The 132,636-nt window shown below is 43.4% G+C and overlaps 19 protein-coding genes, 2 long non-coding RNA genes and 1 pseudogene across 34 annotated transcripts; 11 read left to right on the top strand and 11 right to left on the bottom strand.

The window, feature by feature from the left end:
- Nucleotides 1–22,581: 22,581 nt before the first annotated feature.
- LOC9652220 (AP-1 complex subunit gamma-2) lies at nt 22,582–27,358 on the bottom strand. Of its 4 annotated transcripts, none has more exons than XM_024671312.1 (21): nt 27,026–27,356; nt 26,918–26,970; nt 26,738–26,857; nt 26,339–26,679; nt 25,969–26,271; nt 25,769–25,910; nt 25,537–25,710; nt 25,308–25,484; nt 25,105–25,259; nt 24,944–25,034; nt 24,732–24,895; nt 24,624–24,678; nt 24,449–24,571; nt 24,299–24,394; nt 24,120–24,247; nt 23,968–24,072; nt 23,630–23,907; nt 23,385–23,576; nt 23,156–23,322; nt 22,996–23,094; nt 22,582–22,944 (listed from the first exon to the last, which is right to left on the bottom strand). In XM_024671312.1, the coding sequence occupies exons 4-21, from the start codon at nt 26,353–26,355 to the stop codon at nt 22,849–22,851; spliced, it is 2,562 nt and encodes an 853-aa protein (XP_024527080.1). In that variant the 5' UTR covers nt 26,356–26,679; nt 26,738–26,857; nt 26,918–26,970; nt 27,026–27,356; the 3' UTR covers nt 22,582–22,848. The 4 variants fall into 4 exon arrangements, with proteins under 4 accessions (XP_024527080.1, XP_024527079.1, XP_024527081.1 ...); XM_024671311.1 differs by having other exon boundaries at nt 26,339–26,857; nt 27,026–27,118; nt 27,183–27,356; XM_024671313.1 differs by having other exon boundaries at nt 23,388–23,576; nt 26,339–26,857; nt 27,026–27,358.
- A 13,758-nt stretch (nt 27,359–41,116) lies between these two features.
- Nucleotides 41,117–43,495, top strand: LOC9652219 (probable cytosolic oligopeptidase A). Its single transcript, XM_024671180.1, has 10 exons — nt 41,117–41,188; nt 41,233–41,376; nt 41,432–41,662; nt 41,718–41,808; nt 41,875–41,990; nt 42,039–42,152; nt 42,213–42,464; nt 42,894–43,056; nt 43,142–43,161; nt 43,352–43,495. The coding sequence occupies exons 1-10, from the start codon at nt 41,117–41,119 to the stop codon at nt 43,493–43,495; spliced, it is 1,347 nt and encodes a 448-aa protein (XP_024526948.1).
- Nucleotides 43,442–45,302, bottom strand: LOC9652697 (probable protein phosphatase 2C 57). The gene is made up of 4 exons (XM_002966080.2): nt 44,960–45,302; nt 44,493–44,669; nt 44,210–44,421; nt 43,442–44,089 (listed from the first exon to the last, which is right to left on the bottom strand). The coding sequence occupies exons 1-4, from the start codon at nt 45,134–45,136 to the stop codon at nt 43,516–43,518; spliced, it is 1,140 nt and encodes a 379-aa protein (XP_002966126.2). The 5' UTR covers nt 45,137–45,302; the 3' UTR covers nt 43,442–43,515.
- Nucleotides 45,303–45,734: 432 nt separating this feature from the next.
- On the top strand, nt 45,735–49,905 carry LOC9652696 (respiratory burst oxidase homolog protein F). Of its 2 annotated transcripts, XM_024671093.1 has the most exons (13): nt 45,736–46,400; nt 46,857–47,016; nt 47,069–47,117; nt 47,258–47,371; nt 47,454–47,876; nt 47,933–48,319; nt 48,373–48,468; nt 48,536–48,651; nt 48,728–48,904; nt 48,972–49,293; nt 49,351–49,479; nt 49,555–49,633; nt 49,680–49,905. In XM_024671093.1, exons 1-13 carry the CDS (start codon nt 45,920–45,922, stop codon nt 49,787–49,789), a joined length of 2,643 nt encoding a protein of 880 aa, XP_024526861.1. In that variant the 5' UTR covers nt 45,736–45,919; the 3' UTR covers nt 49,790–49,905. The 2 variants fall into 2 exon arrangements, with proteins under 2 accessions (XP_024526860.1, XP_024526861.1); XM_024671092.1 differs by having other exon boundaries at nt 45,735–46,400; nt 48,972–49,479.
- Nucleotides 49,906–50,297: 392 nt separating this feature from the next.
- LOC9652218 (WAT1-related protein At3g18200) lies at nt 50,298–57,278 on the top strand. Its single transcript, XM_024671178.1, has 2 exons — nt 50,298–51,512; nt 57,057–57,278. The coding sequence occupies exons 1-2, from the start codon at nt 50,298–50,300 to the stop codon at nt 57,276–57,278; spliced, it is 1,437 nt and encodes a 478-aa protein (XP_024526946.1).
- Nucleotides 57,279–58,739: 1,461 nt separating this feature from the next.
- LOC9652695 (1,2-dihydroxy-3-keto-5-methylthiopentene dioxygenase 3) lies at nt 58,740–60,542 on the bottom strand. The gene is made up of 7 exons (XM_002966079.2): nt 60,491–60,542; nt 59,621–60,425; nt 59,463–59,557; nt 59,267–59,381; nt 59,050–59,174; nt 58,926–58,996; nt 58,740–58,873 (listed from the first exon to the last, which is right to left on the bottom strand). The coding sequence occupies exons 2-7, from the start codon at nt 59,712–59,714 to the stop codon at nt 58,840–58,842; spliced, it is 534 nt and encodes a 177-aa protein (XP_002966125.1). The 5' UTR covers nt 59,715–60,425; nt 60,491–60,542; the 3' UTR covers nt 58,740–58,839.
- Nucleotides 60,543–60,591: 49 nt separating this feature from the next.
- LOC112345151 lies at nt 60,592–61,832 on the bottom strand. The gene is made up of 6 exons (XM_024671334.1): nt 61,657–61,832; nt 61,532–61,599; nt 61,333–61,474; nt 61,166–61,279; nt 60,890–61,114; nt 60,592–60,832 (listed from the first exon to the last, which is right to left on the bottom strand). Exons 1-6 carry the CDS (start codon nt 61,807–61,809, stop codon nt 60,659–60,661), a joined length of 876 nt encoding a protein of 291 aa, XP_024527102.1. The 5' UTR covers nt 61,810–61,832; the 3' UTR covers nt 60,592–60,658.
- Nucleotides 61,833–65,814: 3,982 nt separating this feature from the next.
- LOC9652694 lies at nt 65,815–66,870 on the bottom strand (annotated as a pseudogene).
- A 6,822-nt stretch (nt 66,871–73,692) lies between these two features.
- On the top strand, nt 73,693–78,009 carry LOC112345107. The gene is made up of 9 exons (XM_024671177.1): nt 73,693–74,233; nt 74,304–74,711; nt 74,767–74,941; nt 75,004–75,245; nt 75,293–76,251; nt 76,317–76,651; nt 76,712–76,966; nt 77,018–77,223; nt 77,287–78,009. Exons 1-9 carry the CDS (start codon nt 73,991–73,993, stop codon nt 78,007–78,009), a joined length of 3,546 nt encoding a protein of 1,181 aa, XP_024526945.1. The 5' UTR covers nt 73,693–73,990.
- Nucleotides 78,010–79,275: 1,266 nt separating this feature from the next.
- On the bottom strand, nt 79,276–82,075 carry LOC112345131. The gene is made up of 9 exons (XR_002991956.1): nt 81,848–82,075; nt 81,729–81,788; nt 81,268–81,363; nt 81,054–81,113; nt 80,882–80,999; nt 80,181–80,721; nt 80,063–80,119; nt 79,779–79,880; nt 79,276–79,716 (listed from the first exon to the last, which is right to left on the bottom strand). It is a non-coding gene; the product is annotated as an uncharacterized LOC112345131 (long non-coding RNA).
- A 25-nt stretch (nt 82,076–82,100) lies between these two features.
- Nucleotides 82,101–88,217, top strand: LOC9652693 (endoribonuclease Dicer homolog 2). 3 transcript variants are annotated; one of them, XM_024671244.1, is made up of 26 exons: nt 82,101–82,241; nt 82,293–82,470; nt 82,527–82,634; nt 82,687–82,821; nt 82,884–82,956; nt 82,999–83,069; nt 83,123–83,245; nt 83,298–83,405; nt 83,450–83,555; nt 83,600–83,672; nt 83,728–83,911; nt 83,973–84,133; nt 84,183–84,386; nt 84,437–84,681; nt 84,736–85,001; nt 85,056–85,417; nt 85,470–85,755; nt 85,814–86,023; nt 86,071–86,454; nt 86,502–86,756; nt 86,819–87,130; nt 87,182–87,554; nt 87,608–87,734; nt 87,800–87,968; nt 88,034–88,078; nt 88,130–88,217. In XM_024671244.1, the coding sequence occupies exons 1-24, from the start codon at nt 82,192–82,194 to the stop codon at nt 87,936–87,938; spliced, it is 4,533 nt and encodes a 1,510-aa protein (XP_024527012.1). In that variant the 5' UTR covers nt 82,101–82,191; the 3' UTR covers nt 87,939–87,968; nt 88,034–88,078; nt 88,130–88,217. The 3 variants fall into 3 exon arrangements, with proteins under 3 accessions (XP_024527012.1, XP_002966459.2, XP_024527013.1); XM_002966413.2 differs by having other exon boundaries at nt 87,605–87,734; XM_024671245.1 differs by lacking the exons at nt 82,101–82,241; nt 82,293–82,470; nt 82,527–82,634; nt 82,687–82,821 and having other exon boundaries at nt 82,937–82,956; nt 83,004–83,069; nt 87,605–87,734.
- Nucleotides 88,218–88,219: 2 nt separating this feature from the next.
- Nucleotides 88,220–93,223, top strand: LOC112345129 (endoribonuclease Dicer homolog 4-like). Of its 4 annotated transcripts, none has more exons than XM_024671248.1 (16): nt 88,220–88,295; nt 88,342–88,453; nt 88,517–88,596; nt 88,681–88,842; nt 88,899–89,040; nt 89,149–89,326; nt 89,376–89,944; nt 90,012–90,125; nt 90,174–90,445; nt 90,502–90,863; nt 90,916–91,201; nt 91,267–91,476; nt 91,524–91,907; nt 91,955–92,209; nt 92,271–92,555; nt 92,607–93,223. In XM_024671248.1, exons 8-16 carry the CDS (start codon nt 90,116–90,118, stop codon nt 92,793–92,795), a joined length of 2,253 nt encoding a protein of 750 aa, XP_024527016.1. In that variant the 5' UTR covers nt 88,220–88,295; nt 88,342–88,453; nt 88,517–88,596; nt 88,681–88,842; nt 88,899–89,040; nt 89,149–89,326; nt 89,376–89,944; nt 90,012–90,115; the 3' UTR covers nt 92,796–93,223. The 4 variants fall into 4 exon arrangements, with proteins under 4 accessions (XP_024527016.1, XP_024527015.1, XP_024527017.1 ...); XM_024671247.1 differs by having other exon boundaries at nt 88,651–88,842; nt 88,977–89,040; XM_024671249.1 differs by having other exon boundaries at nt 88,651–88,842; nt 89,155–89,326.
- A 667-nt stretch (nt 93,224–93,890) lies between these two features.
- On the top strand, nt 93,891–95,857 carry LOC9652692 (ribosomal RNA small subunit methyltransferase B). 2 transcript variants are annotated; one of them, XM_024671252.1, is made up of 10 exons: nt 93,891–94,120; nt 94,167–94,311; nt 94,394–94,484; nt 94,542–94,763; nt 94,820–95,043; nt 95,105–95,236; nt 95,291–95,358; nt 95,412–95,473; nt 95,533–95,718; nt 95,775–95,857. In XM_024671252.1, the coding sequence occupies exons 1-9, from the start codon at nt 93,939–93,941 to the stop codon at nt 95,676–95,678; spliced, it is 1,272 nt and encodes a 423-aa protein (XP_024527020.1). In that variant the 5' UTR covers nt 93,891–93,938; the 3' UTR covers nt 95,679–95,718; nt 95,775–95,857. The 2 variants fall into 2 exon arrangements, with proteins under 2 accessions (XP_024527020.1, XP_002966458.1); XM_002966412.2 differs by having other exon boundaries at nt 95,533–95,857.
- LOC112345130 lies at nt 95,789–97,436 on the bottom strand. Of its 2 annotated transcripts, none has more exons than XM_024671254.1 (6): nt 97,163–97,436; nt 96,919–97,093; nt 96,709–96,852; nt 96,166–96,661; nt 96,027–96,106; nt 95,789–95,969 (listed from the first exon to the last, which is right to left on the bottom strand). In XM_024671254.1, exons 1-6 carry the CDS (start codon nt 97,334–97,336, stop codon nt 95,890–95,892), a joined length of 1,149 nt encoding a protein of 382 aa, XP_024527022.1. In that variant the 5' UTR covers nt 97,337–97,436; the 3' UTR covers nt 95,789–95,889. The 2 variants fall into 2 exon arrangements, with proteins under 2 accessions (XP_024527022.1, XP_024527023.1); XM_024671255.1 differs by having other exon boundaries at nt 96,027–96,103.
- Nucleotides 97,437–97,534: 98 nt separating this feature from the next.
- On the top strand, nt 97,535–98,279 carry LOC9652691 (nucleolin). Its single transcript, XM_002966411.2, has 5 exons — nt 97,535–97,682; nt 97,741–97,780; nt 97,847–97,940; nt 98,005–98,222; nt 98,261–98,279. Exons 1-4 carry the CDS (start codon nt 97,565–97,567, stop codon nt 98,197–98,199), a joined length of 447 nt encoding a protein of 148 aa, XP_002966457.2. The 5' UTR covers nt 97,535–97,564; the 3' UTR covers nt 98,200–98,222; nt 98,261–98,279.
- On the top strand, nt 98,269–99,614 carry LOC9652216 (ribosomal RNA small subunit methyltransferase NEP1). The gene is made up of 6 exons (XM_002966410.2): nt 98,269–98,410; nt 98,481–98,573; nt 98,632–98,776; nt 98,838–98,948; nt 99,003–99,143; nt 99,200–99,614. Exons 1-6 carry the CDS (start codon nt 98,291–98,293, stop codon nt 99,277–99,279), a joined length of 690 nt encoding a protein of 229 aa, XP_002966456.1. The 5' UTR covers nt 98,269–98,290; the 3' UTR covers nt 99,280–99,614.
- Nucleotides 99,144–100,522, bottom strand: LOC9652690 (probable ubiquitin-conjugating enzyme E2 33). 2 transcript variants are annotated; one of them, XM_024671256.1, is made up of 10 exons: nt 100,453–100,522; nt 100,337–100,391; nt 100,215–100,253; nt 100,080–100,143; nt 99,964–100,025; nt 99,875–99,914; nt 99,791–99,818; nt 99,647–99,738; nt 99,289–99,580; nt 99,144–99,227 (listed from the first exon to the last, which is right to left on the bottom strand). In XM_024671256.1, exons 1-9 carry the CDS (start codon nt 100,507–100,509, stop codon nt 99,328–99,330), a joined length of 690 nt encoding a protein of 229 aa, XP_024527024.1. In that variant the 5' UTR covers nt 100,510–100,522; the 3' UTR covers nt 99,144–99,227; nt 99,289–99,327. The 2 variants fall into 2 exon arrangements, with proteins under 2 accessions (XP_024527024.1, XP_002966123.2); XM_002966077.2 differs by having other exon boundaries at nt 99,145–99,580.
- A 111-nt stretch (nt 100,523–100,633) lies between these two features.
- Nucleotides 100,634–101,561, top strand: LOC9652689 (H/ACA ribonucleoprotein complex subunit 1). Its single transcript, XM_002966409.2, has 5 exons — nt 100,634–100,773; nt 100,827–100,978; nt 101,045–101,151; nt 101,260–101,318; nt 101,374–101,561. The coding sequence occupies exons 1-5, from the start codon at nt 100,638–100,640 to the stop codon at nt 101,493–101,495; spliced, it is 576 nt and encodes a 191-aa protein (XP_002966455.1). The 5' UTR covers nt 100,634–100,637; the 3' UTR covers nt 101,496–101,561.
- Nucleotides 101,562–101,617: 56 nt separating this feature from the next.
- LOC9652215 (lanC-like protein GCR2) lies at nt 101,618–103,842 on the top strand. The gene is made up of 6 exons (XM_024671250.1): nt 101,618–102,375; nt 102,453–102,634; nt 102,694–102,805; nt 102,868–103,017; nt 103,072–103,386; nt 103,431–103,842. The coding sequence occupies exons 1-6, from the start codon at nt 102,064–102,066 to the stop codon at nt 103,767–103,769; spliced, it is 1,410 nt and encodes a 469-aa protein (XP_024527018.1). The 5' UTR covers nt 101,618–102,063; the 3' UTR covers nt 103,770–103,842.
- LOC9652214 (putative leucine-rich repeat receptor-like serine/threonine-protein kinase At2g24130) lies at nt 103,786–105,993 on the bottom strand. Its single transcript, XM_024671253.1, has one exon. The coding sequence runs from the start codon at nt 105,115–105,117 to the stop codon at nt 103,858–103,860; it is 1,260 nt and encodes a 419-aa protein (XP_024527021.1). The 5' UTR covers nt 105,118–105,993; the 3' UTR covers nt 103,786–103,857.
- Nucleotides 105,994–110,148: 4,155 nt separating this feature from the next.
- Nucleotides 110,149–112,118, bottom strand: LOC9652687. Its single transcript, XM_024671426.1, has 12 exons — nt 111,908–112,118; nt 111,791–111,853; nt 111,638–111,724; nt 111,493–111,576; nt 111,319–111,434; nt 111,169–111,270; nt 110,980–111,093; nt 110,834–110,893; nt 110,642–110,762; nt 110,503–110,577; nt 110,385–110,420; nt 110,149–110,324 (listed from the first exon to the last, which is right to left on the bottom strand). The coding sequence occupies exons 1-12, from the start codon at nt 112,004–112,006 to the stop codon at nt 110,226–110,228; spliced, it is 1,056 nt and encodes a 351-aa protein (XP_024527194.1). The 5' UTR covers nt 112,007–112,118; the 3' UTR covers nt 110,149–110,225.
- A 14,573-nt stretch (nt 112,119–126,691) lies between these two features.
- Nucleotides 126,692–127,140, bottom strand: LOC9652212. 2 transcript variants are annotated; one of them, XR_002991977.1, is made up of 3 exons: nt 127,107–127,140; nt 126,889–127,038; nt 126,692–126,828 (listed from the first exon to the last, which is right to left on the bottom strand). It is a non-coding gene; the product is annotated as an uncharacterized LOC9652212 (long non-coding RNA). The 2 variants fall into 2 exon arrangements; XR_002991976.1 differs by having other exon boundaries at nt 126,692–127,038.
- Between the last annotated feature and the right edge of the window lie 5,496 nt (nt 127,141–132,636).

Genomic DNA, 132,636 nt, shown 5'->3' with positions numbered 1-132,636 from the left:
TGTGGAAGTCATGGGCTCTTGCATGGTATAACCTGTCTCTTTTTTTTACAAATATAAGACTATTGTGCATTTTTTGTTTGTTTAAGCAAACTTATAAAGAGGTAGTGGATATATTTAGAATATGCTTGAATATCTAGGATATGCTACCAACTAATGGTTGTTATTCATTTAGATTAAGTTTTTATTTATAATTTATAAACATGTTTATAATTTATAAAATTTCTTAAACACTTCCTAGGATATTCTTGTTTATTTTACCATTTAATGGTTGATATGAAATAAAATTAATCTTGATTTATACATGTTTATAATTATCGATCAATTTGATTATTCAATAATCCAACAGCAAATGTAAAATAAATCTTTTGGACATTAAAATAATAGCCAAACCCGCACATAGATTTTCTAGAAATTATGTTGTAATGACGTTTTAATTCTAATATTCTCTAGAGAAATATGCTAAACAGTTAACACCAAATTGGCATATTTCCACCATTTGTTCATAAGTGGCTCTTATTCCATATACTTCATCAATATTTAAGGTCATAATCAATTCAATCATGTAGCCTTGTGTATCCCGCAGATACCTAGAGCACTGAAAAGATAAATAAAAAGCGTTTGTGTCCAAATGTGAGTTCTTGCAAGTCGTCACAGCTATGCTTGGTAGGGAGGAGGCAAGAAGAAGTAGGTGATAATAGTAAGAAGTAGGACATATCAAAAGCTCTACTTTACAAGCGCTTGCAAGCACTTGCCCATGCATGCTTGTTGTAGCACTTGTGTTTCAGCTTCCGTGCAGCTTCAGCTAGCCCAAGCTCCCAATCAATCCCTCACACACCCTAGAACTTGATTGGTTGGAAGAACCTTCTTATGTGCCTTGGCACTCAATCGATGGTTTGCTCTTGCCCTCAATTTAGCATGGTCTCGACCCTCACTCAATTGTGCTCACATTGGCTCAATCACTAGCAATTGATCGCCCTAGCTTACTCGCTCACAGCCTCATACTCCACACAAAACCCTGCAGCACAATGCATTTACTTGTGTGCACACAATCATAAAATCAACACATCCCTCTGACTTTGAATAAAAAAAAAAAAAAACATGTAATGATTTTGCCATATACTTGCCATATGGATAATTCATCACCATCAGTGCCCATAATTAAATCTTTATGTACAATATTTAATAAGTTACTGCACTGGCATGCAGCAAGGCTCCATTTGCTTAATAGTAGTGTTATTCTTATTTATTGATTCAATTGATCAAATGAAATTTTATATTATAAACATGCTAATAATTTATAAACACAAGAATAATATTTCTAAATATCAACCATTAGATGGTAGAATAAACTAGAATATACTAGGAAGTGTTTAGGCACTGCAATTATAGAAAGCTGGACTAGAGCCAACATGAATTTGTATGCACCAAAGTTCCAATAGAAATCTTATGTAAATAATATTTAATTTTAAATTAGACTCAAGATTGTAATATGTATATTTCAACTCTTATAAGTGGATCTGAAGGCCCTATAACAACATTATGTAGTAATCAAATATGTTATAGTAGTCAATATGTTTCAACTATGTAATGTGATTGTAATCTTATTGTATATTTTACTACAACTTTTATGTATTGTATTATGAAGCTTAGTATTATAAAAAAATGGAGTTATTATCATTATAGACTTTTAAAGATGAACACTATTATAATACACACACACACACACACACACATAGATATATATAAACTCAATTAATGTTGAGATTGAGTAAAGCTTTTTTTGCAAATACTCCCGTTCTTGCCCCTACCTGCAAAATAGTGATAAAAAAATAGAGACAAAAACATAAAAAAGAAAAGAAAAATAAAAAAAGAATAGAAGAGAACTCAACCTCAAACCCCAAAAGCATGAGTAAGGATAGATATATATCACTCTCAACTCTATTTTGCACAAACAGTCATAAGTGGGAGAAAAAATGGCTAATTTAATGCAAATGTATACAATAATGAGTGGGGGTTGTTTTTCAACACATGTAAGTGTTATTTATATACTATATGATTTTATAATCATTCTTAACAATTTCAGGTTTATTTATGACAAGTATTTCTTAAGTCGAGTCTTTTATTCTAAGTTTAAGCATAACTTCATTTTGCCTAAACTGCTCTACTTGGGAAATATATAAGATAAAACATTTACTTTTTCATCACTCCCACATGACAAAGCTATTGCTTGTCTTTATGCAATCAGATTCTTTAAATCCTGCTTCAATTTGTTGAGCTTGGTTTTCATAGTGACAAGCTCAACACTTTGGTGTAGATTATCAAGTTCTTAACGTATGTTCTGATTCTTTTGATCATGTATAGTGATGTGTTGGTCTTGACAGCTAATGTGCTCTATATTGGTGGATATAGAAGTTGGGATTGCGCTCTTGAGCTCTTCAATTATGTGGTGCTAATGATTCTACTCACCTATGACTCCATCCACTTTCTTGGTGATTGTCTTTAGGTAGCTCAAGACTTGCATGTGATACTTCGTAGTTTCCTTATCTTTTATTGGTTGTATCAACTCGTCAACTAATTGATTGCCTCCTTCGATATGTTGAGTGAGCTCCTTTATAAAACTTTTGAATTTTCGACTTGTGAGTCTTATTCGAGTCTCATAGGCTTTTGCAATATGCATAGGAAACTTAAACTCGGGACAAATCTACTTTTAAACCGTATTTGAGTAGTTGTCCAAGCTAAAGGACTTTGGATTAAAGCCTTGAGATAATACAATGTTCTAATTATGATTTTGCCTTTGTCAAATCCTCATAAGATTTAGGTGAATAATTCCCTAATTTGTTCTTTACTAAAGTTGGTTTTAACTCTCTTTAAATTAGAGTCAAAGACAAGAGTTACAAGTGCCCAATTTTTCTACTTGTGTATGCCTAAAAAAATTGTGACACACTACTAAAAAATGTGTCTTCTAAAAGCCCAAATGAGAACTTGCTCAAAAGGAAAAAATTCTTAAATAGTTGATGGTGTTTTCCACATCAAACAAACTCCATTCATTCTTTTTTTGGATTTTTCTCAAGAAATTGCTAGCAAAACAATTTAAACTTGAGTTTCTTGACAATATATGCCGTACTTCAATCTCAAACTTATCCCATGCTCTGTGGCTTTAGTGACGGTTGAGAACTATCTTTCTTGCATTGTTTGGGCATTAAGCCACTACAATCACAAAAAGAGCTCTTTCATTTAATGTTGTTTAGGGTCAGGGCCTTTGGAATCACTAAGGACATCTACTTGTGATTCTTAGTGTTGGGCATATTTGGAATTCACAAGTGATTTTCTCCCAGTTGTTTTTCAAGCCAAAAAGTGACAACTTATCCCACCGTGGTTATAAAAAATGAGTAAGGTTTCATTTGCTTATACTTGCATTTTTGCCCCTGCTGTAAGAGATTAAAATTTTTATTCTACTTTAGTCATTTAACCACACATCCAACCACTTAGAGGAGTCTTACTCAGAACCTCCATAAATCTTATTTCAGTGTTAGCCTCGAGAATGGCATTCATGCCACTCAACCTTTGCACTTGGTCTAAGTGCTCCACATGTCCGATCCCATGACCGACACCCAAATGTACTACCAACATATCAATTTATTATGCTAAGGCCATGCCCATTCACCTTTGTTATACCGGTGATTCAACACCACTTACATCACAATCCCATCTCTCAAAGACTTAGCTATCTATCCATGAGTGATCATTCTAGATCCATTCCTTAGCATCCTTAAAATGCCCATAAACATAGGGAATAGTCTTCCCCAATATCCCTTTTTTGGTCCCCACCAAGTCCCTTTTTGTCCATAGCTATGTTTGCCAACACTATTACTGGGTCAAGGCCCCCAAGCCTAACCATTAAGTCCCACTGTCCTTTGGAACTTCTTCACCATATGACCATATTTTTAATCACTACACTAAAGAATTATTCTTTTTCTTTTTCACAATTTAGGATTTTAGGATAACATTTTAGAACACCATAGCCCTACTCAAGCTTCATGAATAATCTTCCCACCTTTTGCTTTTGGGTGCCCTAGCCATGGGGCTAGAGCAAGGTTCCGTTAAGCCACACTAAGTATCCAAGTAAGTAGTACCACCCACACTTGGATTGAGAGCATTGATCATTCGATCTCTTGGGGGAGCTAGAGTTAACTCTTGAACACTTCATTAAACTACCCCTCAATGGTTATATCATCACCTAACAAATAAGTATAGTTTTCCTTAGTCACACTGGCCTTTCCTAGCCAAACTGGTACTATTGGAGTCTTCCCCCTATTATACTTTTAGAGCTCCCAAAGCCCCTAGGGTTTGGGAGTTGATTGCTTTGGGCTTTCACCCTCGGACTTGGACTTGGTCTTAGTCTCAGACTCGGTCTCGGTCTTACACTTGGTCTCGGTCTCGGACTTGGTCTCGGTCTCGGTCTCAATCTCGATCTCGGTCTCTATCTCAACTCGACCTTGGACTCCATCTTGAGCTCCATCTGACACAAACTATAGGAATATTCTGAGAATATTCTATAGCCTTTGGGATTTAAGGCCGTAACGCCTTAAGGGTTGGGAGGTTGGCCTACATTGGTATCGGAGCAGCACGTTCTTTTGGGGATGGCAAGTGAGCAAGATATTGAACCTGATGAGGAGTATGGCGTTAGTGATGATGGCCATGATGATGAAGACAAAACTCTTGATGATGTCGTTGTGCGGCAAAGATGCTAGATTTCTGAGGTTCAGAGCGACATAAAGGAAGTTAAGGATTCTGTTAATCTCATTAAAGATTTCTTGCTTCACATGGACCCTCAAAGGTTAAATCGATCTCATGTCCATGATTACCATTGGTACATTAAGGATTATGACATTATGGAATGGAAATCATCACCAGATGTTTGTGATAGTCAAAAGGTTGATTCTTAGTTGAAATTATGGGAAAGTTGTTAGTCTCACAATCCTTGTGAAGATAAGGTGAAGATAGATTTCTTTGTGATGAAGCTTATGGGCCATGCTTCTTCGTGGTGGAAGAACTACATTAAAGCTAATCCAAAGCCAACTTCTTGGACTAATTTGACGAAAGTTTTCCACACTTCATTTGTCAAGAATTTTGAAGAGGTTGATCTCGTGAACCAGTTGTTAGAGATCTGGTAGGGGACTTTGTCTTTGGATGCATATGCCCGCAAGTTTCGTGATCTTTGCCTTAATCTCATGAGTACCTATAATGAACTGCTAAAGGTGTAATGTTTCATCAAAGGCTTGAGCTCAGTGGATGTGCAACAGAAGGTCAAGAAAGATTTTCCAGCAACATTGACTAATGCTATCACTAAAGCTCAAATCTTTTCGCCCGAACCACTAGTCAACTTAGTCAACTCTAGTCAACGAGATAGTCTACGGAGTAGTCAACATGATGACCAGCTTGTTGATTCTTCATATTCGGGGAAGAAACAGCCGTTATTCCATTGTGGCTCAAAGCATGAAGATGGGAGTGAGGCTAAAAAACTTCGTTTGGACCAGCGAAAGAAAGACAAAGCAGAGAGCAATTGTTTTCGTTGCCATAGAGCTAGACATCAGAGCAAGGATTGTTCTGAAGGGGTCAATGAATGATAAAGTGAATATGGTGGAAATTATAGGCAATGATGTGAGTGATAGTGCTTTTGGGGCCGTATTGCTTCAAATTAGGCATTCTCTTGCATTCATGAGCCACAAGTTTGATTCCACGTAGCGGAATTGACCTACTCGAGAATGGCAATATTATCTATATGGATCGGACTTCCATGTGGATTCAGGCCATTAGTCTCTCCAATATTTTAGTCGACAAAAGAATCTTTGAGGCTGCCTTGCTCGTTGGCAAGAGTTCCTGTAGGAAATGTCTATTAAGATTTGATACAAGCATGGAGGTAACAATAAAGTGGTTGATGCTATCCAAGATGGTAAATTTTATCTCGTTCGTGAAGCTATCCAGTGATCTCTTGGATGAGCTTAAGGAGTTTGCTGACTTCAACTCCTTTATCACTGATATTCGTGTGAAGGTTTTGTTGAGGGACGCCTCTACGGATTTGAAGGGTGACAAGTTTGCGTCATTTGAAATACGAGATGGAATCCTGGTAAAGAAGGGACGTTTAGTGGTTCCTCATGTTGACAAACTCATCAAACGGATTTTGGTTGAGTGTCATGATATGCCAAATGCTGGGCATCCAAGGGTATTGAGAACATATATGTTGATGAAGAGGCATTTCTTTTGGCCTGGGATGAAGTTAGATGTTGAGAAGTACGCACGTGGTTGTTTGACCTGCTAGGCGGTCAAAGTTGATCATTAGAAGCTTGCTGGTCTATATCATCCTTTACATGTACCCAAGAATAAGTGGGATAGCATCTCGATAAACTTTATCACTGGTTTGCCCAAAACTTTTCGAGGAAATGATGCCATTTGGGTTGTTGTGGATCGTTTGACGAAGATGGCTCACTTCTTCCTTGTGAAGACAACAATAAAAGCTTCTGAACTTGCTTAGTTGTTTGTAGATCGGTTATTCAATCTCTATGGTTTGCCGAGTGACATTGTGAGTGATCAGGATCCCAAGTTCACATCCAAGTTTTGGCAAACGGTCTTTGAGAAGCTAGAGACTAAGCTGAGCATGAGTAATGGTGAGCATCCACAATCTGATGGGCAGACAGAGTGCATGAATCAGCTATTAGAAGATATGCTAAGGTCTTTTGTGGGAAATTTGACTCAACAGGGAGTATGGGAGAAGTATTTGCCTTGCTTCAATTTGCTCACAATAGCACTCATCAATCGGCTATTGGCATGTCTCCTTTTATGGCAATGTATGGCTATGAGCCTAGATCTCTTGTGAGTTTGAATTTGGCTTTTGTTCGGGTTCCTCATGCTTATGATTTCCTAGAGGATATGCAAGACAAGCTTGAGTTGGCAAAATTGAACATGAGGCAAGCTCAAGAGCGAGACAAAAAATTGGCTGATGAGCATCATCGTCACCAAGAGTACAAAGTTGGTGACAAGGTTTTCCTTAAGCTATCGGATGCACAACGGTCTCTAAAAGGAGGTGGCAGTGTTAAGTTGTCTCCACGGTATTGTGGGCCTTGGACAATTTTACAGCGTGTGGGGGATCTTGCATACACTTTGGACTTGCTAGTTAGTTCGAAGATTCATCCAACGTTCCATGTAAGTAAGCTTAAAGCGTGTTTGCACTCTAGTGATATCGTGGATCAGTCCATCATCTAGGTTCCAAAGATTGATGCAGAGAAGGCTGGTCTGGCCAATATTCTTGCTTAAAGATTGGTGAAAACACGCTGGAAAACAACTAAGGAGTTGTTAGTTCAGTGGAATGGTTATTCCATGGACTAAGCTACATGGGAAACTGAAGATAACGTGAAGATTTCCGAGTTTTGGTTATGACTTGGATGACATTCTTAAGGAAGGGGAGAATTGAGTTCTATAGCCGTATTGCTATATGATTTGAGCCATTTGTTCTATTCTCATTCTCTTGTTTTCCATGACTGTATTGTCATATGAGAAAGCCATATTACTTTCTTTCTTTCGTGACCATTTGTCACGATGTTGGTGTTGCCGTTTGCACATCTTTTCTCCATGGCCGTATTACCTTGGACTCCCTTCATGTGAGGCTCGTTTAGCTTCTCGAGGCTGCCATATATGGCTGGGTCATGAGCGAGGCACGAACTATAGGAATATTCCAAGAATATTCTATGGCCTGTGGGATTTAAGGTCATAACGCATTAAGGGTTGAGGGTTCACTCTCTTGTTCGTTTCACCATCTCAAGTCCATCTCAAACTCCATCTCGAACTCCATCTCGGGTCCATCTCGGACTCCATCTTGGGTCCATCTTGGACTTGACCTCGGACTCTATCTCAGACTCGACTTCACACTCTATCTCGGACCCACCTCGGACTCCATCTTGGACTCCATCTCGGGTCCATCTCGGGTCCATCTTGGGTCTATATCAGGCTCTATTTTAGACTTCATGTTGAACTCCTTTTCGAACTCCATTTTGGACTCTTTTTTGAACTCGTTCCTAACACTTCTATATGTCATAACATTTGCCATATGTCAGTCTTTCTTGTGTCCTTTTTTAAAGACTCATTCACCGATTGCTTCGTGCTCATCTCTTGAACACTTCATTTAGAGTTCCACTCCTACTTTTGATTCGATGCCGCTGTGTAACAATCTCTCCTGGAACACCATTGCCACAGCATATGCCTTGGTGGCATAGCTTAGCGACTCTTTGACACCATGCCAGGGAATAACACCATCTTGTGGAACTCATGCACTGGTTTAGTCACACCTTATTCTCTAAAAAGCATCTACATTTTTTGTTGTGTCTTACACCTACCTATAAAACAATAATAAAAAAATAGAGACAAGAACATAGAAGGAGAGAAAAAGAAGAGAATAAGAAGAGTAGAATAAAAAGAGAATAAAAGATAACTTAGTTTCAAATCCCAAAGGTGTCAGTAAGGATAAACATATGTCATTCTCTCAACTCTATTTAGCACAAACATATATAGGCAAGAAAAAAAAATGTTAATTCAACATAAATGCATACAATAATGAGTGGGGCTTGTTTTTCAATATATCTAAGTGCTACTTATATATTACATAATTTTATAACTGTTTTTAATTGTTTTATACTTGTCCATAATGAGTGTTGCTTATGTTGAATCTTTCTTTTTTGGATGCCTAAGATTAGGCATAACTCAATTTTGCTTAAGCTTCTTTCTTTTACTCTACTTAAGAAGATATACAAGATAAAATATTTACTTCTTCATTAGGGATGCACACTTCTTCTATGAGTCTTGAATAATGAACTTTCTCAACCTATTTAAGTAAAGCATGAGAGATCAATTAGAAAATTATAAAAATCTTACTTGTATTTTCCAAATTTATGAAGCTTCTTTATTGCAAATTGAAGTCCAAAGTTATGTTTGAGAGATTCCTCCCAAATGTTTTAGAGCCATATGTCTCTTTGATAGTGTAAAGTTACAAAGAAAAAAACTCTTTCTCATCTACCTCAGCTATAGGAGGTTGATAGGACTTCTTTAGCATTAGGTTATTCCTTTCAAATGTTCCTAGTTTCAAAACATTAAACGTGTCTACACATCAAAACAATCTAGTGTGGCATCTTAAAATCAACAGGCTACTATTGCAGATAAAAGTTAAATTGCAACACATGTCTTGCTCAATATTTAGGTGCACTTTATTTGTCTTTCTTAGGTGGTGGCAATGCAGTGAAGACACAGCAAACAATGGGCTTCTTCCAGCCCACTTCTAATTACTAATTAAGCAAGTGTTTAAAATCTAATTAATAAAATTATTCACATGAATATTTAAATATGTTTGAGACACTCAAGTTAGAATTGTTTTAATATGTGTGTGGAAACTTTTGTTTGTGGGCATCTACTTTTGCATGCAATTATAATTATAATCATGCTAGGTAGAATTGTTTTTTATATATATCCTACTCATATATATACATATGACTATGTCCAATCATACTTTTGATAGCTCTGGTAAAAAGTAAATGCTAAAATATAAATATTTTAAGTACTAGATCCTAGTTAAAACATAGTCAGATTTTTCCTAACTAGTAAATAGTGATTGCATTTCAACCCTCCCACACTTAGCTAGAACAACTAGGCAGTGCAAAAAGAAAGCATTGGGGTCAACATAAATAAATACTAAATTCTAATTGTGAGTTTGTAAAGCTCTTTCCCAAGATATAGGAATAGGCATATTAATTGGGGTTTAGACTTCTACAAGAATGAATGGACCAGATTTAATCCTAAATGAATGGTTCATATGCTATAGTATTATAATTAAGGGTAATACATAGATATACATATATATATTTATAAACCTTACACTATCCTCCCCTCCAAAAGATAAAAAAGTTGATGGCAATAAGTCAGGTGGAACATCTGGAGCTTCTATTGGACAATTATAAATTATCACAAGAATCTAAAACTCCCATAAAACCACCAATAAAATTGCTAACAACCATGATTGAAACAAAACCCAAAGCTAAGGTATAAGTATTAGTCATTTATAAAATCCTAATGAACCAATTATACTTTTGTGTATAAATGCCAAATGCTTAAACTAATCTTAAACCATAACTTTGAACCAAAGCAAAGAACTTCAAGAACCATTGTAATCCATGAAATTCCATTGCAATAAATAATATATCCCATATTTAAGTTTACTCGTTGATAATTCTTTGAGACTGTTGTTAACTCAAACTTACAACTACATGTAGAACTTGTCTCTTCATCTTTGTTTAGCATTGCATATGAAAAATTGAACTCACTCCATTTATCCTTCATATCCTCCTTATCCCTTCAAAGGAAAAAACATTTGGAAGCACCAACTTTATTTAGACTTGTTATACTTCTACTCACTCTACCATCTATATTTGGCCTCACTCCATTATTGCATTTGTTGGGTTTCACATTAGGCTAGATATTTTGTTCAAACTCACTATGCTCATCCTCACTCTACAATCCATATCATTTGTCCTCGCTTCAATATTGTATTCATTTATCCTCACTCTATTATCAGGGCTGAACTCCCATCCATCCCCTCTACCCCCTGTAAGCCACAAATTTTTCCTTTCCAATTTGCCAGTTTACCTCGTCTATCCGTCCAACACTGCCTTGGCTTTTGCTAAGTTCCCTCGCCAAGGTTCTCGCCTATGGTACCAGCTCCTACTTGGTTTCAGCTACTCACTGCACGAGCAACGGAGTGTTAGCCATCCTTCCACGGATTCCCAAATCACTCTCAATCCCCCTCCCCGGGTTAGACTGGACTTAAGGTTCGGCTACACTCCCCGCAAGCACAAGCAGTCAAGCACACCAAGCTTCCAGGTTCCTAACATCTCTTGGTACCACAAGACTTGATCATGGGACCCTCTAAATCCCAAGTCTTGAGTGCAACACTTGCTTCGGGACGCCAGGGCGAAACACCGTGGCCTAACGGCCCGGTATGGGTACCTCTCGCCCCCCACTTCCATCCCGAAGGAAGGCCCAAGCCCCTAGGCAAGGCGAGGACCAATGAGCCGCATGGTACTCAAGTGGGGCACCACTCCACATGAGCCGGGAGCACCGCAATCGGTTTCCCTTTCGGGAGTGGGAGTTGCTCTTGAGCACTTCCTTGGATGGCCCCTCCGGCACCAGCCAAGTCCATGCTCACTCCCACCCAAGGCCCCTTAGTCCTAGTCCCAACCTCAAGTCGGTTTGGAAGCCCAACTGAAGAGTCCCTTCAAAACTGGTTCCTGGACCTCACTATCCCTACTATACTTTTGGAACCCCCTGCAGTCCCCCCCCCCCTGGGGGACGCACGCTTTGGGCTTTCACCCCTTGACCCGTATTAGTATTTGGACTTAGTCTCTGGCTCGATCTCGGATCCGATTTCGGATCCGACTTCAGATTCGGTCTCGGACTCGATCGCGGACTCGATCTCGGACCCGATTTCGAGCCCGACCTCGGACTCGACTTCGGACTCGGTCTCGGACCCGATTTCGGATCTCGGACTCCGTCTCGAACTCGGTCTCGAACTCGGACTCGAACTCGGTCCCCGAGTCGGTCTTGGACTCGATTCCGGACTCTATCTCGAACTCGGTCCTAGAGTCGGTCTTGGACTCGATCTTTGACTTGGTCCCATCCGATGAACTCTTTGTCATTTTGGTCATGCTTTCGGGGTTCCCTTAGCCTACGACACCTCGGCGAGTTGGTTCCTTACAACTCAACCACCCATAGAAGAAGTTCGATGCCCACATCGAACGTCTCTTTTTTTTTTATCCTACGACTTGTTGACCATGTCTCCGGGGGCATCCCCCCACTTAGCGGTGTGCCTAAGTTAGCCTCCCCGGCCAAGAGCTCATGACAACGGAATATAGGCGTCCCTATACTCCTCCCCTCACCACGCCCTAGTATGGGGTCGGGACTTGAACCCAGCCTTGCTTTACGGAGGTTGGGACTTGAACCCAACCTCCATAGAATACGTCTACGGTTTCGACATCCCCGCAGGGAGTCGGGCGTAGCTCCTTACGCCTGGTCGACCTAGCTAACCCATGCTAATTAGCTTACCTTCGGCGCGCCTTCGGGTCCCAACATATGCCATTGCTCAACTTCTCAAATTGATACTTTTAATTGAACTTTGCATAAGTACATAGAGTTCTGCCATGCAGAAATTCCTCCACTAGATCTCGCACGTTCGCTAGGTTCTCCTCCGGTTCCCATGTTGCTTCGCAGTGTGGAAATCCTTTCCACTTCACATGGAACTCTCTCACCTCGCGTCCTTGTCGCTTGCTCTTGCGCGCATTGAGGATGGCCTCGACTTCGTATTCCTCCTCCCTTTGGATAACCTCAGGTAAAGGTCTTACTTGGTCCTTGCGAAGCGGATCCTCAAAATACGGCTTGAGTAAGTTCACGTGGAACACGGGATGCATCTTCCCCATCTCTCGAGGAAGTCGGAGACGGTAAGCCACTTTACCGATTCGAGCCTCAATCTCGTAAGGCCCCGCGAACCTGCTTAAGGAACTCAAGATCAATTCATTTACAGGAATACATGCATTTTTACCTTTGGGTCAACTTCCGGCTGATCCCACTTGGTAGCCTGAGGTTCTTGGTGTTCAGCCACACCTTCTCCCCAGCTTGGAACTCCACATTTCGACGCTTTTGGTTCGCGTACTTAGTTTGCCTTTGTTGAGCCCGTTCCAAGGAATCCCTCACTAGATTCCAAATGTTGAGTCTTTCCGCCGTGAATGCCTCCACTGCGGGTAACTCTCCATGATACTCGGCCACGCCGAGTTCCACAGGACCTTCAATAGCTCGCCCATTGATGACTTCCCATGGACTCACCCCGATGCTCGAATGTGGTGAGTTGTTATAACACATTTCCGCAAGTCCCAAATGACTTACCCAGTCGGTCTGGTCTCCCGAGACATAGCATCGCAAATAATCCTCCAGCTGCCTATTCACCCTTTCCGTTTGTCCGTCTGTCAAGAAGTGTTAGTGCCATCAATCTTGACTCAATATCCATTACCTGTCTGTGGGTGATAGGCCGTGCTGAATTTCAACTTGGTGCGATACTGTTCTAGGAGTGTCCTCCAGAACCTACTGGTGAAGATCTTATCTCGATCTGAGATAATCTCTTCCGGCCTTCCCCGCACTCGAACCACTTGTTCGAAGAACAGCTTCGCCACACCTTCCGCATCCACATCCGTTGTGGTGGGTATGAAATGTGCCATCTTTGAAAATCGGTCCACCACCACGAATATCGCATCGAACCCCTCGCTTGGGGGTAGTCCCGTGATGAAGTCCATCGTGAGACATTTCCACGGACGATCTGGAATGGGGATGCTTTGCAACAAGCCCCCACTAGCCTTCGTCACGGCTTTCACCTGCTGACATGTTGGACATGTCTTTACATAGTCTTGGACGTCCTTAGCCATATCTGGCCAGTGATACTTCCTTTTGAGTAAGCCCATCGTCTTGGGCACTCCGCCGTGTCCCGCGAGAGGTCCGTCATGACACTCTTCCAAGGCTACCTTCCTTAGTTCCCCTTCTGGAACATACACCCTCGTTTGCTTGTAATATATGAGTCCGTTGCGTTCCGCATAGCCCGTTTTCTCTTCCGTTGGCAGCTCACCTCTCTGGTGAGCTTCCCGCGCCTCCAGATTCCTCAGCAACACTTCTTGTGCTAGACCATCACTCTCGTATGCGGTCCGCACATCGTCCCAAAAGGTTGCTGTCGCGCTAGATATCGCCAATTTCAAGCTCGCTTTTCGACTTAGCGCATCTGCCACGATGTTGCTCTTCCCAGGCTTGTACAGGATCTCGCAATCAAACTCGGCCAAAGCATTGGCCCACCGACCTTGTTTTCCCCTTAGGTCGGGCTGTGACAAGAAGTGTTTCGTTGCCACATTGTCCGTGTAAACCTTGAAGTGTCTCCCAAGGTAGTGTCGCCACTCCTTGAGCGCCTTGACCACCGCAAACAATTCCTTCTCGTGGGCAGGCCACTTCCGTTGAGCCTTGTCCAGCTTCTTCAAGAAGAACGCTACTGGATGGTTGTCTTGCTTCAAAACTGCGCCCAACGCAAAGTCCGAAGCATCCGTGTCTACCTCAAAGTCCTTACCAAAGTCTGGTAATGCCAACACCGGAGCCTTCCTCAACTTCCCTTTGAGGTGGACGAATGCCGCCTCGCATTCCGCTGTCCATACCATCTTCCCTTTTCTTGTTTGGTCCGTTAAGGGCAGGGCTACTCTCGAATAGTGTCTGATAAACTTTCGATAGTAGTTGCATAGCCCCAGGAACGCCCTCAACTCATGTACATTCGATGGTCGTTCCCATTCCTGGATCGCTTGGACCTTCTCCGGGTCCACCTTGAGCCCGTCCTGGCCCACCACATGCCCGAGAAACTTTACCTCTTGTTGAGCAAAGTCACATTTGCTCTCTTTAGCATACAGTTTGTGTTCCCTTAGTTTCTCAAACACCTTCGCCAAGTGTTCGGCATGCTCCTCTAGCGTCTCGCTATAGATCAGGATGTCGTCAATATAGACGACCACGAAGCGATCCAGATAGGGTACAAAGATGTGGTTCATCAACGCCGAAAACGTTGCCGGCGCATTGCACAGCCCAAAGGGCATCACCAAAAACTCAAAGCTCCCATACCTCGTTCGACAGGTTGTCTTCTCGACATCTTCCTCAGCTACCCTGATCTGGTAGTATCCTGACCTTAGGTCAATCCTCGAGAAGTATTTTGCCTTTCCCAACCTATCGAACAGGTCCTCAATCCTTGGCAAAGGGTACTTGTTCTTCTTGGTATACTTGTTGAGCAACCGGTAGTCTATGCACATGCGCATAGATCCATCTTTCTTTTTCACAAATAGCACCGGCGCCCCATACGGCGACTTGCTCAACCTAACATACCCTTTGTCCACCAACTCCTCTAGTTGGCTCTTGAGCTCCTTGAGTGCTTTTTCGTTCAATCGATAGGGTGGACGAACCACCGCCTCAGCACCCTCGACCAGCTCAATCTTATGTTCTATCAGTCGTGCGGGGGGCAACCCTGCCGGTAGCTCCTCTGGCATGGTATCCTGGAATTGGTCCAGCACCTGCTGGATCACTAAAGGTACTTCTTCCGTTCTTGTCTTTTTGTCACTCTTCACCGAGAGTAAGCACAAAAAGGCTGCCTTAGTTCCTTTAGTGAGTTGTCCTCTCGTGGACACCAGGTTTAAGCATGACTCTTTGGCCTTGCTTTGCCCTACCTTTAGATCCTGGGCCTCCACCCTAGATCTTCTTCCTTGGGCATTCGCCAATACCACAAGATTCCTACCTTGTCCATGCAGGGCTACCACGAACCGATTAAACCAATCCATTCCGAAGATCACGTCAAATCCCGCCATGTCCAAGACGGTGAAATCCATGTCCACTTTCCATGTCCCCACTTCGACTCTCGCTTGTCGAAGTATCTCATCGGTGCTTTGGCTACCCTGAACAAACTCTATAGTCCTTGGTTCGCCTAGCCGCTGCACCGTTAGTCCGGCTTGCCGGACTATGTCTGCAGCCACAAAATTATCCGAAGCACCCGTGTCAATAAGGATCTTAACAAAGCTACCTCCGAGCTTCCCTCGGAGGGCTAGTAGATGTCGCGAACGACTCTCTACCAAAGTTGCTCGTGTAATGAGTAACTTTGAGTTAGGGACTGGATCACATACCTCAGTTTGGACTTCACCCGACTTGATGGCCATATTGGCTCTGGCCTTCTTCGGGTAGGGACATTCCCTCGAGAAGTGTCCCGCTTCGCCGCAGTTGTAGCATACGTTGTTGCCCACGCTGCTATACGACTTGACCTTCTTATCCATGGGTTTGTCTTTTTTCGCTTGACTCCCCCACGTACTCGCTCGCTGGCCACCGGCTTTGCCTTTCCGGAACCCCGAGGACTCATTCTTAGAGAAACTCTTCTTGAATTTCCCCTTGCTATATGTTCCCCTCGGTTTGGCCCCTTTGTGAAACGTGGATCCCGACCCCGTCGTGTTCCCCTTTCGCAGGTTATCGTTGAAATGCACCTTGATGGCCGCATCCAACGCTTCCTTGTAGTTGGTCGGGTTCCAGCGCATCACCTCACCGCGAGCCCAGGTTTGCAAACCTGATATAAAGGCATGGAACGCATCCATATCCCCCATGTCCGTGACAAGTATCCTCTTTGCCATGAACCCATTCACATATTCCTGGATGGTTCCAGTTTGCTTCAGCCTACTCAACTCATCTCTCAGATGCAGAGTGGCATTTGGAGGAACGTATGTCGCGCGGATCCTCGCCTTCATCATGTCCCAGGTGGCCACCGGTCCTTCGTTGGCCTCCGTTGTTCTCCACCAAGACTTGGCATTATCTGCCAAGTATGGTTTTGCACATGGGACCTTCTCCGAGCTCGGTAACCGCAACGCTCGGAAGTAGTCCTCCATATCGTAAAACCAATCCTCCACAACCTTATAGTCGTTCACTCCCTTGAACACCGGTGGGGGCTTTGGTTTGTACTTGGGAACTGCCTGAGGGACTGATTCCACTTCGGTCTGTTCGACCTTGTCTGGTTTTGCCTCAGTCCCTGCCGAAGGGTCCGCACCTTCTGCGCTACCAGCATCCGCAGTCTTTCGCTTTTTCTTCCGCTTCTCGTCACGCTTTAACTTGCGTACGAGAGTCTCCAGCAGGGCATTGGTCTGTGCCAACTGTCCTTCTAGCACGTCCAATCGAGCCTTGGACGACCGAACCTCGCCACCGGACTCCTGCTTGGAAGTTTCCTCACTGGAGTCCTCCTCCTGCAGGGATTCCTCATCCATAGCCTCTTGTTCAACCGGAGGCTCCAGCTCCGGCGGAGGTTCCGTCTCCACCTGGGTTCGCTTACGCCCTGCCCTTGCCATCTCCCAGCAATCCGCCTCTATCCTTCGCTAGAACTGAGATAAAGGCTCCGATACCAAATTGTAAGCCACAAATTTTTCCTTTCCAATTTGCCAGCTTACCTCGTCTATCCGTCCAACACTGCCTTGGCTTTTGCTAAGTTCCCTTGCCAAGGTTCTCGCCTATGGTACCAGCTCCTACTTGGTTTCAGCTACTCACTGCACGAGCAATGGAGTGTTAGCCATCCTTCCACGGATTCCCAAATCACTCTCAATCCCCCTCCCCGGGTTAGACTGGACTTAAGGTTCGGCTACACTCCCCGCAAGCACAAGCAGCCAAGCACACCAAGCTTCCAGGTTCCTAACATCCCTTGGTACCACAAGACTTGATCATGGGACCCTCTAAATCCCAAGTCTTGAGTGCAACACTTGCTTCGGGACGCCGGGGCGAAACACCGTGGCCTAACGGCCCGGTATGGGTACCTCTCGCCCCCCACTTCCATCCCGAAGGAAGGCCCAAGCCCCTAGGCAGGGCGAGGACCAATGAGCCGCATGGTACTCAAGTGGGGCACCACTCCACATGAGCCGGGAGCACCGCAATCGGTTTCCCTTTCGGGAGTGGGAGCTGCTCTTGAGCACTTCCTTGGATGGCCCCTCCGGCACCAGCCAAGTCCATGCTCACTCCCACCCAAGGCCCCTTAGTCCCAGTCCCAACCTCAAGTTGGTTTGGAAGCCCAACTGGAGAGTCCCTTCAAAACTGGTTCCTGGACCTCACTATCCCTACTATACTTTTGGAACCCCCTGCAGCCCCCCCCCCCCTGGGGGACGCACGCTTTGGGCTTTCACCCCTTGACCCGTATTAGTATTTGGACTTAGTCTCTGGCTCGATCTCGGATCCGATTTCGGATCCGATTTCGGATTCGGTCTCGGACTCGATCGCGGACTCGATCTCGGACCCGATCTCGGGCCCGACCTCGGACTCGACTTCGGACTCGGTCTCGGACCCGATTTCGGATCTCGGACTCCGTCTCGAACTCGGTCTCGAACTCGGACTCGAACTCGGTTCCCGAGTCGGTCTTGGACTCGATTCCGGACTCTATCTCGAACTCGGTCCTAGAGTCGGTCTTGGACTCGATCTTTGACTTGGTCCCATCCGATGAACTCTTTGTCATTTTGGTCATGCTTTCGGGGTTCCCTTAGCCTACGACACCTCGGCGAGTTGGTTCCTTACACCCCCTCCTTCAAAGAAAAAAAAGGTTGAAATGTCGAAGCAAAAAGGAGAAAATGAAAAAAATTGAGGAAAAAAATTGTGAAAGAAATAAAAGTGGATAAAGAAATATCAGAAGAGGAATTTGCAATAGCTGACAATGCAGAAATGGGAAAATCAAAAGAAGGATATGTGCTCAAAACTTGGAAAATAAAAGACTTTCTATTATAAAATACTTCGGCCACCATAATATAAATAAAAGATTCACACTGCTCAACTTCCTCAACACACAATTCAACACTTAAGATGGGAAAATCATAATAACATCCACACTCAAGAGAAATATAAATTCCTTGGCAACAATGATAAAACAAAGGCTTTCAGTGGCATTCATAAGTAGAGATATGCACTCAACTTGAAATTATAGCTAAAGTGACTGAACCCTTGGAATAAAGGAATACTCAACACTAAAACTAATCAAAGACTTTACTAACGAAAAAAAAATAAAATTCTTAACTTTATGCATATACTCAACATCTAGATTAGTATTAGAATGATATAAAAACACTTAACTCAACATTGGATTGAAAATGAGAATCATAAGAGTCAGAAATGATTAATGTGTCAGGAGAATGAAATATTACAAACAAAGAAGGAACACTAAGAACATAAGAAAGTGGTTTAGACTGAGAAATAAGAAAAGGTTGGGAAAGAGTAAAAAATAAAGAAAAAAGAACAAATAGTAAATTGAAGGATTTACATCTACCCTGTAAAATCTCCATTTGATCTTTAAGTTATCTCCATAATAATCAAGTTCATTATCACACTTTGAAATCCACTCAAGCTCATACACATTATCTTCCCATAAACTTGATCTTGAATATTCTTTAAGAATCAGACTGCATTATCCATACCTTGCTAATCGATGTCACAATCATGCTCCATATCAATGAAAGATGGTAAAACATTGAGAATAAAATAAGTTGTATAATCAAGTCCTATGAAAGTTGAAAACAGTAACACACCAAAGATAGGTGTAACACTAATATCATCACACCCCACAGCACCAAAAGTTTGATCTAATAGAATAGTATTAACAACCTTAAGTAACATACTCCTTGATCAATGACAACATGACATAGTAGAAGAATGCAAATGCAATGAATATCAAAAGAAGAGTAAATCTAAGTATAACAATAACTAGAATTCTAGATTTTGCAAAAAGATAATACAAATCTAGATTTAAAAGAAAATGAAGAAATATGAATAAAAAACACAATCTTAAACACTAAAGCAAAGCATTACCTCTTCAGGGACAAATTGCAATGCCCCTTATCCCCACCAATATAAGTGCTTGAGAAATAAGTATACTAATTGGGGCTTAGAATTTTTCTTATATACAAGGATGGATGGACTAGATTCAATCTCAAATGGACTATCCATATACTATAATATTATAATTAATGTATTATCGAGCAATACATATATATACATATATATATTTACAAACATTACACTAGAATATTTAAGCAGGCATCCAAGAAATTATTCTTTATGCTCTTTTGTGAGACAGAGCATCTATGACAATAAAAAAAGCTGTCACTATGTGGTTGATAGGACCAAATGTAAACAAATTACAAATTGTTTTTGACAATCTATTGATGCAAAAAATGCAACAAATTAAAGACACTAGAGTGATCTTTCCCTGTGTGTTATTTCTTTTGAAGAGTTTTTTGACCAAATTTGGCAACACTGCATAATCGAATCTCATTCATCTCAAGAGCAACCTTATCGTGTTGTTTCTGTGTGAAAGTACTTACATGAACATGCTAGCTTCCAGGTACACTGGGAAGCTTGGAGCTACTTTGCTCGTTCAAGATGGTTCCCAGGCGTATCCTACATACATACCATTCACAATATGTAAGAAGCTGTTGAGATATTGTTCTCCAGGCATACACTGTGGAACCTGAGTTTTCTGTGAAAATTCATTATACACTTCACGTATACTTCTTGTCAAGTTATTACGCTCAAAGTTGGAGTGGAGCTCTAGATCCACTGCTGCTAGTAAAACCTGATACAACTCAACAGAAATATCAGAAAAAGAAAAAAATATAAAGCAAGCATACTTGGTTTAACATGTCTATAGCTCTCAGTGTTCTAGATGATTTGATATTTTGAAATAGCGATTCAAGAAGTAGCTCGCCTGTTTTGTAATGCTTGGCAAAGCTTGACAGTGTGTCCCTGCAATGGAAATTTATTATATAACCCTTCTAAATTAGCACCAGTTCTCCATGAATTGCGAGGGGAGATCTACCGCATCTTGTTCTACATTTTGCATACCTGAAACGAATATCACGTCTTGCGTCGTGAGCATGTGTTGCAAAGCGTGGCCAAACTCGTGAAACAGTGTTTTCATCTATACAACCATGAAATCAAATCAATGGCTATAAAATGACTATAAAATGTAATATATACCTCGTCAAATGTCATCAAGCTTGGGTTGTCTCCGAGAGGCGGCGTCTGATTGCAAACGATGATACAAGCATGGAGTCGGATGTCACAACCCTCTGGTCCAAGAGCTCGACTTCTCTTTGGCACACACCACCTCTTTTCTCCAGCGGCCTTGAGTATGGATCTATGTAAAAGTAGACAAGCGTTTCTTTGGTATCCATATCTTTCACTCTGAAAAACCTCACGTCGCCGTGCCAAATCTACGGAGAAGACACCTCTTGAAGTGCACGACAGTTAAAACACTTACGTGCCACGAGGTTGTCTGCCGCATCAATCTCTATTGAAAAGAGTCTTTTTGCAAGCAAGAACAATGCAAAGAATGGCCTGAACTCTTCCTGCAAATAATTCATGAATTCGTGGACAGTTAATTGTAAACGCTCATGTCAAGCCTGGCTTCTCGTAGCCTTTCCATCCAGTATGGAAGTTCCCAAGGCATGAGATCATAATTCTCACCATTGGACGCTGAGAGAGCCTTCAAGCCTCCAGTTCTGGAACATTCATGGAGTAAAGTTTCATATCATCCCAAAAAAGCTAAACTTTTCTTGCAAAGCGTGATCCCATGTACCACTTCGAAGGTTTTCTAGCATTTTCAAAAGCATACTAACCTGGAAGAGAATCATAAGACCAAAAGAAGAACAAGGAAAGCTTGAATCACCTCGGCATAGTTCTTGTAACCAAGAAGTTTGGCTTTCAAATTTCGGAGTTCTAAGATCCGTGTCAAGACAGGAGTGTTGTTGAACTCCCCGGAAGAAGCTTTGTTTCTGTAAGCCATATACAACTCCTCTCGGGCTTTCCTGTTTTTCAGATGCTTCATCACTCAGAAATAACTAGATTTATCGATCTTGAACAGCCAAGGCCCAAGCTCTGGAGTTGCAGCTTCATAGCCCTGAGAAACAAAAAAATATGTGAGCTTTTATATTGGGTTTAGAAGTAACCACCTCTGAAGCTGCTGCTTTTGCTGCAAGTGCCGGAGATGTTGCTGGCAATCCCTCAACTTCTTCCACACTAGTAACTAGTTTGCCATATTTTCTAATGGAATCGAGGATATTGCCACTGAATTTTCTAGTCAGCTCCATTAGTTCCTGGATGTAGTATTATAGAAAAAAACATGATCAATACAAAGAATACCTTTTCATACTGGTTGAAGAGCTTCTTTTGTCCATCTTCCAAATGAACCCCTCTTACAATTTCCTTCTTAACGTAGCTTTCCACAGTTCTTTTCTGTGCGTCATTGAAATCCTGGAAGCTTGGGCCTTCTTGAGGTGCCTTGAAGCTCTGAAAGAGAGGCTTGCTTTTGACAAGTTTAAGATCAAAATCTTTCCATTGTGCCTAGAAGAAACAGATTTTGGTGTCTCTCGCACAAAAATTACAATCTCTAGAGATACCTCGATTTCCTACAAAAGAACCTTAGTTACTCAAGTAAAAATCAGTAACATTTTATTGACATTTCAAACACTAATCCAGAGTAAATTACAAAAAAATGTGATAATATACAAAGCTAAAAGCTAATGAGTTAGTGTTTTCATCATATAGAAAGATAATTCTAAAAAGTAAAAGTAGCCAATGTAAAATAAAAAAGAAATCAAATGTCACCTACTGCAACCCAAAGCTCCTTTGAGTCTTTCAAGTGCTGAAGATGGTTGACAACGCTGCAGCTGACAGTCAGTGTGTCCATGATCCGCTCCAAAGGAATAGCGAGAGAGTCCCATGAATGCTCATTGCATGCTTCTAGAGCTACCAGCTCTAAGTAAGAAAAGGAAATACCAGTTGCTGGAATAGCTGTGGAAACGCAGGAAGTATACGCGCAAGCTCTAGTGGCAGCTTGGATCCAGGAACGCGTACAAACTCCCATCTTTCCTCGTCCAAAATAAAAGCGCCGTGACAAATATGGCTAGCAAGGAGCCTCTTTATGCCATCTCGAGAGAATGCGGGAGATTGAGCAAAATGACCAAACCATAGAGCGCTTGGTGATGAAGGCTTGGCTTGCAATCGCTCATCTTCTCAATTTCACAAATTCGTTTGTAACATGGCTAATACGTGGGAGTCGTCGTCCTCGAGTGAAAACTTCTCAATGGTGAGCTTTCGAGTTTTCCTTGTTTCAAGGACGAGTCCACCATCTCAGAAACCATCAAATAAAAGAAACAATACTTTATTGACGAACCAAAATTGTTTTCTCCATACCTATCACAAACCAGCAGGGAAGTTGTGCACTTGGCCCTGCTCCAGGACGTCCTGGCCATCCACTTTGTAGCTAATTCGTATTCTCATGGCCAAAGGTTTCTGTCACAGCCAAATTCGTCACAAATCTCTACAGAAGATTACGAAGCAAACCTGTCCAAGCATGCTGTTCTCGACTCTTATTGTTTGAGTGATTCTCTCCTTCGGTTCAAGCTCGCTGTTGCTTGCAGGCTCCAGCCGGAGATGCAGGTACTAACAAACGCAAAAAGGAAAGATTGTTATCAGGCTTGTCACAATCCGAATTCCTGCTCACCTTTGGAACCGCTGCCTGGAAAACAAAGTCCGTGTATGACTTTCCAGAAGCATTCGCGTAAGATGCCAAAATCAGGGTCAACTGGGGGTTCTCAGGGACCTTTTTGAACTCGAAAGTTACGCTTAAGGCCTCACTTTGATAAGCAAGGATGGTCGGATACATAGGAGCTGCAAACACACACAAACTTGGTGTTAATACATACATAATCAAACAGCAATTGATTAGTTACCACCATTACTGTCTCCAAGGTCCCCAAGAAGGTCCATATCCATACCAGTGGGTTTCCTTGCTTCGACAAACGACTGCTTAATCGGTTGAGAGAGCGAATCCAGGCCACTGCTTGAGATCACAGGTTGTCGTGAAGAAGAGCCGACGGACAAAAGATCCATCAGCACATCCGAGCCACCTCCTGAAGTTTGTTCTGCGTTTTCAAAATTGTCAGATGCTACTAACACATTATGTAGTAAGTCTGACCTTGAGATGCAGAGGGTGCGCTTGGATTAGCTCCCAATAAATCCAAGAGTACATCACCAGCTGATTTCCGCTGAACTGGAGGAGCTGGAGTGTCGTCCACGTTGAGGTCTAACAGATCTGTCAGGATTGGTTGTGAGCCTGGTCCATTAGATGTGGACACTGGACCAGTTTCGTGTATTGATGCTCTTCCATTTGCAAGCGATACTCCGGCTGCATCGGCTCGCTTGGTACTGTAGGCGGTTGCATCTAATGCTGGCATTTTCTCGAGTAACGCCCCTCTGCAAATCGGTAGAAACCACCCGTAAGTCTACCAAACGCATGGCTGCTGTTACACTCACTTTATGTTTTGATGCTTGCTGAGGATGGACGTGAATTCAATGGCTCGCTGTTGGAGCTCAAGTATTAAGTTTCCTTTATATTGCATCATCACCTCCTTGATCCGGCTGCAAAGAAATAATTGAGCTTACAAACTGAAATCAAAGGTGCTTACTCTGCACATGAGGGAAAACGAGAAGAAAGTTTTAGCATTGCTGTAAGTGCGAAGGCCCGCGTACTGGAGCTCACTCGGAAATCTTTCAAAACATTTTCCAGCACGTCCACAGCATCCGACTCCGTAACCTGAGAGTCACAGTGTCTTCACTTTATGTCACATCCAGTAATCCAGCTTACCGTGATTGGTTCTTCTCCCTCCAGCTCATTCGCATTGTTGACGAGCATTTCACCATACTCTCCAATACACCAAAGAACAACTTGAGCAAAGCTTTCCTGACCACCATATAGTCAGAGGCTTAATGACATAATCTCAAAACCACAGAATACCTGACCGTCCCAATGAGCAAATGCCCGGTACAACGCACGAACAGTATAACCGTGCAGATCAGGAGCATTGCTCACGACTAATAGAAGTGCTCGAATAACTTCGTCTTTCACAAATTTTCCCGCCTGACAAAAAAGAACAATAACTTCAAAATTTAGACAAAATAACGTATTTTACCTCCACCATGACGTTGATCATCTGGTCAATGTACCACACTTTGCTCGGAGAGAACCTGTAACAGTGGGAAATCAGCAGGCGACAAAAGAGATTTTCGGTGCAGTGTACTTTTGAACTAGAGAGCAAATTTTCCCAGTAAGATCGGCTTTGAATTCTGGATCGCTAACTTTTAGATATTCCAGCAGTTCCTTCGTCAGCGTCTTGACGTTGGTTTCGTTGACCAGCGCGTACACCAGATCAAGAGCCCGCCTTCTGATTGAAACGTCTGAGTCCTATACACGATTGCTCGTTTTAGTATATCCAAAATAGACAGCATTTACCTTCACACACTCTACTATGGTTGTACGATGTCTCTGCACAGCCTGCGTATCCACCGAGACTACCTTCACCAACGTATTAAGTGCAACATATCTGCACGCAAAACAAGAGATCTGGAGGTCCAGTATAAAGAGAAATCAACCTGGCGCACAAGATAACGTACCTAATATTGTTGTCACGGTTCGCGAGAAATCTTCCAAGAATGTTGATAGCAAGAACACGGAGACCGCCAATAGCCTCTATACCCATAATCGTCTGCACACATTCGTACAAGATTGCGTTCCCAGCATTCTTGTTGGACTCTGTATTAGTTGCCACCTGCCAGCCAAAAATGAGACTCTACTCGGGACTGGTATGAGAAGATACCTGAGCAAGAATATCGCTCATAACGTCGCTGGACTCGGAATCCCCATTCCCAAGGAGTCGAAGTAAACGCAAAACTCGTATTTGCAAAAAGGGATCTGTGATGCCTCCAACATCGTATTCCGGAGCGTAGCCACTCACAACCAGGTTTTTCAAGACGCGTACTAGTGTCATGGTATGCTGCAAGGGCGGGACTTTCAAAACTTCCGGATGAGAAAAACCAAAACGTTACCTTTCTGAAATGTTCCAAAGCTTCCACACTCCCCTCGCACAATTCGGTACAAAGCTTTACAGCACCGAGAAGGACACCGTGATGCTTGTCATTCAGCAAGCTCGTACAAGGATTGAGAAAATTCTCAATAAGATCTGGGACCTTACGCACGATCCGGACTGAACACAGAGCTGCCTGCATTGCTTAAGAATCAAAAGCCTGCCTTTCGATTTCATAAACTTCTTTCTCTTACCTTTTTGCGTATGTAGGAGTTGCTGTTCTGAAGTAGCTTCTCCACCTCGGGTGCCAGATCCCGAGCCATCTCCGCTGTGCAGACGTTCCCCAGCGCACAAAGTGCCAATCCAGAAATAAACTGGTTGGAATGATTCAAGTCACTGCCGACGAAAGGAAAGAAGCCAAAGTCAGCATCTGGGAATGGATCCACAAGCTTACTTCTTGAGCGAGTTCGTCACCAGCATCAAAACCTCTTGCTTCTCATCCAGAAGAAGCATCAAGCCGAGGTAGCCGATGCGCTTCTCTGGAAATCCAGGAGAGGCAATGAGCTTCAAGCACTCCATCTGGCCAAAGTGCGTGGGATAGCCGAGCATATGGATAAACATAAGCTTGGCCACATTGCGATGTCTGTAGTCATGATCGTCCTCCTTAAATGCAGTGCGCAAATTCGCGCATTCTCTGGCAATCACGGCGCGCTCCTCGGCGGCGGTCTTACAAGCACGGACTGCCCGAATCATGTCCCTGGCGATAGAAAACGAGCACGAGTGAGGACGATTACCCTAAGCTCGAGACAACGAATCGAACAAACCGGAGCCTAGATCCCATCCTGGAGGCCGCAGTGTGGATCTCAGCTAGTCGGCGCCTTGCTCCGCTTGGCCGCGGCGATCGACGAGGAGGGAGATCACGAGCGCCCTACGTCCCTGTCCATGACGCTTGAAGAACAGAGAATTAGGGCTCAACAGAGAAAAGAGAAATATATTTCGCTTAAAGAGAGAGAAAATGCGCGAGAACGCAAGCAATGGAGCTGGATCACGAGCGAATCCATGGCCACAGTCGCTAGAACTGTGTAAGAATGGTGAGATTTCTTCCCCTTGTCATGGTAGAAAGGGGTGATTGGCTCTTGCGGCCTCGCATTCTCTCAGGTATTTCCTGACAACTCCATAGATTTTAGCTACAAAAGGAAAGAGAGATTCTGATTTGCAAAGACCTGGACGCCACGAATGCTCCATACGAGACAGTGCCAATCACCATGGTCATGTATGGAAGCCCTCGCAAAATTCTTTGCTTCCGGCTCATGATCGTGGCTCTGGTGGCGTGCGCGGATCTCCTGCCGCGGGAAATCGATGAGAAAAAGTTCGAATTGATGAGAAGAGAAGAGATTGATTACCCGGCGCTGCTGCCTGTGCCATTGACGAGAAGAAATCTATACGCTTCAGTCACCTAGGTGAAAATCGAGTGAAATTTGGGGGATTTCCTTCGATCAATCAGACCCTACCGATTTGAACTGAGCTTCCGCGGCCGATTTCCGCGACGCATCGACGCGATCGGGGTGGAATTCCATGGCCTTGCTCCGGTAAGCGGCTTTGACCTGGTAGAGAAGAAATTCTAGCGAGCAAGGGAAGGAATTTCTTGGTAGAGTATGAGAGTGAGACCTCGGCGGCGGTAGCATCGCCATCGCCCAGGCCCAGGAGCTGGCGAGCCGCGCTGAAATTCATGGAGCTCCCCTGTTCCAGGGCAAACAAGCCCTAGGTAGCAAACGTCCCTAATTGTCTTCTGCGTTGCGAGAGGGATTTTGCCACCAGCTGAAACTTTCACGCAAATCGGGGAATCCTCTCCTCTACTACCACCCGTGTTCGATCCATGAAAAAGGTTGTAACATTTACTTGTTATAACTTATGCACTCTGGGATGGAAAAGGTGTGTAATTAAGGCATTAATATTTATACTAGTGGAATTGACATTCTTATGTCAATTGACCAAAAAAATTCTTTAGAGCTTGATTTTTTTTTCTTGTTAGTATTTTAATTTCATATTGGATCTTGAAAATAATTAAAAAATAGTGTTAGGGATATGTTGTTAAATGCTTATATATTCTATTGAGATCTATGCAAAGTTCTAAATATGATAAAGTTCATTAAGTTTTGAGGATTTAACTTAAAATCATTCTTTCTATTGGATATAGAATTTACCACAAATTTTATTAGGATTTTCCAATGACTAATCTATTATGCCCTGAAAACCATTCTATTCTTATAAAATAGTTTGAGTTTGAAGGGTTAAATTGACTTTAGTTATTTTGAATCCATTGAGATCCTTCAAATATTCCCTCTATGAGAATATTTCTTGAGCATGAGAGGATATTCTATACAAAGGTATATATTTGTTTTTTCTGACTTTGGAGTGCATTTCAGAGCAAAAGATGCACCATGGGATGGGTTCTCAAACAATCTATCCTATTTCCATTCATTTTGTTTTTTGTTTTTGAAAGTTATGAAGAATTTGAGTATAATTCTTGTTCTCTCTATGTTTAAGAGCATTTTGGCAGTTAGATGGATTCTTTTGAATACAGGATTCACTACTATTTTCACAAATTCCTTAACTTCTCTTAGTTTTTTTTTTGGGTTTTAGGATTCATGGCTAAAAAATCTTTTTTTTTTTGTGCTCTAGTTTCTTTTTTTTTGGCAAATTGATTAAATAGACTTGTAGCTCTTATCTTTCTCTATCCTTTAGCATCATAAATTTGTAGATTTGACACAAGAATTATGACATGCAAGGAGGTTTGAAACACACAATAATAGAACCATGTTTGGTAGTAGTTTACATAATTTACAAAACTCCATTTTCTTGGATAGTTATGGTGTTTTATATATCTACTTCTAAGATTTCCAACAAACTCTTTCTTGCTTGATTTGGTTTATTTTATTGCAAGATCTTCTCGTTTTTCAATTGTAAGTAATTCTTTTTCTTTGTCCTGTAATTTTCCTTTTTCTTCATTTTTAAAAAGAATTTGAAGGAAACTTCTTTTTAATCCTATCTTTTGCATTGTGCCACTTTAAGTAGAAATATTTCCCTAATCGCCCACAAGAACCACAAAAAGGGTGTCTATGGCACTCAAGAAATCTCATATTATTTCTTTTTTTGTGCTATCTACAAAGAGTTTGAAGCTTTCTTGCTTCTTTTCCACTTTTGTTTTTTTGAAATTTATTTTCCCAAGAGTTAGAGTAGGTTAATTGTTTTCCAAAGAGTCATGTTTCATGAATTTTAGTGCTATGTGTTCAGAAATTTAATATTATTTCTCTTTTTTCACTTTAGAGCTTTCTTAATTTTTTTTTGTTTTGGAGTAAAGGTTTAAAATTGTGTGTGATATTGTGTAACTTTTAAAGGAACACTACCACCTTTTTGTCTTTGGAGTCATTCAAGTGCACTCATGCCATCTTGTGGGAAGTGAAATTGTTAATCATTATATATGAATGCTAAACACTAATATATGCATGTGTCACTATTTCCACCTTCACTGGTAAAGCCATTTCTCCCAAGGGAGGGGACAAGGCATTCCTCAATTACAGCATACAATTAGTGGCCACTTGCTTGATATACAATAAGGATCTTCTTATGCTTCTGTTCAAGGGGCTAGTATAATTCAATGCTAATTTTTTTTCTTAGTGTTCACTTTATGAGAGTATCAGTCATAGAATGCTTAATGCCTTGCAACCATGTCTTAAAGGCCCTTTCCATCCATGACTTTGGAATATAGGTTTTATTCTCTAGCAAGAGATTATTGAGATTCATTTTAAAAATATTTTGTATATAAGATAATATATAAAATTAGCTCAATTTTACTACCTAGTGATTAATAGTTTGTGCAACCAAGTTGGTGTTGACTATCAAGGTTGATTAAGTCAGAACATGGCATATATTACAAGCTTGTCATTGTCTGGATATGCTAGCAAATGCAATTTGATGTTTTGAGAACTAAATCCATTGCTAAATGCTTGATGAAAAGGTAAATATTTTATCTTGTGTATTTTCCCAGACAGAGCAAAAGAAGAAAACTTAGGTGAAATAGAGTTACACTTAAGCTTAAGCATCCAAAAAACAAAGATTCAACCTAGGCAACGCTAGTCATAGATAAATGTGAAGTAGTTAGGAATAATTATAAAATCACATAATATATAAATAAACATGCTAGAAAACAACCCCCACTCACTATTGTATGCATTTGCATTTTAAATTAATCATCTTTTCACCCGCTTATGATTGTTTGTGCAAAATAGAGTTAAAAGAGTCATATATATTTATCTTTATTCATGCCTTTGAAGTTTGAGGCTAAATCCTCTTCTATTCTCTTTACATTCATTTTCTCTCCTTTTCCCTACGTTCTTGTTTTTGTTTATTTATCACTATTTTGTAGGTAGAGGCAAGAATGTGAGTATAGATAGAAAAAGCTTTACTCATTTTTTACGACCATTGTGGGATAAGTCGTCACTCTTTAGCTTGAAAAATAGCTAGGAGAAAATCATTTATAAATTTCAAACATGCTTAACACTAGGAATCACATGTAAATCTTTTCAATGATTATAAAAGCTTTAAGCCCAAACAACATTGAACGAAAGAACTTTTTTTGTGATTATAGTGGCTTAATGCCTAGACAACATAAAAAGGATAGTTCTTCAATCGTCATATAAACTATAGAGTATATAACAAGTTTGAAATTAGAGTTTGGCATATATTGCCAAGAAACTCAAATTGTTTCATCAACAATTTCTTGAGAAAAATCCAAGGGTTTTTAGAGAATATATTTTTCAATAATGTATTACAATTTTCCTAGGTATCCACAAATAAGAAAATTAGGCACCTATAACTCTTATTTTTTACTCTAGCTTAAAACAAGTTATAGCTGGCTTTAGTGAGAAATAAATTAATAAATTATTCACTTAAATCTTACGAGCCTTTAATAGAGGCAAAATCACAACTACAATATTGTATTGTCTCAAAGCTTTAATCTAAGGTCTTTTAATTTGGATAACTACTCAGACATAGTTTAAAAGTAGACTTGTCCCGAGTTTAAATGTTTTACACATATTGTAAAAGCCTATGAGACTTGAACAAGATTCATAAGTCAAAAATTCAAAAACAATTATCACAAACCACTTTAACTATTTAAACTACTTTACGTTACATCTAGGCGAATTAATCAAAGCTCATTTATTATACATAGAGAGCTTATAAACACTGCTCAGTGTGAAAAGTGTTACTTTCCTATAAATTTTAAGAATACTTATATCTAACCCCATAGAGAAGAATCAAGGGCAATCACATGAAATGCACTCCATATCTTTTAAAGTGATGTATAAATAAAGAGCAAATATACAAGTGAATAGGTGTGAAAATCCATCCTTTAGACCAATTGAGTAACACTCAATTGTTAAGGGAAATACTCATTACTCTATGTGTGAAACACCCTTTATAAAGAATGAACTACTTTTTGTGAAATGTGATCCATAAGTGTATATACCTCACATGAGAGAGTTTCTATTTAGTAAATATTTTTCATATAAGCAAAACTATATAATTATTTCAATAAAAGTTATAGCTCAATTTTTGACTACGTTTAGAATGCACAGATCATCCCATATGTTAATTAAGATTTTGCTAGACAAAGTAGTTAAGAGGTTTCATGCTATAAATGCGGAATAGAGAGCATAGAGCTTGCTGCTAGGCATAAGCATCAATCTTGGAAACACTGCTATTGTCACTTTAATATCTAAAGAACTAAAACAAGCTTAAAGATATTAAAAAAGGTTTTTGTTTAAAAAGGTGAAACAACTTAAAACACTCCCAAAATTTTTGAAATACATTACAAAGCTTAAGAATTTGTTATATAAGCATGATCAAATATCTGTATTGACCACTACCGCTTGCTAGCAAAGAGGCTAGAAAGAAATTTGTCTTGAAAAGTAATTTTTATTTAAATCTGAAGCAAAGTCTCCCATAAATTAGCTATCACATGTTTGAAAAACTACTTAGCATCATTCCATAAGTAAAATTGATCTAGAATAAGTTATCATGTGCTAAACAATTTAACTTTTGTGTTAATTCTATAGGGCAATTTCAAAGAATAGTTTCCATGCCCTATTCAAATTAATCCCTAAAATTGATCCATTTAAAAAAAGTTTATTTAAAATTTGCCAAGAGCAATAAGCCACCTTTTTAATTCCACAGTTGTAAGGGTAATGTTGACTATTAGGCATATAAGATAGTTTAATTTTTTCTTTATTATACTTTTGCTTAGCCACATAGAGTGGGGATCAATAAACTTCTATTTGGGTCTATAAAAAATATATATTTTCTGATAATAGGCCTAAATTTAATAAAATTGTTTAAATAGCTCCAACAAATTACTGAGTGAAATACTTGACAATATTTTGTTTAAGGTATACAGAAATCTAACTCCTGATGTTTTTAATATTATCAAAGGTGTAATAATACACCTAAATTACTTTGTAGATACATAGTATAAGTTGTGAAGTTACCTATACAAAAAGAAAAAATAATGCTAAAATTTTTCTAATTTACTTATTCGAGCTAGACCCAAATCTTAAGTATTATAACCTACCAAAGATTTATAAAATTTTACCTATTAAATAATTATTAAAATTTTATGCAATCTTAGGTAAGAAAGCTATTGTAGGAACTTTAACATTTCACAATAAAACTTGGATACTTATAGGTAAAAATACACTTATTGATAATTGAATTAATAAATGTTGGATATTTCCCAAATCTAGATTGATATGCAACAAAATTTTGTGGAGTAAAAATCTTTTAAAATAGACCACATATAAGTAAAATAGAAATGTTGTAAAAAATAACATTTTTTACTCAAGAAATTTCTGAGACTTTCATATAAAAAATGTCCTAAATATTTAGCCTCTAAAAGAAAACCATTCCCATTTCAAAATTGATTAGGAAAGTAAATATTTGCTCCTAAGAGTGATTGATAGGCCAATTTACAAAAGGAATATGTTGTATACCAAAACTTTATACCACTCATTATACAAATGAGGCATAATAACTACACTTACCATAATAATAATGCCAACAAACCTCAAAATATATATAGGTATAGACTAACAATTAATCTTACGTATAAAGTTTTAGAAGGCATAGTCCCTATACATAAAATTGTCACTGTCTATATTAAATAAGGTAATAAATATACAATATTTCCCTCACAATTTAATGAGTAAAAGGCAGTCTGAAAAGACAAGATCTAAAATGAGATTATAGAGCATTTACTCATGATATCTGTGATCTTAACTTCCCTTTAGAATAAACTAAATCATTGCTTAATCAAGTTAGAGAAAAGTTTGAAAAAAAGTGAGCTAAAAGCACATTAAGTACACCTCAGTAAAGAAGAGATCAAAAATCTCAATACAACTTTTATGGTCATCCAAAATACATGAATCCATATGCTACTCCTTCTTGGTAGTATCAGCACATAGAAAATGCCTTTACTTCCACTAAAAATAGTGAAACATAAAATAACTAAAGTAGAGGAAAAAAAGCTAAATTTACAACCCTTACTCTTTAACAGTGATCTAAGTTTTTCTACGAACCAAACACTTGTTTTGCCTATACTAGTTGCAAAATAAAGCATTTTCTATCAAATTGTAATGAACACAATAGCAATTGCAAAAACAACAATAGGCACTATCATTGTATATCCATCCTTTTCTAAAATTAAAGGAAAAGACCCACAATTATATATTGAGCAATACATAGAAACAATTAAACTTAATTAAGCAGATGGGCAAGAAAAGAATCTTTTCTCCTATATACTCAAAAATAAAGCCAAGGACTAATACTATAATAATGATGTCAAAAAGTTTGGCACATATGATGAGTAGATAAAATTTCTTTTTTAAAGCTTTCTCCATGAAAACAAACCCAAGAAAAAAAATTACAATGAGTTACAAAAGCTTCATTAAAGAAAGTTTTAGACAATTGAGGAATATACAACTTAATTCAACAAACATTATAAACATTATAAAGATTTAGTGTCAGAAAAAATCTATCTGCTTTTATATATATAAGGCTTTAAGAAAACTTATTGTGAACATGCAATAAAAGAGCTCACATAGATTTCAATGACTTGAAAAAAGCCAAGATTGCTTACTAGAATTTCATAAAATAATATGATATAATAGATATAGTGAAGTCAGACAAAAAGACAACTCCTATAGATAAAGAAATTAATTATTTAAGAAGCCTCAAATTACAAACCAATCTTAAACAAGGGATTTGGTTTACCAAATACAAAAATAAAGGCCATAAAAAAAAATCTAAACTCTAATTGATCAAGTGCTAATTTTGTGAAATAGAAAGGCATTTAGCTAAAGAGTGTAGAACCTTGTTTTGAACAATTAAGAAGTTAAAAGCAGCCCGAGTTAATAAAATAATATGTATACAAAGTTATTCATTTGACAATAAAAATTTTCGTAGGAGAAACAATTACAATGATAATTGAAGTGCCAAACGTGAATACCCACGTGTTGAAAAGCAAGATAACCATCAGGATTATCCGTTTAAAGGTAATTTTTAAAATTATCCACCTAGCCGTGAAGAAAATAAGTCTAGAGAGACAATCTATTTTAGAGAGAATGGTGCTTAGTTGCATATGTACAACAATAGAATGATAATCAACCAAACTAAATTTCTCTAGAATATCATTTTAAAAAAAAATTTGAGAAATATAGAAAAGTTAGTTTGAGAATAATTGAAAATTTATGGGTGGTATTGCTTTGGCTTGGAGATCTATCATAAGAAATATAGAGATCTCCCAAACCAAAGCAATACCATATATGCCCCAAATCCTCAATTGGAAATGTGGCTGTTGTAAATAAGCCAATGAAATAATATTTAATAAAGAATTATTAACAATGAGTATTTAGGAGTTGTAAGATTTTAGATAAACATTAAAGTCTACATTAAAAACTCTAAAACCTTGTTATTTGAAAGAGTCAATATGATGAAACCAAGCTCTAAATTTTGTTTAAGGTTTGTTTTATTTAACTTTCATACTTTATGCTCTTTTAATGGTTAAATATAACTAGGGGGTTGGTAAAAATAAACATCCTCCTCCAAATCAACATTAAAGAATGTTGTTTGGATATTTATGTAATGTACTTCAAGATCAAAGTGAGTAGCAAATGTTAATAGAATACAAATTTAATCATCTTGATTACTGAAGAATATGTATCAAAATAATCCATGCCATATTTTTGGGAAAAACCCTTATGCTTACTAAAAGAGTTTTATAGCAATTCAATGTCTCATTAGCAGTGAGTTTAGTTTTATATACCCAATGTGAACCAAAAATTGTGTAACCTCAGATTCTTCAAAGACATCTTTCTAAATAAAATAGACTGAATTTTCTGAACTATTGCAATGAATAGTAATAAGGCTATTTATAAAAGAAGATGGTTTAATAGTGCATGTTAAGTCATAAAATTCCAATATACCAGTGAAGTAGTTAGATTCTTATACTTTTCAAGATGATTTTTTAATGACCAAGGATATCCTCTTCAAGTGTAAATTTTTGCTAAGGTGTCATATTAGATTGTGATAATTCACCTCCTCCTAAAATGGCGAGGAGGAAGAGGGTACTCCTCCTAAATCTAAGGTAGTAATAAGTGTTAAAGCCAATCATAAACTATAATATTATTTTTTTAAAGAAATTTGTATCAAAAGAAGTTTAAAAAAACAACATCCTTGTGAAATATAATGTCTTGATAAATTAAGCCAAAAGCTTTGCTAATGGTAGGATTTAATAGTTGATAAGCATGACTAATGTTAAAGTAGCCCATAGATATTAAACATTTGCTATTGAGATCAAACTTTGATCTTAACTTCTTTGAAATATGCATGAATGCCACATATTCAAATATTTTGAGGTGATCCATGCAAAGATTGGAAACTAATAAAGGCCTCCTTTGGTGTTATGTTATTCACAGCAAATGTAAACGTGCAATTGAGTAAATATATAGCACATTCAGCCTTTATGAAGCATTTGCTTAAGCTATAAAGCATTTGGCAAGATTAAGGATAGATTGATTCCTCCTTTTTTGTGACACCATTATATTAAGATATACATGGTTTAGTGAGTTGTTGTTGAATGCCACTTTTAACATAAAATTGGTTGAAAGCTTTGCTTATAAATTCACCACCATTATCTAAATGCAGTATTTTGATTTTATGTTCAGTTTCTCAACTTTCCATTCAAGAAAAATATTTTATCTTATCAAACTTATGAGCTAGAAAGTATACCCATGTCTTGCTACTACCATCATTGATGAATGTTAAGAAATATTTAGAACCAAAAAAGGATGTATTTTTAACTAATGCACAAACATTTTTGTGAACAAACTCTAAGGAGTTTGAGCCAATCAAGGTAAAAGATTTTCTATGCTACTTCCCTAAAGCACAAGCTTCACAAGCTGATAAAGAAGAAGAAGTATAAAAAGTTAAGCCTGTCACCATCTAGAGTTCTTAAACTCTTAAGACTTAAATGGCAAACTCTTAAATGCTATACCAGTGGTAAGAGCAATGTTTGTAGACTACTCATTCTCCAAGTAATAAAGATTACCTTCTCTTGGAGTTGTTGCTATGATTACACTAATAAAAGCATTGATAATAACACAAGAGTTAAAATCAAAGATGGGTTTGTTACCCATATCTGCCACATATGCAACATAGATCAAGTTTCTACATAAACTAGGAGCATGCATGACTCAGGTGAGGACTTTGTGGTTGGGACTGGAATGTCACCAATGCCAACAACCTTAGTCTCACTATTATACCTAAGTTGTACAGCATGTTCTCCAGGATAAGATTTGTAGTGAATAATATGTCATGTAAAGTGAGAGAATCTAATAGAAAATAAGCTGAATTCTCAGGGATTTCTGAGGAGAGGTAAGCATATTGAAGGGTAATTGTTATGGCTACATTTGCTTCTTCAATCAGCTTCCTATAATTTATAGTAGATTTAAAAGATTTGCTTATTTCTCAAGATTTCTCATTTTTTCCTACATTTAGAGGTAGTGTGAGAGCCTTTTTTGGCAATATTCACAAACTTGACTCTTCTTATCATTGCTGGCATCCTTTTTATTTTTGTATTTAGAAGAATCTCCTCGCATTTTGCCTTTTTGTTTGGAGGTTTTTTCCTTGGAGCCTTCAGAGTTCAATGCTAACTCTTTGGAGTTTAAGTCTTTTCTCATCACAATTTCTTCCTTGACAGTAGATATAACTCATCTAAGCTCTAGTTTATCCACTTACATCAAGTTGCTGCGAAGAGAAAGAAAGGATTTAGTAATGCTCTCAAAAAGTGGAACTAGTATTTTGTTGTTAGCTCCCAATTTACTGGTAGAGACTCTTCATATCTTCAATGAATTTATCAAACTTCTCATCCTCATTCCATTTCAAGCTAATCACCTTGGTGTAGAGGTGGCCAATTTGGATATACTGTGTGATAAGAATTGAAGAAACAATGGCAAGACCTATGGTGGCAAAAGTTTATTTTTTTCTTGATAGAAAAGGAAACCATAAAATATTTTAGTGATTGTGTTCATGGTAAATAAAAAAAACAAAGGAAAGACAGAACATGAGCTCCCAATACCATGTCAAAGACCAAGAAGCAATACTTGGAACACACAAGAGAATTCCCTCCGGTTGTTTTCTTTGCTTGGTCTTCCTTTGTTCTTCGTTTCGAGCATCTAACGCGTTTTTTTCCATTGCTTCTTTGACTCTTGGAGACCAACGTGGTTGGAACACGACCAACACAAGCGAGGTTTATGGAGAAGCATCCTCAGAAGGAAAATTTGCTTGGTCTTTGCTCTTTCCTATCGCAGCACTGTGATCTGGTTTAGGTGTGAGAAGTTGTTATGACAAGGGTAAGAGGACTGCAGAGACTCACAATGGATTATCACAGAGGCGCAAACGTGTCGTTAAGTACTTGGAAAAACTTTGCTTGAAAGCCTAGCAAAGGTTGATAGTGATAGCAAATGTTCCATCCTCGTATTTTAAACACATATAGTCCTCGAATGTGCCTGGACAATGTCGTCTTCTAGCGCGTTTATTTTATCCCAGATTGCACTACAATTGGCCACCGGGAATAAGATAAGTCTTCAAATTTTCCTACTCCAGCTGAAACACGCAAAAGTGGTCCAGCTCCCCGATTCCCTGGCCAAGCTCGCGGCGCTGGAGACGCTGGATCTATCCGAGAATTCCATCTCAGGCTCCATCCTGGATGTCTCTGGATTTTCCCTGCAACTTCTGCCCAGAAAATTGAATCGATCTTCTCTTTCCACGTCTCTCCAAGCCTATATTTGTCTTCTCGCACAATGATAACATCAGAACATACTCCACTCGTGTCTTTTGACGATGTCAACACGCCCTCGCCATGAACCTCTGCTCCATCAGCTTCCAGTCTGCCTTTGATCTCCCTCGAGGTGTTCTTCTTCTTGTTCCTCCGGTCTTCAACCTCTGCTCCATCAGCTTCCAGTCCTTCTTCCAGCCCTTGATCGCCCTCAAGTTGTTCTTCTTCTCGTTACTCCAGGCCCTCAACCTGTTCTTCCGGTTGCTACCCTGTTCCTCTAATCCCTGGTGCTCCGGGCTGTGATAGTGGGGGAAGAAACTTACAGCAAGCTAATGTCTTACCTCTTATTACCCTCCATAAAGTGGAACGATGCATCCAAATCCAAGGAAATTCTTTTTTTTTTCTTGTGAGGTGGTAACTAATCAACTGCTGTTTTGATTATGTATGTATGAACTCCAAGTTTGTGTGTGTTGGCAGCTCCTATGTGTCCGACCATCCTTGGTTATCAAAGCGAGTTCTTGAGCGAGTTCAAAAAGTCTCCGAGAACTCCCAGACTCTGATTTTGGCATCCTACTTGAAAGACATATATGGACTTTGTTTTGCAGGCAGCAGCCTGCATCTCCGGCTGGAGCCTGCAAGCAATAGCCAGCTTGAACCGAAAGGCGGGGAGAAAATCACTCAAACTATAAGACTCGAGAACAGCATGCTTGGACAGGTTTTCTCAATAGTCTTTGACAGAACGAGAATATGAATCAGCTACAAAGTGCTGCTGGTTTTATAAGTACCTTCACTTTTTGTTCCTTTATTTGATGTTTTTTGTCAGAGTTTTAATTCGTGCTCGTGGAGAAACTTGGTTGCCAACCATTTTTCTCCTTTGACAACAGGGCAGCCTCCTGTTTGAACAAAGAGAAAGAAAAATATTTGAGCTTGTAATATTAACACAAACCATGAAAGCTGAATGGATCGATTTCTCCTGATGGTCTGGTGATCCAGAAAAGAAGACCATCACCTCTTCTTGGCCGGATGACGATCCCCTTTTTAGTGCACTCGGAGGTGTTTGTTGAATAGTCATTTATGACATTTGCTAATGCTCGCGGGAAAACAGTCTCCCCGCCATTTTCAACGTTTGTCCTACAGAAGAATGTCAGTTGAAACCAATCCTTCAGTGTCTAAATTGTACACTTACAGATAAAGAAGTAATGTTCCAATCCGGTGTCCTCCATTATTGTTATTCTCAGTGAGCTTGTAATAATCTTGGTGTGGTTCAAACTTTTGGCCGGTTTTATAACGCACCACCTGCAAACTTTCACCATATTCTACACAGAGATTTGAATGACTCTTGTCCAAGAAGATTTTGTGGGAATTCTCAACCTTTGGGAATGAATGTGATGCTTGAGATTCTATCTTCAATCCCAGAAACTATGTTGTCGTGATCACGCCTGAGGAATGCTCCCCAACTAGTTCTATTTCTGCTGTCCTTGCCCAAACCTGTTTTTTCGTCAATCACTGAAGACCGTCTTAAGCGTGGTAATGCGAGACCAATTAAATGGTCGCACTCGTCATCGCTGTATAGATAAAAGAAAATTAGAATTGAAATAAGGAATTATAAAACTCACTAAGAAGTCATGGAAAAGAAACACACGAGGATTGAACGATGAGATGACTTCCATAGTACTCCCGAACGTATTACCACCATGTTTAGCTATGTTACAAACCAGAAATAACAATTGCAAAATCCAAAAGATCAAGAAGGGAACCACAATTCTCAGCTTCGCCATAGCCATCCCAGAGAATAGAGAATACAGCAACACTATCCCTATCTAATAGTCTCCTGGTCTTCTAAAGGTACATTCATGCTCTTTCTCACAAAATCATGTGTGGTTGGTGAGCACACAAATTTGCTCTGAGTGTGAGTATATAAGTAAACACAATGGGAAGATAGGACATCCCGAAATGGCAATTCACAAGCTTTTTTTTCCACTCTTGCTCCTGCTCACTCTCTTTTCTCTCATCAATGGCGACGGCAGCGAAGGAAGCCACATGGATGTTGGTGGAAGCCCCACTTTGAAGCTGTGTGAAGCAAATAGAGTCCAGGCAAAACTTGCAGCGTGCAGCACCCCTTCTGGCAGCTCTGATTGTTGCTCACTGTTTGGCAAGCTCGATGGATGTGAATGCGGAACACTGGAGATCGACACTATCAAGGACATGAGCAAGAAGTGCAACGCTAGCTTCTGCACCTAAAACCACGCATTTGTAGCGCTAAGATCTATGTTACCCCTTAACACAAAATATTAATAAACATCCGGCCGGCTTCCCATTTTTCTGGTTAGATTAAGATCACAGGTGTTTCACGCCACGATTTCGCACCTGGAAGCTCCTAAGAGCTCTGCCCAAGCGTTCGGCAAGGTCAAGAAACTGGCGCCTGGAATGCTGTCAACCCTCTTCACCGCCAAAGTCGCTCCAGCTCAGGGTGGTTGGGTTATTTTGCTCAAGCTTTCGCCACGCTTTTAGCCACTGCCATCTCGATTGGGAATTCCAGGTATTTCTTGAGTTTTCCAGGTTATCGGTGCCTCCTGATTTCTTGAATCTCTCTCTCCACTCTTCTAGCCACTCATCTCTTTTAAAAGTCCTTCTCCAAAATGGAGTGCCGTGACCCATTCGAGGCATGAGTAAAAAGTTCCTTAAGTTGTCATCTTTTTAGTTTAGACGAGAAAAGATGGAATTTGTGCGCGTTCCTGGATCGAAGCTGCCACGCTTTGACATAGAGCTTGAGCGAATAATTCCTACATTTCCACAACTATTCCAGCAATTGGTATGCAATTTCTTTTTCTCTTCACTTAGGCATCTAAGATCTAATTAACTGCTAGGAAGAAGAGCTAGTAGCTCTAGAAGCATGCAACGAGCATTCATGGGAGTCTCTAGCTATTCCTTTGGAGTGGATTATGGATACACTGATTGTTAGCTGCAGCGTTGTGAACCATCTTCAACATATGAAGGATTCGAAAAACCTTCGAGGTGCAATACAAGAAATTGAGGTATCTACTTTCAGGCACAAAAAATTGTTAATAATGGTTTCTTATAGGCTCGAAGGAAAGATTTTGATCTCAAACTTGCCCAGAGCAAACCTCTCTTCGATAGCTTCAAGGCACTTCAGGAAGACCCGAACTTCCAAAATTCCAGCGATGCTCAGAAAAGGACTGTGGAAAGCTACATGAAAAAGGTAATTATAAGTGGTGTTCATTTGGAAGATGGACAAAAGAAGCTCTTCAACCAGTATGAGAAGGTATTCTTTGCATTTGTTATGTATTTGTATAATACTTTTTCCAGGAACTAGTGGAGCTGACTAGAAAATTCAGTGACAATATCCTCGATTCCATTAGAAAATATGGCAAACTAGTTACTAGTGTGGAAGAAGTTGAGGGATTGCCGGCAACATCTCTGGCACTTGCAGCAAAAGCAGCAGCTTCAGAGGTAATTGAAGCTATGATAATAATCACACAATTCTTTCATAATTGATCATTTTCAGGGCTATGAAGTTGCATCACCCGAGCTTGGGCCTTGGCTATTTAAGATCGATAAATCTAGTTATTTTCGAGTGATGAAACATCTGAAGAACAGGAAAGCCCGAGAGGAGTTATATTTGGCTTATAGAAACAAAGCTTCTACTGGGGAGTTCAACAACACTCCTGTCTTGACACGAATCTTAGAACTCCGAAATTTGAAAGCCAAACTTCTTGGTTACAAGAACTATGCCGAGGTGGTATAAGTGTTTCTTTGATATTTTATTAGTCTTATGATTATTCCTCTTCTAGATTAGTATGCTTTTGAAAATGGCAACACTTGATAAAGCCAACGAGTTGCTAGAAAGCCTTCGAAGCGGGGCATGGGATGGTGCTTTGCGAGGTAAAAGTTTTGAAAACCTCTAGTTTCTTTTGGATGGTATAAAATCTTACTCCATTATTGTTTCAGAACTAGAGGCTTTGAAGGCTCTAGCAGCGTCCAATGGTGAGAATTATGAGCTCATGCCTTGGGATCTTCCATACTGGATGGAAAGGCTACGAGAAGCCAGGCTTGACATGAGCGAGGTGATGAAAACCTCTACCAAGTCTACTTTTAACTTTTCGAATTTGCAGGAAGAGTTCAGGCCATTCTTTGCATTCCCTCATGTGTTGGAAGGCTTGTTTTTGCTGGCAAAAAGACTCTTTTCAATAGAGATTGATGCTGCAGACAACCTCGTGGCAACATCCGTAAGTGTTTAGCTTACGTGCACTTGAACGTCTTGAATGAGTTGTATGTTTTCTTCGTAGATTTGGCACGATGACGTGAGGTTTTTCAGAGTGAAAGATATGGATACCAAGGAAACGCTTGCCTACTTTTACATAGATCCATACTCAAGGCCTCTGGAGAAGAGAGGAGGTGCTTTTGTTAGCAGCTTTGTGGCAAAGAGAAGCCGAGCTCTTGCACCAGAGGGTTGTGACATCCGACTCCCAGCTTGTATCATCGTTTGTAATCAGACGCCGCCTCTCGGAGACAACCCAAGCTTGATGACATTTGACGAGGTATATATTACATTTTATAGCCATTGATATTTGATTTCATGGTTGTGTGTCCAGTTGAAAACACTGTTTCACGAGTTTGGCCACGCTTTGCAACACATGCTTACGACGCAAGAGGTGATATTCGTTTCAGGTATGCAAAATGTAGAACAAGATGCTGTAGAGCTCCCCTCGCAATTCATGGAGAACTGGTGCTACGATAAGTAAGAATAGTATATGTTTACCAATTTAGAAGGATTATATAATAAATTTCCATTGCAGGGACACACTGTCAAGCTTTGCCAAGCATTACAAAACAGGCGAGCTACTTCCAGAGTCGCTGTTTCAAAAGATCAAATCATCTAGAACACTGAGAGCTATAGACATGTTAAACCAGGTATGCTTGCTTTACATTTTTCCTTTTTCTGATGTTTCATTGTTGAGGTGTACCAGGTTTTACTTGCCGCAGTGGATCTAAAGCTCCACTCTAACTTTGAGCCTAATGGTTTGACAACGAAAATTCACGAAGTGTATAGCGAACTATCACTGAAAACTCAGATTCCACCGTGCATGCCTGGAGAACAATACCTTTGCAGCTTCTCACATATTTCTACTGGTATGTATATCGGCGATGCCTTCTGAAGATATATAATTTTCACTTGAAGCTGATGCTTTCTATTAATTTATAGGTAATTATGCAGCTGGATACTATGGTTATAAGGTGGCTCTAAAATTATTTCAGAAAAAAAAAGGTCTTCCATAATGTTTTTCTATCTTGCAGTGGGCTGAAGTCTTGTCTGCCGATGTTTTCAATGCATTTGAAGAAGCTATGCTCAAGGATGAAAAGGTACCAAAGAAGAAACTATACCATATAGTTTTGAAGATTTGGTTCTGACATTTAATTCCTGTAGGCTGTGAAGGAGGTGGGGATGCGTTTCCGCAATACAATCTTGGCACTCGGAGGTGGAATGGCGGCTCTAGATGTTTTCAAAGCATTCCGGGGCAGAGAACCATCTGTTGATCCTTTACTTCGGCAATATGGACTTAGGAAATAGTGACGAGTCTATAGACAATATTACAAGCTATTGAGAAGTTCCTGGAGGTTACGAAGGCCTTCGTTGGAAATAGTTCTCACGGGAGGCTTGATGATCCGAAGGCTGGGTGGCGGATCCCTGCGGAAGCACACGGTCACCACCGTGAGATTGTCCGAGGTGTCCCGCTTGAGAGCCTCGACGATCAAGTCCTTGGAGCACTTCTCCGGATCGTTGTGCTGCTGGAGCCTCCTGCGGGCAAAGCTGACGGCGTCCTGGCTCGAGAATGCGTCCCAGAGACCATCACAGCCGATGATGAGAAACTCGTCGTCCTCGGTGAGCTCGGCCTGCCGCATCTCTGGCTCGCCGCTCAGAAGCCCGCTGGAGGAGCCACCATCGTCGTCGTCGGCTTTGAGCCCTTCGAGGTGCCAGTCGCCCAGAGCTCTGGCCACTGAGAGCTGTCCATTGAGGTAGCCATCGTCGACAAAGCCTCCCAGTGACTCAATGCGAGATTTTTCCTCCACACACGACGGCTTGTGGTCTCTTGACATTGGCACAGCTCTGCCGCGTCTACAGAGAACTGCACGACAATCTCCTACATTAGCCACTAACAAGGTCCTGCAAATAGTGTAGAAAACACAAACACGACGTCACTGGAAGAGCTCCAAGGAGAAGATGGTAAAAAAGAAGATAAAAAAAACAAGCAGCAGGATATGTTTTAAATGAATTTTAGAATACCTCCCAAAGATGAGCACGGTGAGAGCAGTGGTCCCGGATGCAAGCTCGCTATCAATCTGGCAGGCCTGAGCGAAGGCTCTGTCGGTCCGCAAAAATGCTCGCTTCACTGCCTCCTCCAGTGCCGCGGGAAACGCCGTGTCTTCCACGATGAACTTGAGAAGGTTTTCTCTCACGAACTGCGCGGCATCTTTTCCAAGATGGCCATCAAACACCTGCAAGTAGACTTCTTTCTCGCTTTGCAGAATATAAAAGAGCGAGACAAAACGCTTAGAAGAGAGCGTACCCCGTAGAAGGAACCAGTGCTCTCGCCAATGACAAGCTCACCGAGATGCTTGACAAGATCGTCGATTCGGACGTGGGCATCTTCCATGTGATTGCGGAGCCCAATGTCGGCCCAGCCACCCGAGCGAATAAACGGGAGGAATTCCTCCACGAGAGCTTCAGTGATCTTCTTGTCCACCTAAAAAGAGTGGAAGAAAAAACACACATCACCAAACAAGTGACTACCTACACGCAAAAAAGTAGACTAACACGCACGGGCAGATGAAAAGCTCCACCCGGGACCAAAAAAATCTAGGCACGAATGGGAAGAAAGCAAAGCAATCGTACACACAAAAAAAAGAAGAAAATTTCACAAAGCAGGCAAAGCAAATCGTACACAAAAAAGAAAAATCCAATCACAGCTTTAGCAGCGAGAAAGAAGAGAACCATCCAAGATAGAAAAAATTTCTAGCGAGACAAGAGACGTACCAGGGAAGGAGTGGAGAAGCCTGGATTGGAAACAACCTCTTCTTGGTCAGGAGAGGCAACAACGCCGGCATCATCCACCGAGAGAGTGCTTCCATTGGAAATCGACTTGGAAGTCGAAGTGCCAGCCCTGCATTCTCCATCTAAAACTCCGACCGTGGGTGAGATACCAGCTGCCATCGCTGCCGCTGCTGCTTGGCATGTAGCTGTGCTGCGCGGGACAAAATACCTCGTCGGGAGGGGGGAGATTCCGGGCGCCGCCGCCGCCGCCGCCGCTGCTGCTGCTGTGGTGAGCGATCGATCGATGCGCGTGGCCGCGAGGATTGCCAGAGGGAAACCGAGGCGGCGTGAGCAATCGTACCTGGAAATGCCGCGCGCCACACAAAAAGAAAAGAAAAAAGAGGAGAAAGAGAAAGGACTAGCCCTAAAGTGCCGGGAATCCAACGGCCGGGATCTAGGCAAGCATATGCTGAAAACGATTCGCATCTTTTGAATGGACACGTTTTTCAAATTTGATGGACGATGTCCTCCACTGGATGGCAGCTTCTTCGTAAAATCAATCTTTTTTGCGTGGCGGCCACTATGATATTTTTGTGGAAATGTTGAATTGAGTCTCTACACCACTGGGGGATAATCGACACGCAAAAAGCACTACCATACCTTATCTTCCAAAAACAAAGATACTTTATAGCATAAAAATCAAAAAGAAATATTTTAGTAATAAAAATGTCCACGAATTTTTTTGTGAGTGGGCGACCACATGTGCTACTATTATACGTGCAGCTTTTCGGCTATGGCCGCCGGCAAGAGTTTCCTTGCTAGCTTCGTTGCCTGGTCAAAACATCACGCGAGACGCGATTTCCATTTACTCCAGCGCGGCCCAAGGTCTATCACCATATAACAAATGCGCCACAGAGTGGCTAGAGAGCAGAGAAGGAAGAGCGAGCAAGCATCCATCGCTCGATGGTGAAAGAGGATCACATAACGGTCGAGATGAGGAACTTGTCTGGCGCTGGCGCCAGATCCAGGGGTACGTCGCGAACGAGCTCCGCAAACACGGGCACCGGCGGCGAGGTTCTCGTGGAGCTCCAGATCGAGACGGCCGACAGCGACGACTCGCTGCTAGAGATCAACAGCCTAAACAGCAGCTCCGACCATAGCGCCAAGAGGATCACGTCCTCCAAGTGGAAGCAATTCTCCCAGGAGCTCAAGAAGCTCTCGTTCAGCCGGAGTGGTACCAACAAGGGGCCGCCGGCGGCGGCGGGCGGGGCTAGGCTCCCGCGCACCAAATCCTCCGCCGAGACCGCCATCAGGGGGCTTCGATTCATCAGCAAGGCCACCGAGAAGGCCGACCGGGAGCAGCTATGGCAGGATGTGGCGACGCGGTTCGACTCCCTGGCCGTGGATGGATTCCTCTCGCGCGCCGATTTTGGAGCTTGCATTGGTGAGTTTTCTTGTTCTTGGCCTCGTTTGATCTTGTTGGGTTTGGATCGCTCCTTCTCTCGATCCGAGGCCTGGGCTGGCGATCGGATCACGTGGGTCGGATCATCCCGACACGATCTGTCGTGGGTTCCACCGGTCTCGTGCTCGTTTTGCTCGAGCTCCTCGATTTCCTGGCTTGCCGCTGCGATTTCTCGCTGCTGGGGACGTGGGTCTCGCTGGTTCGTGATTCCCAGGGGATTGCTCTGGTGACTCCGTGATGGGTCCGCCGCATTTCTCGATCTTGGAATGGTTTCTCGCTCCTATCATTGTCCGCATTGGTTGCGATGCCACTGCATGTGATGACTGTCGAAAGTCTGCAGCACTACAGTGGCCGCATTGTGTGCGTTTTTTGCTTGACCTTTTCTCACGATCGATCTGTCGGAATCAAATCTCAGCCTCTTTTGTCTTGGATCTACAGGTATGAAAGATTCAAAGGAGTTTGCGGGACAGTTGTTCGATTGCCTAGCCCGCAAAATGGACGTGAACCGGCTCAAAATCGATAAAGACCAGGCTCGCGAGTTTTGGTTCTGGATCTCCGACCCGAGCTTCGATTCCAGGCTCGAAATCTTCTTCGACATGTACGTAAAAATCTCAATTTTCCTGTTCTTTCAACTCAACGGTTTTGCACAGGTGCGACAAAAATTCCGACGGAAGGATTACGGAAGAAGAAGTGAAAGAGGCAAGCTTTCTTCCATTCTTTTGTTTCACTATTGCTTTTCTACGACGACGCTGACTAACGAAAAAATTTCTATTCTTTTGTTCCACTATTGCTTGCTACGACGACGCTGACTAACGATCGCGAAAAATTTCTTTGTCCAGGTCATTAAAATAAGCGCGAGTGAGAACAAGCTCTCGAAACTCAAGGAGCAAGCCGACGAGTACGCGGCGCTGATCATGGAAGAATTAGACCCGGACAATCTGGGTTATGTCGAGGTTTGCCATCCATCTTTGACTCTCGTTAAGCTCACGACCAAATCACTCGCTCACTCTAGACTTTGTGTCACTTTCTTGGCAGCTATGGCAGCTTGAAACTCTCCTACGTGGTGAGATTGTCGGTGCCTCGCAGCGATACTCCACACAAAACGTAAGCCAGATGCTAAGTCAAGCACTGGTTCCACCACACAGACGGGACCGCTTGCACGAGATCAAGTCCAAGACCAAGTATTTCCTGGCCGAGAACTGGAAGAGGATTTGGGTGCTGGCGCTGTGGATCGCTGCGTGCGTCGGGCTTTTCACCTGGAAGTTCGTCCAGTACCGGAACAAGGCCGCGTTTGATGTCATGGGATATTGTCTGTGCATCGCCAAAGGTGCCGCCGAGACTCTCAAGCTCAACATGGCTTTGATTTTGTTTCCAATGTGTCGGAACTTTCTCACGTACTTGAGATCGACTTGGCTCAACCAGGTCGTGCCTTTCAACGACAATATCAACTTTCACAAGGTAAAGTTCTAGCTAGCTGTTTTCCTGATGTTTACACGTTTTCTCCCTTCGAGCAGACTATAGCGGCTGGAATCGTCGTGGGTGTTCTTCTCCACGGAGGAATGCATATAACTTGCGATATCCCGAGGCTTGTGAGCTACGACGAGGAGGAATTCATCGCGAAGATCGGGCGTGGATTCAACTATAGGCAGCCAACTTACTGGGAGGTTGTCAAGGGCGTGGAGGGAGTGACGGGGATTGTCATGGTGGTTCTCATGGCCATAGCTTTCACACTCGCAACTCACAAGTTTCGGCGAAATCTCGTCAAGTTCCCGTGGCCTTTCCACCGGATGACGGGATTCAACACGTTTTGGTACACACATCACCTCTTCATCATCGTCTACGTGCTCCTCATCATCCACGGCATCTTCCTCTACCTGACTTACAAATGGCAGCAAAAAACTGTAAGATCTTCTTGCTCCAAGTTCACGTTCTTACTTTTTTCTTTCAAACACAGACTTGGATGTATGTTGCGATACCTGTCCTTCTCTATGCGTTTGAAAGGATTCGCAGGGTTTTCAAGTCTACGGTTTATCCGGTGAAAGTCGTAAAGGTAGAACTTCACCACCGTTGTTTGCATGGAGATTGAAAATCTGGTTCCTTTTTGTCAAACTCTTCAGGTGGCTATCTACTCTGGCAACGTCATGGCTTTGTACATGACCAAGCCTCCAAACTTTCGGTACAAGAGTGGAATGTACATGGTCTTGAACTGTCCAGCAGTCTCTCCATTTGAGTGGTGAGCTTCTTTCACATTTTTTTCCCATTTTTTTTATAATGATTCTCAAGAACTTGTCTATGTGATCGTGTTACAGGCATCCATTCTCAATCACTTCCGCTCCAGGCGACGAGTATCTCAGCGTTCACATCAGAACTCTCGGTGACTGGACGGCAGAACTTAAGAACGTGTTCTCGCAAATTTGCGAACCATCCGCTGGTGGCAAGAGTGGATTGCTGCGTGCCGAGGCATGGAACTCCGGGGAGAGCTCAAAGTAAGCCATCTTTACTTTTCCTTTAGAGAGAGCCGCAAGGACTAATCTATGATCCAATCCTTCGCAGCTTTCCAAAGCTCTTCATCGATGGGCCTTACGGAGCTCCATCGCAGGACTACACCTCCTACGACATTCTCCTTCTCGTCGGCCTGGGCATTGGAGCCACTCCCTTCATCAGTGTTCTCAAAGACATGCTCAACAACATGAAGAAGAACGAGACGAGCGCCGACGTGAGGATCCCAATGCCCAGCCCTAGAAGAAGTCCAGGGAACTCCACGGTCCCCGGCTGGACTCCCACGAACGCTTACTTCTACTGGGTTACACGAGAGCAAGGATCTTTCGACTGGTTCAAAGGTGTCATGAACGAAGTTGCCGAGATTGACTCCAAGGTTGGAAGTTTTCGTATGATGTTTCCATTCTTACACGTTCTTACGATGCTTTCTCAGGCTGTTATCGAGCTACATAACTATTTGACGAGTGTTTACGAAGAGGGCGATGTTCGATCGGCCCTGATTACGATGGTGCAAAGTCTACAGCATGCACGGAATGGTGTCGATATTATTTCGGGAACTCGGGTACTTTTCTAGCCTCTTTCCTTGAATTTCTTCGTGTTTCTAGTTCTCTTATATGTGTTCTTCATCTTTGGCCAGGTTAAGACTCACTTTGCCCGTCCAAACTGGAGAAAGGTTCTGTCGAGGCTGGAGAAGCTGCACAGAGGCGCGAGAATTGGTATGTTTGTGAGCTTTTCTTTGCTAAAACGTGACAAAATTTTCAGGTGTGTTTTACTGTGGAGCCCCGGCTCTTGGCAAGGAATTGGATGCGCTATGCAAGGAATACAGCCACCATAACATCACCAAGTTTGACTTTCAAAAGGAAAACTTTTAGAACGTAAAGGAAACCGAGATTCTATTGGTTGCAAGTGTATATAAAGCATACCAGATTCTTTTTTGTAGCGATGCCAATCCGAGTACATAATTTACGAGATTTAAAGAGCTCATGCATGCGTGCCAAGCTTGTATATGTTGTTCCAGGTTTGCCTTTGATTTTAGTCGGGCCAGGTGGTTTTGTTTCTTTGTTTTTGCCTTGATAGGCATTTACAAGCTCGGAATTTCTCCAGATCAGATCTTTCATAGCTTAACGACATATCGCATATACGTGTAAGTTTTATGTGCTCGTTTTAAGTCAACAAGTTTCTACATCCCTTGATCTCACCTCAGAAATGTCAACTTTGCCATACCTTTTACTCGACCAGATTACCTTTTTCTTTAGTTATTCCTTTTCAGAATTATGTTGGGGATTTATTAAACCAAACTTTACTGGACCTTTTTATTTTGCATATAAAAGCCCTAGAGATCTTGAAGGATTTTCATAGCTCCTCTCCCTTTGTTGGATAATGGCTGTGTTTTCTACAACACCACAAGAGTTACGCATAGACATCAACGATCAAAGGAGTATGAATAACGATAATTCTTCTCTACAAAATTGTGCTGGAAAGTTGAGGCTCTATCTCTCACTTGGCGCAACACAAGCTCTCTTTGCTGGATTCGAAGTTTTGAGCCGAGTAGCTCTCGACCAAGGCGTGGGAAAGACGGCGTTCACGTTTTACAGGAATTGTCTCGCCACCATCGTGTTGGGAATCTCTGGAATCATCTTCGAGCGCAAGAACTGGAGGAAGCTCACTTTCAAGGAGGTTTTCTACTTCTTTTTCCTAGGGTTCTTGGGGGTGACGATGAACCAGCTTTGTTACCTGGTCGGCCTGGGTTTGACGTCGGTCATGGTTACATCTGCCATCCGCAACTGCATCCCTATAATGACGTTTGTTCTTGCGTGTTTCTTCAAGCTGGAAAAGGTTGACTTGAGACAAAGGCATGGCATCGCCAAGCTCTCGGGAGCGCTGATCGGTCTTGTTGGTTCAATCATCTTGTCGATCTACAAAGGTCCCGTGGTTCTTGAGGGCAAATTCGCAGTCTTCCACACCAAGGATGATCAAGGCTCGTCGGCGATCGTCTCCAACATTGTGGAGAGCCATGTACTCCACCTCTTCACTGGCGAGCTCCACTATAAGATGGTTTCATGGCATCTGGGAGCAATCTTTCTCCTCCTATCGGGCCTCTCTTTTGCGCTCTTTCTCATCCTCCAGGCTCCAGTACTCAAATCTTTCCCAGCTCCAGTAACTTTCGCTTCCATGTCGTGCCTCTCGAGTGTGATCCAGCTCCCGGTTGTTGGAGCGGCGTTTGAGCCACAGTGGAGCTTGTGGACGAACATCAAACTCGGGGAAGCTCTGAGCATCGTCTACGCAGGAGTAATTGGATCGGGGATTGTATCAGGGATTCAATCGTGGGCGGTGAAAGAAGGAGGCCCGGTGGTAGTGGCAGCGTATCAACCACTGGAAACTATTATCACGGCGTGTCTAAGCTATTTTTTCTTGAAGGAAAGCTTGCGATTGGGAACTCTGGTGGGAGGGCTCACGATTATCTTCGGCTTATACTTGCTCATATGGGGGCAGAGAAAGGAACGCGAGGCAAATGAGGAGGTTACGAGGAAAGCCACAGAGATTACTCTAGTTCTACAGCCTAGTCGGCGAGCTAGCTTTATCAAACCAGCTCAGGTATTTGATGTTGAGCAACGAGGCATTTAAAGCTGAATGAAAGAGCTTTATTGTTGTAAACTAAGTATAATGCAAAGAAAACTAGGAACTTCTCTCAGTGTTCATTTGTTTTTCTTCAAGGACGTTTGTCAAATTTGCTTAGCTGGACTTGTCTGGGAGAAAAGTCTAGTGAAGAACGAAATATCAGGGTTTTGTTTCTAACCGGGCAACTGGAAGATCGCGTGGTCAGAGATTTAGATTCATATCACAGCTCTCTTTCACATTGTCCCTTTTAAATTATGCTTCAAAGAATGATTATACTGTGTTGGTTGACCCACTTAAACGAGCTTGCCAAAGAAACTGGGCATGGGGTATTGGAGGAGCAGCTCTTTCAGACTTAGTAATAGGATTATAAGCTTCGCTTTGTCCCACATAAAAGCGATGACTCCTTCAAATAGAGTGTTAAGTGGCTGGCCTCCAGTTCACAATCCCAGAACTGATCACTCCAGCATGCTATTAAACTTCCATGTTCCCCACGGCAGAAAATTAATGGAAGTCTTGAGATCTGAAGCCTAAAGTGAAAGAGATGAACTAAAGCAACAAAGAAGTATTGCCTTATCCAACCCCAAGACTTTGTTTGATCCGGTCAATGATGTTTGCTTCCTTTGGAATAAAGGATCCACGTTGGGCAATGTATAAAGAGAGGCAGTTGCAGGGGTGAGATTAGTGGCATGAGTTAAATGTGCTTGTGAGCCCCAGGTACCTCCCAATGGGCCACTGGCCTCTACCACTTGCAAGTGTCCATTAAATTTCATCTTGTGAGGGCCAAGTGTACAGCTATGATGTTGTATTCTAATGTTAGTATAGTGGGATTTTGGTAGATGTTGGATTGGTTTCAATCCGAACTATTCACTTCTATATATAAACTAGGGTTTTTGGGCTAATTGATATACATATTTTCTATATTCTCTTTCCATATTCTAAGCACTCACATTGGTAGAGGTGAGGGGCAATTTTGGTTTAAATTTAGTTTGTGTATTATCTAGATCTAACTTTTTCCACTTCCTTTCTTTTGTTCTTTCCTTTCAGGATTTTGGTTTAGATATAGCTTTTTGCATTGTCTAGATCTAGCATTTCCTTTTAACTTTTTGTCATTTCTTTTTTTGCTCTTTCTTTTTTCGTTCGTCTTCATGGCAGATCAGCAATCTCCTCCTTTGCCTCTGAAATAGCAGTTGGTACAATTGCTTGATGCTATGTGTTTGCAATTGAACAATCAAACTCAGTTGATGGTGGTGTTCACGGCATGTGGTACAACTCCTTCTACTCTTGGTGCCAATCCTTACGTTCGGCCGGAGTTTTTTCATGGGAATCTTGGGGATGATGTGTACCATTGGTTTGATCACTTCACAGTGATTGCCACATATCGTTCTTGGAATGATGCTCGATGTTTGCGTGAGTTTCCCACGTGTCTCCAAAGGACGGCATTGCAATGGTACAATGGTTTGAGCACAACCACTCGTGGGGATTGGAGTGTTCTCCTGGACATCTTCAAACGCTCCTTTGGACGCCAATGACCGTGATAATGCCTTCCAACAATTGCATTATCTTCGTCAAAGGTCATATGAGTCGGTGATGCAATTTGGTGTTTGTTTCCGAAGTCTTTTACTTCGTGCGGAGCCAAATATGTCGGAGCAGATCAAGCTAGAAATGTTGTGGCTAGCACTTCATCAAGATTTTATCGAACTTGTGCATGCACTTGCTCCCGCCACCCTTGATGATGCTCTTCGTTTGGCACAACGTTATGAGACATCGCATCTTTTACTTCTCACAGCACGTCCTTCAACTCCACTTCCTATAAGTGATGGTCCTGTTCCAATGGAGGTTGATGTTGCTGCTGCTCGAGTCCAAGGACAAAGGCGAGGACGTGGTCATGGCCGTGATGTTCACTATTGGGCATGTAATGAAGTTGGTCATACTTATTGGCGTTGTTGGCATTTTCCGGATTGGCAACCTCCATTTCCTAGGTGGAGATTTTGGCATCAGCAATGTCCCGTTAATGCTGTTGTAGTGGAAGGTTTGGACACTGAGATGCATTTGGGAAACACGAAGTCGCATGAGTAATTGAGGGACCTTGCGCAAATAAGTCAATGACCCTTCCATCTTTCTTTCGGGAGTATCATCAAGGGGTTCATTTGGCACCGATTCATTTAGTTTTTACTTTCCAAGCTCGTTTTTATAACAAGAGGTCTCCTATTATTCTCTCCATGTTGGTTGATACAGATTTGAATCTTCTATTGCTCGACCTGTTGCCACACGTTGCCATCTATACTTGCGTTATGTGGTAGAACCAATTTTCATTCTTTATGGCAACGGCCGTACACATGCATATGCATGAGATGAGGCGGACTTGGTTGTGCGTGTGGGTGATTTCGAGCTTGAGTTGCAATCATTGCGGGTGGTGTCGAGTCAAACTTTTGACTTCATTCTTGGTATGGATTTGTTTTAGCGCAATCATGCCAAGTGTGACTTTGAAGCTTCTCCCCCTTGTCTCATACTTCCTTATGTTTCATTAATTCCTCTCACTTTTATACCTTTTCGTCCCTTTACTTCTACCTCTACTTCCATTACTTTTGTCTCCCCATTATTTCCTTCTATGTTTTTGTCTTGTTCCACTCTTCCCTTTTCCAATCCCTCCAACAGTCTTTGTGTTGCAATGGTTGATCGGTTCATGAAGGAGTATGCCGATCTCTTTGACTTTGACCTATCATCTAAGGCTAAGATTGCCACATGTTATCCGATTCCAACTGGGGATGCTCGTCCAATCAAGGTTCCTATTCATTATCGGTCACCTAAAAAAGATTAAGATTTTAAATGCAAATGTCAAGAAGATATTAGAAAAGGGTGTTATTTGAAAGTCACAGAATCCTTGAGCATGTGAACCTCATCTGGTGACGAAGCTTGATGGGAGTATTCGTTTTTGCATCGACTATCATCCATTAAATGAAGTGACGATCCCAGATATGTACCCTCTTTCTGACATTGCTAATCTCTTGGATTGTCTGGGGCGAAGTTGTTAGTTCACCAAATCTTGTTGTTGGGTACTAGTAACTACCAATGGCCGAAAAAGATATTCCTAAGACTACTTTTCGTATACTATTTGGTTTGTATAAGTTCTTAGTGATGCTGTTTGATTTGAACAATGCTCTAGCAACTTTCTAGTGGATGATGGACGAGGTTCTTTGTGATATGCCGGAGGTGACGGCTGATTTCATTGATGATATCTTGATCCACTCGGAGGGGACGTGGGAGGAGCACGTTCGTGATGTTTGTAAAGTGTTGGATCAGCTACATAATGTTGGTTTAAAGCTGAACTAGTCGAAGTGCGTGTTTGGGTCCAAGGACACAACTTATCTTGGGTACCGTATTTCTCATGAGGGTTTGTAAGTTGATCCTGACAAACTTGTGGCTGTTCTAAAGTTCCCTACTCTGAAGTGTGTGAATGATGTGCAACACTTCTTGGGCAAGGTGCAGTATCTTGGTCGTTTTGTGGATCATCTTTCTGATCACACTGCACCGTTGCGAGTGTTGCTGAAGTCATCAACGTCATCTTTCATCTGGTCTCCAGATTGTGAGCGGGTGTTCGTGGATCTCAAAGAGCTATTGACGACTCCTTTAGTTTTGGCATTTCCTAACTACACTCGACCTTTTATTTTGCGCGTGGATGCTTCTGACATTGGTCTTGAAGGTGTGTTGATGCAAGAGAGCTCGAGTGTGCCTGGCCAGCACCATCCCATTGCATATATAAGCCGTACATTACAACTAGCGGAGATGAACTACTTCATGACAAAGAAAGAGTGTTTAGCAGCAATTTGGGGTTTCGAGAAACTTCATGTATATCTATATGGTTCTCAGACGTTACTTGAAGGTAACCATGCTGTTACTTCATTATTAAAGCGGAAGAACCTGGTTGGTCGTACTGCTCAGTGGGCTTTGAAGCTTCAGATATATGATTTTGATGTTGTTCATCGCCCAGGGAGTTCTATGGTTGATGCTGATGGCCTTTCTTGAGCTCCTCTTCCTTCTCCACTCCCTTCTCATGTTTCTGATGAGCCTATTGTTCCAACATCTGTGGATTTTTTAGACGAGGATTCTGTGCCATCAACAGTTGTTGTACTTGATGTTTAGTGTCCACAAGGCGCAGAGGAAGATTTACCTTCTCTTGATGAGGTTCGCGAAGCTCAAAAGATTGAGTCGTGGATTCGAAGGCTTCGAGATGGGTTTGAGAATTCTACATCATTTGCTGATGACTTGCCTTTTCGGCATTTACATTCTCAATATCGCCTTGAAAATGGCCTTCTTTATTTTGTGAGGACAGATCTTGATGATCATTTACGGTTAGTTGTGCCTTCTGTCTTTATTCCACTGTTTCTTCATGCCTACCATGATTCTCCTATTCTAGGTGGGCATATAAAACATCGTCGTGTTGAGCATTCTTCCATTTGTCCAAGCAGAGTCTATTGAACACTTAGGCCGCACACAAGTGGGACAACAACGGTGTTACAACTCCCATCATCGTCCATTTACAAAGTACAAAGTGGATGATTTGGTGTTAGTTCATTTTCCCCATCTTACAGTACGTGGTTTATCTAAGGGGCTCTTTGCACAGTGGAAAGGATTGTATCGGGTGTTGCGGCAAGTTAGACCACAAGTTTATGAAGTTTGGCATGACATCCAATAGATCGATCCTCCAGAGATTGTGCATGTGTAGCAGTTGAAACACTTCATACAAAGGGATCAAGAGCAGTTAATACCATCTATAGATCCATCGATGCCTCCTCCTGACGTTCCTCTAGATCCCAGCCCATCTACAAGAGAACTCTAATGGTCTTCCATTATTCTGAGAGGAGGGAATGATGTGAGGGCCAAGTGTACGGCTACAATGTTGTATACTAATATTAGTGTAGTGGAATTTTGGTAGCTGTTGGATTGGTTTCAATCCAGACCACTCACTCTTATATATAAGCTAGGGTTTTTAAGCTAATTGATATGCACATTTTCTATATTCCCTTTCCATATTCCAAGCACTCACAATCTTAAAACCAAAACTTTATTTATATATATATATATATATATATATATATAGATTTCACCTATGATGATCTTTAACAAACATTCTCAAGATGAATCCAGTAGAGATGGTGATCTTTTCTTGCAATATATCTGGCACACTTTTTGGGAAGAAAAGATCAGTCTTGATCAACACAAGTAGAAATCGCAGTTTCACACGATAAATGCATCTGTTTTCGTCGAGAGCAGTAGCCTAAATGAACACATAGAAGCTCAGTTTCCCTGTTTTCCTTGTGCTTGCTGTTTGGATGGCAAACGAGAGCACTTTCTTTAGGAGAGGCCAGGAGAATCATTATTTCGACCTAGATCAAGAAAGCGATCAGCTCACGAATCCGTCACGAGAGAAAAAAGAAATCCAAGCAGCTTTATAGTTTACTTTTAGGCTAGGGAAAGTTCCAAAGGGCCACGGGGGCGTGCTCATTCAAGCACTCTGCACAGCGATTTGTTTCCCCGCGGATATACATCAGCCACTATTTGCATGAGGGGATTTTAAAATTGGCGCGCAAATGGTTTGTGAACAACGGGCATTTGGAGGACGTGGGGGATCCAGATGATGGCGGCCTACGCAAGGTGGCGGAGGCGAGCGAGATCTTCAACTGGATGGCGGAGCTTGATGTTCATGACGAGGCCAACGAGATGCTCCAGAGCTCACAGTGCTAGCACCTTTGCTCAGGAAAGGAGTTGTTCGATTCCATGCCCAGCAAGCATAGGCAGCGCATCTTGCACTGATGCCGACGAGACGTGGGTGGCAATGATCAGGGGATCTGGACTAGCCCGCGGCCCGGTCATGCCCTGTTGACTCTTTGGCTGCACCACATGCCGGAGCGTGGAATGAGGCCACAAACGCAGTGTGATTCTGGACGTTGTAATTTGTGGCAGTAGGGCTCACGTACGCGCAACTAATTTAAGATGGACTGGTCATGGGTATGGCAATAGATCATGTCGATCGGAAAACAATCCCAAGAAATCAGACATATCGATCGCTCGACTGAAAACAAATCCCAAGAAGTCAGACGGAAGCTTTCTCATACACCGCTCGGCCCTCTCAATGTTAAGACGCCATCACTCTTGATCAATTATCTATGAATGCTTTACAAGGTCCCTGTTTTTCGCTTGGATACCATGGTAAGAACCTCTGATCTTGACAGTGAAATCACTGATGCAATGAGAGAAAAAAAACAGTTCAAGACAGTCTACTTCAATTGTTCTGACGATGATTTACTAGGTAAGCTTTTGTGGGAGAAGCTCAAATTCGGCTGCTTGATTGGAAGCTCAGTTCATGCAGTTTGGATTCATTGCGACCCGATACACTAGAAACGGTTGGGAATCCATGAATCACGCTACTGCTTATCTCCTTGTCATGGATGCCTCTTGCCTCATGATCTATTTATTTGCAATTATGGTTCCGTATGTCGGCCCCATACATTCGGGGTTGGGAGTATGTTCACCACTGGATTTACTGTATGCACTGCTCATAGAGAACTTCATCGTCTCAAATTGTGAGTTCGTTCACTTCTATTAGTTGACTTTGTTCAAAGAATGCCACCCTCGTGGAGGCTTGGAGTTTATTGCCTGAATCTGGGTGTCTGTTGTAAGTGTTGCTTTATGGTTGGTGGTCAGGCATCACAAACCTCTTCCAGAAAATCGGTAGGTCTGGTGTTTCTCCAAAGTGCTCTAAATGCCATTACATACTTGATTTTCTTAGATTTTAATAACGAAAAATTATATCGTCTAACGTGATTAATCATTTACAAATATCTCTTTGTGGCATGGATTTATATTCCCAACTGACCACGTAGAAGCAAGTCTCGTTGAAATTTTCAATGTAGATGTGAGAACTGATCATGTTAATGTCAGGAGTGACAAGTTAAGAACAAGCAGAGTAGGTACTGTTCTGTATGCCCGTCAGGACAAGTCCAAACCACAAGTGGATTTCCCTCATTGATCCTGTGAAAGATTGACCTTGTGTAGGCCTAGAGAGCCCCCTTTTTTGTTCTAGCAAGTCCACCACCTACACCAGATGCCGCAACTGGGCTTTCACCGTAAATGCCAGACCTGATTCATTTCTCTATCATGTGAAGGCATTTTGGCCAGGATCTAAGTGAGCGTTTTGACATAGCCTTCAAAAGAAACACTATACATATATCTTTATTCTTATTATAATTTAATAAGAAATACAAAGCCAAGTAGAAATGCACGTAGTCATTGATTTATAAACACTTCACTGCGGTGCAAACAAGCTAATGTATTGTTTCCTGGCACCAGCAAACGGCCTTTAGATAACCGAGTATGATACGAATATGTTACCTGACTGGGTGCTCGTCCTGTGGCCTGTTGTAAGGCGTCCAAACTGGTTCTCCCACAAAGAGACGCATTGCCTGCTCGAAACCGAAGCATCAGAAGATAAATTCGTGTGCGATCTCAATGCCACCTTGATGTAATTGCTGTTATCCAGAGTGAAGCGATGGTAGCTTCCAGCAGGAAGCACGATCATGTCTCCCTTCTTCACCCAAATACGAATCCACCGATCGCCCAAGTCTCTCACATCGAAGTAGCCTGCGTTTGCCAAACGTTACTTACATCAAGCTGTTCTTCTCACTTACTACTATCGCTTTTGGTATAAATGGAAAACCGAGTTTGCTAGTTACCGCTTCCATCGAGGCAGTAGCGGATCTCCTCGTCCAGATGGATGTGCTCCTCGAAGAAGCTCCTGATCTTTTGCTCGTAGTTTGGCAGCTTCTCCGGACTCACGGTGATGATATCCTTTGTGAAACAAAGAAATCAACATAAGCTTTTTTTGCAAATTACTGCAGCTTTGCTCGTCTTTTCCGATCCAAGAGCTACCTGATATGAGTATCCTCGCTTCTTTCGTATCTCCTGTAGCTTTGAATCGGTCTCGTACCGATCTGCGTCGAGATTCCAGTGCAAAACGCCCAGAGCTGCAAGGCACCAAAACGTTTCCAAGGTGAGAAGCAGAAAAACAAAGAAATCTCACAGAAAACCTGCGAGCTTCTCGTGCGAAACGAGCTGGACTGGGTTGAGGTGATGCGGCTGCCGCTGATCTTCACTCGAGTCGTCCATATACCAAGCCTCCATCTTGTCTCAGCTCTCCTGCTGCAAAAAACGAACGAGAAAAGAGAAAACTACAGGTTCTCTCTCGTCTCGTTTTCCGAGAGCAAGAGATTCTCGAGGCCGCGATCACTTCTTGAGATTGATTCTCGTTCTTCAGCTCGATGGATAGATGAAAGGACGAAGCGAGTAGGATCTTCGGAGCGGAGCTGAAGAACAAGTCAATGAGCGAGAGGAAGAAACTGAAGAACCAGACAGTCGCTCGATGGTTGATTATAAAAGAGTTGATCCTTTCTTTAAATAAGACCCGCCATCCATCGGATGGAACAAGTGTTATAAGAACGGTTTGGTTGTATAGAGCCACTGTTTTGCATACAGGCTGGAGAAGACTTTTGCGAGCGATTGCGTGGGCAAATACCAGCAGCGTTTATCTGAAAATTTAACGCAGCGCTCGACATTGGAGTTCGCACCCGGGGAATGTACGTGACATATGCCACTACGGAATCTCTCGTCGGCTTGTTTGCATATGCGTAAGTCTTTTTCTTCTTTGTCAAGAAAAAAATAAACTTCCTGCAAGTTGCAAGTGTTTCTGTCAGTGGATCAAATGGGCCAATTTGATAGCGGCGGGTATTGTTTACTACTTGCCTGGGGTCCAATGCACTGCACTCGGCAAAAGGATGGAACAGTACCCCGCTGGAAGCTTGTGCACCTTTGGCCGCATAGATTAGATGCATGAATCTGTTGACAAGCGAGAAGAGAGTCAGAAGCGATGGAGCTTTCAAGTTAAATTCGATGCCACTCACCTCGCCGATCGTCGATCCACAAGGCCATGGCTGTAGTCTCAATCATCCCTGTCTGACAAACACAAACCAAGCGCAAGTAACTTTATGCACAAATCAGTCTGTCTATATCAAGCACCTGGAGTTCAGAGCTATGTTACACGAGCGTAATTTACAAATAACGGCAGAAAGTTACCCATCGTGGTGTGAAGACGAAGGCATTCCACCGCGCCAATACCCAGACCGAGACAGTCCACTGTCTGCAAGGAACTGCATGTACGTTGCCTCGAGTTCAGCGTAAGACTTGCGTAATTCTTCCTCTTCTCGTGCTTTCCTCTGCTCTTCTGTCTCACTCTCAGCTCCCTCCTGAAAAAGACATGGCATTCAGTCTCACGTCAAGGCTTGCGTGTAAGAGGATTATACCAGCCGCTGTCCATCGCCCGGAACAGCCACTTCGGATTCTCTATCGCCGTCGAGGATCCTTTGCCAGCGATGAAGTCGTGGACGGCGTTGTACATCCCACAGCTCTTTCTCAGCTTGCGTCCTAGAGACTTCTACTTTTATTCTGTTCTGCGCTTCTTGTAGGAGTTTTCGAAAGCCAAGAAGCACAACCGGAACCAGCAAGAGTAACGGAGCCGTGAAGCTTACCTGCATAAAACAACACGTTGATATGACGACTTAGTACAAAGAAAAGCTTACGAAGTTTGGAAATCCTGACACCATCCATGGAGGAACAGGTGACCGTGGTTGTGCAACAGTGCTGATAATTTCTTCCGAGGTCGATGGTGTGTCCTGGATGACCAAAGCAGCAACCTGAAGAAAGAAGCCATAGTTCGTGGTACGTGCGAAATGAACGTTTTGTTTACCTTTTGGAACACTCTCGGTTGGACAGGCACTAGCAAGACGCGACCAGTTTGTAGCAAATCAATGTCGTCAATCTTATTTGCTAGAGCGATAGTTTGCACAGAAGTGCTGTATTGGCGGGCTATGGAAGTTAACGTTTCACCCCTGAAGAAACAATGTTAGCACAAGAGAAGAAAATTAAGAGAGCAAAAAATCCCATACTCTTGAACATTATGGCAAATGGAGAACGAGACAGGATGAGTGACGCTCCGATCGGTTGCTTCTCCGGCCTATTCGCAGAGAAAACACTCCATCACTAGCTATCTTGCTAGAAATTCCGCTCATACCTTGTCCGCCACGGCCGAAATCTTCCCTGCATTCTCCCGGCGCCTCCCGATCGGCACGGATATGGCCAGGGAAGGGAGCCTGGAGATCCCGCGGTCAACCGCGGTGCTAGCGCCCGCCAAGCCAGCGCCGAGATGAGCAACCCTAGCCTGCATAGCGCGAGACCGAGCTAGGGCTTTGCGTAAAAGAATTTCATCTCAAACGGCTACGTTTTGACCAAATTTGACCATTTATCTTAATTAATATAACTTCCATGTACCACCAAAACTTGCTCCTTACAAGGACTTCCATGAACATATACATACCTTTGAATGAGAAACATTGTTGTCTGTTTATAAAACTCGTGGATCCGACTTGTGGAAGCTAATTCGTTCCTCTCAAGCTCTTGTCCCTTCCATGGGAATTTCGTTCCACGCTGTTGACTAGAAGTTTTGAAAATTTTCAAGCTCGGCATAGAACTAGACCAGATTTGCGTTGACGGTCTTTCTTTCAAATTAGTCAAGGTATCAATAATCAAATAGCGGGGCTTTACTTGAATAGTGGCCGTATTCAGTGATGGTTTCTCAGATAGTCAAGTTCTACCTTTTTGACTACCTGCAAAGAAAATGCACTGTGTTTAACTCTCAGTACTCGGTTAAAAAGGTGGTCTTATGAGTAACAAGTTACGTGTTGGACGTTCATGCATCCATAACACGGCATTTGAGTTAGCATATAAAAGCCCTAGAAATCTTGAAGGATTTTCATCAAGCTCCTCTCCCTTTGTTGGATAATGGCTGTGGTTTGTACAACACCACAAGAGTTACGCATAGACATCAACGATCGAAGGAGTATGAATAACGATAATTCTTCTCTACAAAATTGTGCTGGAAAGTTGAGGCTCTATCTCTCACTTGGCACAACACAAGCTCTCTTTGCTGGATTCGAAGTTTTGAGCCGAGTAGCTCTCGACCAAGGCGTGGGAAAGACGGCGTTCACGTTTTACAGGAATTGTCTCGCCACCATCGTGTTGGGAATCTCTGGAATCATCTTCGAGCGCAAGAACTGGAGGAAGCTCACTTTCAAGGAGGTTTTCTACTTCTTTTTCCTAGGGTTCTTGGGGGTGACGATGAACCAGCTTTGTTACCTGGTCGGCCTGGGTTTGACGTCGGTCATGGTTACATCGACCATCCGCAACTGCATCCCTATAATGACGTTTGTTCTTGCGTGTTTCTTCAAGCTGGAAAAGATTGACTTGAGACAAAGGCATGGCATCGCCAAGCTCTCGGGAGCGCTGATCGGTCTTGTTGGTTCAATCATCTTGTCGATCTACAGAGGTCCCGTTGTTCTCGAGGGCAAATTCGCAGTCTTCCACACCAAGGATGATCAAGGCTCGTCGGCGATCGTCTCCAACATTGTGGAGAGCCATGTACTCTACTTCTTCACTGGCGAGGTCCACTATAAGATGGTTTCATGGCATCTGGGAGCAATCTTTCTCCTCCTATCGGGCCTCTCTTTTGCGCTCTTTCTCATCCTCCAGGCTCCAGTACTCAAATCTTTCCCAGCTCCAGTAACTTTCGCTTCCATGTCGTGCCTCTCGAGTGTGATCCAGCTCCCGGTGGTTGGAGCGGCGTTTGAGCCACAGTGGAGCTTGTGGACGAACATCAAACTCGGGGAAGCTCTGAGCATCGTCTACGCAGGAGTAATTGGATCGGGGATTGTATCAGGGATTCAATCGTGGGCGGTGAAAGAAGGAGGCCCGGTGGTAGTGGCAGCGTATCAACCACTGGAAACTATTATCACGGCGTGTCTAAGCTATTTCTTCTTGAAGGAAAGCTTGCGATTGGGAACTCTGGTGGGAGGGCTCACGATTATCTTCGGCTTATACTTGCTCATATGGGGGCAGAGAAATGAACGCGAGGCAAATGAGGAGGTTACGAGGAAAGCCATAGAGATTACTCTAGTTCTACAGCCTAGTCGGCGAGCTAGCTTTATCAAACCAGTTCAGGTATTTAATGTTGAGCAACGAGGCATTTAAAGCTGAATGAAAGAGCTTTATTATGACTTGAACGAAATATCGGAGTTTTGTTTCTAACCTCTTGCCGGGCAGCCAGAAGATCGCGTGGTCAGAGACTTAGATTGATATCACAGCTCTCTTTCACATTGTCCCTTTTAAATTATGCTTCAAAGAATGGTTATACTGTGTGGTTGACCCACTTACACGAGCTTGCCAAAGAAACTGGGCATGCGACTGGGTATTGGAAGAGCTGCTATTTCAGACTTAGTAATAGCCTGGATTATAAGTATCGCTTTGTCCCCACATAAAAGCAATGAGTCCTTCAAATAGAGTGTTAATTGGCCGACCTCCATGATCACTCCAGGTAGAAAATTAATGGAAGTCTTGAGATCTGAAGCCTGGAGTGCAAGAGATGAACTAAAGCAACGAAGAAGAGGTTTCATGATGATCTTTAACAAACATTCTCGGGATGAATCCAGTAGCGATGATGATCTTTGGCTGCAATATATCTGGCACGCTTTTTGGGAAGAAAGATCGGTCTTGATCAACACAAGTAGAAATTTGTTTGCGGTTTCACTCGATAAAAGCATTTGTTTGCATCTCAAGAGAGCAGTAGCCTAAACGAACACATAGAAGCTCGTGCTTGCTGTTTGGATGGCAAACGAGAGCACTTTCTTTAGAAGAGGCCAGGAGAATCATTATTTCGACCTAGATCGAGAAAGCCATCAGCTCACGACTCCATAGCCACGCGAGAAAAAAAGAAATGGATCCATCCAATCGAGCATTAGCTTGAGGCAATGCGGGATCTACGTGCGGCAGCGATCCTCCTCTGTTTCAGAACTTTAAATTTTGATAGCTTTCTTTTAGACCAAGATGGCACCAGTGAAAGTGAGTTCCAAAGGGCCAGGGAAATGGCATGAGGGCGTGCTCATCCAAGCAGCACGGCGATTTGTTTCGCCGCGGATATACATCAGTTTTTGCCGCCATGGTTTTTATGGAGATGCCTTGTGGAGAATTGTGTGTTTGTTCTTAAAAAGGACTAGTGTGTTCCTAGTGAGTCTCTATAATCTGATTGTCGATATAAGCCCATGCTTGTGCATCTTCAATTTATAACCTTGTGGTCGTAGGTTCGAACCCCACGGCGCATGAGGGGAATTTAAAATTGGCGCGAAAAGGTTTATTTGGAGGACGAAGTCGGCGCTGGACTGAAAACAATCCCAGGAAATCAGATCGGTGCTTGACTGAAAACAATCCGAAGGAATCAGACGGAAGCTTTCTCATACTCCGGGAACTCGGCCCTCTCAATGTTAAGACGCCACCGCTCATGATCAATTCTTTATGAATGCTTTAGAAGGTCCCTGTTTTTCGCTTGGATACCATGGTAAGAACTTCTGATCATGACAGTGAAATCACTGATGCAATGAGGAAACCAAAGCAGTTCAAGACAGTCTACTTCAATTGTTCTGATGATGATTTACCAGTGGGAGAAGCTCAAATTCGGCTGCTTGATTGGTTCAGTTCATGCAGTTTGGATTCATTGCGATCCGATATACTTGGTGTGGGAGAAATGGTTGGGATTCCATGAATCAGGCTACTGCTTATTTCCATGATCTGTTTCTTTGCAATTATAGTCCCGTATGTCGGCCCCATACATTCCGTGGTTGGGAGTATGTTCACCACTGTATTTACTGTATGCATTGCTCATATGCTACTGTAGAGAACTTCCTTCCCTTCTATTAGTTGACTTTGTTCAAAGAAAGCAGTGGAGAAACCACCCTCGTGGAGGTTTGGAGTTCATTCTCTGAATCTCCTTGTGATAGCATGGATGTCAGTTGTAGGTGTTGCTTTGTGGTTGGTGGTCAGGCATCACAAACTTCTTCCAGAAAATCGGTAAGTCTGGTGTTTCTCCAAAGTGCTATGAATGTCACTACATATTTATTGTAAATAAATGTTTTCTTTCTTTATACTTCAAATAGAATATTATGATTGCTGCAGATTTTAATAACATATTTCCGTAGAAGCAAGTCTCGTTGAAATCTTCAATGTAGATCAGAGAATTGATCATGCTAATGTCAGGGAGTGACAAGTTACAAACAAGCAGAATAGATACTGTTCTGTATGCCCGTCAGGACAACTCCAAACCACAAGTGGATTTCCCTCATTGATCCTATGAAAGATTGACCTTGCGTAGGCCTAGATAGCCCCCCTTTTCTAGCAAACCCACCACCTACACCAGATGCCGCAACTGGGCTTTCACCGTAAATGCCAGACCTGATTCATTTCTCTATCGTATGAAGGCATTTTGGCCAGGATCTAAGTGAGCGTTTTGACATAGCCTCCAAAAGAAACACTATACATATATCTTTATTATTATTACTATTTAATAATCAATACAAAGCCAAGTAGTCAATGATTTATAAACACTTCACTGTGGTGCAATTGTTTCCTGGCACCAACAAACGGCCTTGTGATACGGAGTATGATACGAATATGTTGCTCGTCCTGTGGCGTCCAAACTGGTTCTCCCACAAAGAGACGCATTGCCTGCTCGAAACCGAAGCATCAGGAGATAAATTCGTGTGTGATCTCAATACCACCTTGACGTAATTGTTGTTATCCAGAGTGAAGCGATGGTAGCTTCCAGCAGGAAGTACGATCATGTCTCCCTTCTTCACCCAAATATCCACTGATCGCAAAAATTGAAGTAGCCTGCGTTTGTCAAACGATACTTCCATCAAGCTGTTCTTCTCACTTACTACTATCGCTTTTGGTATAAATTGGAAGCCGAGTTTGCTAGTTACCGCTTGCATCGAGGCAGTAGCGGATCTCCTTGTCCAGATGGATGTGCTCCTCGAAGAAGCTCCTGATCTTGTGCTCGTAGTTTGGCAGCTTCTCCGGACTCACGGTGATGATATCCTGTGTGAAACAAAGAAATCAACGTAAGCTTTTTTTGCAAATTACTGTAGCTTTGCTCGTCTCTTCCGATCCAAACCTGACATGAGTATCCTCGCTTCTTTCGTATCTCCTGTAGCTTTGAGTCGGTCTCGTACTGATCTGCGTCAAGATTGCAGTGCAAAACACCCAGGGCACCAAAGCGTTTCCAAGGTGAGACAGAACAAAGAAATCTCACAGAAAACCTGCGAGCTTAAACGAGCTGGACTGGGTTGAGGTGATGCGGCTGCCGCTGATATTAACTTAAGTCGTCCATATACCAAGCCTCCATCTTGTCTCAGCTCTCCTGCTGCAAAAACGAACGAGAAACGAGAAAACTACAAATTCTCTCTCGTCTTGTTTTCAGTGAGCGAGAGCTTCTCAATGAAGAGCTACGATGGACAAGGATAATCAAATATAACATTATAGCTTATATATATACATGATCAACTGAGGTGGCAGGAGTGCCACCTAGGATCATCATAGAGAGCGTAAATCTTAACACTCTCACTTGATCTTGATGACATGAATCTAAGATCACTCTCCCTCTACATCCAAGCACTTTGTGTGTATCCATGGCATGAATCTGTCTCCCTCTCAGAAACCTATAGCTTTGCCTCTTTGGAACCCATGGCTCTCTACCTCCTGAATCATCCCATGGAGGATCTCCCTCTCAGGAAACACCTGCCCTCTCACAGTGCTCAGCATTGCCTTTGCTCGCTTGCCTTTGGACAACACTTCAACGCTCCATACGCACTCCTCTGTCCAGTCCCAGCAGCCTCTATGACCTCTGGCCAGTGTCAAGTGCCCAGCACAGAGCATTAGGGTTAGGTCTACCTAAAAATATAACGCACGACCTTTGCCTGGCGCTCCCAAAGCCATGCACCTACAAATACTACTAGTTTATAAGGATTCGTGCTATAAAACCACGCAAATGGATCCAATCGATCGATCAAACTTTCAAACCATCCATCTCTAAGATGGCCAGGCTCGATTTGGCTATCATCTCGCCTTGCTCAGCACCCTAGCGCAGTCTCTGCTCGGTGCCTCCTCTCAGCGCCTCTGCCAGCGCCTTAGGCCGCTCTCGCACACCAGCGCCTCACTCAGCGCTCCAGTACCGCTCGGTGCCTCAAGCCAGCCCTCTCTCAGCACCTCTGCCAGCGCCTCCGGCCAGTCTCTGCTCGATCACGCCAGCTCGCTAGTGCCGTTGTCTGTAGCAAATCAATGTCGTCAATCTTATTTGCTAGAGCGATAGTTTGCACAGAAGTGCTGTATTGGCGGGCTATGGAAGTTAACGTTTCACCCCTGAAGAAACAATGTTAGCACAAGAGAAGAAAAGGAAAAAATCTCATACTCTTGAGAACGAGACAGGATGAGTGACGCTCCGATCCGTTGCTTCTCCGGCCTATTTGCAGAGAAAACACTCCATCACTAGCTATCTTGCTAGAAATTCCGCTCATACCTTGTCCGCCATGGCCGAAATCTTCCCTGCATTCTCCCGGCGCCTCCCGATCGGCACGGATTTGGCCAGGGAAGGGAGCCTAGAGATCCCGCGGTCGATCGCAGTGCTAGCGCCCGCCAAGCCAGCGGCAAGATGAGCAACCCTAGCCTGCGTTTTGACCAAAGTTGACTGTTTATCTTAATTAATAAAACTTTGGTAGTCTTGTGAATGTTCCACCCCCTTCCATGAACATAGAGACAGACTTACAGACCTTTGAATGAGAATGTTTGTTCCAAAGTGTTCCATGTTTATAGGACTCGTGGATCCGTCCTGGAAGCTAGTTCGTTCCACAAATTTCTTTTCAAGCTTTTCGTTCCACGCTGTTGACGCCCGCTGTTTGATCTGAGAAAGAAAGACCGTCTGGTCAAGTAAAGCGAATCTGGTCTAGTTTTATGCCCTGCTTGAAAATTTTCATAACTTGGGCGTGACTTGAATAGTGGTCAGGTCTGCAAGGGAAGGGCAAGTATGCAGTGATGGTTTCTCAAGAAGCCAAATTTCTACCCATTCATACCATTCCCCGTGTTGACGAAGTGAAATTTTTTATGCTGATAGCAAAGAAAATGCCCTGTTTAACTCAAAAGGTACTGTTTTCGAGTTTTTCTCAGGTCGTGCTTACCATAAATAACTCTGAAATAGTATAGCGCTACCAAGTAAACGAATACTCTTCCAATACTGAATCCAGCTAAGATGTTTAAAACACTGTACACGCGTCTTTGGCCACTTGCTGGTCTTTTGAGGCTGATTGAAAGCCTGTAACAACACAAAAGACCATGAAATTCCGCGTTATGGATACAGCATAAACGTCCAACACGTAATGGCAATTGAAACTTGTCGATTTATGGCACTGTCCGAGTCCTGAGCTAGTCGCTTAAGCCCTGGATTGATTTAACAGGATCAGTAAAGAAAAATGTGCATAAAAGAATGTGTGTTAGTGATGACTATATAAGCAATCCACCTGCGTACTCTGATAAGAGGTACTCCAGTCCAGTCTTCCCATTCGAAAGCCTGTAAGCACAGTAGGAATGTCTCAAACACAAGCTGAGTGTACCATCAAAGTCGGATACGATGCTGTTGTTGTTGGATCGGGCTACGGAGGATCAATTGCTGCCTATCGACTTGCAAAAGCGGGGCTCCGTGTGTGTGTTCTAGAAAAGGGAAGACGATGGGATCCTCACGAGTTTCCAGCAACGCCATGGCAGCTGATTTCCAATATGCGATTTTTCACTCCGTTTGGAAGAATAGGAAAGAGGAATGCTCTTTATGAGGTGAGTCACCGCATTGTGTTCAAACACATGACACAGTTAGTCCATTTTTGCAGGTGCACAGCAACGGAGACTCGATCGCACTAGTTGGCTCAGGACTGGGAGGAGGCTCACTAGTGAATGCTGGCATTATAATGCCCACACCGAAAAGAGCACGAAAGCATCCAAAATGGCCAAGCGAGTGGGAGGAAGACTGGGAGAAATATGAAGCACAATCCCACAGCATTCTGGAGCCGGAATATGCTCAGAATGAGCCGCCAAAGTCCAAAGTGCTAGACCAAATTGCAAACGAGATCGAAGATGCAGCAAAAGATTCCATGAAGTTGACAATAAGTTTCAAACAGAGGAAGAATGCTGCTGGAGTTACACAAAAGGAATGTATTTCATGCGGTAACTGTCTATCAGGATGCAGGTACAATGCAAAGAGCTCAACAGACAAAAATTACCTCGAACTAGCCGCACAGGTACTTTTCCAGCGAAAACTGAAGGCACATCTTCTTACGGAAATCGTATGTGCAGGCCGGAGCCAGAATTTGCACGCAGACGGAAGTGATGTTCATCTTGGATACCTCTAGCCACGCAGAAGAATTTAATTGTCAACCCTGCAATCACGAAGCAAATTGCAAATCAGTAGTTACTAGAAGGTGGCGTGTGTACCTGAATGAAGTGAATTATATTTCAGCAGACTACGTCATTCTAGCTGGTACCACCCTGTAAACGCTTTGATCTTTCGTCGCTAACATCCCTTTTCTACTTCAGCTGGTGTTCTTGGCACGAACGAGATCCTCCTGAGATCAAAAGAGCGAGGCCTACAACTGTCCCAACAGTTGGGGCACGGAGTTAGCTCCAATGGAAATAATATCGCTTACATAACAGGCACAGCTGCACAAACTCAAGCTCGAGGACTAAGAGAAAATGAGTTCTCAAGGACTCCCATGCAGCTACGTCCTGGACCAGTCATATCAAGTTCACACACATCATCACTTGGTTTTACCATACAGGTAATATTACCTTGAAAACACTTAAGCTAAACACTCTTACAGGGATCCTCTATTCCTCGAGCAACTCCCGAGACTTTACTGAGGGGAGTGATTACTTATGGCCAGCATGACTACGGATTCCTTGTTGGTATATGGGAACACATCAAGCAATGGACAGGAATGCAAAACAGCCAAGCTCTAGTCCTGAATATGATGGGATATGACGCTGCTGACGGGCAAATCAAGCTAGACAAGGCAACAGGAAGACTGGAATACAGTGCAGCGAAGGACTTACTTTTTCACCAGAAGCTTCGGACCGCTGAAAGGTTGGCAGCCCGCCTTCGTGGGAAGCTATACATGAGTCGCTTCAGAAGTGTTACAGTTCATCTTTTGGGAGGTTGCAACGCAGCACCAGACTCATCCACTGGCGTGACAAACGCAAGCGGCCAGGTTTTCTTCCCTGAGAAGAACAAATATCAGTTGAATCAGCCAACGAAAGTTCATTCTGGCCTCTACGTCTGCGATGCCTCTTTGATTCCATGCTCCGTTGGATTGAATCCGGTCAGCACCATCTCTATAGTTGCAGAGAGAGTTGCGAATGGAATTGTCCACGACGCACACAACTACCTGTCAAAAAATATTCAGCACGAGGTATTGACTGGCGATCTCAGTGATTTCAAGTCAAGGACATACCTCAACTCGCGGCTTGAGAGCAGCCACGTCATTATCCACGAAAAACTGGCAGGAAATATTGGAGGAGCTCCTTGCACGCTGCGATTGGTGATGCATATGGGACAAGACAAGGATAGGGCTGCATGTAATCTCACATTTGGAGATAGTCACCCCCTGCTGCGTGGATATGTTGGAGGCGATGTTCTTATTCCTTCGCTGGAACCAGGCCCACTTTATGTGGTTGACGGATACGTAGATATGTGCCATGTCGATGAAAGAACTCCTTTCACTCAGTATATGCATTATCACCTGCTTCTGTCAACAAACACAGGCACCAGGTAAGTTATCCTTTCTTCTGTCAATCTGATCTCATTGAAAACTATGGTTTCTGAAGGTATACCTTGGACGGAAGGAAAGAGATGCGACCATTCATGAGCGGCCTAATGTGTTACTCTGATGCAACCACACTACATATCGTTGTTTCGAGCTCAGCAGGACTCACCAAGACCGATTGCCTTGAAAGGAAAAGTGCGGGTAACTCTTCCCGAGTTACTTAAGTCCCTAATATTGTTACGAGGGCCAAGGAAGCGGGAGTTTGTAGGACGACTCCTGGAAACACTTGCTAGGACGTACTTGATGAGAACACCGAGAGCGACAAGCCGGGAAATGGCAAAACCAGAAGACTCGACCGAAAACTATCCAAGCTATGTGCTTCATGAGATTGCCACAGGTAAAAACAGACTTGACTCTTTTACGCAGGCAGTGACAGATTTCTTGTGCAGGAGATGGTGCCCGCATTACCTGCAAGCAATGGTGCTCGAAGGGTGCTGCTCAAGATGAGAACTTCAAAATTGTTTTGCTTCTCAATGGTTATGCCACAGAGAGTTTCTGTGTCCCTACGGAAAACCACGACATCGTAAGAACACTTATAGAGAATGACTATGAACCTTGGCTCTTGCAAACACGTTTCCATCCATCGCATCCGACCCCAACTTCTTTCACTTTCGATGATGTCGCTCGGTTCGACATTCCAGCCGGTATGTGCACTCTGTCAAAAACCGAGAAAGTTTAATGCTGGAAAATTTTACAGCATTTGCAAAGATGAGCCACGTCAAGAGAAAGCCGGTAGCAGCACACGTTATTGCTCATTGCATGGGGGGACTCTCAATTCACATGAGCTTGATGGGTGGATACATACCTCCATCGTCGATAGCATCACTGATTTGCACAAACTCGTCCATGTTCTTCAACTTGGTTCCATCAGCGCTCGTCAAGTTGACTCTGCCTCTCATTCCTGTAAGTAGTTTTTGCGTTAGCCATAAAAAAAAGGAGACTTACGTCTTGTTGTTTATCTACTACAGATTTCTATGACAATCCTGGGAAAGAAGCTCGTCATACCAATAAGTCCTCCGCAAGAAGAACCGATGTCGTGGCGACACAAGCTACTCCGCGCAATTGCTCGAGCGATACCACGCACGGAGCGCTGCCACTGTGACGAATGCAATGTTTTCTCAGGAATATTCGGCAACACATTCTGGCACGAGAAAGTCAGACTGGAAACGCACAACTGGTTGACCAAGCAGGCAGTGCAAACTCTATCAATGGCAGCATTGCCACACGCACGTAAAATCGTTCTCGCGGGACACGTAGTAGACAACGAGGGGAAAAACGAGACTTACATGGCTCATCCGGAGAGGCTAGCAGTCCACACCACGTATATCTCCGGCGGCCGCCCCATTCTCGTCACTCCAGAGACCTCTCTCCGCGCGCACGGATTCATGAAGCGGCATCACCCTGGACTCAGCCACGCTCGAATCGTGATTCAAGACTACGGACACTCCGACCTGTGGATCGGAGAGCATTCGCACGGGGACGTGTTCCCGCTGGTGCTGGAGCGCCTCAAATCCGCCGGGAGAAGCCATCCGAGCGATAACCTCCAGAAGAATGCGATACTGCCGTGGGAGGAGTCGCTGATCGCTGGTAGGAATGGCGCGTGCGGCGGCGTTGTCTTCATCCTGATGGCGCTGCTCGCGATCGCCTTGCTCTGCTTGGTAAACCCTTGAATCTGCCAGTACAATGGTGATCACAACTTGTGATTTGATGCAAACAAATCAGGGAGGATGCACTGCTCCATTACACTGTCCGTGAGAGCAAGCCCCATCATCTGAAACTATTACATTGTTAGCTAAGAAAGAGCATCCTTTAAACCCTTTTGTGTGCTTCCAATTCCATGCTATTTGGGAACTTATGACCACTATATGGCTGCATCAAGTGGTGGTGCTTGTCAAACCAATCCAATGTCTCCATACCTCAATTAGAACAAGAGAGAGCATGTTAGACTTATCATTAGCTGCACTTGCCAGTTAGTGCTGGAGTTTGTCGCCACTGGAGTATAGTGAGTTTTTCTAGCTCATTTTTTTGACTCGGATGATAGCAATGCATGTTGACTAGTGGTTTAGCAATTAAGAATTTTTATTTTACTATTGTTGTTGAGGAGTTTTTTTTTTTCCTTCATGAATGAACAGTCTTAAAAGTCCACTTATCTTCCCATAGTTTAGTATCAACAAGGTTTAACCAATCTCTTTAATTTTTGCCAAAGTATTTTATAAGCCTTGTTATATAGGATTTTTGTGTTTTTTTTATAACAAAAAGTTTGAGCAATTTTTTTTTCTTATTTCCTTTTAACAATTGCTATTTTTTTTTTCTCTTCCACTTTATTTCTCACTTTCTCCTCAATCTTAATTTTTTTTCTTTAAAGGAGTGAGTCCGATCCTAACAATATAGTAAGGACTAGTGCTAATCATATTAAAGTGAGGATGTTAAAGTCTACCAAAAAATAAAAAAGTAAACGAAACAAATTCAACGTCAAATTTGTATGCGTGTTGTGCTGAAGGATGGTACCTTGATAGGCAGTTCTTTGTCCCTAGAACATCTCGACGAGGGTGAATTTCTGTAAGAGGGGAGAACAAAGAGGGGAGAACAAAAGTGAGACGAGTTATGTCTCAAACGCAAGTGGAACGTACCATCCAAGTCGGGTACGACGCGGTTGTTGTTGGATCTGGCTATGGAGGATCGATTGCTGCATATCGACTCGCAGAAGCAGGAATCCGTGTGTGCATTCTCGAGAAAGGAAGACGATGGGAGCCTCACCAGTTTCCAGCAACGCCCTGGAAATTGCTTTCCAGCACGCGTTTTCTTACTCCATTTGGAAGCATTGGGAAGAAGGATGCACTCTATGAGGTGAGTTACTGGATAGCATTGTACTTCTCCTGTTAAAACATATATACACACAGTTAGTCCATGTTTACAGGTGCACAGCCACGGAGACTCTGTCGCTCTAGTTGGGTCAGGACTGGGAGGAGGCTCGCTAGTGAATGCTGGAATTATCGTGCCCACACCGAAAAGAGCACGAATGCATCCAAACTGGCCAAGCGAGTGGCAGGAAGACTGGGATCTATACGAAGCAAAATCTCACAGCATTCTGGAGCCTGAAGAAATCCTGCACGAGGCTCCAAAATCAAAAGTGCTAGACAAAATTGCAAACGAGATAGAGGACGCAGCAAGAGATTCCATGAAGTTGACAATAAGTTTCAATCAGAAGAAGAATGCTGCTGGAGTTACACAAAACGAATGCATTTCATGCGGTAACTGTCTATCAGGATGCAGGTACAACGCAAAGAGCTCAACAGACAAAAATTACCTCGAACTAGCCGCACAGGTACTTTTCCAGCCAAATATGAAGGCACATCTTCTTACGGAAATCGCATGTGCAGGCCGGAGCCAGAATTTGCACGCAGACGGAAGTGATGTTCATCACCGAGAACTCAGAAGAATTCTGTTGTCAACCCTGCAATGATGGAGCAAATTGCAAATCAGTAGCTACAAGAAGATGGCGTGTGCACCTGAATGAAGTGGATTATATTTCGGCAGACTACATCATCGTAGCCGGTACTATCTTGTAGAAGCTCGAAACTTTCGTTGCTAATATTTGCTGCCCCTTCTTTCTTCAGCTGGTGTTCTTGGCACGAATGGGATCCTCTTACGATCAAAAGAGCGAGGCCTACAACTGTCCCAACAGTTGGGATACGGAGTTAGCTGCAATGGAAATAATATAGCTTACATAACAGGCACAGCCGCACAGACTCAAGCTCAAGGACTTCGAGAAGAAGATTTCTCAAGGACTCCCATGCAGCTACGTCCTGGTCCAGTCATATCAAGTTCACATACATCATCACTTGGCTTTACAATACAGGTAATATGAGTGAAATAAGCTTATATCAAGCTAAACACCTCTTTCAGGGCTCTTGTATTCCTCAAGCTGCTCCAGAATTTCTACTAAGGGGAGTCATTACTTATGGCCTAGGGGACTACGGGTTTCTCACTGGTATCTGGGAACAAGTCAAACAATGGACAGGAACGCAGAACAGCCAAGCTCTGGTATTGAATATGATGGGATATGACGCTGCTGACGGGCAAATCAAGCTAGACAAGGTAACAGGAAGAGTGGCATACAGTGCAGCGAAGGACTTACTTTTTCATCATAAGCTTCGGACCGCTGAAAAGTTGGCAGCTCGCCTTCGTGGGAAGCTGTACATGAGTCGCTTCAGAAGTGCTGCCGTTCATCTTTTGGGAGGTTGCAACGCAGCAACAGACTCATCCACCGGCGTGGCAAACGCAAACGGCCAGATTTTCTTCCCTGAGACGAGCAACGGTCAGTTCAGGAAGACAACAAAAGTTCACGCAGGCCTGTACGTTTGCGACGCCTCTTTGATTCCATGCTCAGTTGGACTGAATCCGGTCAGCACGATCTCAATAGTGGCAGAGAGAGTTGCGAATGGCATTGTCAACGATGCGCAGAACTACCTGTCACAAAAGTTTCAGCACAAAGTATTTACTGGCGATCTTAGTAATTTAAAATCAAGAACATACCTCAACTCGCGACTTGCTTCCGAAATGCAGTGCAGCTATGTCATTATCCACGAAAAATTGAAAGGAAATATTGGAGGAGCTCCTTGCACACTGCGACTGGTGATGCATATGGGACAAGACAAAGATACGCCTGCAAGCAATCGTTTGTTTGGAGATAGTCATCCTCTCCTGCGTGGATATGTTGGAGGCGATGTTCTTATTCCTTCGCTGGAACCAGGTCCTCTATATGTGGTTGACGGATACGTAAATATGTGCCATGTCGATGGAAAAACTCCTTTCACTCAGTATATGCATTATCACCTGCTTCTGTCAACAAACACGGGCACCAGGTAAGTTTTCCTTCCTCCTCTAAATCTGGTCTGGTCTCATGCAAAACATGCTATGGTTTGTGAAGGTATACTTTGGACGGACGGAAAGAGATGAGACCATTCATGAGCGGCTTAAAGTGCTTCTATGAGTCGACCACGCTACATGTCGTTGTTCGAACTCAGCAGGAGTCATCAAAACCGGTTGTCCTGAAAGGAAAGTTGCGAGTAACTCTTCCCGAGTTACTTAAGTCGCTAATATCCTTGCGAGGACCAAGGAAGCGGGAGTTTGTAGGACGGCTGATGGAAACACTTGCTAGGACGTACTTGATGAGAACACCAAGGACACCAACAGAGAAGGTGACCAGGAAACAAAACTTGACAAACAACTATCCAAACTACGTGCTTCACGAACTCGTGACAGGTACGAAACAAATTTCTTAACAGGCAGTCATTCTGACACAAGCATGATGGATGGCTGTAGAGGACGGTGTCCACATTACCTGCAAGCAATGGTGCTCAAAAGATGCTGCGGAGAGCCACAACTCCAGAGTGGTTTTGTTGCTCAATGGTTACTCCACGGAGAGCTTCTGCCTTCCTACGGAAAGTAATGACATCATACGAACGCTGATACAGAATGATTACGAACCTTGGCTGCTGCAAACACGTTTGCATCCACTGCATCCAGCAAAATATTCCTTCACTTTCGACGATATTGCTCACTTCGACATTCCATCTGGTATGTTCCTGTTTTTTCAAGGAGGAAAATTTTAATCGCTAAAATTTGCAGCGTTTGCGAAGATAAACCAAGTCAAGAAAAAGCAGATAGCGGCACACGTTATTGCTCACTGCATAGGAGGACTATCAATTCACATGAGCTTGATGGGTGGACACATACCTCCATCGTCGATCGCATCGCTAGTTTGCACAAACTCGTCCATGTTCTTCAACTTGGTTCCATCAGCGCTCGTGAAGTTGACTCTGCCTCTCATCCCTGTAAGTAGTTTTTTGCGTTAGCCATCTACCAACTGAGAATTACATCTCTACGTTTTTCTACAGATTTCTATGAAAATCCTGGGAAAGAACACCATCGTGCCGATAAGTCCTCCTAAAGAAGAATCAATGCCGTGGCGACACAGACTACTGCGCTCAATCGCTCGAGCGATACCACGCACTGAAAGCTGTCCCTGCGATGAATGCAATGTTTTCTCAGGAATTTTCGGCAGCACATTCTGGCACCAAAACGTCGGGCTAGAAATGCACGACTGGCTGAACAAGAAGGCAGTGCCAGTTCTTCCAATGGCAGGATTTCCACATTTGCGATCAATCGCTCTAGCGGGACACATAGTCGACAGTGAAGGAGAAGAGGAGACTTACATGGCTCATCCGGAGAGGCTAGCAGTCCACACCACGTATATCTCCGGCGGCCGCCCCATTCTCGTCACTCCAGAGACCTCTCTCCGCGCGCACGGATTCATGAAGCGGCATCACCCTGGATTCAGCCACGCTCGAGTCGTGATTCCAGATTACGGACACTCTGACCTGTGGATCGGAGAGCATTCGCACGAGGACGTGTTCCCGCTGGTGCTGGAACGCCTAAAATCCGCCGAGCGGAGCGATCCGAGCGATAATCTGCAGAAGAACGCGATATTGCCGTGGGAGGAGCCACTGGCCGGCCACAAGAAAGCCGCTGGGAGGAGCGCCGTGGCCATCCTGATGGCGCTGCTCGCGATCGCCATGCTGTGCTTGCTTGCCCTGATAAACCCTAGCTCTAGAATTTGAAATTCCCGCCAAAAATGCTTGAGAAAGGAGATAAAAAGAAAATTCCTTGTGAACAGGACCAAGATTGAATATTGACGTTTGTTCTTTTCACAAAGACAAGAATGATTCAAGCAAGGTCGTTTGTTCTTCTCATAAACTCCAACATGCGAGAGCTCCTATAAAATAGCTTTCAAGCAAATGAGAAGAACGCGGTATCGTTTTGAGATGGCTTCTCCGCCTCGCACCTTCGATGTTGTAGTGGTGGGCTCTGGCTATGGCGGAGCCATCGCTGCGTGCCGGCTCGCTCAAGCTGGTTTGAGCGTCTGCGTTTTGGAGAAAGGCAAGCGATGGGAGCCTCGGGATTTTCCAACGAATGTGTGGCAGCTTCTTTCCACCATGCGCTTCCACACTGGATTCGGCAGCTTTGGAAGGAAGAACTCGTTATACGAGGCGAGCAAAGCTTGAAAGAAGAAAGACCTCTCACTCACCTTTGATGTTGTTAATGTTCTCAGGTGTATGTTGATGGAGATTCACTCGCCGTGACAGCGTCTGGGCTTGGAGGCGGATCTCTGGTGAACGCTGGAGTGATCATGCCGACGCCTCGAAGAGCTCGCCGTGATCCGCGCTGGCCGGAAGAGTGGGACAGAGACTGGGACGAGTTTGAGGCGAAGGCACAAGAGATCTTGCAGCCCGAGAGTGTGCCCCACGACTTTCCTAAGACACAGATCATGGATAAGCTTGTAGAAGATATCGAAGACATGTCTAGAGTTCCAGTGAAGCTTACCATGACATTCTCGAGTAAGAAAAGTGTCGCTGGAGCAGCACAGGATGCCTGCGTTGCCTGTGGGAACTGTTTAACAGGATGCTCTTACAACGCCAAGAGCTCCACTGACAAGAATTATATCCAGCTCGCTGCACAGGTATGTCGAAGCCAAAAAGTTTAGTTTTTGGTAGAGCAAAAAACAAAACTTTTGCAGGCAGGAGCTCAAATCTACACCGAGAGAGAAGTCCTGTTCGTAAGCCAAAGTCCAAAAGCTACAAGCAGCCACTTCCAGGCTCCCTTTGGCAAGGCTCAAAGCAGGAGATGGCGAGTTCATGAAAACTCAGTGGACTACATCTCAGCAGATTACGTCGTGTTATCCGGTAAGAAAAACTTGACACTCCAGAGGTTGCTGACTTTCATCTGCCTTCTTCTTTCTCAGCTGGTGTTTTAGGAACGACTGGGATCTTGCTCAGATCAAAAGAGCGAGGCTTGCAACTTTCAGAAAAGCTGGGGAGAGGAGTCAGTTGCAATGGAAACAACATTGCATTCGTAACAGAAGCCTCTGCACAAACTCAAGTACGCGGACTAGGAAAGGAAAAGTTTCCAAGCACGCCGCTCCCACTAAGACCAGGCCCATCTATTTCCAGCTCGCACACCTCCTCTCTCGGCTTCACCATTCAGGTAACATTTCGCAATGCATCAAAGCTCTAACTTCTACGACCATAGGCTTCAGCAATCCCGAAAGCAAGTTCCTACGTAATCTTGAAAGGAATCCTCATAAACAGGTGGCCAGTCAGCTGGGGAATCATTCATGCTCTTTGGGACCAGTTCATGCAGTGGATAACTAGACAGAACATTCAGGAACTTCAACTTAATTTGATAAGCTATGACTCCGGGGATGGACACGTTACCTTGAACGAGAAATCTGGAAAAATCACGTACCAGGCATCCAGTGACTTGCTCTTCTGCAAAAAACTCGAACGAGTTAAGAAGATTGCTTCTAAACTTGACGGGAAGCTCTTTCTACCTCGCTTCCGGAGCAACTCGGTGCATCTCCTAGGAGGCTGCAATGTTTCGACGAGCATCACTTCCGGGGTCACGAGTCCGAGTGGACAGGTTTACGCTCCACCTGCAAGTAATCAAGCCAACGCTCATAACAGTGATGAAAGGAGCAACAAGAATGTCCATGCAGGCTTATACATCTGTGATGCATCGGTAATTCCATGTTCGATAGGCGTCAATCCAGTAGGCACTATAGCAATTGTGGCAGAAAAGGTATCAAGCTGCATAGCAAAGGATGCAAAATATTACCTCTTCTCGCGAAGGCAAAGCTTGAGTTCCTTGGAACATCCTGTCCAGGACGAGCCACTGAAAACCAGCAAAGTTACTATTGTCAATGAGACACTCGACGGAAGTTTCGATGGCATACCTTGCACGTTGAAGCTAACAATGCATATAGTTTCGAAAACGACGAACTGCACAACCATTCTCCATGGCCAAGTAGGAGGAAAGCTGCTCATCCCGTTGCTAGAAAAGGACCCCTTGCATGTCTTGGACGGATACGTCAACCTGTGTTCGCTGAGCGAGAAGTCTCCCTTCACTCAGTTTATGCGTTACCATCTGCTTCTATCCACGTCTTCAGGCCGCCGGTAAGTGAAGTCCTAGAAATCCAGAAAGTGACGAGCAGACTGGCAGGTTCTTGTTGATGGCAAAAAAAGAGATGAGGCCCTTCCTCTGCGGTCTCTGGATCTATAAGGAATCGACCACACTTAACGCACAGCTCGTCGATCTTTCAGGCAAGGAGAGTGCCAACCCTTCAGTACTCCAGGGAACTTTGCACGTCAGTGTCTTCAATCTTCTGAGGTCGTTGATAAGCTTGAAAGGACCAGGGAAATTTTCGTTTCTTAAGCAGTTGCTATCGAGTCTGCTGCAAACATACTTTTCTGGACGTCCCCGGCAAATTGATCAACCTTCCGAAGTAAATGTCAGAACGGAAAACGAAGTACTCGACTATCCTAGTTATGTTCATCATGAGATGCAAACCAGTAAGTGCAAAAAACAGGTGATGCTACTTCAAGCGGTCCTAATGCACAGTACGATGTTGCTTGCAGAAGATGGAGCAAAAGTTACCTGTAAACAATGGCCACTTTCCATGGACCAGAAGAAAGGACTGGTGCTGCTTTTGAATGGCTACTCCACTGAAAGCTTCTGCCTCCCTACCGAGCCACAAGATATGGTCCGAACGCTTCTGCAAAATGGATATGAGGTATGGCTGTTGCAGACAAGAGTTCACCCATCTCACCCCGGCCAAGAAAAGTTTGATCTTGATGACATTGCGAAGTTTGACATTCCAGCAGGTAAGCTGCATCACATACACGCAAAGTAGAGTCAGCTAACGAGTTTTGCAGCGTTTGAAAGAATGGAACAATCAAAAAATGGCCCAGCTTGTGCTCACGTCATTGCGCATTGCATCGGCGGACTACTGATTCATATGGCCATAATGGGAGGACACTTACCTGTCTCTCGTGTTGCTTCACTGGTCTGCACAAACTCGTCAATGTTTTTCAGCCTGGTTCCAGCGGCATTGGTGAAAATGGCACTTCCTCTGATACCTGTAAGTTTTAAGAATCAGTGCACGAGCTAACAAAGATTTCCGCAGATATCCATGAAAATTCTGGGAGATCATAAAACACTTCCAATCACCAATCAGAAGCGTGAACAAAAACTACCAACAAGACACAAACTTATCCGAGCAATAGCTCGAGCGATACCACGAACGGAGTGCTGCGTGAGCGACGAATGCAGCATTTTCTCAGGCATATTTGGCAACACATTCTGGCACGAGAACGTAAGAAAAGAAATGCACGACTGGCTTGTGAGCCAAGCGGTACCCGTTCTACCACTGCAAGCTTTCCCACATCTAAGAAAGATCGCGAGAGCTGGCCATATAGTAGATGCCAGGGGACAAGAAACTTACATGACAAAACCGGAGAGGCTCGCGCTTCCCACGACTTACATCTCCGGAGGCAAACCAATCCTGGCAACACCACAAATGTCTGAGCAAGCGCACGAATTCATGAAGAAACACCATCCCACCTTCGATCACGCTCGCTTCGTGATGACGAGCTATGGCCATTCGGATCTATGGATCGGGGAGAGCAGCCACACCGACATTTTCCCGCTGATCATCGAGCGCCTTCGATCCGTGGAGAAAGATCCAGCTCCGGAGCGGCGGGAAGCAAACAGGAGGAGAAATCTACCTCTGCCATGGGCGATCGCTCCAGCCCGTGCGAGAATACTTCCTGTGGGAGTGGCATTAGGGTTTCTCACGTTATGCTTTGCTTTTAAAAGTTTCTAGTTTCCCTCCCCGCCATAGCGTAGGGTTTCTCTCTTGGCGCCAATCGTCCAGCTTCAATCGGCTCCAATCGATCGAAATTTCAATGGCCGAGCTCGCAGAACGGCGATTGTGCGAGGAGCCGAATCCGCGCAGGTAACAAAGATGGATTTCCCATCAATGCAGCTGAAAAATCTTGTTTCTTAGCTATCAAACATTTCTATTCGAGAAAGCACTGGCAATGAACACGATCGTGTGCCTGGAAACTGGGTGTGGCAAAACGATGATCGCTGTGCTTCTCATTCGCTCACTTTCTCACTTATTTCGCAAGCCAGAGAAAGGGATTTGCGTGTTTTTGGCCCCAACAGTGAGCCTTTGCGAGCAGGTTAGCATCTTGCTTTCTATCGTGCTAGTATTTTCGACTTTTTATATGGTTGGCAGCAAGCCGAGGTCATTGAGCGCTACACTGACCTTTACGTTGGTACTTACGTCGGTGGAACTTCCACCATGGATGTTCATTGGTGGACAACGCATCTTCAAAAGCAAGAGGTTCTTTCTTTCTATTAACTTTGGCTTTACTCTTCTTGCGTGGAGCCTACAGGTTTTTGTTATGACTCCTGCGATTCTGCTGGACAACCTTCGCCATCGATTTTTCAATCCGGATCATGTTGAGCTGCTAATTTTTGACGAATGTCATCACTGTGCCAAGGGGCATCCTTATGCGAATATCATGAGCGTAAGTGCTGGGTTTTAAACTTTCTTCTGCTTCGTTTTCTGATAGTGTTACTGCATTCACAGGAGTTTTATCACAAGCCTGAAGCTAAGTGTCCGAGAATATTGGGCATGACGGCGTCACCCATTGTTGGAAAAGGTACGAGGATGTTGTCTGCATGAACCTCACCTGCATTTACAGGCAAGACGTGGAGCGGTCCACAAGCTTTCAAAGAAAGTTTTGATTGCCTTGAAACTATGCTACGCTCAAAGGTTGTTGTCTATCTAAAGTCTCATTTGATGGACCCGCTGGTCTTTTGTCACAGATTATCACTTTCGCAGATGAAGAGCTAACTAGCTTTTTACCATCATCTGATATGAAAATCAAGGAGTACTTGCCAGACACGAAAGGCAAGCATCGTACAACGGACATCGACAATCGTTTCGAGGTCAACTGAAAGAATTAGCTTGTTATTGTTTAACACATGTTGCACATTTCAGAACTTAACCAGAGAATTTGGACTTCCAGAAGAAAGGCAAGCTGTAAATAAGATATACAACACTCTGAACTACTGTCTCTTTGAGTTGGGCCTCTTCTCTGCAAGAAAGGTTGGGCTAAACAATTTGGGAACTTACGAAATCTCGTATTACAGGCGGCAGAGATTATGCTCGCTGGCTGTGACGGAAAAGGACGTGATGCGGAGGCCGCATTCTTGAGGCGTGTGCTAAACATTCTGGAAGAGAAAGCGATTTTGGACGGTAACATATAGTAAGTTTTAACTGACAAGTGCGTTCTTGGACAGGTACTGCAGATGATCAAATCCGTGCCATTTCTTCTAAAGTCCAACTTTTACTGGATGTGCTTGATGAGTACAAGTGAGACATAATTTTCCCCAATCACACTAATAACTGTTACGGCTTTGTTATGCAGGTCTGCCCAAGATCTTCGTTGTATTGTGTTTGTTGAGAGAGTGATTGCAGCCAAGGTTTTAACTCTGCTTTTGAACTCTCGTCCCTACGTTAGAGCACAGTGTGTAGCAAGTCACAGAAATAAGTTGAAGGGCTTAACTCTGGCAACTCAGAGAAACTCATTGGAAGACTTTCGTGCTGGAAAGGTGAAAATCGAGTTTCTCTGATTTCTCTTATGCAACAATGCTATATAACTGTTCATTACAGGCTAATGTCATTGTGGCGACTAATGTTGCTGAAGAAGGCCTTGATATTCAAAGCTGTTCTCTTGTTATACGATTCAACATGCCTAAAACCGAGCGTAGCAGTATTCAGTCAAGGGGCCGTGCACGTAAACAAGGATCTGACTACGTTATTCTGATGGAATCGTGAGCCTACTTTCTTTCAATTCCGGTTATCTCACCTGTTTTCCTCCAGTGGGAACCTCAACGAGGAGAAACTCTTACATGCAATACTAGAAGGGGAAAAGTTGATGCATGGGCAGCTACATAGTGTTCAGGATACCTATGAACATCAACTTTTTTATCTCCAGAAAGATGCCTATCATGTTGAGTCCACGGGTGCGGTCGTGAACATCGATTCAAGTGTTTCGTTACTCCACCAATACTGCTCGACACTTGGGTAACTCTTTTATATACCGTTTCATTCTTGCTTAAGTGTAGGATTTATAGGAATGACGCACATCCGAATTTTCTGTTCTACAAGGGTGAAGACGGGGGAACAACTTGTAACGTGACACTTCCTGATATCTGCACCGTCAAATACATCAAAGGCAAAAGATGTGCAACGGAGGAATTGGCAAGAAAGGCTGCATGCCTGGAAGCCTGTCGAAAGCTACACATGGCTGGGGCACTATCGGATAATTTGCGTCCAGTTCGGGCTGCTAATATCTCCAAAAGTGTCTCAATTACCTCAGGTGTGTTCAATCTCCTATCATTTTCTTAATGTAATCACGTTATATCACATTCAGATGACATGGATATGTACGAGACGATCATACCTGATATTTTACAAGGAAAGTTGGGTGTGTTTTCTGAAAATCTGACCTTCCACACCTACGTGCTTTCCTTTAGCTCCAGTGACGACAGCTTATCCTATCGTAATTTCGCACTGTTCTTGTCATCAAAGCTGGATGCCAGCGTCGAAGTTGAACGCTTCGAACTGAATCTGGGACGTGGAAGAAATGTTGTGGTTCAGCTAGGCTCCGTGCAAAATATCATCTTAGACAGTGACAAGGTAAGTTTTGTCGCTTTTGTGTATTATGTTTTGACTTATGCTCCGATTTTCAAGATTGCTGCCGTAAATCGGTTCTACGAAATAGTTTTTCCTATCCTATGGCAACGACGACTACCTCCAATCCATCTCCAGCAATACTTACTTCTGCCACTGCTTCCTGGCAAGATAGATGTAGACTGGAAATGCGTTCAGTCTCTCACACCTCCATCAATTGTCTCAGACAACGATGACAAAAGTGTTTTACATTTTGCAAACTATTCGCTTCGAGCTACAGATATCAAAGGAGGACTGATTCTTACAAAGCATACCAATGAACCAGTTTTTTATTCTCTTTTGGGTGTTCTTAAGGACACAACCGCGCAAAGCCCGTTTTCCAATCCCAAATATATTACTTATTCCGACTACTTCTTGAAAAGGTAAGATTTGTGAGTTCCTTCTTCGTTTCTGATTGTGAGGAGCGACTTACAGGCATAATATGAAACTGCAATATCCAGCCCAACCCCTTCTGAAAGTGAAGATGCTTGGCGATGTGCAAAACTATTTACTGCCACGTTCAACAGACATGCCTGGCACGTCGCATAGGAAATCGACTATTGAGCTGCCGCCCGAGCTTTGCATTCTCTTAGAACCAGAACTTGACTACTCCGTTGTGGCGTCCGTAATGGTGCTTCCTTCCGTTATCTACCGGCTAGAATGTCTAAGTTCTGCTGCACAGCTGACGAAACTCGTGGGCATTCACATGACTACAACCATGGTAAAATGCTGTTCGCGTTCATATTTTTATTGTTTTCATTTTTCTTTTTTCCCTGCAGATGTTGATGGCACTGACTTCTGCAAGCTGTAACGAAGGCTTTTCTCTCGAGAGACTCGAGTTTTTAGGCGATTCATTCCTCAAATTTGCACTGAGCTTGCACTTGGTGTCTGAATATCCGGAAGAACAAGAAGGCTTTCTTAGTCAAAGGCGTGAAGAGCAGATCTCTAACAGCAATTTGCACAGGCTTGGTGTACAAAGAGGATTGGTGGTAAGCATGCAATAACATGTTTCTAGTCTCTTCAACAGAACTTACAGACGTACATCAGAGACGGGCAGTTTGAGCCAAAGGATTGGATTGCACCGGTCCCTTGCTCTTCTTTGGCCAGTCACGAAAAGCTTTTAGGACGGAAGTTCTGTGACAAAGGGCATCGTTGTCTGCGAAGAAAATCGGTTGCAGATGTAATGGAGGCCATCATCGGTGCATACATTACTGACAACTCCGCTGATGCTGCCTATCACTTCATGACCTGGGCAGGATTTAAGCTGGTTGACAGGTGTTTAGTACCTGTGTTCTCATGCCAAGCTTCTGAAGTTGACGATATCTGCAATCTGGAAAAGATAATCGGCTATACCTTTCGAAACAAATGCTTCCTTGTTGAAGCGTTCACTCATGCTTCTTCCAGCGTTCGATCGTATCAGGTAAACAAGTAACTTTTGGAGCTGGACTAACACTGGTTAGTTGTCAGCGGCTGGAGTATTTAGGCGATGCTGTCCTCGATTACCTCATTGTTCTTCATCTTTATGCGAGCTATCCCAACTTGCAACCGGGACTTCTCAGTGATCTCAAGGTTGCTACAGTGAACAATGTTTGGTTCGCTTTCGTTGCTGTGCGCCACAACTTTCACAAGTATCTGCGTCACAAGCTTAAAGAGATTGACGAGTATCTTCTGAACAAAAATGTGCACTGTTTCGAGGATTGGCAGCTTGAGCAACCGCCAAAGGTCACTCTCTGAGCTTTAAAAGTTTGTCCTCCTCTTGACGCTTGTCTCTTTGTCTTTTGCAGTGTCTCAGTGATTTAGTGGAATCTCTCGCGGGAGCTTTGTTATTTGATACGGGTGGTAATCTGGAACTAGTGTGGAGCGTATTGGAGCCCCTTCTGCGCCCGATTGCCAGTCCCGAGAGCTTGGCACTTCACCCAGTCCGAGAGCTTCAGGAGCTATGCCAGCTGAAAGAAATTTCAGCTCCAAGCTACAACGTTGGAACTTGCTCGGTGACATTGGCAGACGGAGGCTTAGTCACAGGACAAGGCTCCGGAGGAGCAAACAAAAAGCTTCTCAAGAAGCAGTCTTCTGCCGATGCCTTGGGAAAACTGAAGGTAATAACAAGTTATGCTCCGAAAACGTTACAGTTTTTCGTTTATATTCAGGCTTTGGGATTTCAACACCCACGGCACGAACTCCTTCATGCTATTCGGGCCGAGACACACATAGAGGCCTCAAAGGTCATCATAAACAACGGTTTGAACTTCAGTGTCCCCGTCGTTACACAGTGCATGGAATCGGAGCTTGCATCCTTCGTACCACCAATGTCGAGCTCGAGTTCTTCTGCAGAATCAGATCTATCTCGGCAGGAAAGTCTTGCTCCAGACCATGACTTGCCTTCCGATTTAGAACTTGTCGACACTGAACACGAGTCAGATGTTCTAGCACCATCACTTGCGGAAGAGTTTGGTCTCGACGATGATCTCCTCGAGAAGCTTTGCAGTGCTACAGCTTCGTCTACTGTTCCTCCTAGACACGGTAAAAGCTATTTCATGTTTCTATCCTTACGATTTGTGTTTTCTTTCCAGAAGGTGGTGGCAGTGATTCTTTTGTTGTTGGAGCTCCACGAGCAGAGCTTCAAATTCTCTGCCAAAAGAGACGGTGGTCGGATCCCGAGTACATTATTTGCGAGGAGAGTGGTCCTCCTCACATGAAACAGTAAGAAAAGAAAAGAATGAAACTCCTAATCCTGCTGATTGTTGTTTTGTTTTTCCATCTTGTAGCTTTGCTTTGGCTGTGACAATCAGTCTTCCAATCGATGGACCCGTGACATTTTATGGAGAGCCCCAGCGAGACATGAAGCGGGCCAAAGACTCGGCAGCTAACGCCGCCATCGCTTATTTGAAAAAGCTCCTTTCATGATTTCTTGCGGCATCATCCAGTGGCTACAAGGTGAGACGAAAATACTTCTAGATGACTATATGGCTGATTTTTCTCTTCTTCTTTCTCCCTTCGAGTTGGATGTGGCCTCGTTTGATACAATCTAGTGATCACGTCCTCCGGTAAGCTAATCTTTCATCGCAATGAGTTTAATGAGTTACGTTCTTGCAAAGACGAAGGCGCCACTGCTGTTGCTACAAATCTTCTTCCCCTGCCTCCGGAGTTCTTTGATTTTCTTCTCGGGGCCGGCTCTAACGCTGCCTTACAAATCTTCTTCCCCTGCCTCCGGAGTTCTTGGATTTTCTTCTCGGGCACGGCTCAAACGCTGCGTTACTTCAGGTACTAGAACTCGGGATTCCTTTTCTTTGTTTAATTGGATTTCCAGAGTAAAGCCGCGGGGAGTTAGCGAAAGAACTTGGGATCAAAGTCGACCCTGTTTCTTGGCTATGTTTCCAGTGTTCTCACTGGCATCGTCCAGTGCCTACAAGTCTGGAAAGGTGAGAAAATATGAAAAATAAAATAAAAAAATCGAGAACTCTTGTTTGTTTCATTTTCGACAGATTTACGGTATGGATGCGGCCTCCGGGGCTGCTGTTGCAGCACCTGATATACAATCCGGTGATCACGTGCGCAGCTCCTGGTAAGCGAAGCTTTCATTGCAGTTTATGGGAGTTCTTTCAACTTGTATGCGGAGGTTTTGGTGTGGGGGCTGGAACACTAACAGGAGTTGATATTTCTTCTCGCCATCGCCTAGCAGCCTGTCGGACCATGCTCCAAAAGTATGAGTTCGGTAGCCGAGCGAGGCTTTTCCTTGCCGACGGGACGACGTTCTCCATCCTGCCAGCAAAAAAAGCACAGCAATCCAGTGTCCTTGAGAGACAACCACGTACGTATTCGCTCCTGTTCTTTCTTACAAGTGAAACTTTGTGCTTGCGTCTTCAGATCAGTCCTGTTCTTATCTCTTGAAGGACGGGTTAATCACTGACTGGAGACCGCCTAAAGCTGTCTCTGGGATTGTAGGAAGAGAATTGCGGAGTTTCCTTGCACCAGGCACGGCCGATGCTGCTCTTGTCGATGGGTACAGGTGAGTTCTTAAGCAGTTTCTTCTTGCAACGCATCCTTCCTGATGCGGGTTAAGCTACACACTTCTTTTGCTTCGTTTCTCTTGTGATTTGAGGGCTATATGTTGCAGTTGCAGAGGTGAGAGAGATCAAGTCTGCCATGTCCTGGCCATGCACAACGACCGGCTTGCTTGCGCGTTTCCAACACCAACGCCAGTTTGTCGCTAAAATCAACAAGGAACGAATGCCATACGAGCAAATCTTTATAATCAGAATCTCGCAGTTCTCTACCTTCGCGAGACTCCCAAGGTTCTATCGTTCTAGCTTTCGCATTGTCACCATTGGATGTACTGTGCAGTGCCCCTCGTAAAACTCCTATGTCCAAAATGGACACTAAAGCCCGAGCACTTCGTGGAAGGAACACTCTTCAAGAAAGAAGAAAATTACCCGTATGGTTGTAAGATCCGCTGCTAATACTAAGGTCAGCTTTGATAATTGTCGTTTCACAATGTCAGGGTGGTGTCGTGTGTTCTCGTCGTCTGCATTTTCACGAGCTTTCTAGACACCTTACAGCGCTCTACATTCCCAAACATAGGCGGGACAATTTTTAAGAACCTTGATCGTCCTCGACACATACGAACCCACTATCTGATTCGGCAATCTCGAGCCCATTGTGATCACTGCTGAGGGACTAACCATCAAAGCAAGTACCTGTGACGAGTTGAAGATGGCGAGCTTATCTCTTCGATAGATGCTCTCTCATGAATTTAATAAGGAAAAGATGAAAATGGTACCATGGGTGTTTCATACGCAGCTTCGATCTGTCAGAATCTACGACATTGGGGTCCTAGGGTTTCACTGTTTTGTCCAGCTTCAATCGGCTCAGATCAATCGACTCAAGCTCCAAACGTAGCCGAATCTGCGCAGGTAACGAAGATCGATTTTCTATCATTAATGTAGCAGGAAAATCTTAGCTATCAAACATTTCTATTAGAGAAAATTGCGTGCCTGGAAGCTTGTCGAAAGCTACACACTACTGGGCTTCTATCAGATAAATTGCATCCAGTTCCTGCTACTAGGATCTCCAAAACTGCCTCAATGACTTCAGGTGTGTCGAATCCACTAACGTTTTCTTGAAGTAATCACGTTACATCAGATTCAGATGACATGAATATGTACGAGACGATTATACCTGATGTTTTCCAAGGACAGTTGGGTGTGGTTTCTGAAAATCTGACCTTCCACACCTACGTACTTTCCTTTAGCTCCAGTGACGACAGGTTCTCCTATCGTAACTTTGCGCTGTTCTTGTCATCAAAGTTGGATGCCTCCCTCGAAAATGGAAGCTTCGAACTGGATTTGGGACGTGGAAGAAATGTTGTGGTTCGGCTTGGCTCGATGCAAAATATCAGCTTAGACGGTGATAAGGTAAGGATTTTGTCGCTTTTGTGGATAATGTTTTGACTTATGCTCTGCTTTTCAAGGTTGCTGCCATAAATCAGTTCTACGAAAATGTTTTCGCTACTTTATGGCGACGACGGCCACATCTCCAGCCATACTTCCTTCTGCCGCTGCTTCCTGGCAAGATAAATGTTTTGGATGTGGACTGGAAATGCGTTCAGTCTCTCACACCTCCATCAATAGTCTCAGACAGCGATGACCAAAGTGTTCTACATTTTGCAAATTATTCATTGCGAGCTACAGATGTCAAAGGAGGACTGATTCTTACAAAGCATACCAGCGAAACAGTTTTTCATTCTCTTTTGGGTGTTCTTAAAGAAACAACCGCGCAAAGCCCGTTTTCCAATCCCAAATATAGTACTTATTCAGACTACTTCCTGAAAAGGTAAGATTTGTGAGTTCCTTCTTCGTTTCTGATTGGAACACGCGACTTACAGGCATAATATGAAACTGCAATATCCAGCCCAACCCCTTCTGAAAGTGAAGATGCTTGGCGATGTGCAAAACTATTTACTGCCACGTTCAACAGACATGTCTGGCACGTCGCATAGCAAATCGACTATTGAGCTGCCGCCCGAGCTTTGCATTCTCTTAGAACCAGAACTTGACTACTCCGTTGTGGCGTCCGTAATGGTGCTTCCTTCCGTTATCTACCGGCTAGAATGTCTAAGTTCTGCTGCACAGCTGACGAAACTCGTGGGCATCCACATCTCTACAACCATGGTCAAATGCTGTTCATCTAAAATGTTCATCTTTATATTGTTTCATTTTTCTTTTTTTTCCTGCAGATGTTGATGGCACTGACTTCTGCAAGCTGTAATGAAGGCTTTTCTCTCGAGAGACTCGAGTTTTTAGGCGATTCATTCCTCAAATTTGCACTGAGCTTGCACTTGGTCTCTGAATATCCGGAACAACAAGAAGGCTTTCTTAGTCAAAGGCGTGAAGAGCAGATCTCTAACAGCAATTTGCACAGGCTTGGTGTACAAACAGGATTGGTGGTAAGCATGCAATAATATGTTTCTAGTCTCTTGAACAGAACTTACAGACGTACATCAGAGACGGGCAGTTTGAGCCAAAGGATTGGATTGCACCGGTCCCTTGCTCTTCTTTGGCCAGTCACGAAAAGATTTTAGGACGGAAGTTATGTGACAAAGGTCATCGTTGGCTGCGAAGAAAATCGGTGGCAGATGTAATGGAGGCCATCATCGGTGCATACATTACTGACAACTCCGCTGATGCTGCCTATCACTTCATGAACTGGGCAGGATTTAAGCTGGTTGACAGGTGTTTAGTACCTGTGTTCTCATGCCAAGCTTCTGAAGTTGACGATATCTGCAATCTGGAAAAGATAATCGGCTATACCTTTCGGAACAAATGCTTCCTCGTTGAAGCGTTCACTCATGCTTCTTCCAGCGTTCGATCGTATCAGGTAGACGAGTAACTTTTGGAGCTGGACTAACACTGCTTAGTTGTCAGCGGCTGGAGTATTTAGGCGATGCTGTCCTGGATTACCTTATCGTTCTTCATCTTTATGCGAGCTATCCCAGCTTGCAACCGGGACTTCTCAATGATCTCAAGGTTGCTACAGTGAACAACGTTTGGTTCGCTTTCGTTGCTGTGCGCCACAACTTTCACAAGTATCTGCGTCACAAGCTTAAAGAGATTGACAAGTATCTTCTGAACAAAAATGTGCAATGTTTCGAGGACTGGCAGCTTGAGCAACCGCCAAAGGTCAGTCTTGAGCTTTTAAAGTTTGTACTCCTCTTGACGCTTGCGTCTTTTTCTTTTGCAGTGTCTCAGTGATTTAGTGGAATCTCTCGCGGGAGCTTTGTTATTTGATACGGGTGGTAATCTGGAACAAGTGTGGAGCATATTGGAGCCCCTTCTTCGCCCGATTGCCAGTCCCGAGAGCTTGGCACTTCACCCAGTCCAAGAGCTTTCAGCTCCAAGCTACAACGTTGGAACTTGCTCGGTGACATTGGCCGACGGAGGCTTAGTCACAGGACAAGGCTCCGGAGGAGCAAACAAAAAGCTTCTCAAGAAGCAGTCTTCTGCCGATGCCTTGGAAAAACTGAAGGTAATAACAAGTTATGCTCCGAAAACGTTACAGTTTTTCTTTTATATTCAGGCTTTGGGATTTCAACACCCACGGCACGAACTCCTTCATGCTATTCGGGTCGAGACACACATAGAGGCCTCAAAGGTCATCATAAACAACGGTTTGAGGTTCAGTGTTCCCATCGTTACACAGTGCATGGAGTCGGAGCTTGCATCCTTCGTACCACCAATGTCGAGCTCGAGTTCTTCTGCAGAATGAGAGCTATCTCGGCAGGAAAGTCTTGCTGACTTGCCTTCCGATTTAGAACTTGTCGACACTAAAGACGAGTCAGATGTTCTAGCAGCATCACTTGCGAAAGAGTTTGGTCTCGACGATGCAACCAGTAGGCAGAGAATTTGAAGCTCTTCTCGTGGAGCTCCAACAACAAAAGAATCATCGCCACCTTCTGGAAAGCCAGCAAGTACTGCAAATTCATGTGCTTGGTGCTGTGAATTCCAGGTAAAGAATGCTCCATAAGAAATCAAGCTAGAGTCTTTGGAAACAGGGACCAGATATCAAGGTGGGCAATATGTAGATGTGTCCCAGCTTGGAGAATGCTTTCGAGGAGCTATTGAAGGAACAAGGGTGATAGTTCTGTTTCGTTGTATGATATAATTTGTTCAAGAAATGCTACAACGTTTTAAGCATAATTGGAAGGGAAGCCAACACACAGTGAAGCAAGGTATGCAACCAAATTATGGATGTGAAGAAAACACAAGAAAGCAAAGTTTTTACCGCGTCTAGCAGGAGGAACAGTAGACGAAGGTGTAGCACTGCAAAGTTGATCGGCTGGTGGTAACACTGATATGTTGGCAAACTCAGAAAGCACGGTGGATTGCTTAAGACGGTGGTCGGATCCCGAGTACATTATTTGCGAGGAGAGTGGTCCTCCTCACATGAAACAGTAAGAAAAGAAGAGAGTGAAGACTCTACTGATCGATGCTGTGACAATCAGTCTTTCAATCGATGGACCCGTGAGATTTTATGTAGAGCCCCAGCGAGACGTGAAGCGAGCCAAAGACTCGGCAGCGAACTCCGCCATCGCTTATTTGAAGAAGCTCCTCTTGTGGCGACGTCGATAAGCAAAGGTAAGCTTTTTATTTTTCCTTAATGACCAATGGCGTGCGAAGACGCTGCTCTAAAACTCTCTTCTTTTGTTGGATCGAGTAAAGCCGTGCGCTTCCAATGGAAGTACTTGGGATCCAAGTCGGGCTTGTTGTCAGTGTGCTTCTCAAGCGTCACTGGAAGGTGAGAAGAAAATACTTCTAGAGGACTATAGAGTTACGTGTGGCTTGATACTAACTTTCATTTTCATCCATTGACACAATAGTTTGATCTTGGTTTTAGGGTTTTTCGTGAGCAATGGCGTGCATTGAGGTAGCGCCAGCCGCGGCGCGCGATCCATTCTCTTGCAAACACGATGGCGCCGCTGCTGTTTCTACAAATCTTCTTCCCCTGCCTCCGGAATTCGTCGATTTTCTTCTCGGGCAGAATGTGGATCCTCGCGTCTACCTCGCGGCTCAAACACTGCCGCGTTACTTCAGGTACTAGAACTCGGGTTTCCTTTTCTTTGTTTGATTGGATTGCCAGAGTAAAGCCGAGTGCCACCAATGCTGCTGGGGAGTTAGCGAAAGAACTTGGGATCAAAGTCGAACCTGTTTCTTGGCTACCCGGATTTTTCCAGTGTTCTTCACAAGCGTCACTGGCATCATCCAGTGCCTACAAGTCTGGAAAGGTGAGAAATAAAAACGAAACTTTCGAGAACTCCCTGGCTGATCTGTTTCTTCTTTGTTTGTGTTGTATGTCCTTCTGGACAGATTTACGGTATGGATGCGGCCTCCGGGGCTGCTGTTGCAGCACTTGATATACAATCCGGTGATCACGTCCTCGACGTCTGCGCAGCTCCTGGTAAGCGAAGCTTTCATTGCAATTCACGAGTGTTTCACGTTTGTTTTCAACGTGTAGGAGCGAAACTATGCATGATGGCGGAGGTTTTGGGTGTGGGGGCTGGAACACTAACCGGAGTTGATATTTCTCGCCATCGCCTAGCAGCTTGTCGGACCATGCTCCAAAAGTATGAGCTCGGTAGCCGAGCGAGACTGTTCCTTGCCGACGGGACGACGTTCTCCATCCTCCCAGTAAAAGAAGCACCGCAATCCAACGCAAGCGTCCTTGAGAGACAATCACGTAAGTATGAGCTCCTGTTATTCCTTTTCGGTGAAACTTGTTGCTTGCATCTTCAGACCAGTCCTGTTCTTATCTTTTGAAGGACGGGTTGCTCGCTGATTGGAGACCACCTAAATCGAAAAGGGGGAAGCGAGATGACCAGCGAGCTGTCTCTAAAGGACAGGCGAATGGTCCCGAGCTCTTTTACTACGGCTGTGAGTCTGGGATTGTAGGAAGAGAAATGCGGAGTGTCCTTGCACAGGGCACGGCTGATGCCGCTCTAGTCGATGGCTACGACAAGGTATGCAAAAGGCTCGCTTTTCCGCTGTTTACGAATGCTTGGTATTTGTTTTTTTCCACAGGTGCTCGTGGATGCCGAGTGTACTCACGATGGCTCGCTGAAGCACATCTGCAAGTTTGAGCAGTGGGGATGGGAAACCTTCGAGAAGCGGTTTTTCAACTCGGAACGCATTTCTACAATCACTAATCTTCAGGTATGGAGTCATCTAGTTTTGGTGTTGCTGGTCCTTGACATCTTGGAACTGTAGCTCCGGCTCTTGAGCAACGGATTCAGACTGTTGAAGCAGGGCGGGACACTCGTTTACAGCACTTGCAGGTTTGCTTTTTCAGTTCCTTTCCTTCACGGATCGTAAAGCTTTTGATCGTCAGTTTCACTTATGATCAAAACGAGGGAGTGCTTAAGCAGTTTCTTGCAGCACATCCTGATGCGGGTAAGCACACTTCTTTGCTTCCTTTCTCTTGTGATTTGACACTGGGTTATATGTTGCAGAGGTGAGAGAGATCAAGTCTGCCAAGTCCTGGCCATGCACAATGACCGGCTTGTGCTTGCGCTTTGATCCGCTCGTTTCCAACACCAACGGCCAGTTTGTCGCTAAAATCACCAAGGAACGAATGTCATACGAGCAAATCTTATAATCAGAACCTCGCAACTCTCCAACTTCACGAGACTCCCAAGGTTCTATCGTTCAGGCTTTGGTTTTTAGCGCAATTCTCACCATTGGATGTTTGTAGCGTCGGGACTCTTCTAAGAAAAAGGTTGATGTTTGATTGGAAGAATAGTTTTATCCATTGCTAATACAAAGTCAGCTTTCATATAATTGTGTGTGGAAGTCACGGTTTCACAATGTCAGGGTGGTGTGTTCTCGTCGTTTGCATTTCCACAAGCTTTTCTGGTCGATTTGGGAGTAGGAGACACCTTACAGCTCTCTGCAATACAAGACACAAAGCAATGAATCCGAAACTTAGTGTGACAAGTTTAAGCACCTTGATCGTCCTCCACGCATATGATCTCCGCCACGAATCCACTATCTGATTCGGCCATCTCGAGCCCGTTGTGATCACTGCTGAAAGAAATGTGTAAGCCCGGAGAGACAAAACCATCAAAAAAGCTCGACGCAAGTACCTGTCACGAGTTGAAGATGGCGAGCTTATCTCTTGGATCATGTCCTCGGCCATCATCGAGTTCATAAGCTCCGAGAAGGACGTTCCATCCAGGGAAGTTCCCAATATGTCGTCAATGGAGGACAGCGGCTCCGTCGTGAAGAAATCTTCACAAAGAATGTCCACAGGTAGGCCGGATGCTCTCTCCAGTGCTTTCTCCTTCTCGTTGGCACCAGTTTTGGTATCGCCAGCTGCGTGGCGGAGAGGCTCGCTGGAGGTGGTGAAGTCTAGAGACTTGCAGTTCCTTGTCGTTGGCTTCACTTGTTGTCTCTTGCTGCGTGCTTTCGATGGCTCACAGCTTGTAGGCCGAGCTGTTGATGGTGTTAGAAACTCCGAGGGTGCTACTTGAAAGCTCCCGGAGCCTATTGGCAGCCCAAACTGCTGTGGAGTCTGTGGATCGATCGGAGCTGGCCTGGAAGGAGTGAATGGAGCAGGCTTGGCATCTCTGGTCGGAAGCACTGCATGCGAAGTTTCAACACGAGAAACAAAAGGAGTGTTTCGTTACCAGGACAGTGACGAATTCTCTTGGTCCCTATCGCGGTGTTTGTGATGTCAAGCATGGGCGCTTCCTGTCCTCGAGGAGAAGTTTTCCTTTTTGGAACGGAATTTACATGGGTGATTGGTGCAGCAGGCGTAGATGGTGGTGGCCCTGGATGGATGAAGAAGAGATCGTTAGCAGCAAAGAAGAAGAAGAAGAAGAGGATGAAAACTTTACCTGGAGCCAAGGAAGTAAGAGCCCTGGATTTCTCATACGAAGCCACCATCTCCTTAACGCTGGCTACAAAACTCTCGAGCTTCAATCTCTCCGACTGGACGGACAGAGCTTGCTCTTTGAGCGCAATGTAGTCGTTTAGAATGTCACTCAGGCTCATCATTTTCATGGGCGCCTCCTGATAGAACAAAATGCCGGTGAAAATCGAGAAGAAAATCCCCAGATCCGCAAGAGCAAGGAAACCCACCGTTTTGCACGGCGCAAGCACCGACGCTGCCTCGGTCCGGAACTCGCGAAGCGTCTTCGCGTAGCTCCGATCTTTGAGGTAGCAGTCGACGAGAAATGCGATTTGTACCTCCGTGACGCCTCCTGTGCCGAGTCTGGGATCGCATCCCGCGCTCTTCCGCCGCGGCTTCGTCATCGCTAGCGCCGGACGCGAGCGGGAGCTGAAGGATCTAGCCCTAGAGCGCAATGGCGCTTGGTAGAACCAAGCGCGCGCGAGAGGACTGAGAGACCCTAGCTTCTCGTGGAAGCGCCCTATTCCATCAATGCTTTCAAACTTACCAATGGGAATTTGGCGCGCAATGCCAGCACAGGGGATTTTAGGGTTTATGGCGATTTAGGGTTAGTCAGTTCTAGCGGAGGAGAAATGGCGACGACGCTGGTGTCGGCGGCGTCGGCAGCGGCGTCGGCGCTGCCACTTGCGTCTCGAAATGTGGCGGCGCCGTCCACTTCGATGCCGTCGCTGGTGTGGGTGTGCGCTCCAGGTGAGTGATTCTCGAGAAATCTATCCGTCGGGTCTCAGCTCTTCGGAATTTCTCACAGGAAGAGGCTTGTTTTGTCCCTGCTCGAGATGGAAATCCGGGTAAGCCAGCTTGGTGCCCCCAATCTCTCGAATTTCTGGAGCTTAGCTCTCTTTCTTGTTCTCCAGGCCGCCTCGGGCTTCCAGATCACGGTGTGAAATTCGGTCTATGGCACCCGACGAAGAGAAAATGACAAAGAGGTCGCCTCTAGATTTCCCAATTGTAAGTCAGGATTCTCTGGCGAGTTCTCGTTCTAGCGGAGATTTCTCACTGGATTGCTCGACAGGAATGGGATCGACCAGCTCCTGGCCGGAGACCCGATATCTTCCCGCAATTCAGTCCCATGAAAGCTCCATTGCCACCGCCGCTACCTTGCGATCCTCCGGAGGAAGACGAGGACGAGGAAGAAGAGAAAGAGGAGGAGGAAGAAGAAGAGAAGAAGGAGAAGCCCGAGAAAGAGCCCGAGAAACCAAAGGAATAGAAGAGAGAATACTATAAATTAGGGTTCCAAAGGATTAGAAGAGAGAATACTATAAATTAGGGTTCTTGAGGTTTTGGTTAGGGCTTTGGCTATGGCGGACGATACTGCCGTCCAAGACGCTAGCGTTGGCCAGGGCGATCGCGACGACGACAAGAGTGGAGTGATCATCGTTCTCGAGCGCGCGTCGCTGGAGACCGCCAAGGTCGGCAAGGTATGGAGGGGATAATTTCGGCCGCATTGTCGAGTGGAAGTGCTTGATTTCTCTCTCATTCTCGGCGCAGACTTATCAGCTGCTCAATTGCGACGATCACGCGAATTTTCTGAGGAAGCACAAGCGCGATCCAGCGTTGTATCGTCCGGATATCTTGCATCAGGTAGCACGACCTTGGGGATTTTTGTGAGAGTTTCACTTGTTTTTTGGTTCTGGAACAGGCCCTTCTAGCGATCCTCGACAGTCCACTCAACAAAGCTGGGCGATTGAAAGCTCTCTATGTCAAGACTGAGAACAATGTTCTCATCCAAGTAAATCCTCACATTCGTCTCCCTCGAACGTTTAAACGCTTTTGTGGACTCATGGGTAAAGTTCTATCTTTCATCCAAAGCTTAGCTTTGTTTTACTGGTTTTTCGCGTTTTCCAGCACAGTTGCTTCAAAAGCTAAGTATTCGTGCTACGAATGGGCCTGATAAACTCCTGCGAGTTGTAAAACAGCCAGTCACTCGACACCTCCCGGCTGGAGTTCGTCGAATCGGTACGCGGACGTGAAAAACTTTTGAGACGTGATACAAATTCTCTTCCGTTGCAGGACTATCTTACAGAGCACCGAAAGTCGTGCAACTAAGAGACTACGTCGCAGCCTCTGGACCCGAAGAAACTCTAGTTTTTGTAGTGGGAGCCATGGCTCATGGAAAAATCGAGGCCGATTACATTGACGATCTAGTCGCAGGTAAAGAGCTTAAAAAATCTTTCTTTTCCTTTCATTACAAGCATGAAACTTTGCAGTGTCAGAGTATCCTTTGAGTGCAGCGTGCTGCATAGGACGGATTTGCAATGCTTTAGAACAACACTGGCAGATTATATGAAAATCAGACCCTTTGCTCGCGAAGAAAAATCCCACACGAAGACTCCCATCACTGCTTGGTTAGATCCAATGAAAGCAGCGGCAACGCCATTATACTACACAAGAGAGCTAACAGAATTGCCCCGAGCCAACCTGGGAACATGAAATGCCTGTTGTGATCCTTGTTGCGTCGATTCTCTGCCACTGTGTTTTCCGGCTCGCCGGGCTTGTTGACGGGCTGTTGCTCTGATTTTTGCTCGCAAAGCGTCTGCATCTCGGCCTGTTTTTGGATGTACTCTGGAAACATTTTTCTGAACGTCACACTGCGGAAAAGTAAAAAGAAGTTGATATGCAGAATCTCGACTTTTTCAAAACAAGAACTTTCTTACTTTTGACAATTGAAAGCAAGCGATGATCGAGCGAGGCGCCGTTTCTCCTCGTCGCTTGTGGTTAAACTTCCAGTCGTGGGAGAATTATCCATCTAAAAGGAAGAAAAAATCGAGTGATTGTGAGAGAAAACGCCATCGTATTACCATGAAGGACAGCAATCCCGTAAGAATACTGCGACAAAAGGCCACAAATAAATGACAAGTTTTCGTGACAATCTAGGACAGTACCTTGAAACTGACCACATTGGATTCCAAGTCTCTGGATGAACTGCGAGAAGAACACACAATGAGAGGAGAAATAAGCGATTGATGCTTACAGTCACTCATGGACATGCACAGCCTCTTCTGGGTTGCAAAGCGACCATTTGGAGTGATCATACTGCAGGAAAAGAGGTCACAGTGTAGAAGAAAAAAAACAAAGAGAAAACTTTACCTTATTCCAGGCGGCTTGTAAGGATACTCTGGAGGAAATTTAAGCTTGCCATGGTAGAAACCCCCTGCATTCGTTCGCACAAAGCTTGAGAATCAAAAGCCCCGAAAGTGTGAGAGGCTTATTCTATTTGCTTACCTTCGAATGGAGTCCCTTGACTACCCTCGAGCACATAATCTGCCAGGAAAGAAAACTTTGGCAGCTGAATCAAACGAAGAACAAAGCGATCCAGCAACGATTATAGAGGAGGAAATACTCACGCCATTCCAGAATGTCGCTCGGCGACGGCTTGGCGACGACATGCGGCACTGGTTCCTGATCAATCGCGGCACACCATTGCTAACAATGAGATCATCCCGGAGAGCTGGATTCTTACCTTGCACAGCGCCTTGAATTCGCGCTGTAGGCGCTTCACACAAGCTCTCTCGGCCATTTTACCCACGAACCCTAAGTTCTCCGCCACGTCGGCAAAACTTATGTTAAAATATTCTATCTGCGTTATGGTAACAGAATATGCTTGACAGGCTGGACGTCCGTCTGGAGGTATAGGGTTTATAGAGAATGAGGCCGCCAAGGGGGGGAGGAAGAGATGGGGGCTTCCGCGGCGGGGGCCGGCGAGGCGGCGGTGGATTTCGTGGAGGGTTTCGTGGTGGCGCGCGAGGATTTCGAGACGAGGGTCCTCCGGAAGAGGTTGTGGGTGAGTTTTTCGTGTTTTTCTCCGAGATTGATTGAATCGCGACAATGCCGCAGCGATCTCGACGTTCTCGCACGCTTGCGAGGGCGAGGCGGTGGTGAAGCTCGTCGCGGATGCGAAGATCCCGAAATTCAATGCCGCCATTTTCCTGGAGAACAAGGCGCAGATTGGAAGGGTGGAAGAAATATTTGGCCCCATCAATGAGCCCGTAAGTTCTTCGCGCATTTCATTCTGGTCGATCCAAGCATTGGTTTTCTTCCTTTGATCTTTCCAGTTTTTCTCGATTAAGATGCAAGACGGCATCGTCGCTACTTCCTATCATCCTGGCGATAAGTTCTACATCGATCCGAGGCAGACGCTAGAACTCACACGATTCACGCAGTAAGTTCTTCGCATTCTTCGATCAAATCCATTTTTTCCCCCTTTGATCTCCCCCCGCCTTCCATTTTCATCCATTTCCTTCTTTCGACTTACCGATTTTTTCTTTAGACCACAAGCTGGTGGTGGCGGCTTTGGTCGCGGCGGAGGTAGAGGCGGCGGTGGAAGAGGTAAATATTAACTATGATTGTAAAATCTCTTCTACATTGACAATTTTTTACCAAGGCCGCGGGCGTGGAGGAGGATTCCGTGGCGGAAGAAATGGCGGCGGCGGCGGATTCCGTGGCGGAAGAAGCAGCGGTGGTGGTGGATTCCGGGGACGTGCCAGAGGTCGTGGAAGATTCTAACCACAAGCTCTCTTTAGATACTCCTTTGTGAAATTTTCTCTCTTTGCTAACACGAGAGCTTCTCGAGATGGTTTTTAGGAGGGAGGTTTTAGGTCGAAATATTTTGGATGAGCAGTGACGCGGGATCCTCGATCGACGCGGCGGTGAGCCGCAAATGCGGCGCCAAAATCCAGGCGCTGGAGCGCTGCAATGCGCGGTATCGATCGGAGCCGGAGCGCAGCCTGGTGTGCGGCCATCTCAACAAGCTCGCGGCGATGTGCCTGGTGGAGATCGTTTGCCCCGAGCAGGTTGAGGCCGTCAAGATCTACTGCACGGGCGCTGGAACAGCGCGGGTGAGGAACTCGTGCCGGATCGCCAAGGAAAATCTCACCATTTGCTTGGATTATCGGCAAGACGACACTAGCAGCGGCAACGGGATCAATTAATTCCTTTTCCAGGCAGAGAATATCTTCTTCGTCCTTCCACTTTAACCGTGGCACTGGCTCTGCCTAGGGTTTCCATTCTTTCTCTCGATCTCTCTCTCTCGGCCACTGCAGCTTGCTGCGAGTCACCAAGATAGCAATGGATTATGCGCTTCTTGGATCGGCATTCTAGGATTTCTCTAAGGAGGCTTGGCGGCTGGGGATTTCGATCTCGCATCGGCCAAGTACCAGCAGCGAGCAGGAGCTTCGTGGTGACAATGTCGGACAGGTTCTTCTTGAATAATCTCGCGGATTACTCCGAGAAGGAGGAGGCAAATGTCCAAGAAATCCTCGAGAGCGGCAAGGAGATTCCAAGGACTGCCGAAGGCTACAGCGTCAATCTCGCCGCGCCGTTCCGGCATCCACATCTAGCTTCGCCGGAGAAGCTTCTCAAATCCGCCCTGGCCTTGAAGGACGAGGTTAGTACGTTCGTTCTCTTCTCACTCTTTTTCCTTTTTTGTTTGCTCAAGAACTTTGGCTATGTGTGTTGCTCTAGATCGTCCAAGTAACTTGGGGACGTGGTGGCACACGAGTGAAAGATCCAATTTTCTACACTGGCGTCTTGGGGACTGCATACTTGTGCCTGAAATCCTTCGAGGTGACCCAGAAGAAAGAAGATCTCGCGCTGTGCTCGGAGATCATCGATCACTGTGCTGCGGCAGCGCAGTCTATGAAACAGTAAGCGTTCTTGTAGTATATGGTTATCCATTTTTTATGTTTTATCTTGGATGATACAGGTACGTCACATTCATTTGTGGCCAGCCAGGGATTTATGCTCTTGGAATGGTGGCTGCCAAGAGCAGAGGTGACCAACAAAGAGTCGACTTTTATCTTAACTTGTTTGAAGAGGTTTGTTTTGCTGTGTTCTTATTCTTTTCTTGATTGTTTTGTAATCTAACTCGGCATAGCAGGTTGCTAAACAAAAGGCCCTCTCTGCGGGTCCTTCAGATGGAGGTCTTGGCATGCCATATGAACTTCTATATGGGAGGGCAGGATTTCTGTGGGCGTCTTTATTCGTAAACATGCACATTGGGAATGAAACCATTCCTTGGACAACTACGGTATAACTGTTTGAAGTGGTGACGTTGCTTGATCGTTTCCTTTCTTCGGTGCAGGGGCCTATTGTTGATGCTATTTTAGCTGCTGGCCGAGCAGGGGCATCTCAAAGCTCTTGTCCTCTCATGTATCAATGGCATGGTACAAGATATTGGGGCGCTGCTCACGGTCTGGCAGGGATAATGTACGTCCTGATGCATTTCGCTTTGTCAGCAAGGGATGCTGCAGATGTGAAAGAAACGCTGCTCTACATGATAGCCAACAGGTTTCAGTCTGGAAACTATCCATCCAGTGACGGCAATCAACGGGACAAGCTGATCCACTGGTGTCATGGTGCACCTGGAATCTGCCTCACGCTGTGCAAAGCTGCCAAGGTTTGTCACTACGGCATTTCTGCGAAATAACGCGAAAGTTTCAGGTGTTTCCTGAGCCTGTATTTCGGGAAGCCGCTGTTGCTGCTGGAGAGCTCATCTGGAAGAAGGGCCTTTTACGACGAGTTGGACTCTGCCATGGGGTCAGTGGCAACACATATCCATTTCTGGCTCTTTACCGGCTTACTGGGGATAGGAAGCATCTTTTCCGTGCTCGGTCATTCGCCACCTTCTTGTGCAACCAAGGCAGAGAGCTTATTGACTCGGGGGACATGCACGGTGGGGATCACCCATACTCCTTGTTTGAAGGACTTGCGGGAACGGCCTTTCTTTGGCTCGACTTGCAGCGTCCTGAGGAAGCGAGATTTCCTGGTTACGAGCTGTAGTGGAAGGAACAGGTTGTATGTAACATAGTAGGCAGCAGTTTGTTTATTTATGTCAACGATAACGTGGTGGTGACGAGTCGACTTATATCTAGTAGCGGCACTCGGAATCGGGCCTCTGGCTTCCACTACAGAAGGAAAGACTGGCTGGACATTTCTTGAGGCAGTTGTATGTGAAGCTGGCGCTGATGAGATTTGGGAGGGGCTTTAGAAACAGGCTGGGTACCTCGCCTTGGAGATAGTTTCCATCCAAGAACAGTCTGGCCAGCGGTAGAGCAGTGGAACCGTCGGCTGCAACTTTCTTCGCGTACTCGTCTGGGATTCTACTGGTGAAGTGGTTGCTGCTTAAGGAGAGGGATGAAAGCCTGTTAAGCCTCGACAATGCAACCGGCAAGCTGCCTCGGATGTTGTTATGACTCGCGTCAAAAGCAACGAGCTGGCTGTTGCTAAAATCCAGGTGATCGGTTGAGCTGATTGAAGTGAGCTGGTTGTGGGAAAGGTTTAGCTGCTGGAGGCTCGGTAGCAAGAATATCGTGGAAGGGAGAGGTCCCCTTACTTTGTTGCTGCTCAAGTCCAGCACCTCGAGATCCTGAAACCTTGTAACGTCGGGGCTGTCAAGCGTCAGAGAGGCTGCGTTACTTCGCAGTGAAAGCTGGTATAGAGACTTCGGCAGCTTGGAGAAGAGCAGACTATCCGCGAAGCCATTATGGCTGGCGTCGAAGTATCTCAGGTTGACGGTATTGGAGAGTGACGTCGGAAGCGCACCAGCGAATTGATTGTTTTGGAGGTAAAGCCTTTGCAAATCTTTCATAGAAGAAAACAAACTTACTGGAAGAGTTCCACTAAGCTTGTTGTTTGCCACCGACAGGTACTCAAGCTTGTTGAGCTGAGCCATGGATTGTGGGAGAGCCCCGGACAGCTTGTTTCCTGACAAGTCCAACTTCTGCAAATTCCTGAGCCTCGCAATTTCCGAAGGGATGGATCCCGTGAAAGAATTCTGCGAGATGTCCAGCACCACCAGAGACTCGAGGTTGCCAAGTGACCGAGGAATTGCACCAGAGTAGCCAGACGCATCCAGCTCAAGCCGTGCGATTCTCTTGCTCCGAGGATTGGCCGCGTCACAGCTGAAGCCGCAGACGAATTTCTCCGACGCGTACGAGTCACAGGGATCACGCGAGAAGTCCCACGAAGCAACGCAGCTGGACTGCGGTAGAAACGCTGCCACCGCTGCCTTGATGTTCTTGAGCACCGTGACATCGCCCGGATGAGTCTCTGCCACTGAGAGATGAACGATACCGAGCAGCAGCAGCAGCAGCAGCAGCACTGGAAGGCAAGAGATTTTCATACTCATTCCTTTTCGTAGGATCACTTTTCCTGACGCCTCCCTCTTCCAACAGGCTGCTCAACTCGATCAAACGAAGAAACAAAGCGATCCCACACTCTTTTCGCTGGCTAGGATGGTGAATCAAATTGGGGGTGGTGAAAGAAGAGGAGACAATTGAATCTCGAGGCAGCTCAGGTATCACAGGAGATCAGACTGGAAGAACTCTGGCGATGGCAGTCCAAGGCTTTTTCTTCCATGCAATCAAGACGAGCTAGATGGAGGAAAGGGCTATAGATAGGCAAGGGCTACAGGAAGCTACAGGCTGGTGCTCGATGAGCTTGAAGCCAAGATGGATGACACGATTTGGACCGTTGCAAATGCGGGGCGGGCAGGGGCCCGAAGTTAAAAGTTCCAGGCACCGAAGGGATGTGTTATTTTTTTGTTGCCACTCACGACGCTGGTGCAACAACCGTGATGGCAACCGGTGTTTTTCTGAGGTAGTGCGAGGCATCTGTCAGCTCTGGTTGGATGGGCTCGGCTCTCGTCAAAGGCAAGACAAATCAAAAGCAAAACAACAAGGGGAGACGAGGAAGAACAGCTTCTTGGAAGTGAGCGATTCATATGGTTGGTGTGGGCGGAATCACGTTCGTTAGGCCGAGCGAGCCACGCGAAAGGGACGTTGTAACTCACGGTCAGGTTGGGGCCGGACATGATCACTGATTGAAACGAAGAGTTCCTTTTAAGAACAAACGAGCACAAAGCAGAATGTGAGCCACTTTTCTATGTTAGAAAAGTAAGCTCTACTTTACTTTATTACCTTATATAATTGATGTGCATTTTAGAATAAGTAAAATATTAAAAATGCATTATTTTTTTCTTAGTTTATTTATATTAACAAGTTACACTATCACAAGCTCTTCTCCTGCTATTACAAATTTGTTATGACAATGGGAGATTTATGAGATATCCACAAAGTGAATATTTCATTATTACTTCAAGAATACTTAATCAATGGTGAATGAAAGTATATTTATGTACAAACAGGAAGAAAGCATTCAAATTTATCAATAGAATTTGTTGAGTTTTTAGACAAGTCAATATTTGTATCTATAAAAATAAAAAACACTGAGCTTCTTGAAATCAAACAAACATCTTCACCAATATGTGAATTTATATCAAAATACTTAATCAAATATTACTTTTGTATTAATAATTTTTTAAATTGTAAATTCAACATTAGTGTTAGATTTTATTTCTTCCCCTGTGACTTTTTTTCTTCCTTTTCTACTAGTTTTCCAAAGAAACCAAAAAGTATACAGCTTAGCAGTTTAATTAATAGTACACATAGCATTTTGTCTGGATAGCCTTATTTAAAGCTTTTCTCTACTATGTTGATGTTCTGTGTCAAAATTTTATTAGCATTAATAAGAATGTTAATAATCATACTAATGTATTAGATTAGTGTATAAATATTGACACAAAGTCACTAAAGTTATAGATGATTATATTATTATAGTGAGGTTCAATCATTAATTTTAGAGTTAAAAGTAAAATAAATAAGCTTATAAAGTTAATTGATTAATGTTATTATGGGAAATATTAATTATCTTTTATATATAAGAATAGTATTTCTATTTTGACTTAAGTTCAGACTTTTTAGCACCCATAGTATAGCCTTGTTTATTAAAAGGTCTTTATTTCATTTTCAACTAATTGTTAGTCATATATAGTTAGCCTCTTTAGTGATGCTTGGAGCTGTTGGCTAGACATGTTAATAAACTATTGTTATATGATTGGATTTGAGTAATCATTTTATTTATACTTGTCTATGATCTTTTATATTGTATCTAGAATGTTATATTTCTATTGGACAAATATATAACTCAATGATGAGAATTTTATGTTTGGGTTTTATGAAGGCAAGTTGAAGAATGATTATTAATTGCTTTGCGACTAATGATTACTTGTAAACTTCATTCAAGACTATTGACATTTTACTTAGCTTAATAATAGTTAATCTTGCTTTACCAAATAGTATTACAAAGGATCGTATTGTTAGATTTGCATGGTTTCTCCATGTTAGCATTTTGATCCATCATTGTCAATATCATTTGGTTGTGTTTAGCCTTTGGTGTTGGATTTTATTGAGTTTTGAATATGGTAATTCATTCCTTAATGATGTGTGAAGGTTTTATTTTAAATACTAAATATACTATCTTTGACTTTATTTAGCTTGGTTGTTAAAAGCTTTGAATAGTGATTTTCTCTTACTTTCTTTTAATTTTGTTATGGTATTTGATGATATTGAATTAATGTCCTATCGTCGACATTGTTAACATTTAGATTAGAGTGAAATGAGATGTTTCTTCATAAGTTTCATTAGTCTCAATAGAATTAGTGTTGATAGTAACTTTATATTATTAGTATTTATGCATTTATTAATTAGCAACTATATTAACATTTAAATGAGATGAGTGGCAAGTTAAATTAATCTTGTGGTAAATGAGATTGTTTAGTAAGGGTTGAATTTTGGCTTTTCCTTGAAAAGTGATTTAATTATGGACTATATTAACTTTATGAAAGTAAGGGATAGTAATCAATATTGAAGTTATTATGTTGGATTTGAGTTTGGATTATATTAATTCTTATTACACTTATTATGGAGTTATGTATTGATATGAATAGATGCATCCATAAAGGATTGTTTTAATTATCACTTATTGTGCATAACTTCATTATGTATATACTAATAAAGTTTATTCATTATAGATTCTTGGAACAACAACATAGGTAGGTGATCTTTAAAACCATCTTGGAGCTCAATTTATTTTCTGTTTCATGGTTTTTTGCCTTAAGTAATTTTTTGTCATTTATTGTCTAGGCCAAAGCTATCAAATTGAAAATTATGATAAGTTATTATTCCCAAATCATAAAGTGGACCTTTTTTTCATGATGTAAAAGTGGATATGAACTTGAAAAGAGGCCTTTTCTTAAGAAAATAGGTAAATTAATGTATATAAGTCTGTGAAAGCTTTTGGCCTTTTTTAGGATTTTATTTGTTTGATGGCTTTCTTCAAGCACTACATCTCTGGGTTTTAGAAGAATAGAAGGGCAAATGAGCATTTCAAATTAAATCTAAATGAAGCTATGCATTGTCCCTTATATTGTTATCCTCTTTAATCCAAGACTATCTCAATATTTCACAAATGATAAAGCTGGAAGCTTTTATAAGAATGTCCGCAATCATATTTTATATTTTAATATGTGCAAGTTGGATAACATTTTTAAAAATAAAGAAGAAGAGTTTTTGGACCAATATTATGAAATAAACATGTCAACCTTTAGTAGCAACATTGATTGCATTATATTCTTCTTCGGATGTTGAAAGAGCTACTGAACTAGTGAGTATGCAAAACACTGATCAAATGATTGATACATACCTAACTCTATCTCCACTAATTTGGATCATCCTCAAGCTCTGTAACACGCTGGGATTTACCTTTGAGATCATGATTCACGAAGCTTGAGCTCATGACCAAGACTCCTTAGGTCTAAATTTCTTTTTGAACTGTTCGAAAAGAGTCTCATCATTTATGTTGTTGAAATGTCAAGATTGGAATCTTTGTTGTTTCCCAGCAGATGGATCTTGGTCTGCCCGTTTATAGTTTGAATGCACATGCATCACCTCCACATTAGGTTCTGAATTGACACAGATAGGTGCTTTGTCTTTTAGCTACAATTGATGTTGATCTCGTGCTATCCATCAAATTGAGTTCCTTAGCTGCCTGGATTTCTTTCTTAATCAATTCTTAGGTTAAGCCTTGCTTGAGTGAAGAGAGATGTTGCTTTATGCTGCGAGACAACCTAATAATGAGCATGATGTCTGTGAGAACAGACATGAGAAGTACACAAGCTCCCATTTGAAGAAGACATCCTCCATAGCTATTAACACGACTATAAAACTTGTGAGCAAATTCCTCAGTATGACAATTGACAAGCTTAATAACCTCATTGAATTATGCTAGCCAAGATGTTTTGATGTAGTCATTGTGGAGTATCTCCCAAGCATCTACTACTAAACTTGACGTGAATATCATGCTGTCCACTGAAATCCCTGAGATCTTTCTCAATCAGTTAAAGAAAGCGCCACTTCTTCCTCTGGTGTCATCTCTAATGGAGGCAACACAATGCAAGACACCACTCCCCACACCTTCTTCTTCGCAAGCGAATGAAAGCAAACTCATGGGTGAATTGAATCCTTTATAACTGCCATGATACTCTTGATTGAGACCCTGCAGTAAGATATGGTTATATTGCCACAAATGATTTTAGGTGGCGATTGCATTATCATAGAGCATGTATGTGGAAATGGAGAATGATATTGCATACATGAGTGATGAAGAACTGATGTCGACATCTTGGATCCCAACCGCCAGCTCAAAGGCTGCATGGAAGCCAATGCAAACAATACAAACAATACAAACAATCTTCTTAACAGGGCAATTGCTTGGTTGTAAGGGCTTTCAATTTAGTTTATGTTATTTTTCCCTCCCTCATGGAACACCGTCCAGGTTAGATCATGGCATCCTTCCCTTCTGCTGGAGAAGAAGGGGTGATGAACACTGAGGAATCCTTCATCCTTCAAATATGAGAAAATTCTATAATATTCCTACAGATTCACGAGACTCAATTGATACAAACAATCCCCTTACACCCTCAATTGGTTGGTTGCAAGAGCCTTTCATAGTTTATGTCAGTGAGCTCAAGTGGCTCCCCCAAGTGAAGCCCACACCTTTTAGTAGGGTGGTAGTGGTACCAGGAGAGCACTTGCGTCTCACTGTACACCATTGGTTGTCCGAGGCAGATATGATCACTGTTCTGCCTATTTCAGATTGGAAATGTGGTCTCTAGCAGCGCGCACCTCCCTTCAAGCCCCTGCCCTGTTGTTCGGAGGAGACACAGCGCTGCTATGAAGAGTATTGTCAGCATCAGGAAAAGTGAGAAGACAAGAGAAAGGAGGATGAAAAACTGTAGATTCATTAGATAGAACAAGAGCTATAAATATTTCCAAGCTTAACGATTTAATTACTGATGTTAGATGGTATAATAATATTCGACTTATATGTTTTGTAGTACTAATGTTGGCTTTTGAGGGTTACATTTTTCTGAATGTCCTCAGCTCTCTTCATTCGCTCAGAAAACATACGCCACTCTTTGTTACACCTTTCCCGCACCTGAAAAAACAAAACAAAAGGAAAAGTAAGGAAGTTGCCTTACTACCAAAACCATCTTACTCCTTCCCAGGGTGGTCTCCCCTCGACGGCTTGTCCCTGTTCACAAAAGAGAGCGATTAGAGCATAAAATCTAAAGAGAAGGGTACAAAACTCTCTCTGAACATAAAAGAGCACTTGCCTGTGAGCCAAGAGACGGAACGCCTTTGTGTCGTATCCACTGTGCATCCACGACTCCAATCCTCTCGTGAGCAGGCTGCTCAATCATAGGAAAGGAATGTAAGCAAAAATAATTAAAGCAAAGTACTGGCAAAGCTCACCGTTGCACACTTTTGCAGGCCAAAGTCTAGTCCCCAGCCATGCACCAAGTCATTTTGAATCATATGCCACACACAGCGCCAGGCCTTGCGCGAAAAAACTGGAGCCATGATCTCCACAAATCTGTAGCAAACTCAGTCGATAGAAATAGCTAGAAGCAATGAAGATAAATAGAAACTAAACACAAAACTTACGCAGCACAAGGAGGCTTGTGAGGCCCTGCACTACACCAACCTGGCTTCTCTTCCGTGGTTCTACATATGAAAACAAAAACATAAAGAAAAAGAAACAGAGAAACGTTAATCGTTACCAAAAGTTATAAAGAAAACGCAAGCTTAACTTGTGAACCTCAACATCGCCCCTTCGTTTGGTCATTTGCCAAGTCAATCCTCTGTCGGGCTCTAGCCCAGGTTGTGATATATCTAGTCCATGTTTCCTCACAAGCTCGATATATCTGCATTAAACAAGCAAAGGAAAAAAAGAAGAGTTTAAAGGCACGAGCTCCACGAAAACATCACTCTCTACGTACTTATGCGCGTCAAAATGCTCTAAATCCAAATCCTCGTCCCAAAGAAACAGGTATTCGAAAGGCTCTATCACGTCGGGATGCAGAAATCTCTTCGCATACCACCTGAAAGAAGATGTAAACACCAAAGACAAAGTGAAAGAAAGTCTATACCATTTGGTTTGCTTCCTCACGCTAACATGGACGGCACGTTGAGACCACTCGAACTGATCCCACGCATCCGTGTGCGCGTCGTAGTGAAAAAGAACTATCATCCAGTCTTTGTCAAACTGCAGCATCAAACTTAGTGTCCAGATGTTTTTTCGAAAGCAATTAGGATGTTTCAACCTTGGAAACAGCTTTGTCCACCATTTCCATCTGATTTGATCCGACAGTAAGCGTTAGCAAATATCTTGGCTTGAAGGGAAGATCCTGGTAAGAACAAAAACAAAGTCTAGAATTGTGATCAACAATCGAGAAGAAAACTACTCACCTCCTCTGGATTCCCCCAAAGTCTACGCAAAAACAAATCAGTTTGTCCTTCTACAATCGTTGGTGGCAATGTTTCTGTCCCAGCAGCCTGCGTGAAAAACGAGAAAATATTTTTTTTGAAGAATTCTTCTAGCCAAAGGGGGAAAGAATGTACCTTGCAGATCACAGGTTTTCTACAGTCTTCCATCATGGATCGCATCGACAAAAAGAAGCTCGACTGGAGAGAATCAATCCCGATGTAGCTAAAGGCAATGAGAAAGCAATGCGCTACCTCTGAGAAAGTAATGCCGATAAAAATCCCCAGCATCATCGCAAAGAGGGTGGAAAAAAGCGCCTTGAAGTGCTCGCTGCGACATAGTCGGCGGATCATTGCCGCGAGCTGCGAGAGATCCCCTCCAGTGTCCACTCACAGGCGAGGGCGGCCAGAACAGACGAAAGGAAATATTTTCATTTTCCCCAAGAACCCTAAATACCAAATCCTTCTTTTTGCCCTTTTTAGGGCTCGGATTTTAGGGTTCTTGCGCGGAGAGAGCGAGGGACATGGGGCACGATGCGCCATATCTCACGCCCAAGGCGATCGCCAAGCGCCTCAAGGCCAAGGGCTTAGGCAAGCAGTGGCTCTACTGCCAGATGTGCCGCAAGCAATGCCGCGACCAGAATGGATTCAAGTGCCACTGCGAGAGCGAGGGTCACATCCGCAACATGGAGCTCTTCGCAGAGAAGGGCGACCAGCTGATCGAGGAGTACTCGCAGAGGTTTGAGGACAAATTCATGGAGTACATGCGGCGCTGCTACCGATCGACGAGTGTGCCGCCGAATGTGGTGTACAACCAGATCACGCGGGAGAGGAATCACGTCCGGATGAACGGCACAAGGTGGGCTACTCTCTCGGAATTCGTAGAGCATCTAGGCCAGACTGGGAAATGCAAGCTCGAGGAGACCGAGAAGGGTCTCCACTTGCGATTTCTCGAGGATCCGGATCATCCAGAGACGCAGTTCAAGGAGGGTCTCAAGAGGAAACGAGCTAGCGGCGAGGCTGCGGATATCGAGCGGCACGAGAGGGAGATTCAGCTGCAAAGGGAGCGTTGCCTGATGGAAGTGGGAGCCAAAGGGGAGAAGAAGGAGAAGTCCCAAGGCTTGGAAGACGAGGAAGACGAAGAGAAGCAAGACAGTGTCGAGCAAGAAAAAGATGGAAAAGATGGTGGCGAGGAAGAGAGAGCAGGTCCGACTGGTGATGTGAAGGTGGCGTTTAGTTTCTCCAAGAAGAAAAGCAGCAATCTTCCACCGCTTCCTCGGCCACCAGCGGCAGCAACTTTTGGAGGATCGATTGGCTCGTCCTCGTCGCAAAAAGCTCCTCCGTTTTGCTGGCTGAGCGAGAGATTGGTGGTCAAGGTGATGGCCAAGAAGCTCAAGAGCGGAGCTTACTACAAGAAGAAAGGGGTTGTGAAGAGCGTGGCGAGTGAGAAGGTTACCGGGGAGATTGAGATGCTTGAGGGTCATGGCGAGGTGATCAGGGTGCATCAGTCGGAGCTGGAGACTGTGATCCCACAGATTGGTCGCAGCGTGAGAGTGGTGAATGGATCACACGCTGGCTGCGATGCCAAGCTCGTGTCTTGTGAGGAGGACAAGTTCTCGGTCACGGTGGAGATTAGCAATGGACCTCACCGAGGTAGCATTGTTGGTGGTCTTCCCTATGAAGACGTGTGCAAATTATCTTCTCCTAGTTAATTTAATTGTTCATTCGATGGTTTTTAAAGGTACACCAAATAAGAATTAAATTTATACACATACACATATACACATACACATATATAGATATATGTATATGTATATACATATATATATACACATACACATATACACATGTATGTATAGCCGGGGAAGAGAACTCCTCGTACTCTTACTATCAATTTTCACGTTTGGCCGAAGTTCTTCAATAGGAATCTTAAGGATAATATGTACCATTAGTTAGATTGCTTTATAGTAATTGTTATCTATCATTCTTGGGATGATGCTTAGCAATTATATGAGTTCCCACATGCCTCTAAAGGATGGTGTTGTAGTGGTATGAGCTTATATAATATATATCTACACATATATATACATATATATATACACATATACACATATGAGAGAGAAAATGATGTGAGGTCTAAATATGATGTTGTATATTAATATTAATGGCTGTACACTAAAATTAACTTAATAGGATTTTGATAGCTATTAGATTGGTTTTTATTTGGATTATTTGCTCTTATGTATAAGCTAAATTTTTGAGTTAATAGATATGTACATTTCAGTATTTTCTTTTTATATTCCATGTGGAGGTGAAATATAACTTTGATTGTTCCTAAGGAGTGTTTGGATTTTGGATTTTAGATTAAATTTAGCTTTGCATTGTTTGGATTTCATTTTCTTTATAACTTTTTCAATTTTTTCTCTTTGAATTTTTTTCCATTTTATTCATCTTTATAGTAGAGTAGTAGTTTCTTCCTTCTTTGACTCTAGAGCAACAGTTAGTGTAATTGTTTAATGCTATACGGTTGCAATTGAATAATTAAACTCAGTTGATAATGACATTCATAGTGTATGGTACAACTCCTCATACTCTTACTATCAATCTTCACGTTTGGCTGAAGTTCTTCAATAGGAATCTTGGGGATGATATGTACCATTGGTTAGATTGCTTTATAGTGATTGTTATCTATCATTCTTAGGATGATGCTCAGCAATTATATGAGTTTCCCACGTGCTTCTAAAGGATGGTGTTGTAGTGGTATAATAGTTTAAATGCAGCCACTCATATGAATTGGAGCATTTTCTTAGACATCTTTAAACATATATTTGAACATGCTAACAATTGCGACAATGTCTTCTAACAATTGTATCATCTTTGTCAAGGGCCATTTGAGTTAGTGATGCAATTTAGCATTTTGGGATTGTTTAGCTTAATATATATTGTGAGGAATAAACCTATTATACTTAGTTATTATTGCTTAAACAAGCATTTATCACACTTAAAAATAGCTCAATAAAAATTTCATTAAGGGGGGTTATTCTCCAACTAATTAGAATTTCAACATGAGTACGAATCCAATTTTTTTTCTCATGGTATATGCTTAGTATGGGCTATCTCTAAAACTTTTTTTAAGGTGGAAATTCATATATATTCATTATAATCAAGCGAGAAAAACAGTACAAAAATATAAGCTTAACCATTTTAAAACCCTAGTCAATCACTCTGAGTTTTAGGGCAACTAGGAACCAATAACAAAAAGCTTAATTTCAGCTATAATATATCAATATTGGAGCTAGTTGTTGTGTCTCTCTTCTATAAAGTTAGGTAGGTTATGTATAACCAATCAACTTGAAGCATAGTTTAGCTTGCACTTGTGTGTCTACATTTGTTCTGCATCTGGTCTAAGCCCAAGTTTCATACAATGTGCAAGAAGAAAAGCAGAATAAAAGGTTATAACAATTGAGAAAGCTAATGCAAAGGAAATAAAAAGATAGTTAATAAGAAGAGCTCATGGGAGAAGGCAATAATGAGGCAACTTAAAGTAGAACAAGTAGTAATAGCAAAAGAAGCACAAAAAGTTGAGAGGGAGAAAAAGAAAATCAAAAAATAAATTAGACTTGTTGCAAGGAAAGCTTCAAAGAGTTTTTACAAGCAAGGATTAGAAGTAGCTGTGCAAAAATACAAAATAAGCAACATTTTCCTTTAGTCTTTTCAATAAAACTCTGAGCCAAATCTTGAGCTTGGGAAGGAAATTTTAATGTCAAATAACCCCTAGCATTATAAGCTTGGAAAGCTTCCTTACATGTAACTACTTCTACTCATTAATTTTTAATTGATTTTGCATACCTCACTTATAGTAATTTTATGGAAGAAAGACAACAAACAGCCCCAATATTAATATATTGTGGCTGAAACTAAGTTATATATTCGAAAAAAAAGAGAGCTAACTCAATTTGATAAACATAACAAGGATATACTCCACAACTTTTTTCCAAACTTAAAGTAGTTACAATTAATTTGGTAAAAGGTGGATGAAGACTCAAGGTTTTAACTGATTAAATTTTTTTATTAATTATAATGAATGTAAACATTCTAATCTATCTCTGTTCTTATAAATCCAATAATATAAACTTGTTAATCATATTATACAAATTATGTGGTGCTTTTTTTAGATTTTTTTTGCATTTTTTTTCAAAATCTTTTAATTGTGTAATCAATGTCTTTATTGAGAAATGGATTCTTCACATTTATTTGATGAATGTTTAGATCACAAAAAGTTGTAATGGCAAATAGAAGTGAGCTTGGCCATAAAACCCATCCCTTTAAGAATATCTTTTGGTTATAATTTGTGCTTTAAATTTAATAATTAACTTTAAATATATTAAAATATAGCTTGTATATTTAGTTAAGAGCTAAATATTGTTACTAAAATTTAGAGTGCATCCACTTGAGTGTCTCTACCAGTGACTTAATAGTCTTGGTTGCTTCTTCATTAACAATGCTTTTTTAATTAGAGTGTGTGGCTCATCAACAACAATTACTTTATAAGTAGTAATATAATAAATATAGTTGCTTCCAAGATGTTGAAAAAGATATTATTTAAATGCTATAAAATTGCAAATTTGTCAATATGATTATTCTGAATCATCATTTAATTTTTAGATTTTGAATTTGAATCAAATAATGAGTATGATGATTCAATTGATTATATTGCAATACTAGCCACTTGCTGAAAGAATAAATCATTTTTCTCTAAGAAGCACTCAAAAGAATTATCTACTTTAAATTTTTCTAAAATTTAAATTAGTATTTATATACTCATGATATATAATTAAGCCTTCTTTTTGCATCACTTTTGACTTTGAGAATGCCAATTATTAAATGATAAATTTTTTCAGGCCATATATACAATCATATCATCCCCTTTTTCTTTTTTGGTGATGCACAATCTGTATCTTGTGGAGACACAAACCAATCAAAAGTTTATATAGTAAATAATTAAATATGATAGAAATTTTTGTCATTTAGAATATAACCAAATATTGTACAATTTTTAGATTTATTTTAAAACTTATATTAAATGTTTATATTATTTTATTTGACCATCTAGAAAGTTTATAATAAAGATATACAACTATGTAAGTAGCTTCAATTTAGAACTTAAACTCATAACTTTTCTTTTTCTCTAAAATAAATAAAGTGGTAAAATAAAAATTGTTCTAAATACACATTAGTTTGAGACTTTCTTAAATTCAACCAAAGATGCCACAACTATTGAAAGGAGACTTCACTACAACTTTAATGTGTTTCAATAAACAATATGTAATATCATTTAATTACACTATTTTTCCTATGTTTTTTTTATGATAACAAAGGGAAATAACATATAGTGAGATAAATTTTTACTTAAAAATTTATGATAAAAATTGAATATGCCTAATTTTATTTTTTATTTATAAATTCTATAAGGAAAGAATTTCAAGAGCATATGTTGTAAATCCATGTTTATTTTTGTGAATTCATTAATTATGAGTTAAATATATTTGCTATGATCATGAACTTCAATTAATGAATACCAAATACCAAATTAAACTTGTTATTAAATCCTCAAAGAACAATATTTGGCAATGGTTTAAAAACCTTTCCAAATAGACAATTTTATATTTAAGTGTTCACATTGTAAGTAACCAAAAGGAACAATTTAAGAGACAAGTTCAAATATAGAGATAAATGGCCTATGAATAAAAGTTTTAATTAAGGGTCTTGGGATATTTAGGGTTAATTGTCAAGTACTAGCCTCCCAGGAAATTCATATTTAAAAGTTTACATTTGGTATCAAAATGGTCTCGAGTCTAACTTTATTAGTTGGATAGAGGAACCATATGATATATTCAAATTGACATTTAAAAAGTCTAATGTGCCTTTGGCTAGTGGAAAAATTTGATTAAAAGCCTATATCGTAAAAGAAAGAAAAAAAAAAAAAAAGAGTGAAAGAGAAAAAGAAGAGAGGAGTGATATTCGCTATTATGCTTGCTTCATTTGATTTTGAGACACAATAAATACATAGAGAGTAAGAAAGAAGAGTGACTCTAATCCTTCAATCCTTAAGAAAGCTTTTGTCAAGGTCATGAGCAAAGATAGGTTTAACATCACTTGAGTATTTTAAATCTTGAGTATATGGACATGTATTGATGATGGAAGGCCAAAGTAGAAAAGAGATAAGGATAGGGTTTGAGTGCTCCTTAACTAATCATATATGGTGGCAACCACCATTTCTTCTTGTTCTTGAATCTCAAAGTTTGAGTCTTAAGACTCAAGATGATGCTTCTAAATGCAAAGTTGATTTCATGTGCTCCTCTTTTCTCCCATGACTAAACTAAGCTTTGTCTCAAAGCTCTTATTGCTCTATGGCATTGGGCTGTTTTGTTGCTGTTGGGAACCCAGAGAACTCATTCTTGAACTTGTCAAGCTTCTATCAGAATTCATCATCATTGTTGTTGTGATCACTCTCATTGCTATCATCCATTATTAGGGCGTGGCCATCGAGAGAGAGAGGGAATATTCTAGTCCTTAGAATATTCCCCATCTTCCTTGTATAAAACCCTTGCCCCACAGGGGCAAGGGGGGGCATTTTTGTGAAGAGTATTGAAGCATTTCTCGTGTTTGAGCGAGCGTTGGGGGAGGTGCCCCTCCTTCCCCCAACAAATGGTGAATCCGGCGTGACGCGCAGCACTTTCGGAGACATTATTTCTCTCTTTCTCTTTTGGCTGCAGAATTTGGGAAGGAATTTCTTGTTCGTCTTACGGTGGTTTTGTTTAATCTTGGGTGTGCTAGATAAGTTTGAAGCTCCTCTTTCTAGCAAGGTATGGCACTCATCAAGCGGTGTTGTATTTAAAGAGATACAACGTTTCTTAGCTTAGTTTGAGGAACAATTTAGGGTTTTCACTTTCTCGCCTAGATCCTTGGCCCAATTTCTTAAAGTAATGCATTTGGGCTTATAAATCTGGCCTAAATCTACGAGTTGATTCTTGGTGCTAGATTTGGCCAAATTGGTAGCATGTAGAAGGATTTTCTTCTCCAGCTAGATTGGGTCATTTTTGTAGTAGGAATTTGTGCCTCTTCGGGCTTTGTTTTGGATGCTGCTTGTCTCTAGAGGTGCTCCTGGTCCTAGGTTTTCCGAAAATACCAATGGTGTCTTATTATTAATTTACATCAGTGACATGCAAATGTTTTTCCACAATATTCTTGGATTTTGGGGAATATTGTAGATGGGGCTAAGCCCTTTCCAACGAGCCCACCAACAGTTAAAATGGGGAAGGATCGAGACCAGAGGACTCATTTTTCTCTTTTGGGCTAAACTTTGTTGGGGGTTCCTTGAGAACGAAGCAATCTTCAAGGAGCAGGAGCAGGCGTAGGAACAGGAACAGGAGTTGGCGTAAAGTTAGGAGTCAGTGTTGGAATATGCGGGAGTAGGAGCGAGAGGAAGGGGTTACCGGTTACAGGTTACAGGTTCCTAGTTACTGGTTACTAGTTACTGGTTACCAATTACCAGCTACTCTGAGAGGTCAGCACTTACTCTACAGGCCAACGGTTATATGTGCTCATCACAGGCATTTTGGGCAACTTTGAGCAACTTGAGCGCTAGCTTATAGTCTTCTTGTTCCTGTCAACCCAGTTGCCTTGACCAGGCATTTGTAGTGTTTAGGGTATTTAATGCTGGTACAAACTAGACGTGCAACAAATTGGCACCCTTTTACCATACCTCAAGGCCCTAAGGTACGGAGTAAACTTTCTAATATTCAAAGGTAGTTTAGGTATGACACAACACCTTCTCGGGCCGAGTCCTCTTCATCCTCAGCAGATTCTAGTGACTTAGATCTACGAACTATGGTGTAGCCACCTTTAGTTTGACCTCAACTCCATCTTTTGCAAAAGAGGAGTGATTTGCCGACCTTCTCAGGTGTTGGAACAATCTCTCCAACATTGCATATCAGTCGCTTTGATTACTATTGCACGACAAACATGATCGTCGATGATGATTGTATGTGCCATGACTTTTTGCAGTCTCTCGAAGGCAAAGTAGGAACTTGGGCAGATTCTCTCCTCCTAGAGGACCGGACAGACTTCCAGACACTACTTGCTTCTTTCAAAGAACGTTTCGTTGAAGAAAAACCCACAATTGTTGACCTCTTTTCGTTCCGAAAGGGTGCTCACAAGTCTGTTCCTAACTATATCACTCAATTTTGAGCATACTGGAAGCAGTGTTAGGATCGTAGAGTGGTCCAAGATGAGCAACAGGGGATCACGGCATTCACAGCAGTTCTGCGGGGGAACTTGTAGCAGAAACTTCTTAAGAAGACATTCAAGTCTTGTCGCGAGGCATTTTCGTTAGCCACAAAGCTGGAAAGAGAGCTCCTTGTCAACCTGGGGATCGCTAAAGTTGATTTTGACCAAGCTATCACCCCGTCAGAGTCACCTTGTGCAGCTATTCGCCTGTCCACACCAAAGCCTGTCGCTATTGAGTATACACCTCTGGCTATTGAAAACTTTGCCAACGAGATGCGGCAGCCGAAGGAGATCATTCTTCAGCAGCAATCACACCATGACAAATTGCTCCAAGAGCTAGTGGAGTCCAGGAAAGAGGCTGCTATAGCTCAGGAATATAGATTTAAGTCCCGTTGGTGCACTCACTGCGAGACAAACACACACAACACGCAGCACTACTTCAAGCTTCACCCAAAGCTTCAGCTTCCATCTTCTCAACGTGTCCAACAACATCCCTTCACTGATAATTCCACATCATCTCAGAGTCCAGAGACATATCAGGAGCAGTTGGAGCGACAAGCAATTGAGGCAGCCCCTTCGTCACGCAAAGGCAAGGCACCAGCCTCATCAGTCAACACGATTTTGGTAGCCGAGGATCTCTATAGGCAACAGCAGCAAACCGCAGCCACTCAAGCCCAAGTGAAGAAGAAGGCAGCCGCTCAGCCCGGCATCGATCCCCCAATGTCGATTGAGAGTGAATCTTTGTCAGCACCAAATCCAATGACATAGAGGGTGGCTTGTAAGCTCCCCTTCAAGTCACTACTCTCTTCTCCCCCTGAGATCTCATCAACATCTATTCCTATTCTAGAGATGGTTCTTCAATAGCTGGTTGACACTCCTGTCACCTTTTCGCTCCAAAACATGTTGAGTCTTATCCCAAGATTTGGCCAGCATTTAGAGGAGTTTGCAAGGTCAGGAACACCAAAGAGCACTCTCAAGAGGACTCCTCAAGAGGTGCACATTGTCGACATGACAAAATATGGTGGGGATCCTGGTCCATTCTTCGTCCTGGTGCAGATTGGTACTTCCTCTTGTAGGATGGATGCTTTGGTTGACTCTGGTTCTAGAAGCAACATTATCTCTCTTGAAGCTGCCCTCTCATCACAGCTACAGATCACTGAGAGCTCCTCCATCGTGCTCAAGACCTTCGCCAACCACACTATTCCTCCAACAGGCATTTGCTGTGGTGTCAAAGTCTTAGTGCAGGGTGTTAGTTCTGAGGTAAATTTCCTCATGGTTGACTACCAACATTTTGGAATGTCCTTTTTGAAGGACTCTATCATCCTTGGCCGCTCATGGCAAGTCACAGCCCATTGCATCATTAACAGCACATAAGGCAAGATGGAAATTAGCGATGGAACCCATAGCGCCACCTTTCTCAACAACCACAGCAGAGTTTTTTCTCAGCAAGCCCAGCAGGCTCAGACTAAGATGGCCTTCACACCACACTTTCCTCTTGAGCTCACAGAGGTTTTTCTTGAGTTGGCGGTGGAGTCGACCATCTATATGACGAATGCTTTCTCATGCAATGCAATCGATGTTGCTAGAGGTGAGTCAAATAGCCTCACTCTCTTTATTTGAGAGTAAGGCCAAGCCTTTAGCCATGCCCTCTTTATTCGATGGTGGGGCTTATAGGGTACAGACTCCTATATCCAGCTTTTCGGAGTGTTTCTTGACAAAGGAAGGGCTTCTCAATTTGTTTCTTGTATGGGACCAACTCTCTCTTATGGAGCTTGAGGACACAATCACTCCAGAACAAGTCCATCTTTCACAAGACACAGCCGAACTCAATCCTCCTCAGCAATTGTCTGAGGTGTCACACAGCCAGCATCTTCCTACTAAAATGACTCTAAGCGTATTTTGCCATGCTGTTCCTTGGAGACAGAAGATGACATCCAGACACACAACTGGTAGAAAGAATCAAGTCAATTGAACGTGCTACATGCGAGTTATAGCTCTTTGAGTTCAAAATTTCCTACCATGGAGCTCCCGGTACAAATCCAAGTGTATTACACTGAAACTTTAGCACCAAACTTGGACTTGACTTCAGTGGAGGAACTTCCTCCACTTGCAGAATACTTGGCCATAGTCTTTGCATTGGAAATTGAGCGCTTAGAGCATTAGAAGCAAAGAGAACAACAGACAAAGACTCCAGATCCAACAGCAATGTTCTTGCTAGACTTGCCAAAGACGGTCTTGCCAGATGTGGTGTCCTTTATTTGAAGAAGAGGACACTCCTATGATTACAGCTTATTTTGACGGTGCTTTCTACCCCAAAAACCAAGTTGCCGGCATTGGAGTTTAGATGATTGATTCTGCGGAGAACAAAGTAGCTGACCTCTCTATTACTTTGCCAGCAACATCAGCTAATGAAACAGAGTACTTGTGGCTATTAGTGCCATGAAGTTGGCCACAGATCTCAAGTTTAGGCAAGTCACTTTCGTTGGAGATGTGCAACTCATCATACACCAACTTATTTACTCTTTGATGGCATTTGTAGGAATTGTCCAGACAAAGCATCGAGATCAACTGTGGAATGTGTGGGCGTCGTCCGACGAGAATAGAGTACGAGATCGAGGTCGTGTCCTGCATTTGTTGGAGGACTGTGAGTAAGATGTGGAACGGAAATTGATGCGCTTGGGTTTCAGTTTCTGAACCCTCCCCTCCCTCTTCTCAAATCAGAACTTAAATATCTATGTACGGTACCCGACATTGGATTTCGGTTGACAAGTACGAAGTCCTACATAAACCCAAGCCAAACAAACTGGAAGAAGTACGAGGGTTACAACAACATCCTTATGGAGCGTTTTGACTGCTTTCCAATTCTACGTGAAAGCAACGGTTCAGGCAGGAATTCCAAAGGTGGCGGAGGGGAGTATGGATGTGTATGAAGTCATGAAATTACCTGCGCCTGCCAGGCTGTATACCCTAAACTTCATGGTTTTGCTTGTCTGATCTTTCTCTTCTTTCTAATGTGGACACCTCAGATGCAGGAAAAATCCGAAGGTAGATCAAAGGCGGCCAAATGAAATCTCTGCTGGTCAGGTGATGCCTTGGGAGTTTCTGCGTCCAGAGAGCAGCACCGCACGACAACCCTGTTCACTGTCCCATTGTTGAAGAGGAGGATGTTGAGACAGACCAGCTCTATCGGCTTTGACGCTGGGCTGTGCTTCAGCGATCACGTTGTCGATCCCAATCTCGCGAGCGATTGGCAACGTCCAGCTTCCTTGAAAGTTGACGACCGGGAGCGATGTGCGATCCAGTCGACTTCAAAAAAGTCATGGGGTGTGAACTACAACGACAAACGTGAACATGGACGGTAAAGTTATTTGCTTTATGGAGTTGTATTCTTAACTCCTTATACCAGACTGCCAAAGGTAGAGAGCCAGGGAAGTGCAAAGACATCAGTGCAAACGAGCTTCAGATGACTCAGTAGTGATTGTGAATGAAGAAAAAGATGGATTGGAACAAGTTCAGATGACCACCCGTGATCAACTGATGGCCGTGGAAGAGCATGCGAGTGGACACTGGCTGCCAGGGATGACTTAGAGGATTCAGGACTGAATCTTCAATGCAATGGTCATCTCCATGCACGTTCAGGTAGAAACTCATCTGCAACATTGACTAGTCACTTTGGCTGATCATGGCAAAGAAGTTACAGGCCATGGTGTGGGACATGCAAGAGCAGGGAGTGGGCTGCAAAAGATGGTGGCTGGAAAGACACAAGCTCCTGTTGCAAAGCAGGACTGCTCGCGATCAAAGAGATGAGGTAATTTTGTTATTTGGCCTGGAAGGACATGATGCTTAATGAAAGCCAGCACTAATGCTGTGTATGCTTCCACAGTCATATTTTCAGCCTCACGTTGGCCCTTCTTCGTTCCTTCTTTTTCGTTGGTCTTCTTCTACTTCAGTCTGGGCATAGTCCAGCAGTTAGATGATGATATGTGTAAACGCATCAAGACAGGCATACCTCAGCTATGAATCCTTCTCTTGCTTCGGCAGCTTACCCCCAACCCTTCTTGCTTAAAAAGAGTGAACACAACAAAGATATCATGCCTCTCCCTTGTCCTGACGCATTATTGTCTTTATTCGATATGTCAGCAGGAATTGTCACGTCCAATGATGCAAGTTGGTTTTCAGTCATGAACCCCATGACTGGCGCCTTGAAGCGGTTGCCCAAGACGGTTGCAGGAGAAGTTTTTGCTGTCCTGCGGCTCCTGCGACTTAGTCGTGTTGGGCTATGTGTCGGTGTCTCTTTGGGTGTCCGATGAGGATGGCAGGTGCCCCACGAACCAGAACCACCACGAATTACCGGGTGTTTTTTCAGGTGGACGTGCAATACGCGCAATACGCCTCCTGTTGCGACTCAGTGAGTTTGGGCTACACAATCAGTGGCTACAGCCGGGCAAGGGACGCATGGGCGTTTTGGCATTTCAAGTCGTTGCCCCCACTGCCGCCGGAAGGAGGTTCGGATGATGCGGGATCGGTGTATGGCAGGCTGGACCACCGGTCCAAGCTGATGGCAGCAGGCATTGTGGTTGTGGGGAAACACGCTGGTGGTGTGCCCTTCGCAAGGCCTTGCTTCGCTCCAAAGTGGATGGTCATCGTGGAGGCGGCTGATGAAGAAGCTGATGAGCAGCAGCTGGAGTGGACGATTGTGTCCAGCATCGATGTGAGAGGCTTGTGCAGGAACGTGGAGCCCCATCACCTGCTTCCTTGCAAACGGGCTAACAACATGCTCTTTCTCCACTTGTTGGACCGACCGGTGGCCTTCAATCTGGACACTCGTGCTTGGCATTTGCACGTCCCTCGTTGGAACGTGAACCGAGAAGAGTCCGTATGGAACGTTGCCTACGTTCCCAGTTTAACTGCTCCGCCTGACAACGACGGCCGAGTAGAGAGTTCGCGGCAAACTGGAACCTGGCCGCCTGGATGCTTTCTGGATATGCCCGGAATGGGCATCTGGACAGAGCCACAGACAGATGTTTCGTTTCGAATTGCCGGTGAGGGATCTGGTTTCGTGGAATGTCATGCTTTCCGCGTAGAACACCAGGATGATGAATTGCGTGGAGGAGGCGATGGCGGTGTTCGAGGAATCCCCGCAGCGGGATCTGGTGTCGTGGAACTCGATGCTAATGTTGTATGCCCGGAACGGTCACGCAGACGAGGCTAGTCAGATTTTCGGTGTGATGCCTCAGCGGGACGTATTTCGTGTGTTCTGCTTCTGTAGAGATCTCAAAGGATCGGAGCGCGTCTTTGAAATGATGCCCGAGTGGAGCTCTGTGTCGTGGACGGCAATGCTGGCCACTTATGTCCAAGTCGGAGATATGACTCAAGCATCGGCATTTCAGCTGCAGATGACCCGGAAAGGCATTGCTTCTTGGAACACAATGCTGGCTGGGTATGCCCAGAACGGGTATCCCAGGCACGCCATGGAAACCTTTAGCAAGTTGCCGGATGAGACATGTTTTCTGTTGTCTTTGGCCGGATCGGGAAGCTGGAGGCTGGTAGGTCTTGCTTTGTGAGTCTGATGTTTGATCACGGGCTGAAGCCTACATTATTGCTGCATGATCGATTTGTTAGGGCGGGCGAGTTCTTTGAGAGATGCTGAAGCTCTGCTGCTTAGTATACCTTACCAGCCAGATGAACTGGAATGGGTACTTGGCTGCTATGACGGCGTCCTTGTGAGTCTTTTATCAGCTCTAAGACTCACAGGGACGCCGTCATAGCAGCCAAGTACCTTAACTTAAAACCAAAGTCAAAATTTCATGCCTCTTGCCCTAAATTAATATTGATAAACTATACGATTTTAAAGCGTATTTTAGTATGCAAGTCAGCTAAACTAAACTAAAACAAAAAATTAGGGGGTTGCCAGGATTCGAACCTGGGGATAGGTTTATTCCTACCTGGTGACATAATTATTTGGAGATTATTCCAAGTATAGAAAATACAGGGTATTAGGGCAAGCGATTTTCTGACATAAATCATTATTAAGTAGGCCCTAATTTTAGAAGCCTGTGCATTTGTATTCGCGCTTAGAGGAGGCGTCGATCGATCATCCAGGTGAGTTGAGGAATTAGTGAGCAGTCTTCAGCTATGGATCAACAATCAAGAATGTCTCCTCTCATTCTGGTGGAGAAGAGTGCGGCCAAAAAGGCACTGAATGCGCTCACCAAGTCGATGCTAGAAGGTGTGGCAGGATTTTTCCTGTTGCACAGCTGGTGCGGCCGGAAAAATCCTGCCGCCATTTTGGTGCGACCAAAAACTTAAATGTTTTTTAAGTAACATTCAGGACAATTTGAGCTTGTTTCTAAATCGATTTTTAGAAAAATGTATTTTCAGAGTTTGTCGAAGATTTGTCTGAAAGTTCCCGACTATTACGCAAGAACGTTGTAAGGGTTGAGAATGCCTTTAGGATCCAAGAGCTTCTTCATGTTCTTCATCAATTGCACCTAGTAAGGGAAAGCTTATCAGAAAAAAACCAAGTGCTGATTATTTACGGATTTAGGGCTTCTGCTGTAATGAATTGCGTGAGCTTTCGTCTGCACCTTTGTGATCTCGATGAGGAGATAGAACAGTTCATTTACAGTAGGCAATGGATGACAATACTGATCTATTATGAGTGACTGAAGATCAACTAATAACAAAAAACTAAAGAACGAAGAAGGTTTACCTCATCAAAAGCAAAGGGTTGAGTTCATGGCATCGAGATTCAGTATAATCTGCTTGATTATATATCAAATTGCAACATTCTTGGAAAATTAAAAGATATCCAATTACCTCATCAAACAGAGGAACACTTCCTCCAATTAGTCCAGTGTGACCAACTTGAGAAACCTGATTTACTACTGTAGCAAAGTATTTCCGAAACCTTCATCCACAATTTACAAACTAAATCTAGTTCACACCTGATTCGTGGTATGTGGACGAAGCAGTAGGCGACTAGAACCCTTAGACTTGCGCATCTAGTCGGTGTCCAGTTCATCCTGATCACAACCTTGTATGATTGAACAGAAGAGGAACTCGCATTTATGAGCTCTCACTCAATCCACCTTGAACTGTACCAAAAACGAAGAAAAATGATCAGAAAAGAACCGGACGAATCCAACGATTATTGGATACGTACCAATTCATTGCAGAAGCCTTCCAGCCAGATCTTGAGCGCATTTTCACTGAAGAACCCTAAAGTAGAAGACATTTTATATAATTTTTTAAAATAATTGCACGTTGTTTGAGGGATATTCTTCCTGCTTGAACCGATCACATCCGCTTACTGAGACTCCAGTGGGTCATTCAGCTCGTGAATTTTTTTGTCAAAATTCAAATTTGACTTACCTAGAGTAGTCGTTTGCCGTTTGGGAAGTAATCTCTAAACCTGCATTGCTTGGACCTCGGATTCTGTCGAATCTTTGCTCTCATACATTTGAACAAGCAAATTACATGGTGTTTCGCTGAGGTGAAAAGCATCAAAAATTGCGGGTGAATTCCTGTTCCTTTGGAAGGAATGATAAAATATAAATAATATAGTATTTATTAGATATATTTAATATTCAATACATTTAATATATATTCAAAATATATCACAATACATAGCATATATATGGTATTTATGCTGATGCCAGGAGCATGGTGTTACGCTCGGCCTCAAAGTTGGGTGCCACAGCCTGGTTATAAATCTTGACACCTTTCAAGGAACCTGTGAAGAAGGAATTGCCCGAGCGAGAATCCCAACCCAGAAACACAGGGATAGATGCATCCAAGCTCCTCACCACAGTGCCACTTTTAGAAGCTGACAGCTCGCCATCAATGTAGATCCGCCCCACACCGTTATCACGCACGGCCACAATGTGGTGCCACTCGCCGTCGTTGATGGCAGAAGACGCAGAGAAGTCGAACTGAGTCGCAGAATTCCCATACACAAAGAAGTGAGGCTTGCCATGGACCAAGTAGAGCAAGTATTCGCCATTGAAACCGTTTGTTGTGCTGCTTTGCGGGCTCCTTTGCTGGATGATGATCGCTCGTGAAATTTTACCAGCACTTGGTGGCACCTTCACCCACGCATGGATGGAGAAGGATGTCTTGCCAGACAGAGAGGGTTTTGTTCCTAGCACCACCTTGCCAGCGCCGTCGAAGGTAAGTCCGCCGTCGGGATTCCACGTCGTTGATCCCTCGATGCTCCCGGTTGCTCCGTTCCAGGACGAATCCTTTGCAGAGACTCCACTCTTGTCATCCAGCTTCCACCATGCCACGAGAGCTTCTGGCCAGGTGCTGAGATACCCGATCTCTTCCTGTTCTAGAGCTCGGCTGTAGATCTTTGCCCCCATCAAGGAACCCGTGAGGAATGAGGTGTTGTCGCGCGCATCAGCACCCATGAACACGGGGATAGTTACATCCAAATACTTGATGTCGCCGCTTGCAGAGGCCGATAGCTTGCCATCAATGTAGATCTGGCCCTCGGCCTGATCACGAACGGCTACGATGTGGTGCCATCCACCGTCGTTGATGGCAGCTGAGGCAGAGAATCTGAATTGATCTCCGGAGTCCGAAAACACCCAGAACCGGGGCTTGCCTTCAAACAGACTGAGCTGATATCCTCCGTCGGAGCCACTTGTGATGCTGCTCGGTGGACTCCTTTGCTGGATGATGACTTGTTCTGAAGTACTGGTAACATATATCCACAAGGCGATGGAGAAGGATGTCTTGCCTCTGATGGAGGGACTTGCGCCGAGTGACACCGTCCCTGCACCTCCAAAGGAAAGCCCATTGCCGTTGTTCCAGGATCCTCCTTTGAGTACCCCATTCGCTGCATGCCCAGACGAATCTTGCACTTTCGAGCCGCTCGCCTCATCCATCTTCCACCAGCCCAGGAGAGCAGCGGGACGGAGGGTTACGTATCCTGTGGAGCTTCTCAAGAGGGAATTCTGGATAGTGTACTTGAGATGGTCGAGAAACAATCCTGCTGCCAAAGACGGCGTGTAAGTAATCTGGTTCCAGCTAGAGTTTGAGATGCTAGTGGCACTGCCCAAAGCCGAAGGAGACTGGACCGAGGCGATCGTGAGTGATTTGACGTCGGCATCCAGATCGTTGGCCAGAACGTCCAGGCTCTTGAAGCAAGTGCAACAGGTGCAATTCTGCGGGATGTCGATCGCATCCATATTCGCACGGGGTGGACGGGCAACCGTAATGTTGCTTGCAAGGCGAGGAACACCAGACTTGTAGCGCAGGATCTTGGCAAGCTCGGAAGACGAGAAACGGGAGAGCTGGTTGTCGGACATGATAGTCGGTCCCTCGGGCCGTCCACCACCTTCGTAGTGGCTAGATCCCCAGTTGTGACCAGCCTCGTGCCGCCAGATGACCGTGAAATCTCCGTTTGCAGTAGCACTGATGGCCGAGTATCCCACCGGCTTAGCCGCCGTTGCTACCCATGCCAAGCCTCCGTTAGCCCGAGGATGGGCAACCAAGCAGAGCTTGTGAGTGTTGCCTACCACGGAAGCAATGGCACCTCTCCATTGTTTCTCCACCCTGTCGAGCAGGACTCCGGTCTTGGGGTTTCCATATGGATCTTGGGACTGACTTGCACGGATCACCACTTTCCCAATCGTGTGAAGAATGGAAGCATCTCGGAGGAAGGGCATATTCGCAGACAGGATGGAGAACTCTGCCATGTTCACTGTGTTCTCGACGCTAGAACCTGTTGAAAGGTAGTACAAGTAAGTAGCATCCACTCCGACTTCCGCTACGAAGAGTACAGCGTCGGATTTGGAAGCAGGAACGAGGCTGGTTGGCCACCGGGGATTCGAGTTCCAACCCGTGGTTCCCCTCACCGAGGCCTCGCCTCCGGTGCTGCTCCACTCCACCCCGTTCTCGAAGCTGATTCGACAAAGCAGAGTTCCGTTGACGTTGAGCAAGGCCGTGGCCATGGCACCGGGGTGGTCTCTTACTGAACCCAGGTACGTACGAGAAGGCGGGATGTTGTCGTATGAGAGAAAGCTGCCAGTGTCATTCTGCACTAGCACGCCAAAGTTGGGACTGCGGATTGAGAAGGGCTTCAAGTCCACCGTCACTTTGTCCCCGCCACTGCTGATGGTTCGAACCAGACCATCCTGCTGCTCGGCACTTCTTGCGACTAGGAAGAGCAGAAGAAGAGTGATGAGAACAAGGCGAAACATTTTCTTGGATCTGCAGAGAAACGAATACAAAGTGGGTTTTATAGTCGTTAGTTTGGCTGTAGTGACACTGGGCCCAAGCGAAGGCTGTGCGCCACATATATTGATATACGCTCACAGCCAAAGGCTCGCATATCTGATATATGTCACCATATGTCACAGACTCGAGTCGCGACATGCCCGATGGTACACTGGTCCCAAACCAAGAGATGACTATGGTACGGGTACGTCTATATTCGATTCTCTAGATATTTTACAGCTAAACATAACTTGACAACGAAAGTACTGACTATTTTTTGAGACGTGTTTGTGAGTTTGGTGTGGATGGACGGGTAGGTGGCACGTATATCCAGGCCAGCGCTGCTTATCATCTAGATCTGTGGTGAGAGCTTGGGATCTTTAGGTATTTAGATACGAATATCTTGCATTACTCCAGTGCAGCTTTCAAAATGACCAGCACTGATCTTCAAATCCAGCAAACCAGCGGAGAAATAAACACTTGACAAGAAATCACAAGTTCCTTTTTAAGTTGGGAGGCTTGATTCGCTGGGCAAGACGTCCAACATGAACTTGGCCATGATTGGCTTAAACACACAAGGCCCATCAAGTTTGAATGTGTAAGAGCCGGGATTGACAGATGATTGACGTAAACCATCCAAGCAAAACAAACAAGTTCACGTCAGGTGCTTAATCCCACTAATATACACCCATGCCAGTGTGTAATCAACCTGGTACAATCCTCAGCTCTTGGGTGCTTCCACAAAGAATCTTGTTGCTGAGCCAAACGTGCATCTTACCGTGCTTTGGCAACGTGTTTAACCCCATGAATCTGGAGCTGGTTAACTGTCATGGTTTAAAGGAGTTAAATGTCAAAAACAGAGTTTCCAGGGTGCAAGTAGCTGGGCGCGTAATCGTTTGTAGATGGCAAAGAATGAGTACGGTCCCATTGTTGTCTCAAATATACGAATAAACAATCTCAAATGGGTTTACGGTTATAATTTAAATTGATTGATTGATTAACATGAATTAATTAATATTAGTTTTGTGGTATTTGTATTCTAGTAATTTTTATCTTATGTTTTGTCTATAAACACCTGTTTAATGTCTCTAAAACAAAGGGCTTTTCTGTTTCACCTAAAAAGTATAAACAGGTTACTTATAACAAAAGACATCATTAAATGAAAACTAACTTAGAGACAGGTATACTTTTTGGAATACTTTTTATCTGTCACAAAAATTTCTGAATTCATTGAGGCCACATTAGGTTTTTTATTCATTCATGAAGCTCTGGGATTCATAGCAGTCACGTAAGGAAGACCATCTTTTGATGTTTGTGAATGGCTCTTTTTGATGATTGTGAATAAGATCAGATTTCAGGTCACAGTCTACCGTGCGGGCTTTTATATTGTAACCTGCCTGCAACCCAAAACAATCCCTAAATGGTTTATTGCTAAACACGGTTTGATTCTGTTCCAAACATTCCCAGATCTTATGTAATTTCCTTTCCCATAATTCTTGAATCTGAATTTCAATCAATACCAATGTTGAATCTAAACAGCGAGAATTCAAATTACACTGTCACTAATCACAATCAGTGCGCTCCCAACATTTAAAGACCGAACAGAGATTTTGCTAGTTTTCTAGCATAATCATGGTCGGATTTTAAACACACTGGGCGAGGAAATTCAAATTTTGAAACCGGTTTCTGAAAATCATAAGAACACTAACTCCGTCCCTCAATTTGCTTGCCCTGTCTGAAGTCCTCCGGTAGCTTCATCCTGTTCCTGTGTTTGCAATTGGATCAATCTATGTCTCGGCTGATCAATGGATGCGCTAGAAATGCTGTATCACTGGATGCTACAGAAGATTAGTGAAATGTATGAACTTGTGAATCAAAACAGAAGATCTTACCTGAAATATTCTGTTCCACAGGTACGCTGTTGTGTGGGTGAGATACAAGTGGATCGATGAGTCAAAATCAACGCAAAAAGCGACTGGAGTCTTACACGACGGTAAAAGGGAAATTCTGCAAGCTGGTTTCCTGCAGTCATTATGCCGAGTGAGCTTGTTGAGAAAGGCTTACCAAGTCGAGTTGAGGAAGCTACAGAACAAACTCTTCCTGTGTCCCAGGTGGCCTCATCTTTCACCAAGCCTTCGTAAGAAACTCCACCGGCCTCCTTTTCCACCTCCAAGCCCATGAATTCAGATGGAAGCCTTGACTTGATTCACGATTGGATGCTCCTACAAATTTTTACCTCTTAAGAATTCAAAAAATGTCCTCAAACGGAAAAGCTTACCAAGTTCTTGTTTTTGCAGATACACAGCGATCTCGTGTGATTATCAGTTCACTTGCACTGCAATACCGAAAGGCTTAGTTCACACAGGCAAGAAGCGAAGACTGGACGTGCATTACCTTCAGACCCTTTACTGGATTGCTCCAAATGTTTCCTTTCTTCTTTGAAAACTCACAGCCTCGACAAGCTTCATCTC

The sequence above is a fragment of the Selaginella moellendorffii genome, unplaced genomic scaffold (genome assembly GCF_000143415.4).
Source record: "Selaginella moellendorffii unplaced genomic scaffold, v1.0 SELMOscaffold_7, whole genome shotgun sequence".
NCBI lineage: Eukaryota > Viridiplantae > Streptophyta > Lycopodiopsida > Selaginellales > Selaginellaceae > Selaginella > Selaginella moellendorffii.
The sequence above is the reverse complement of the archived record's forward strand: the minus strand, read 5'-3'. Positions and strand labels throughout refer to the sequence as shown.

Excerpts from the sequence above, each read along its gene's own strand:
- LOC112345151 (XM_024671334.1), bottom strand. The coding sequence starts at position 61,809 with ATGCAGGCTAGGGTTGCTCATCTCGGCGCTGGCTTGGCGGGCGCTAGC. Across the intron at positions 61,600-61,656 it reads TTTCGGCCGTGGCGGACAAG|GCCGGAGAAGCAACCGATCG; the intron begins GTATGAGCGGAA and ends CTCTGCGAATAG. Across the intron at positions 61,280-61,332 it reads AACCGAGAGTGTTCCAAAAG|GTTGCTGCTTTGGTCATCCA; the intron begins GTAAACAAAACG and ends TTCTTTCTTCAG.
- LOC9652215 (XM_024671250.1), top strand. The coding sequence starts at position 102,064 with ATGCGCTTCTTGGATCGGCATTCTAGGATTTCTCTAAGGAGGCTTGGC. Across the intron at positions 102,376-102,452 it reads CCCTGGCCTTGAAGGACGAG|ATCGTCCAAGTAACTTGGGG; the intron begins GTTAGTACGTTC and ends GTGTTGCTCTAG. Across the intron at positions 102,635-102,693 it reads GCAGCGCAGTCTATGAAACA|GTACGTCACATTCATTTGTG; the intron begins GTAAGCGTTCTT and ends TGGATGATACAG.
- LOC9652691 (XM_002966411.2), top strand. The coding sequence starts at position 97,565 with ATGGCGACGACGCTGGTGTCGGCGGCGTCGGCAGCGGCGTCGGCGCTG. Across the intron at positions 97,683-97,740 it reads GGTGTGGGTGTGCGCTCCAG|GAAGAGGCTTGTTTTGTCCC; the intron begins GTGAGTGATTCT and ends AATTTCTCACAG. Across the intron at positions 97,781-97,846 it reads TGCTCGAGATGGAAATCCGG|GCCGCCTCGGGCTTCCAGAT; the intron begins GTAAGCCAGCTT and ends CTTGTTCTCCAG.
- LOC9652687 (XM_024671426.1), bottom strand. The coding sequence starts at position 112,006 with ATGATCCGCCGACTATGTCGCAGCGAGCACTTCAAGGCGCTTTTTTCC. Across the intron at positions 111,094-111,168 it reads GAGCATTTTGACGCGCATAA|ATATATCGAGCTTGTGAGGA; the intron begins GTACGTAGAGAG and ends TGTTTAATGCAG. Across the intron at positions 110,894-110,979 it reads GGCGATGTTGAGGTTCACAA|AACCACGGAAGAGAAGCCAG; the intron begins GTTAAGCTTGCG and ends TTTCATATGTAG.
- LOC9652220 (XM_002966082.2), bottom strand. Across the intron at positions 24,572-24,623 it reads TGATCAACGTCATGGTGGAG|GCGGGAAAATTTGTGAAAGA; the intron begins GTAAAATACGTT and ends CTTTTTTGTCAG. Across the intron at positions 23,095-23,155 it reads TCCAGGCAGCGGTTCCAAAG|TACCTGCATCTCCGGCTGGA; the intron begins GTGAGCAGGAAT and ends TGCGTTTGTTAG.
- LOC9652695 (XM_002966079.2), bottom strand. The coding sequence starts at position 59,714 with ATGGAGGCTTGGTATATGGACGACTCGAGTGAAGATCAGCGGCAGCCG. Across the intron at positions 59,382-59,462 it reads AGCGAGGATACTCATATCAG|GATATCATCACCGTGAGTCC; the intron begins GTAGCTCTTGGA and ends TGTTTCACAAAG. Across the intron at positions 58,874-58,925 it reads CAGGACGAGCACCCAGTCAG|GAAACAATACATTAGCTTGT; the intron begins GTAACATATTCG and ends TGCTGGTGCCAG.
- LOC9652216 (XM_002966410.2), top strand. The coding sequence starts at position 98,291 with ATGGCGGACGATACTGCCGTCCAAGACGCTAGCGTTGGCCAGGGCGAT. Across the intron at positions 98,411-98,480 it reads AGACCGCCAAGGTCGGCAAG|ACTTATCAGCTGCTCAATTG; the intron begins GTATGGAGGGGA and ends TTCTCGGCGCAG. Across the intron at positions 98,777-98,837 it reads ACGCTTTTGTGGACTCATGG|CACAGTTGCTTCAAAAGCTA; the intron begins GTAAAGTTCTAT and ends CGCGTTTTCCAG.
- LOC9652218 (XM_024671178.1), top strand. The coding sequence starts at position 50,298 with ATGGCTGTGTTTTCTACAACACCACAAGAGTTACGCATAGACATCAAC. Across the intron at positions 51,513-57,056 it reads GCTTTATCAAACCAGCTCAG|CGATTTGTTTCCCCGCGGAT; the intron begins GTATTTGATGTT and ends CACTCTGCACAG.
- LOC112345130 (XM_024671254.1), bottom strand. The coding sequence starts at position 97,336 with ATGACGAAGCCGCGGCGGAAGAGCGCGGGATGCGATCCCAGACTCGGC. Across the intron at positions 97,094-97,162 it reads TGCTTGCGCCGTGCAAAACG|GAGGCGCCCATGAAAATGAT; the intron begins GTGGGTTTCCTT and ends TTGTTCTATCAG. Across the intron at positions 95,970-96,026 it reads ATGCGTGGAGGACGATCAAG|AGAGCTGTAAGGTGTCTCCT; the intron begins GTGCTTAAACTT and ends CTTGTATTGCAG.
- LOC9652696 (XM_024671092.1), top strand. The coding sequence starts at position 45,920 with ATGGTGAAAGAGGATCACATAACGGTCGAGATGAGGAACTTGTCTGGC. Across the intron at positions 47,118-47,257 it reads CGGAAGAAGAAGTGAAAGAG|GTCATTAAAATAAGCGCGAG; the intron begins GCAAGCTTTCTT and ends TTCTTTGTCCAG. Across the intron at positions 48,652-48,727 it reads GCAGTCTCTCCATTTGAGTG|GCATCCATTCTCAATCACTT; the intron begins GTGAGCTTCTTT and ends ATCGTGTTACAG.
- LOC9652689 (XM_002966409.2), top strand. The coding sequence starts at position 100,638 with ATGAGGCCGCCAAGGGGGGGAGGAAGAGATGGGGGCTTCCGCGGCGGG. Across the intron at positions 101,152-101,259 it reads GAACTCACACGATTCACGCA|ACCACAAGCTGGTGGTGGCG; the intron begins GTAAGTTCTTCG and ends TTTTTTCTTTAG. Across the intron at positions 101,319-101,373 it reads TAGAGGCGGCGGTGGAAGAG|GCCGCGGGCGTGGAGGAGGA; the intron begins GTAAATATTAAC and ends TTTTTTACCAAG.
- LOC9652219 (XM_024671180.1), top strand. The coding sequence starts at position 41,117 with ATGAAAAAGGTAATTATAAGTGGTGTTCATTTGGAAGATGGACAAAAG. Across the intron at positions 41,991-42,038 it reads CCAGGCTTGACATGAGCGAG|GAAGAGTTCAGGCCATTCTT; the intron begins GTGATGAAAACC and ends TCGAATTTGCAG. Across the intron at positions 43,162-43,351 it reads CTGGATACTATGGTTATAAG|GCTGTGAAGGAGGTGGGGAT; the intron begins GTGGCTCTAAAA and ends TAATTCCTGTAG.
- LOC9652214 (XM_024671253.1), bottom strand. The coding sequence starts at position 105,117 with ATGAGTATGAAAATCTCTTGCCTTCCAGTGCTGCTGCTGCTGCTGCTG.
- LOC9652693 (XM_002966413.2), top strand. The coding sequence starts at position 82,192 with ATGGCCGAGCTCGCAGAACGGCGATTGTGCGAGGAGCCGAATCCGCGC. Across the intron at positions 83,673-83,727 it reads GATGTGCTTGATGAGTACAA|GTCTGCCCAAGATCTTCGTT; the intron begins GTGAGACATAAT and ends TTTGTTATGCAG. Across the intron at positions 87,555-87,604 it reads TACTGTTCCTCCTAGACACG|AAGGTGGTGGCAGTGATTCT; the intron begins GTAAAAGCTATT and ends TTTTCTTTCCAG.
- LOC112345107 (XM_024671177.1), top strand. The coding sequence starts at position 73,991 with ATGTCTCAAACGCAAGTGGAACGTACCATCCAAGTCGGGTACGACGCG. Across the intron at positions 74,712-74,766 it reads ACCTCGAACTAGCCGCACAG|GCCGGAGCCAGAATTTGCAC; the intron begins GTACTTTTCCAG and ends TCGCATGTGCAG. Across the intron at positions 76,652-76,711 it reads GCTTCACGAACTCGTGACAG|AGGACGGTGTCCACATTACC; the intron begins GTACGAAACAAA and ends GGATGGCTGTAG.
- LOC9652690 (XM_024671256.1), bottom strand. The coding sequence starts at position 100,509 with ATGGCCGAGAGAGCTTGTGTGAAGCGCCTACAGCGCGAATTCAAGGCG. Across the intron at positions 100,254-100,336 it reads GAGCGACATTCTGGAATGGC|ATTATGTGCTCGAGGGTAGT; the intron begins GTGAGTATTTCC and ends CTTTCCTGGCAG. Across the intron at positions 100,026-100,079 it reads TACAAGCCGCCTGGAATAAG|TATGATCACTCCAAATGGTC; the intron begins GTAAAGTTTTCT and ends CTTTTCCTGCAG.
- LOC9652697 (XM_002966080.2), bottom strand. The coding sequence starts at position 45,136 with ATGGCAGCTGGTATCTCACCCACGGTCGGAGTTTTAGATGGAGAATGC. Across the intron at positions 44,422-44,492 it reads GCACTGGTTCCTTCTACGGG|GTGTTTGATGGCCATCTTGG; the intron begins GTACGCTCTCTT and ends GTCTACTTGCAG. Across the intron at positions 44,090-44,209 it reads ACCGTGCTCATCTTTGGGAG|GACCTTGTTAGTGGCTAATG; the intron begins GTATTCTAAAAT and ends CACTATTTGCAG.
- LOC112345129 (XM_024671248.1), top strand. Across the intron at positions 90,864-90,915 it reads TCAGACTACTTCCTGAAAAG|GCATAATATGAAACTGCAAT; the intron begins GTAAGATTTGTG and ends CGCGACTTACAG. Across the intron at positions 91,477-91,523 it reads GTGTACAAACAGGATTGGTG|ACGTACATCAGAGACGGGCA; the intron begins GTAAGCATGCAA and ends CAGAACTTACAG.
- LOC9652692 (XM_024671252.1), top strand. The coding sequence starts at position 93,939 with ATGGCGTGCATTGAGGTAGCGCCAGCCGCGGCGCGCGATCCATTCTCT. Across the intron at positions 94,121-94,166 it reads ACACTGCCGCGTTACTTCAG|AGTAAAGCCGAGTGCCACCA; the intron begins GTACTAGAACTC and ends TTGGATTGCCAG. Across the intron at positions 95,359-95,411 it reads CTCGTTTACAGCACTTGCAG|TTTCACTTATGATCAAAACG; the intron begins GTTTGCTTTTTC and ends TTTGATCGTCAG.